Source organism: Rana temporaria, chromosome 10 (assembly GCF_905171775.1).
Source record: "Rana temporaria chromosome 10, aRanTem1.1, whole genome shotgun sequence".
In the NCBI taxonomy this organism is placed as follows: domain Eukaryota; kingdom Metazoa; phylum Chordata; class Amphibia; order Anura; family Ranidae; genus Rana; species Rana temporaria.
This window is the reverse complement of record NC_053498.1, coordinates 139,086,996-139,231,174: the sequence shown is the minus strand read 5'-3', so window position 1 is coordinate 139,231,174 and position 144,179 is coordinate 139,086,996. Positions and strand designations below refer to the sequence as shown.

Sequence of the window (144,179 nt, the reverse complement as noted above, 5' to 3'; positions counted from 1 at the left end):
GGGGGGTGGCTGTGTCAGTTTCCTTTCCGGGACACTGCATTGTTCTGAAATGAATGTGCCCGGGACAGACCTGCAAAATGTTGGACTGTCCCGGGCAATCCGGGACACATTATGACCCTATTCAGCACCCAGATCTCCTTCAGGTAGTTTTGCAAAATTAGCGACTGACAGGCGCCCAACATCCAGCCTGTCAGATCCCAAGTAGTCCCCCCGGTGAATGGACAGGCCCCTCCTGGAACACCAGCCTCGTGCTCGGTATCCTTCGGACAGACTCCTCATCAGTCAGCTTCCTCCAATTGGACAGACAGCTCGGGACCCCCTCCAGAATGGGGACCCAGTCGATCACTGGGCCCACACAGCAGATCAATTGCTCTGGGCCAACGTGGTCCCAGAACCAGGAACACTGCTACCCACGCACACCCTGGCCAGGAGGGCCATTTGTGGGGGTGTCGTGGAATGGCTACCCCAGTGGTGGGCGCCACACGAGGAAGAACCTCGAGGCAATGGAGTCTGCCCCCTTTATACCCCTCCCCAGTATGCACAGCGAGGCGGCCAATCCTTGACTGGCTGCTAAGGAGTGGTACTCAGACTCACTTGACCCCACTGCTGCCACCTGCCGTCCGGGGTGACGGGAGTCCCAGAAGAAAAGGTTAGCCCCACAGCACAGCCAAGCTAGAGCAGAGACCCAAATTTAAACAATCAAACTAATTCAGAGCTATTTCTCTGAACTCTCCCCTAAATTTAACATAGCACCGGCTCTGAAAGTAGCCAGGCTCTACATAAAAAAATTGCCCAGCTCTAGTTCATTATGAACAGACCAGGCCTCAGGTAAGTACTCAGTTGAGGCACAAGTAAGGTGCCCACGTGTCCCGGATTTTGCAGGTCTGTCCCGGGCACCTTTATTCCAGGACAATACAGTGTCCCCGAATGAAACGGACACAGCCACCCCCCGGGCCAATCTGATGCCCACAAAAAAAGGCTGCCACATCACAGCTTTACTCACTAACAGTACTTGTCCTGGCCGGTGTATTGTCACATTCTGCTGCCTATCGTAGAATGGTGCCGAAGTCAAGTGGCGGCCAACTGCGCATGCGCGATGCGTTCCAAACGCAAGTGCGATGCGTTCCAATGGATTCACGACAGTACACACCAGTGAAACCTCGGTCGGCATCCAGGCTCTTTCCTTAACATCCCCGTGGATTGGAGGATGTTAAAAAAAGAGCCAGGAGGCCGAGCGAAGCGAGCACGTGAGGCCGACTAGCCACTTTCCTCTAAATCCACGTCGCTCTGAATGCCGGGTTCGCTGGTGTGTACTGTCGTAAATCCATTGGAACGCATCGCAGTTGCGTTTGGAACGCATCGCGCATGCACAGTTGGCTGCCACGTGACTTCTACGATAGGCAGCAGACTGTGACACTACACCGGCAATGCCTGGAGGAGCACAATCCCCACCCCCCTGCTTGTGATTGGTGAAATGATAAATCTCGCCTCGTGTGTCCAATCACTGTTCTGTGATTCGTTACAACACAAGCTGATTTTTGTGAAGGGAGGGTGTCCCTGAATGGTAGTTTGGAAATGTGGTCACCCTAGGCACAAGGGGGTCTGGCCGCAGACTGGAGCTCCGCGTTTGACAGGGAACACGTGACCTCCACTCCACCTTTCTGGCAATGAAAGTTGATTAAAGAAAAAAACTGTGGAGGCCATATGTTTTCTGTGGACAGTGGAGCTTCACTCTGCACCTAGATAGGGAAATGCAGAGGTGACAGGAAACATGTGGACCTCCACTAACGCCAGTTGTGTCTAGTGTCTACTGAATGTTTGTGACAATAAAGTTCATTAAAAAAAAAAAAAGTGGAGTGGAGGGCACATGCTTCCTGTCAAACGTGGAGCGCCAGTCTGCAGACAGAACTCTCTCGGCTGAGGTGGTCTACTTCCTGTGTCTGGGATCCAGGCATTATGAATGGAGCTCAGAGCTCTGTATTGTGCAGCCAGGATCTCATGGAGGAACAATGCAGCTGGATCTGGTAGGTGACTGTGATCTCTGTATAACCCTTTCTCTCCCAGAGGTCTGTACACTCCATTGGCTGGCTCTATAACTTCTGTATCCTGTGCCTGGGTGCTGTACATGTGTTTCTGTTTATGGTGACATCACAGCTGGGACTTCCATGCAGTATCATGCACACAAATTGTTTACAATCTCTGTTGGCCTCCCTGTGACCTGAAGGCATTTGGGATGATCCTGCACACAGCCTGCTTAACAAAAGGAGGATACGCCCACCAAACTTGTTGCCTTGGCAACCAGGAACAGAGCGCGTGATACAAACACAGAGCAAACTGTCGCAGCTTCACATGTGTTCCTGTGTGGAGCCTCTGCAGGTAAGTGTTCAATCAGCAACACCACCCTGGGAGTGCTGAGAGAGAGAGGGCCCCAGCGTAACCCAGTACCCGTCCCTGCAGCCTTATACCACCAGCCAGGGCTGCACCTTACACCCGGGATTACCTGACACAACACAGAGCCGGTGTGCCCTGACTCCTGTGAGTGCATTTTATACAACTTTTCATTGACTTTTTACTAAGTTGTTATTATCGTGCAAGATGTTTGTGCTTAAATATATATTTTTTGGTTTATCAACATGGTGGCTGGTATGTATAAACTAGTATAACTACCAATAGCGTCCTCCACCACTTGTATATAAAATAGTATAACTAGCAATGCCGTTCACCACTTGTATATAAACTAGTATAACTAGCAATACTGTCCTCCACCTGTGTATAACTAGCAATACTGTCCTCCACCTGTGTATAACTAGCAATACTGTCCTCCACCTGTGTATAACTAGCAATACTGTCCTCCCACCTGTCTATAAACTAGTATAACTAGCAATACCATCCTCCACCTGTATATAAACTAGCAATGCCGTTCACCACCTGTCTATAAACTAGTATAACTAGCAATACCGTCCACCCCCTGTCTATAAACTAGTACAACTAGCAATACCATCCACCACCTGTCTATAAACTAGTATAACTAGCAATGCCGCCCTCGACCTGTCTATAACCTAGCAATACCGTCCACCACCTGTCTATAAACTACTATAACTAGCAATATCATTTTCCCCGCCTGTCTATAAACTACTAATACCATCCGCCACCAGTATATAAACTAGTATAACTAGCAATACCATCCATCGCCAGTCTATAACTTAATATAGTGTTAAATACCATCCACCATCTAATAACTAAGGATGAGCTCTGGCGTGTTCGCATGCTACACGTGCAGAGCCCGCCAGGAAGTGTGCACGGCGCTGCGCTAATCACAGCCAGGGAGACATTTCCCGATCTCTGCAGCCGAGCATCGGGACAATGTCTCCCTGGCTGTGATTAGCGCAGCGCCGTGCACACTTCCTGGCGGGCTCTGCACGTGTAGCATGCGAACACGCCAGAGCTTATCCTTACTATTAACTTGTATTCTTCTCTTCCATCTGCACTGGTGGTTTGCATTGGAGGGCTCCCCCTACAGGTAGCTGAAAAGATCACTGGTGGCAGTGATAACTTATCTAAGCTCCAGCAACCTCTGTAGAAATCCTGGTTTGGAAAGGCTGATACAGTCCATGTCAGCGGATGACAACTGCATTTTTTATATATATATATATATATATATATATATATATATATATATATATATATATATATATATATTGTAATAGTCAGGGTCCCGGTCACCATAAAAACGCAGCAAAAATGGACACAGAGTCTGCATGTCAGCGGACTGCAGGACTACACAGCATAGTTTTTAAACGGAGAAAACTGTTTTGGCAGCTTTCTCCGGGTTTTTCTAAGCTCGGATGGGGCTGTGTGGTTTGGAGATCCTGCAGAGACTTGGGCGGCATGGGATCTTCAATCCTGTGTCAAGATCTTGTGATTAGCCAGCAGGTTGTGTGTCCAGGTGAATATAACGAGGGACTGGTGAGAACAGAGTGGAGAGGAAGGTAGAGTGTGTGCAGCTGGCTGTTGCTGCAAGGCAGACCTGTGTGTGGGGAGCTGTCTGTCTACCCTGCAAGACTACATCCCTTGTGTGGGGGGGACTTCGTGCCCATGGACTGAGAGGCTAGTAGACCTGGGGTGGCTAGTGAGTCCAAGAGGGGCTGAAGGAAGTCCTGAAGTCGGGGAGACAATAGACTGGAGAATCCTGTTGAGGCCAGGAGTGGGCCAAGGTTTAACAGGTACAGCCAGGCTGAAGTAAGCCTAGGAGCCAGGAAGCTTGGCATTTTGTGTTTGTGAACTGTATTGGAGAAGAACCCCTGCGTGGGAATCCTATGAATGGACTTTTTATTTTGTTTATCCCCATTTAATAAACGTGGGCTACCAGGCCCTTAACACTAATTGCCTGTTTGCTGTGGACTCACTACACCAAAACGCATCTGCCAGAAGAGCTAAACAACCCCCAATGTTTACAATATATATATATATATATATATTTTTTTTTTCTCAAGGTTTTTCCATATACTATGGGTTTCTCTGTTATGCCCCTTTCACACTGCTGTGACTTTGCTGCAATTTTGTGGCACGCCTGTGTAAACGTGAGGTCTATGGACTTCAACTCACATCAAAGTCGGACCAAAGTAATGCATGGACTACTTTTGAAGTCGGTGCGACTTGAGGTCTTACAGATATGAACGGTACTCATTGGGAATCATGGGGTAAGACTTGTCATGCGACTTTGCAGTCTCAAGTCGCAGGACAAGTCGCGAAAGTGTGAAAGGGGCCTTACACAGGATGCTGCAGCTGTGCCGGTACATTGGTGAATTCATGTTTCATTATTGTGTCGTAAATGTCAAATCTCATTTATTTCCAAAGACCATCTGATGTGAGAAAATGTCTACTTCTGGGGAGCTGGAGGAACTGCGCAGATTGAACAAGTCTCTCCTGGAACGTCTGGCGAGAAAACAAGACCAGTTTAGGAAACAGAATCCTGCAAACAGAGCTGAACCGAGCCGAGACCAAGATGGAGGCACTGCAAGGGTGAGAACGTCGAGAGGAGATCCATGTCATGACTGTGTGCCGAGAGGTGTAAGGCATTGCTTTATCCCCTCATAGCCAAGTATGGAAGTAATGACACCTAAATATTTCTCTCACAGCCAGCCTTGTGACTGTCACCTATTGTGATTTTTTTTACAAGCTCAATATTATCCATAGCGAGGAGCTGTCTCTGATTTTGGGAGGAGCCGCCTCTGATTTTGGGAGGAGCCGCCTCTGATTTTGGAGGAGCCGCCTCTGATTTTGGAGGAGCCGCCTCTGATTTTGGAGGAGCCGCCTCTGATTTTGGAGGAGCCGCCTCTGATTTTGGAGGAGCCGCCTCTGATTTTGGAGGAGCCGCCTCTGATTTTGGAGGAGCCGCCTCTGATATTGGAGGGGCCGCCTCTGATATTGGAGGGGCCGCCTCTGATATTGGAGGGGCCGCCTCTGATATTGGAGGGGTCGCCTCTGATATTGGAGGAGCCGCCTCTGATTTGAAACAAAGTCCCTCTTTTTCCACCTCATTTGTCCCTCATTTGTGTCTATATAGTTGTATATATAATGCACTACTTATCTGTCAAAAAGCGTTTCCTAGTGTTAACCTTTCATCCAATTTTTTATAATTATTTTATATACACACACACACACACACACACACACACACACACACACACACACACACACACACACACACACACACACACACACACCACACACCACACACACACACATATATATATATATATATATATATATATATATATATATATATATATATATATATATATATATATATTTTGCGATTTACTACCACTTTAAATAATAACCTCCCCATTTTCCAACCCAGTGACATCATCGCCGGGTCTCTGTACTTCTCTACCCAATGCAGACAGAGCATGGCTGGTGGGAGGAGCTGGCAGGGTGCTGTACACAGCTTCCTGAGAACCTCACAGCACCCGGCCTCAGTTCTCCTCTCTAGAGCCCTCAGCCCTGATGCAAGCAATAGACTGGCTCTTGGTAGGTAGGTAACACTTGCATGTGATACTGAGCCTCTATGGTTGAAATAACTAAACACCAAATAAAAAAAAGGGGCAGGCCAGGGATAGTCCAGAAAGAGTTAGATGATGCTGGGTGTCCTCCAGCCAGGAAATGAGGCGGGCTCTATCTGACATGCTGCTGCTTTTGAAGCACATGGTGAGAAGCTCACCGTGTGCAGCGAAATCAGAGTAAACTATTTCAGCACAGTAGAGGAGCCGCTACAACTGTGCAAGACTGAAGGGAGGGCTGGAGGTCAGATTTAAATTACATTTTTGAATCAAGAGGTTTGGTGCTTAAAAAAAAAAAAGGGACTCGCAGCAACCAATCAGAAGCCACCTCGGATGGGTCTAGCATCAGCACTTAGCACATTGCCCCTTTCATTGTTTATCTTTTGGTAAATCACAAACCCAGCGAGTCTCCCGGAGAGGATTCTGGTCCATCAGATAGGAATGTATTTGGCTCCATTATATGACACGTCTTGCTTTACCCAAGATATCTAATAGCACATTGTTGGTTCTTAGGTCTGGAAGGACCGTCCTCGAATAAATAGAAAGAAGGATCCCCCTTTATCGGCCAACCGCGGTTTCTCATCACTCGCTAGAAAAGGGCACTCTACTCCCAAGAGGACCTGTCGTGTGGAGTCATTGGATCCTCTCGGCTCCACGTTCGATCAGACCGATGTCTCCTCTCATGGCCTCCATCACAGTTCATCGGAGAAGGTCGGCACTGGTGATGACGTAATAAGAATCCGATCTCCTGTGAAACGCCTGACCAATGCAAGTTCTATGGCAGATGTTTCTCCAGACCTGGAGGGGGACCCACCTCCGTTCACCAGGCAGTACGTGGACCACTTAATGGATGAAGGGAACATGAGGGCCAAGGAACCAAGGACTCCGAAATCTATTCTGGTCACACCAAATCGAACCCCCAAGGTACAATGAATTGTGAGTGTGTGTAAAAGCTGAGCTCCAGGCAGATATAAAGGACTCAAATGAATAGCCACTGCTCTGTGTGTCCATTCCCACACAGAGCTGCGGCTCGGCCCTGCCCCCTGTCTCTCCTCATTGGCTGTGATTGACAGCAGTGGGAGCCAATGGACCCCTCTTTTGTCTCTGCCAATACGGTGGGAGTCCCTCGAGAGCCGTGGCTGTCGTGCACATCGCTGGATCGCGATGGGGCTTAGGTGAGTATTGCTGCACATAGGTTTTCTACCTTCATGCATAGAATGCATGAAGGTAAAAAAACTTGAGCCTTTAATCCTTTTTAATAAGGCGCTATAGTGAAGACACATATGCTCACAATACAGACATTTGTTTATTTTTCCTCCTTTCTATCCCCATCATCTTCTCCTGGCTGTCTCCACATCCAGTCCACTCAGTGAGGCCCATATACATCAGGCACTGCGGGTCTCTGAGATCAGTGGTCGGGGACCATCTTTAATATTGATTGGACCCTAGGCAAAAAACAAAATTGGCCTTCTCCGAATCCACTTATCAACTATTTGTGGGCAGTGCGGGCTCAAGGGGAAGCTGCCTTGGGCCCCACAATGACGGCTGGACCCAGGGCAGCTGCCCCTTTTGCTCTGCATTAAAGATGGCCCTATCAATGGTCCGAAGTGCCATCTGCAGATCCACCCTGAAGCCTTCTCTGAACTGATCTAACAAGTCATCAGTTCTGCCGACACCAGATTTTGCAGCGTTCCAGAAGCTGAACATCACACTTATCCTGAATGAGTATGTGTGACCAGCCGAGACATCCGTTCTTCTCTGAATTTAGTTTTTTTTTTGTTTTTGTTTTTTAACAGGCCCACCCATAAGCGCAAACGTGCACACAGGAGAGCGCATACGCCTAAACCATACAGCCAAATGGATACTCGCAAAAATAAATGTATACAGGCGTTGTATGACCTTAAGGGGTTGATTTACTAAAACAGGAGAGTGCAATACATGGTGCAGCTCTACATAGAAACCAATCGGCTTCCAGGTTTTTCATTTTTTGGGGTTAAAGCCTAATTGAACAAGCAAAAGTTAGAAGCTGATTGACTACCATGTTGATCAGCACTACATTTTGCACTCTAGTTTTATTAATTCAACCCCCACAATCTCAATCCAGTATGGGAATAGCGTTGCCAACATACTGTGATGCGGTACTGGCAAGCTGACGCGTTTTGACGGATGTACATCATTCTGAATCTGCCAATTTCTTTTATTTTTTTCAGAGAGATCACGGACGTGTGACTTTCCTGTCCAGCTCAACACCTCCTCATAGTAACCAGTGGACTGGGCACCCCTTACTGGGCTATGATTTGATAGCAGGTGAATACAAATATGCTAAAGTCTAACTCCAGGTATCTTGTGGCTTTAGTTTGTTTGGACCAAATATTATAACATTTGTTACCAGTTATCATATACGTACAGACTCTGCTAAATGTTGGTCTGACGTATGTCCTCACCTGGGAACCACAGGTGTACAGCCGCCCATAGAAATTAGTGGCTGTAATGCGGAATGAGCAAGTACTGTACTTGAAGAAACATGCACATGTGTACAGACATGCACCCCTAGAATGTCCAGGGGTGTCTGTAAACATGTGCATGTATACCTGCATACATATATGTACAACCATTGATTTCTATGGGTGACTTTACACAATGCCTGTGGCTCCCAGACTGGGAAATTCGCCTAAACTTTACATCATACAGCCCCAGTTATACTTTTACATTTCTTGTCCATCCAGTTTTCAATAATGGTCTGTCCTGCAGGTCTGCTGGAAGTGAACTCGGGGGTCACCAATAAACCGGATGAGTTCTTCTCGGACATCAGTGAATTCCGACGGGTCAACAAAGAGGAATGTATTCATGATTTATTATCCAGGTGAGTGTTCTGGAGCGGGCATCGGTTGGAGCTGCAATTATGGGCACTGCTTCATATCTACTCAATAAGTTTACGATCTACTTAAAGCGGAGTTCCACCCAAAAGTGGAACAACTTTAAAGACTCCTGACCCCCTAACATGCCACATTTGAATGACCAGGCAATCTTCTAGGACCTGTGAGATGTCCCAGAAATTTTCAGAGAGGGAGGGGGAGAGGCTAACTTCCGCTTCGGGGGCCGTGGTGCACCAAGCGGAAATGGGAGCTGGGTATCTAGTTTTGACAGATGCCCAGCTCACACTTCCGCTCGGTGCACCCGGGCCCCTGAGCGGAAGTTTTCCTCCCCCACTCCCTCCCTGCACTCTTCTGGGGCATTTCACAGGTCCCAGAAGATTGCCCATGCCATTCAAGGCCGTGCAGTGCGTGCGCGCCCAGTTGTGAAGCTGCAAGCTGCCATAGCCGGGTGCCCACACTAGTGATGCCAAGGAGAGGGAGAGATCCGAGGCTTCGGACGGCCGAATCGCAGGACCGTGGGACAGGTGAGTGTGTGATTATTAAAAGTCCACAGCTACACTTTTTGTAGCTGCTGACTTTTAATAAACACAATAGGCTGAAACTCCTCTTTTAAATTGTGGCTTATCCCGCTGCTTTTGCAGCCCATCTGAACGAGCCCTAAATTTGGACTCTTTATATTATTTACCTATCTTAGATTTCAGCGCTCCCCAATCCTTTCTAAAATGATAAAGTTTGTGCTGACTAGCTGGGTAATCCTGTGTATTGTTTTGAATAATAATGTGCTGCCCCCTACTGAGGGTAGACTGTCATCCCAGCATGGTAAGTTTTCTTTGTGTTTTATTTTTTAAAGTGGAGCTCCACCCAAAAGTGGCGCTCTGCTTGCTTGTAACCCCCCCTCTCCCCTTTTATTTTCCTCAGTGCAGCGCACTTTACACATGCACAGTAGGGAACCGGCTAGTTTTGCTTACAAGGAATGGTGGTGGCAGCACCCAAGAGCCGATTGAGAAATCGGCTGGGGTGCCGACATCGCGGGGGCCCTGGTCAGTGTCCTGATATTAAAAGGCACCAGCTACAGTATTTGTAGCTGCTGACACTTACATTTTTAAAGCAATGTCCTGGAAGTACAGGTACGCTCGGTATATGCCGGCACAGTATTCAAACTCGGTGCGGGAAACGAGCGGGGAGGACGCCGCACCCGACAAAGAGGACACCCGAAGCCGCAGACGGACACCGGACCCGACGAGGCCGCCGATGGACGCCGCGCAAGACACCAAAACTGTAAGTACAAAAATCCTATTTTCCACAGGAATGCGGGTCCACTTTAGGGGTGCGCGCTATACGCCGGAGCGCGCAATACCCCGATAAATACGAGATTTTATATATATATATATATATATTAGCTGCTTGAATTTCCTAACATGTCTCTTCATTTATGTCTAGAACTGGACAGGAAGAATCCTCTGAATCTGAGGAAGAGCCGGACCTCACTCTGGACACTCACCAATGTATGTGAATTCAGTCCTGATAATTACGATCCACACTCTGGAGATTCTCCGCTAACATCTTCCTTTTTTTTTTTTTTTTTTTTTTTTATCTTTCAGGTGTTTACTGCTACAGGGTGAACAGCCGTCTTTTTATATCCCCCTTAGGAGCGGAGTCTGCCTGTCCTGTCTGTAAGAAGCGCAGGGGCAGGCGCCGCACAACATTGGATGAACCGGCTTATGTCAGGTTTGTCTGCTACTTGTAGTATAGTAAGGTTGAACCCTATGCAAAAAGTTATGAACTTAAGGTGGATGTAAACCCTCACATATCCCCAGTGAAGTGAACAGCCTCAGATGATACAGAGATGAAACAAATCTCCCTACATAAGTTTTACATGCATTTCTTCTGTCTTCACCTTTAAATACTGTTTAGAAAGTGCACATCATGATAGAATTTTCTCTTCCTGATTCACCTGTGAGCATGGATTCTTGCCATACGCAGATGCAGCTGATTGGAGGGAAGGCGCACCCCCCGCCCCCCCCCCCCCCCCCCTATTTACAGCTGCTGTTAGGGTTGTCTGACTTTTTTTCTTTTTTTTTTTAACTGCCTCTAAAGCCTATGGGGCAGGTCCACAAAAGGATTACGCCGGCGTATCTACTGATACGCCGGCGTAATTTAAAATTTCCTGCGTTGTATCTTTGTTTTGAATCCTCAAAACAAGATGCGACGGCATCTGGGATCGATCAGACAAGCGTACGTCTTAGTACGCCGTCGGATCTAAGCTGCAATTTTTCGCTAGGTGGCGTTCCCGTCGAAATCCGCGTTGAGTATGCAAATTAGCTAGTTACGGCGATCCACGAACGTACGTCGGCCTGGCGCATTTTTTAACGTCGTTTGCGTTCGGCTTTTTCCGGCGTATAGTTAAAGCTGCTGTTCTGAGGCGTACTTAATGTTAAGTATGGCCGTCGTTCCCGCGTACAATTTTGAATTTTTTACGTTGTTTGCGTAAGTCGTTCGCGAATAGGAATTTGCGTAGAATGGCGTCGCCGTCGTAAACATTGGCTTGTTCCGGGTTAATTTCGAGCATGCGCACTGGGATACCCCCCACGGACAGCGCATGCGCAGTTTAAAAAAAACGTTGTTTACGTCGGGTCGCGACGTATTTACATAAAACACGCCCCCATCACTTCCATTTGAATTCCGCGCCCTTACGCCGCAACAGATACACTACGCCGCCGTAACTTACAGGGGAAAATTTGTTGAGGATTTAAACCAAAAAAAGGAAGTTACAGCGGCGTAGTGTATCTTAGATGCGCTACGCCCGGCGCAATAATGCGCCGTTGTATGTGGATCTACCCCTATTTGTCCAATTCACACAAACATTTGGAGACATAAGCGTTTCAGGGGTAGTAGAAAAAAACAGCATGTGGGTTCAGGAGCAGAGGCTGTTGAGCTGTAAAAACAAAACATGTGGCTAAACACTGTAACAAGCGTTTAGCCGCGTTTGGCATTTTTAGGCGTTTTTACATTATAGGGAACAAATGCCAAAAAACACGGAAAAATGCCCATAAACTCTATTCAAGAACGTGGCTGACGTTTTTTTAAACGTCCTGTGTGCATGAGGCCTTAGGTTGTGTTGTCAAAGCTTTATTAAACAAGCTGAAGTTAAAAGTGAATTGGCTACCACGCACATGATTCTGAGTGCACTAGTTTTAGTAAATCCCCTTCCACCGTCTGGATCACCGGGTTAGAATGAAAGGGTGAGGCTGGGGAAGCCCAAAAGAAGAAACAAATCCAGCTATCCCATCTAAGAATTTGTAAGCGGCAGTATATATTTTTTTCTTTGTTTTGGGGTTGAATGCCACTCTGAAGACACCTTGATATATGAGGTCCGGTGTTCAATAGTATTGGGATTGCTTGGTAATTCACAAAACATGTGATCTGGTTCTTTATTTGGTGTGTTTTTTTTTTTTGTTTTTTTTTTTTTTTTTGGGTCAGTATTCCCAGGTCTACCTTGCTCCCTGCTTACAAGTACAGAGCTCATCGGAGGAATAGTTTTGACCCCACAGACACCTTGGCTTTGCCGTCGGTAAGTAGCAATGTGTCTCTGCAAAATTGATTTATAAATCATAGCAGGCAAGTGGTCTGCCAGATCCAACATTGTACATTGGAAAAGGAGACCAGGCAGCTGCCGACTGTACTATTCATAACCACTTTCCTGTCACAATCTCAATACCAAGAGAACGGTTTATGTAAATATTGGAGATATTTGGTGTTTTCTCAGCTGGTGCTGTGGTCAGCCTTATAATCCATACAGGTCGTCCAGAATGTTGTAACCAGCTGGGAAGTGCATGTTGAAATAATGTAGCAATCAATTTCCTGTCTTTTCAGCATTGTTTGGCGGGATGGGAAAACGCCGTTCCATCATGCGACCTCCGCGTCAGCAGCCTCGACCTGAAAACGTCTGTAGAACCCAGCGCAAGGACTGTGGCTTCATCCGCTAATGTAACCATGGTAAGGAGACAGAGAGACATCTATCTAGCTGGCTGTCATAATGTTGCAATGGCTTCAGCACTTTCTTGGTCACTGAAAAGACGGGAATTTCCTGGTCTGCTTACTTTTTCCATGTCAGCAGTTGAAATTACAGATGCTAGTGGATCAGCATGATAGCCAGGCAACCAGCATTTTCAGGCAGTCTCTGTGTCTCTAAAGTCGGCAATGGTCACAAGAGATGGGTTAGAGCCAGGGTGGATAAAAATCAATGATTTTTATTTATTTTATTTAAAGTGGAGGTTCACCCAAAAAATACATTTTTAACATTAGATTGGGCCTAATTACGTGAAGCAGAATCGGGTGTTTTGTTTAAAATCAAAGCAGTACTTACCGTTTTAGAGAACGATCTTCTCCGCCGCTTCTGGGTATGATCTTCGGGACTGGGCGTTCCTATTTGATTGACAGGCTTCCAACCGTCGCATACAGCGCGTCACCAGTTTCCGAAAGTAGACGAACGTCGGTGCGCAGGCGCCGTATAGAGCCGCACCGACGTTCGGCAACTCGTGACGCGCTGTATGCGCCCGTCGGAAGGCTGTCAATCAAATAGGAACGCCCAGTCCCAAAGACCATACCCGGAAGCCACAGAGAACATCTCTCTCTAAAACGGTATGTACTGCATTGATTAAAAAAAAACACCCGATTCTGCTTCCCGTAATTAGGCCCAATCTAATGTTAAAAAAAAAAATCTGATTAATCTTCTTTTTTTTTTTTTTTTTTTTTTTAAAATGCCTTTTTGGAGTAAAAAAATCTGTCAAAAGATTGTTTTCTATTTAAGATGCATTCATAATTCAGTTTATTCAGAATGAAATGGAGCTTAGTTAAGTAGCATGAGGCTGTATATATTCTGCAATAATTTACATTTTTGGTAAACTTATCCAATGAATCCAAGCTCCGCAAGCTGAGATGACATGCACTGCATTGACGCATTCACACAATTTCACAGTAACCATGAGATAAAACAAAGTTTAGTAATATTCCTTTATCCCATTGTTTTGCAAATCTATGTACACTACAAACTGTAGAATTGAATCAGTTCTGATATCGCTGTTTTACTAACCTGACAGCTGCTTATTCTAAATGGGAAACCTTGAATTTGTTTGCATATATTTAAAGATTCTAACTACCAGCAAGGATGAGTCCTTGCATTTAAAGAGCACCTGTCATTTCAGATCCATCATGGCAGTGCCTGTTAGCGGGCATCCACTCACCTGCTGCCGTCCCATTAAAGTGAATGGGACTGCCGGTGAGTCCACAGCGGGTCAGAGGAGCAGCCGCTGCGGGACAGAGATGACAGTTGCTTTTTAAAAATTATAATTTAAATCAAGCCTTTTTCCTAGTGATTTAAATCCACTTGGTTAGAGCCTGCTGCTGTTACCAAGACTGCTGCCAGATTACAGCTACTGCTGGAGACTAAAAACTTGTTTCTGCCCCCTTCTGGAAATGTTGGTTGCCTAGCTATCCTGTTGACAGTGAGTATGGAAATTATGGCTTCTCACTATCTGTATACAGTATAACTTTGGTTTGAGAGCGTTTTGCAAGACAAGCAGCATTTTTAAATAAGTTTTGCCTTGATATACAAGCGATGTCTTGATATAAGAGTAGCGTCATGTCACAACTCAGTATAAAAGAGAAGAGAGGCGCCTCTAAGTGTAGCAATATGGTTACATTAACCTCCCTGGCGGTATGATTCTGTCAGAAAAAACATGCTAAAAGCGGTACCATTATTTGCAAGGAAATTTGGCGTTTTATATTGTAGGTCTGTAATTTTTAGAAATAACTCACTTAAATCTGACCAAACAAGCTTCTAATAGGCATCCCGGGTATGACATTTTTTTAAAAACAAAATTATAAATTATAATATAATAAATAATTATAAATAATTATAACAAATAATAATATAATTATAATAAAAATTATTCAATAATGTAATCAAATCAAAATCACTGAAATTTGCTCAGTTGCAGAATTGTTGCTATCATTATTTTTTTTTTTTTATGACGAATTTCCCCACAAATCGCTATCGCACAATTCTGCAAGTGATTATAATTTATTATCGCTGTTTTTTAGCTGATCTAAAACTATTTTTGACATAAAGGGACACTTTTGGTTGCTATGGACAATCTACAGTTTGCAGGGAGAAAGAAACGTTTTTATTATATAAAATGACATGCATGACACAGGACAGACCACTAGGGACAGGGGGGGTGTGTTTTTTTTACATACAGTACTGTAATCTATAAGATTACAGTATACTGTATGTAAGGTGTTTGTTTACTTTTTTGAATTTGGCGCCGTTCTCCGTCCCCGTGCGTCGTAACGTCGCAGGGAACGGAGATCGGCGTCACACGGAGGCACTGTGTGAATCGAGCGAGGTCCTGCTCGCTCACACAGCGCGGTGGCATCGCTGGATCCAGGGACAAGGTAAGTAACTTTGCCTGTGGATCTAGCGAGGCAAGCCCGAGTCTGACACGGGGTTTCCGCTCGCAGCAGGAAAATCTAACCCCGTGTCAGACTCGGGAAGACCGCCAGGCAGGTTAAGGGCCCTTTCACATGTACGGACAAACGGTCCGTTTATTACAAGTCCGTTTACGGACTTGTAATGGTTCCCTATGGGATTGCAGACGTTTGCGGATGATGCATCCGCTAACGTCCGCAACCATCCGCGTCGGCAAAGATCCGCTTTGCGGACGGAAGAAAACCCTATTTTTCTTCCGTCCGGCGGAACGGATCAGATGAATACGGACACACGGTCCGTATTCATCCGATTCCCCATAGGGGAGAGTGGAGGAGAGACAGGTCGGTCTCTGCACTGTGTGCGGGGACCGCCCTGTCCGCCGACAGCTCAGCGGGGATTAACGGAGGAATCCCCGCTGAGCCAAACGGGCTAACGGAGCGGATCAATACGGATCCGCTCCGTGTGAAAGAGCCCTAAATGAAGGTACAACATTTAGCAACACATTGCTACACTTAGAGGCGCCTCTCTTCTCTTCTATACTCTGGAGCTCCTGCTGGATTTTTCTTCTAATCCTCTTGTGGAGGCTTCCATTTGTAGATGGACATTTTATGATTACACAACCTAACCCGTTGTTATAATCTTTTTATATGGACTAGAAACTGAAGGACCTATGAAAAAATGGTTGTGGAACAAATCATTTGAGTTTACATTATTTCCTATGGGAAAAATTGCTTTGATATACAAGTGCTTTGGATTACAGGCATGTTTCTGGAACGAATTATGCTCGCAATCCAAGGATTTACTGTACTTAAAAGTCCATGCGCTTGCGTGTATGTATGTGTATTATACGAGTGACCTTTTAAAACAGAGTGAAATTGATTTTCTAAGGCCAGGGGTAGGCAACCTCGTCCCTCCAGCTGTGGTGAAACTACAAATCCCATCATGCCTCTGCTTCTAGGAGTCATGCCTGTGATTGTCAGGGTCTTGCAATATCTCATGGAACTTGCAGTTTCAAAACAGCTGGAGGGATGAGGTTGCCTACCCCTGTACTGAGGGTCACTTATTTAACCCCTTGGTGCCAGCCCTTTAGACCTCGTACACACGGACGGATTATCCGATGAAAACGGTCCGCCGGACCGTTTCCATCGGACATGTCCGCTGCCGGATTTTGGTCTGATGGCTGTACACACCATCAGACCAAAAGCCCCGCGGAAAACAAACGCAGTGACGTGTCGCGACGATGACGTGGCGACGTGCGCGTCCCTGGAAGTTCAATGCTTCCACGTATGCGTAGAATCAGTACGATGCATGCGAGGGATGGCGGTCGGTCGGACGTGTCCGGTGAGTCTGTACAGACGACCGAACACATCCGACGGAGAGGTTTCCAGCGGACAGATCTCTTAGCAGGCTACGAAATTTTTGTCCGCTGGAAACTGTCCGATCCGCCGGACAATTGTCCGGTCGGGCCTACACACGACCGGATCTGTTCCGCTGTAACTGGTCTGCCTTAAGGGGTTTCAGATGCCTGGGGGTGGGGTTTATGATCATGTGGCCGCTGTGATTGGATGGCACAGCGGTCACATGATTGGAAAGCTCCTGATGGCAAGTAGCTATCTGAAGCTTTCCATTGGCCACTGGGAGAGCACACACTATAAGCACAGCTGTATTTACATTCTGGTACGCGAATATGCGCCTGCTTGGCATTAAAGCCCACCTGCCGAGAGACCATGTATTTGCCTACTGTTGGCGCCAAGAGGTTAAATAGAACTATGGCTTCTCATAAGGAATGTACTTTCCTGCAGCACTTCCTTATAAGTGTACCTGTGCTTGATTTCCTCTTACCTCCCTGCAAAGTCCCACAAGAACCTGCCGGTGAAGTCCATCTAATGCGATGTGATGTGGTGGCAACAATGCTGCACAGCACCTGAATTCAGAACAGAGTTGTCACGCTCATGTAGGTTTTGTCTGATTGCACTACAGTGGGGTGACCACATGTTGCAGGGGGTGTGGCCATCGACTTGGTCACTGCTGATTCACAAGACTGTAGCTTTTAAAAAAAATTCTCCGGGAGGTTATAAGGTCAATGATGTCGCAAGCTTCCCCACTCCTTTGTCTACATTAGTGTTTCTCAACTCCAGTCCTCAAGCCGCCCTAACAGGTCATGTTTTCAGGATTTCCCTCAGATGAAGCAGCTGTGGTAATTACTAAGGCAGTTAAACAATGGAAAGCCTGAAAACATGACCTTTTGGGGGCACCTTGAGGACTGGAGTTGAGAAACACTGGTCTACGTTAGCTGCAGTTAATTGGCGCATGACAGCTGACTTCCGGGTTCAAACAAACTCAAGCTCAACCCTCCAATGCTAACCAATGTATATTCTCCTTTCCAGGACAGTGCGTCTTACTACGCTTCCAGGGCGAGGTCTGAGAATCTCCTGAATCTGTCCCGTTCCATCACTTTCCATCACAATGACGGCAAATAGTCTGTATGCAGAAGAAGCAGAGCGCTCCCCTTAACTCTCCACGTTCCAATTCTCAGGGAAGAATGGTAACCGCAAGCAGCTGTGAAAAAAACTTTTATCAAAAAACTGATTTTTAAAAGGAATCTATATTTTTTTAGGATATATAGTATATGTGAATGTTGAATGCATTATATAAATAACCTGATCTATGTGTGTTTTATATCTTTAATCTATCTTTTATATATTTGTATGTCCACTTCCTGTTTAGTAATGCAGCAGCACAGTGATTGTACTTTACTACTTCTGTTCTGGTCTGTAGTTGGATTCACATGCACAATGTGATTTCTCTGTATACAGGTGCCACCTTTTTCTTAAAGCGGGCCTTCAGTCATTTTTTCATCTTTCCATCTTTTGCCCTTTTTTAACTTTTGGATAGTAAAACACATTTTATTTTTTTCCTGTCAGTAAATACCTTATAAAACCCAATTCCTGTTTCATGTTTCAAGCCTAGGCTTATGACATCATGCACAGCTCTCTCTCACTCTTGTGAGAGTTTGCCAGGAAGGGAGTGGGGATGAGTTATAAGAGGGCCAATGAGAACTGGAGGAGTGCCTTTGTGTAAATCCAGGAAGTGAACAGGCAGCAGCTCCAGCTGCCCACAGTTAAAATGGAGGTAGCCAGACTTGGTGGAGGGAGATTTCTGCAGCATATTTGGCAAGTACAGAACCGCAGTATATATATATATATATATATATATATATATATATATATATATATATATAAGTAGTTGAAAGGAAGATTCAGAATGGCAAAGATGTTTTTATTACAGATTATGCAGTTCCTTTTTAAGCAGTTGAGGAAACCAGACATGCCCAGAAAACATCAAGGTATACAGGATGTGTAGAGACCGCCTCCAGTCCCTCCTCCCCTCCTGCCACGCCCCTTCTCTTGATTGTTTGCAATTCTTGGCTCTCACAATGAAATCGGGATTTGTTGTTTACATACAGCTGCTGCTATAAACAAACAAAAAAAAATTAATCTGCTGATCAAAGGGTTGAACTTCGATGTGCAGATCTCCTTAAAGCGGAGTTCCACCCAAAAGTGGAACTTCCGCTTAATCCACTCCTCGCCCCCTTACATGCCACATTTGGCATGTAATTTTTTTTGGGGGAGGAGTAGGACTTCCTGTCCCACTTCCTCCTTCCGCCAAGGGGCTGCTAAGGCGAATAGTCATATCGTCTTTTGGCAGCCCCTCCCTGTAGGCGATCGCCTGGGACACGTGACAGGTCCCAGGCGATCGACTGTCCAATCGGATGGCGCAGTGCCGCTCGCGCATGCGCAGTGGGTGCCCGGCCGTGAGGCCGAAAGCTGTCAAGGCCAGGTGCCCACACTTTGAATGAAGACGCCGGCCGGAGAGGGGGGGGGAGAGGAGCAGAGCCCCCAGCCGGCGTGTCGCTTGAACGTGGAGCAGGTGAGTGTGTGTTTATTAAAAGCCAGCAGCTACACTTTTTGTAGCTGCTGACTTTGAATTAACATTAAAAATGACTAGAACACCCCTTTAAAGCAACCTGACAAAAAAAATAAAGATTTTCAATAAAATTCCTTATTAACCCTTATTTTAACCTAATCAGCCATAATTAACTCCTCCCCCCCTACCACTATTTCCTGCTTTTTAAATTTTTTATTCAGTTACCATTTAGGCTTTTTTTTTTTTTTTTTATCTTTTTACAACATTTTTACATTAAAACGCAACATAGAAAAAAAACGAACTTTGTAATGCTTTGTACCAGAATTTTTTTTGTGTGTGTGTGTGTGTGTGTGTGTGTGTGTGTGTGTGTCAGTTTAAACTGGACAAATTTATAGAATTGAATACAATTATAATTTAATTATTATACTTTTATTCCACAGTACCACTTTTTTTTTTCTTTTTTATTATTATTATTATTATTAATAAGAATATCAGTCAAAACATTTTTGTGTTACAACATTTTTGTCTATGCATTGCAAAAAAGAGAAAGTCAGTAATTTTTACAAGACCATAGCACAAAAATAAAGCCTATATGTATTACTTTAAGTTAAAGCAGAGGTCTGCCCACCTCACAAAAAAATAGAAGTCAGCAGCTACAAATACTGCAGCTGCTTACTTTTAATATATGGACACTTACCTGTCTAGGGGGCCCTCCGATGTCGGCACCACAGCCGATGTTCGGATTGGCTGTTGGGTGCAGCCGCCACCAGTGGCAGTAGGGGGAACCCGGCAGTGAAGCCTTTTGACTTCACACCCAGTTCTCTACTGTTCATGCGCGAAGCGCACTATGCTTTGGTCTGGCGGCAGAGAAATGAGGAGGGGACCGGACTTCTAACAGACCACACCGTGGCAAGGCCTGGTGGAAGTGGGGCCAGGGTACCTGTCAAAAACAGGTCCCCCCTCAGGTGCCATATTTGGGGGGGGGGGGAAATAAGTGGAAGTTCAATTTTTGGGTGGACCTCTGCTTTAAAGCCTGAAGTTTTTTTTTTTTTACCGTTTTATGCATTGAAGGTAATCATAAAATCCCCCGGGGTGGTCATACTGGAGTTTAGGTTAGTGTGCTTTATTGGCTTTCCCTATCTTCTTTGTTAAAAACAAAAAATTGGTCTTTATTGAGTTTGGGATGATTGTTTGCTGAAATGTCCTCCCTCGTTTCATCTTCATAACCCTGGTAGATGGCGGCAGCAGATTTTTATCAAGAATGTCTTTTATCAAGAATGTTTATCAGGAACGCAAATTTTGAGATATCGATTCTAAAAAAAAACATAAGCATTACAATTTACATGAGTTAGGACCGTGTTTCCCAACTCTCCTCCTCTAGTCGCACCACCAGGTCCTTTTTTTCTAGAATTTGAAACACTGCCCTAACTAATGTGAATTGTAATGTTTATGGGTTTTTTAGAATCTAAAACCCAAATTTGAAGGTGCCCCCAAATTGGGCCTTAACATTCTTATTGGCCCCATGACCCAATGCCTAAATTGTGTGTAGTTTCATACATCTATTTTGCCAAAACCCCAAAACACACTGTGTGTCAACCTGTGCTATATCCCGGGATATATGGGGGTTTCCTTATACAGGAAAAATATGGGGACTCTTGTTAAAGCATCGACAGTAAATTTCTGTAGAAATATGTGGGCCTGGTCAAACCTCAATCATGAGAGCCACAACATCGATATGAATATCAAAAATATTTATTTTGTAAAAAGGTTTTCTTTATAAAAAGACATAGAAAAAGAAAAAAAGAAAAAAGCAAAAATATTGTACATTGAATACTATAGAATGCATACTAGACAAATTCCAGACTATCAAGTAAAATGATACTTCAAGTGCATATAGATGCAGGTGATCTTCATTTCATCCCACATGTAACGGTTCTACTAGTTTCGCCCAAGGGGGCTTCGTCAGGAACCAATGGGGGGCAGTAGTCTGAGCAAACAAAGAGTATATCAATGAACAGGAACATATAAATCATAATATATACAAAAAGTCACATAAATTGATTATATCGGTACATACAAATGTGTCTGGTTGACCATAGAGTTTAATATAATCATCGTCTATTATAGAACATAAAGATAATGTATTTTATTTAAATAAACGAAAGTCGAGTTAATGGAGTATCTGTGGTAGCTGTGGACTTTAACGAAAGAAATATAAATAATAATTATAAAGAATATATTTACCTGTAAAAGTGGACTAAAAAAACCTGAATGATTGGCCGTGATTGGCTCAAAGTCCCAGATGGAGAATCCCAGATAGATGGAAGGAGGGATGGGAAAAAGAGGAAATGATCCTCTTAAGCATGCGGGTAGGAACGCCGTGCAATGCACAGAGCCTGGATGCAAGCCTATAGAGGAAGAGGAGCCAGAGGCAAGCAGGTACTGTAGGTACAGAATAAAAATATTAAGAATATTGGAAAATTAACAAGTAAAAAAGGAAAAAGAAAAAGAAAAAAAAGAAAAAAGGTAACCAGAAAGGGAGAAAGATTGCGATGAACAGACAACTGTAGAGAGATATGTGTAAAAGAATTAATGATTATTACCTGATTAAAATGATGATAGAAAAAATGGGAAGATTGATGATGAGGTAGTCTCAGAAGAGATGGATATAATTCATCCCAAGAGATTTCTGTCAATACTATACTGCACAAAATAGGAAGTCATTCACTACATCATCAGATTGTATAGTGACAGATTAGTTTGAAAATTAATTATTAAAACTGCAAACGACAGCAGTAATAAAGATAATGTTAATATAAATATAAACGCCTATATAGGCTGCAAAGTATCAAACGAATCTAAATTAATTAGAAGAATGTAGCATTTTTTGTGTAATAATTCAACTTTATAGTTATACCTATCATAGTAATAGGGGTATAGCATGAAAAGAGAATGAAAATACTAATCTAATTAAAAGGAATAATGGTAATGGTTTTACCTGATTCTAGTTGCAATAATAACTGCCGGGAATAGGGCAGATAAATTGCCCAGGAGAACTGAATAGTCCAGATACTAAATAGTGAGAAATAAAAGAAAGAAAGTCAATCCAGGAAAAAATATATTTCCTCATTGTTGACAGATAAGTGAGTAAAAAGTATATTTTCACAAAGTCTGCAAGTGGCAACAAAGTATCACATCCAGATTGTTGTGAAAAATGAATTAAACTTGGAAGGGAAGAAAATAATGAAATAATGATAAGACAATGGTAGATGAAAGCATACCTATGACCTGCTGTTGCCTCTGTATACCAAGGAATGATTCCTCTGGCAGAGCTCACGCTGACACATCAGCTGTGCGGCTCACTAATAAGCTGCCCTCAATCAGAGTGAGATGATACACAGCTGAGTAGGGGGCAGCTCCTCACTCTAAGATGGGCGTGGTATTCACGGCAGATGTCATGGGGATTACCCATAGGAACCACAGGGACCGCGTCTGCGCAGAAGAAGAGCATCCCTCTAGGAGATGCTGAATCTAACGCGCCGGCGCGGAGAAGGGGAACTCCTGGGAAAGTGCACCAGCGTCACAAATGACGCATCAGTGCCTACCATATGGGTGCCGTGAGAAAGCGGACGCGCACTGACACTCAAGCCTCCGCTTGAGTTCAGATCAGTGACGCTGAGCTGGTGCGTGCCCCCTAGCGCCCAAAATGGCTTGCAGCAATACTAATGGATGTCTGATGATAACGGCAGTGTGCTAAAGTGCAGGAGATCAGATGCTGGTGATGGGAGAGCATGCAAAACAAGTTTGAATCCGTGTCAGGCAAATAAGTGAAAATAGATGTGGGGAAAGGGGGAAAAAGAAAAAAGGGGAATAAAAGAAAAAGAAAAAGAGGGAAAGCAAGAGTAAATGTAAGTATAATAATAGGGAAATAAGAATTGGTGAAAGAAAAATAAAAAAAAAAAAAAAAAAAAATATTGATTATAAAGAATATTAAAGGAATATAATATTGTTTATAAAATCAAAATTAAGAATAATAAAAAGATGGAAAAAATAATAATGATAATAATAAGAAAAATAATAATAAGAAAAATAAAAAGAAAAAAAAAGAGAAAAAAAATAAAATAAATAAATAAATAAATAAAAAATGTGTAAAGATATATAATGATAATAAGGAATATAAAATAAATATGTAGAAGAAGGGCCCCCAGTGGACCCAGAAAAAACAAAAAGAAAGAAAAACCGTAGATAAAGTCCACAGGTCACAGCATAAACCCCTCGAAATCCATTACAGTAATATTTAACATTAATGTTGTCACATCAAAGTATGTTCTTCTGTATAACCGAAAAAAAATTGATATTCAAAAAACAAATCAAGTTAATTATAAAGTGTTGTTGCATACCTACAGTCATATAGGCTGCGCAATAAAGTTCTATACTCCCAAGTGTCGGGTGGTGGGGTATCGCAATAATGGGGCTCGTATAAGTGTAAAAACACAGTTCACAGCGCCAATTGCACCACCTCCTTCTATCAACAGGAAGTATTAGTGCTCGAGGGACTCGGACAAGATTGCTTGATGGGCCTTGATGGATTAAGGCTGATAGCCATTTGGTAAAGCCTGACCATAAAGGATGGAAGAACAGCTCAGATGGAAGAGCTTCAAATCAACAATGTAGTCACCCCGGTATGTCCAGCTTGTGGTCACTGGATTAAATTAAAGAAAGGGTTTATAACTAATATTTTCATTTAACCCTGGATGCTGAGTGGCATTAAGTGTATATATCCAGCGTGCTTCCGCTTGTAGCAGTCGTTTGTCAGCATCGCCTCCTCTCTCATTGAGAGGAATGTGTGCCAAGGCAAAGAAGCCTAACATTGCCTGGTTGTGGTTATGGAACAGGCCCATGTGGCGGCTAATGGGTGTTTCCATGAGTTTTTTCTTTACAGCTAAGACATGGTCTCTCATTCTACAAAAGAAATTGCGTTTAGTTTTACCTACATAGTAGGCACCGCAATTGCATTTCATTATATAGATAATGCCAATTGTTTGGCAGGTTGCACGAAACTTGGGTGAATATGTTTCGCCATTAGGTAGAGAAACACTTTCACCTGGCAGAATATATCGACAAAAGTTGCATTTACCACACGGGAAAGTTCCTGTCTTAGTTGGTTTGGGCACCATTTGTGTCGCATAGTGGCTGGTAACGGCTCTATCCCGAATTGAGGGAGAGCGTTTGAATGTTATCTCCGGTTTTAAATGGATGAATTTTTTAATTTTATCATCGGAGGTGAGGAGGTACCAGTATTTGCTGTAAATATTACGAATAGTTTGGTGCTGACGATTGAAGCGTGTAATCACCCTAGTAGTGTTGGCTTTAGAGACATTTTTAGATTTATAGATAAGATCGTTTCTGTCTAATCGGCTGGCTTTATTGTAGGCACGGCGTAAGCAAGTCTTACTGTAGCCTCTCTCTTTGAGGCGGGCGTAAAGCTGTGCTGCTTCTTTTTTGTAATCTTCATCGCGGGAGCAATTGCGCCTCAGTCTTAAATATTGACTGTATGGAATACTGTTGATTAGCGGACTGGGGTGCGAGCTGGAAGCATGCAGTAGGCTGTTGCCTGCTGTAGGTTTCCTGTAGAGTGTAGAACACAGGCTACCTTTGTCAATAAAGAGTTCAACATCCAAAAAGGTTATATTTTTTTGGCTATAATTGTATGTAAATTTTAAATTGTAGTTGTTAATTTGTAGCCCCTCTAAAAACATCAGAAGCTCATCACGAGAGCCCCCCCAAACCATGAAAACATCGTCTATATAGCGATGCCATGTTAGCACGCTATCAGACGACGTGTTCCTGGATTCCTCATTGAAGAGGTCACGTTCCCACCCCCCCAGGTACAGGTTGGCGTAGGAGGGGGCACAGCCTGCCCCCATAGCTACGCCCTGTACCTGGAGGTAGTGGGAACGTTTGAACAGAAAAATGTTGTTCGTCAAAATAAATTCAAGCATTTCTATAATGAAATTGTTATATTTAGAGGTATTTTTGTCACGTTCATTGAGGAAACTCCTAATGACTTGTGTCCCCAGCCCATGTGGGATAGAATTATATAATGCCTCTATGTCAATGGCAACTAGCCAGGCATCAGGTGGAATAGTAAGGCCATCAACAATCTTTAATAGTTCGATGGTATCTTTTACGTGAGAAAACAGGCTCTGAACATGAGGGTATAGGTATTCGTCGATGATCCTACTGATGTTTTCAGTAAGGGAACCACAACCAGATACGATTGGACGTCCTGGAGGGGGTAAAACCCCCTTATGTATTTTAGGCAGGGCATAGAATGTCGGGGTGGTGGGGCTCTCGATGTTAAGAAATTGCAGAGTGGTCTCATCTATGGTGCCCAAGCGGCGTGCGCGGTTCAAAATCTGGCGATATCGCTCAATGCTTTGTGTGATCATCGAGGCTGGTACAGGTCTGTACCAGTCTCTATTTTTCAAAATTTTAAGGCACATCTCCTCATAACTGTGTCGATCCATTAGTACAATGTTTCCCCCTTTGTCGGAGGCTTTAACTACAAGATCGTCGTTATTACGGATAGTATTCAAGGCTGTTCTTAAATTTTTATTAAGGTTCGATGTGGTAGGTGACTTCCAGTTCGCTGCCTCTATGGCTTTGGTGACCTGCAGGACAAAAGCCCAAATGTTGGGATTGCCCTGCAGGACAGGAAATGATCTGGATTTGGGCCTATAAGTTTTAGGGGTGACATAGACTGGTTTATTATGTCTTGACTGTATTAAGCCGCCGGGCACCACGCCCGGAAGTTGATACGTCCAGCCTTCCTCCTCAGGATTACTCTCATCCCACAGTTCCATTAGGTCCTGTAGGGCCTGTAACTCCTGCAGGGAAACATTGTCTAAGGCAGTGTTGTCATTGATAGAGGGGTTAGAGGGATTAGCCGCGTTATCGTAAAGTACCTTGTACATTAATCGTCTAGCGAAAAGGTGCAAGTCTTTTACCAGTTCAAATTTGTCCGCCTCGCCATCTGGGCAGAATGAGAGACCAAGTTGAAGAACCTTTTCTTGATCTGTGGTTAAAGGATAGGGAGAAAGGTTAATAATATTCTTTACTTTTGTTATGTCCCGGTCTACATCATTGTGGGGACCGGGACCTGATCTTTTACTGTCTGCTGGGTACTCTGTGTGCCTGCACTGTGTTTCCTATCGACAGTAAATATGGGTGCAGTGCGTAATTCTGATGAAACATTAGATGTTACATGATTGGAACTATGTGGCATGGGGGTCATAGGTGGAGCAAGGATAGATGTTGCAACTAACCCTGTGGTAGAGATAGGCAACGTAAGAGAAGTATTACTGAAAATGCTCGTGTTATTACTGGAATTGCTAGTACGTGATCTTTGAGCACGGGATCGTTTATCCTTTAGAGGAAACTGAGATCGAGTGACCTCCTGCAGGCTCCTGTCTAGATCGTTTTTTCTCTTTTTGTTATCTGTGTCAGTGCGTCTCTCAACTGGAAAGTAAGACGCAGATGACAGAGAAGATGTATCAGACTGACGTCTAGGACTATTTTTAGGGGAGCTTTTCTTATCAAAGGATTTCTTTACATTAATATTTTTACGCTGAGGGTTACTCGGCCATCTATATGCCTGAGCATTGTCGTATGCCCTTTTATCTCTTTGGTATTTATTTTCCTTAGTTTTAATCAGGTTAGTGGCATACTTGGTCAAATGGACTTTAAGTTGATCATCATATGCTGAGTAGTCAACATATGAACGTACATTGTGATTAATGTCTTGCCAGTCTTTGATCTCACAATCAATATTGCTCATATCACGGCTAATCTGTGCTATATCCCATCACAGGGTACCTATGGACGTTTTTTGGGGGTGAAGCCACTTCCTCATAACTAAAGTAGCTCAGAGAAAGGGGTTGCACCCCCGAAATGCGTCCATTGATGCCTGGAGATGGGAGATAACACATGTTATCACACTGGATGTTATTTACTAAAGGCAAATCCTATTTGCACTACAAGTGCACTTGGAAGTGCAGCCGCTGTAAATCTGAGTAGAAGACTAACATAGTATTTCCAGAGTGCCCGGAGTAATGGCTATTTATCCATGTCATGTGAATGTTAGAAGGAGCAGAGCACACCACCCACCTCACGGCCGCCCTATTTCAGTCCTGCTTGCCCTCTTCCTGCCATAGCCCCAACATTCGCCCAGACCAGCCTGTGGTGTATGTTCCTATGTTATCTGGACCTGTGTGGATTACTGCAGCTCCTAGTCGGTGACGCTTCCTGCAGCACGTCCTTGGTCTTTGCAGTGAGGTGCAGGGAGAAGGAGTTCCAAGACTGGAGTCTGAACACTGTGTGCTCCTCTAGCCGGGTCTGCTTCCTCACACCACCTGCCACTTGAGCAGTACCAGCAGTTGGGCACATCTGAGCTGACAGCGGGCAGGCTGACACACAGCGGGAGGCCCCTCAGCCTCATCTCCAGTGGCAGCTCAGATCCCCACTGTATTGTCCCGGAATGAAGGTGCCAGGACCTGGGACAGACCTGCAAAATGGAAGACTGTCCTAGGCAATCCGGGACACAAGGTCACCCTAGTAGATGGTACTCACTGGAGTCTGAAAAAAGTTTCTTCTGGATGGTGGTCTACCAATGACCATGTGGGTGCAAAGCTAACTAGCTCCATCCAACTATCAGAGGTTGCAATGTTTGGGAAACTTAGTTCATCATTAAACGCAAAGGGCGGGTACCTGCTTGTGTGTTATCAGTGGATCTGTTACAAGCAGTACATCTGAAACTGACACAGGAATTACACCAGGACATCGTGGGCAGAGTACTGTAAGCTTGTGTGAAGCCACAAAACAGAACTATACATCATTTGGAGAGACATAAACACTCATGTGGGTTCTTGGCCCTGTATGACCTTGATACATCCCTCATCCCTAAATATGATGCTGGCAATGAGGTGTGGCAGTTACTGTCATTTTATTTGAAAATAGCACCATAAAAAGTCCTGTAACTTTAATCTGTACCAAAGCGAGTCATCCTTGTGCCCAGTAGAGATCAACATTTGATCCTCCATGAAGTCTACACACAGATCACTAAAGCATCATTTTATTCCATCAAGCTAAATTGAAATCATCATCAATAACAAAACTATAAAAGTAGATGTCAATTCAATTACTGAAATTTTATAAAAGTTTTAAACATAATGTCATTTCAAAATTAATTTCCAATATTTTTCAATTTGCAGCTTTATTATAAATACCTTTTGATCCTACCAAAAAAGTTTATGTTTAGGCATTCCCACGCCTCCATGATGACATCACAGAGCTGGTGGATGTTAGAGACCTTGCGTCCTCCACCTTTCATTTGAGGAGTCCCACAGATGCTCAGTAGGGTTTAGGTCTGGAGACATGCTTGGCCAGTCCATCACCTTTACCCTCAGCTTCTTTAGTAAGGCATTGGTCGCCTTGGAGGTGTGTTTTGGGTCGTTATCATGTTGAAGTACTGCCCTGCAGCCCAGTCTCTGAAAGGAGGGGATCATACTCTGCTTCAGTATGTCACAGTACATGTTGGCATTCATGGTCCCCTCAATGAACTGTAGCTCCCCAGTGCCGGCAGCACTCATGCAGCCCCAGACCATGACACTCCCACCACCATGCCTGACTGTAGGCAAGACACACTTGTCTTCCTGCGCTCCTCACCTGGTTGCTGCGACACACGCTTGACACCATCTGAACCGAATCATTTTATCTTGGTCTCATCAGACCACAGGACATGCTTCCAGTAATCCATGTCCTTAGTTTGCTTGTCTTCAGCAAACTGTTTGCAGGCTTTTTTGTGCATCATCTTTAGAAGAGGCTTCTGTAACGGTCACCACCGTTTAAGACCTTCCATCCCATCCAAGACAGCTTATCGACACTCCACAATCAGGCAAACGAACACGACCCATAAGAATTCCCCCCAGACACGAGACACACAGCTCTGTGCTTCTGGTTGCAAATGTAATGACTACTTTAATGGTACACTTAGCTTGCTTATATGCAGTACACAGGTTACAGAAATCACAGGAACAATCAAACTGTCCCCACCCACACATCACACCTTGGGGGGGGGGGGGGGGGGGCTTCAATCACATTCTTTGAACTAATTACTAAACATTCTAGACATGTCGGCGCCGGCCTATAATTATCATGATCTAATCACTGCACATTCCTTCATTAACAGAACTTAAACAAAACACCATCACACAATGATCTCTTCTCAATCCACATCTTACACAGACTTTCTGTCTCCGACAAACAGGTAGTCGCACCTGATCATCAATGGGCTATTAACAGTGTTATCGCACAATGGAAAGGTCTTAGGAGCAGACCTGAATTAACACCTCTACAGCCTTACACAATGGTTAATGAAATGTCTAGGAGTAGATGCAATTAACACCTTTCAACAGAATGTGTCCCCACATTGAATAAGCCAACAACTTGTGATATCTCAAGACATCCTGCAAACATGAATTATTATTAATGTCCCATCTCATGTAATACATGAATTATTATTAATGTCCCATCTCATGTAATACATGAATTATTATTAATGTCCCATCTCATGTAATACATGAATTATGATTAGCCACCCTATGCCCAAAAGGGGCACAGGGTGAACTTAGACCCAAGAGTTCTTAGGGCCGCTGGCACAGGAGTATCCCCCATCCCTCAAAAGTCTCTGGGTGTCACGGGTCATCCTGTTACAGCTTCCTTCTGGGACGACAACCACGAAGACCAATATAAAAAAGACTGATGGCATATAAGCAATTTATAGACGTCTTCGAGATTTTTATACATTCAGAAATGTACAAGCCTGGGTGGAATTTTGATCCAGATGGGGTCCAAAGTTTACTTTTAAGGAGGAAGCAGCGTAGAGCCATAGAGCTCCCTTAGAAAGTGATTAGGGGAGTATGAGACGAAAACTGCAGTAATGAATGGGAAAAAATAAACATGTAGGGATCTATAGAAAAGTAAGGACCAAGATTAGTGTCATGGGCTGGAGGGATGGGATGGGATGGGGATGGGGAGGAAACAGATGGGAAAGGACACCGAGGCCACCCAAGGATGAACCTTAGGGTTCTACATCTACAGGGCAGAGTAGCTTGCCATAGTGATTGAGTTGTGGGCATATTGTATCAAAGAAGACCATCCCCCGAGGAATTTCTTATGTGTGTCCAGAAGAAAGGTAGTGAGTTTTATATTAATAAAAAAACACATTGACCAATGGACTTCTGTAAAGCAAGTAAATCGTTTTTTACAAGCTTTTTCTTAGGGTTTTTTTTTGCTGCTAAGAAAACATATGAAAATTTAAAATGGGTTTTTGGTAAGAGCTTAGGGTTCAGGATAAAACAATGGGAGTCCATTGTCCCTTGGAAAGGAGCAGTTGAATAGGTTGTGCAAAAATTTAAGGACTTTGGTCCAAAACCTTGTAAACATGGGCAAGGTCCACAAGATGTGAAAAACATCTCCCGAGACAGCAAAATAAAGAAAAAACTGCGCTAACTTTAAACAAAAAATAAGCTGCTACATACAAACAAACAAAGCTTAACCACTTAAGCCCCGGACCAAAATGCTGCCTAAAGACCCAAGGGGTTTTTACAGTTCGGGACTGCGTCGCTTTAACAGACAATTGCGCGGTCGTGCGACATGGCTCCCAAACAAAATTGGCGTCTTTTTTTCCCCACAAATAGAACTTTCTTTTGGTGGTATTTGATCACCTCTGCGGTTTTTATTTTTTGCGCTATAAACAAAAATAGAGCGACAATTTTGAAAAAAATGCAATATTTTTTACCTTTTGCTATAATAAATATCCCCCAAAAACATATATAACATTTTTTTTTCCCTCAGTTTAGGCCGATACGTATTCTTCTACCTATTTTTGGTAAAAAAAATCGCAATAATCGTTTATCGGTTGGTTTGCGCAAAATTTATAGTGTTTACAAAATAGGGGATAGTTTTTTTTTTTTTTATTTTTTTTTTTTTTTTTACTACTAATGGCGGCGATCAGCGATTTTTTTCGTGACTGCGACATTATGGCGGACACTTCGGACAATTTTGACACATTTTTGGGACAATTGTCATTTTCACAGCAAAAAATGCATTTAAATTGCATTCTTTATTGTGAAAATGACAGTTGCAGTTTGGGAGTTAAACACAGGGGGCGCTGTAACATTTAGGGATCACTGTGTATGTGTTTACTAGTGTAGGGGGGTGTGGCTGTAGGAATGACGTCATTGATCGTGTCTTCCCTATAAATAGGATGACGCGATCGATGCGCCGACACAGTGAAGCACGGGGAAGCCGTGTTTACACACGGCTCTCCCCGTTCTTCAGCTCCGGGGAGCGATCGCGACGGAGCGGCTATAAACGAATAGCCGCGCCGTCGTCCCGGATCGCTCCTGAAGCCACGGGGACCGCCGCATGTACCGGGGGGGGGGTCCCGATCGGACCCCCGACCCACGTCAAGCAGGGCACGTATATATACGTTGATTTGCCTGCCTGTGCCATTCTGCTGACGTATATGTACATGAGGCGATCCTTAAGTGGTTAAAGATAATGGACAAAAAAATGTAGCGCTAAAAATACAATGTAAGATACCAGATGAGGCACCAACATTAATTAGTGCATGTGCACATATCAGATGACATTTAAATAGTCAAAAATAAAGTTCCATATAAGAAAAAGAACATAACCAAGTCTCTATTATGAACTTGGGGTGAACATCAATTGAGCAATTGGTGAAGGGTGTGGGGTGGACTGATGTCCGATGATTGTAAGAACAAACAGGTGATCAAGTTGTCTGCAGAAATCTGTGAGAATCGCAATCACATCAGATATATGGTAGGTGTAAATACGCTTACCAGATAAGTTGGACTCTGATACTATACAGCAAAAGAGTCTAAAGGGCGTTGTGGCCATTTGGAAACCGGGACCACTGCAACCGGGTAGAGGATGGAAGTTGTAGTTGAGACTCCAACTGGCATGGGCACCGGGAGCCAGCGATGTTCAAACGGCGTGCTGTAGAACCGCAACAGATTCCGTATGAAATCCTTAAGCCGTGTTTCCAGGAGTACAAACAATGGACTTGGCTAAAGCTCCAGTCAGACCATGGGATGAAGTTAAAAAATAAAAGAAAGAGGGCTCCAATCGCGCAGGTCAATAAAACCAATATGAGGTTTATTCAATAAAAGTCATACATGTAAAAATGACATAAAAAAGTGATCACGTGGTGAAGCAATATGGGGTGCTCAATGGCATTATCCGACGCGTTTCGGCCACAGAAGCCTTCAACAGGCTTCTGTGTTTACAAGTCACTGTGGTGAGCAGGCACCAAAGGGTCTGAGCCAGAGGTGGTGGAACGGAGTTCCCCCAAGTTCCCCCTGAAAAAAAGCCTTTTGGTGTAAGAAAACATGAAGTACCACCAACACGACCATGTCAAGTATACTGTCAGCTGCAATGGACATAATTGGTACAGAGCGCTCACAGACGTTCGTAAGGATTTAAAAATATGGGAGAAATGCTCGTTCTTGGTGCATGTGTAAACTTAGCTTAAGGCCCCTTTCAGACGGACGGCTGTTTTGCCGAAGTAAAAAGCACTACCAATGTTTTGTGAAATTCAAGGCTCCAGGCACTGCGATTAGCTGCATTTGCACATTGCGATTACATGCGTTTACGTGCGTTTAATTGCGGCCGCGTTTAGCTGCGGTATTCATTTCCATAGCAACCCTTTTTATTTTTTGGGATTATGATGTGCTTCCTGTTGTTCTTTTTTTTTTTTTTCCAACGCTGCTATCCGCAGTTGACAAAAAAGACTGCGATTACCTGCGGTTATGTGCATATAGCTGCGCTACATCGCACCTGGACGCATTCAATTCTATTTTTTCTATTCGCACCAAACCGCATGTAACGAAATCGCACGCAAACGCTGTGTGTGAATGGGGCCATAGGAAAGCATTGTGTGCTTTTAGCTGCGGTAGAAAAATAGAAAATCCGCAGCTAAAAGCACCATTCTATCCGTCCGTCTGAAAGGGGCCTTACAGTTGATAACAGATGGTATGACGTCATACGTAAAAACATATTTTCATGTACAAGGGCTTTCCCCAGACTGCGGATGTCATTTATTCTCAGCAAAAAACATGGAGGGCTTTGTGAATCGCAGCTGCAGCTGCCACATCAGTCCCCGGAGATTCAGGTTGGTTCATCTTAGAGTGTTTTGCTTTCTGAATGTCAAAATTGTACAAAAAAAAAAGAAATTGTGAGTTATCTAGTCAATGCAGAGTGCGGATTTCGACTCTTCCACCTCCCTCCCAGTCTGTAGACCCCATCCACCTACAACCTTCGTCTGATACGCTCTCGCCCTTTAAGCCACAGATAAGGAAACAGTTACTCGTGTGTTTGCCTTTCGCACCTTGCTGTGCTGAGAACGGTGGATTCCCCGTTAAATGACATAAAAACAACTTTTTTAGAACAAGAGATGTGTTTTGTAGATCCACACAGAGACATTTTACCAAATGAAATATCTTTGTAGTTTGTGCAGTGACATGTAGAAAACATGCAAGGACTATTAAAGTGGAAATTTAGTCAGAAAATTAAGTCCTGCTAGGTTACTTCAGGCTTGCTATACCTGCAGGTATAGTTATGGAAAACATTAAAAATAAGTGCCTATACTGATTAAAACCCAGTAATACACTGTTTCACCCTGTTCTGCACATGCTCAGTAGCCTTCTCTTTTTCTGAATTGTGCCGAAAATGTAGAGGCCGATCTGCTGACAGCCTAAAGATTTACTGCTGTTCAGGGGCTCTGGGCTTCAGCAAAATGGCTGTTATGGAATGCTGGTGACCACCCGCTCATTAACAACACAGTATTTACTGCTGGTAATAAACATGCCAGCTACTGCCAGGTATTACATTACTGCATTTTTTCACTACTAAGTTGTTATGGGAAAAGTTCTGCTTTAAGTATGGACTACAGATGAACAAAAATGTAATCTATTGCAGTGTACAGGCTCTCTCAGACAGGTGGTAATGCTTACGCCCTCTGAAAAACAGTATAGCAATGACTGGCAGGCATGCAGGAGACCCTAATGTCCTCCATCAGCCACATCCGTGTCTCTCTCTCTGACCTCCATCAGCCACATCCGTGTCTCTCTCTCTGACCTCCATCAGCCACATCCGTGTCTCTCTCTCTGTCCTCCATCAGCCACATCCGTGTCTCTCTCTCTGACCTCCATCAGCCACATCCGTGTCTCTCTCTCTGACCTCCATCAGCCACATCCGTGTCTCTCTCTCTCTGTCCTCCATCAGCCACATCCGTGTCTCTCTCTCTGTCCTCCATCAGCCACATCCGTGTCTCTCTCTCTGTCCTCCATCAGCCACATTCGTGTCTCTCTCTCTGACCTCCATCAGCCATCCGTGTCTCTCTCTCTGACCTCCATCAGCCACATCCGTGTCTCTCTCTCTGTCCTCCATCAGCCACATCCGTGTCTCTCTCTCTGACCTCCATCAGCCACATCCGTGTCTCTCTCTCTGACCTCCATCAGCCACATCCGTGTCTCTCTCTCTGACCTCCATCAGCCACATCCGTGTCTCTCTCTCTGACCTCCATCAGCCACATCCGTGTCTCTCTCTCTGACCTCCATCAGCCTCATCCGTGTCTCTCTCTCTGACCTCCATCAGCCACATCCGTGTCTCTCTCTCTGACCTCCATCAGCCACATCCGTGTCTCTCTCTCTGACCTCCATCAGCCACATCCGTGTCTCTCTCTCTCTGTCCTCCATCAGCCACATCCGTGTCTCTCTCTCTGTCCTCCATCAGCCACATCCGTGTCTCTCTCTCTGTCCTCCATCAGCCACATTCGTGTCTCTCTCTCTGACCTCCATCAGCCATCCGTGTCTCTCTCTCTGACCTCCATCAGCCACATCCGTGTCTCTCTCTCTGTCCTCCATCAGCCACATCCATGTCTCTCTCTCTGACCTCCATCAGCCATCCGTGTCTCTCTCTCTGATCTCCATCAGCCACATCTGTATATCTCTCTGTCCTCCGTCAGCCATACAGTATCTGTATCTCTCTCTGTCCGATTAGACACATCCCTGTCTATCTGTCTTCCATCAGCCACATCCATGTCTTTCTCTCTCTCTGTCCTCCATCAACCACATTCCAGTCTCTCCCTATCCTTTGTCAGCCACATCCCTATCTCTCTCCCTCGCTGTCCTCCATCAGCCACATCCTTGTCTTTCTCTCTGACCGCAATTAGCCACATCATTGTGTGTCTCTCTCTCTCCCTGAGTTTCCAGAGCTCTCGTTCCTTCCTGGTGGGGAAGGGGGCTGTTTCGGTCTGGGCTGAGAGAAAAGCCTGTAGTGAATGTGCCCCTGGAGTGGCGGTGCCATAGCTCGCACAAGTGTTTTGAGGGGCACTTTAAGATTTCACACCTGCCTCTAGGGCCGAGTCTTTTGGCTAGGATCAGAGGAATTTTTGATTCCTGGCTGGAGGGCCGGCCATTGTGATACACAATAGTCACTTTTCACTCTTCCCACTTTCCTTCTCCCCCACTTTCTTTTTATTTATCCCCATGTTTGTCATTTTTTTGTATTGTTTTGTTGGTTGTCTACACATTTGTCACTGTTTGATTAGTAGGGTGTGGGTCCTCGGGCCTACCCTGAACGTCTTGGGAGTGGGTGGACATGGCCTTCTGGCTTGGTTCGCCTGCTCTCATGGGGTCTTCCTTCGATGGAGTCCCACGAGTACTTGCCAGATACCTGTCTCTCTCTCTGTCCTCCATCAGCCACATCCATGTCTCTCTCTCTGTCCTCCATCAGCTACATCCATGTCTCTCTCTCTGTCATCCATCAGCCACATCCGTGTATCTCTCTCTGCCCTCCATTAGTCACATCTAGTCTCCCTCTCTCTGTCCTCCATCAGCCATATCAGTGTCCCTCTGTCCTCCATCAACCACATTCTAGTGTCTTTCTTTGTCCTCCAACAACCACATCCCTGTCTCTTTCTCTGTCCTCCATCAATCACATTCCTGTCTCTTTCTCTGTCCTCCAACAACCACATTCCTGTCTCTTTCTCTGTCCTCCAACAACCACATCCCTGTCTCTTTCTCTGTCCTCCAACAACCACATCCCTGTCTCTTTCTCTGTCCTCCATCAACCACATCCCTGTCTCTTTCTCTGTCCTCTGTCAGCCACATCCATGTCTCTCTTTCTTACCTTTATCAGCCACATCCATGTCTCTCTCTGTGCTTTATCAGACAGATCCCTGTCTCACTCTGTCTTCCATCAGCCACATGCCTGTCTCTTTCTCTGTTCTCCATCAACCACATTCCTGTCTCTCTCTCTCTGACCTCCATCAGCCACATCCATGTCTCTCTCTGTCTTCCATCAGCCAGATCCCTGTCTCTCTCTATCTTCCATCAGCCACATCCCCGTCTCTCGCTGTCTTCCATCAACCAAATCCCTGTCTTATTCTCTGTCCTCCATAAACCACATTCCTGTCTCTCTCTCTCTCTCTCTCTGACCTCCATCAGCCACATCTATGTCTCTCTCTCTGACCTCCATCAGCCACATCTGTGTGTGTGTGTGTGTGTGTGTCTCTCTGTCATCCGTCATCCAAATCCATGTCTCTGTCCTCCATAAACCACATTCCTGTGTCTCTCTCTGTCCTCCATAAACCACATTCCTGTCTCTCTCTCTGACCTCCATCAGCCACATCCATGTCTCTCTCTGTCCTCCATAAACCACATCCATGTCTCTCTCTCTGTCCTTCATTAGCCACATCTGTGTGTGTGTGTCTCTCTGTCATCCGTCATCCAAATCCATGTCTCTGTCCTCCATTAGCCACATTCCTGTCTCTCTCTATCCTCCATCAACCACATCCCTATCTCTCTTTCTGTCCTTCATCAGCCATATCCATGTCTCTCTCTATGGTCCATCAGCCACATCTGGGTCTATCTATCTGTCCTTCATCAACCACGTGTGTGTGTGTGTGTGTCTCTCTCTCTTCCATCAGCCACATCCATGTCTCTCTGTCCTCTGTTAGCTATATTCCTGTCTCTCTGTGTTGTTCATCAACCACATCCCTATCTCCATCTGTCCTCCATCTGTGTCTCCCCCCCATCATCCACATCTGTGTATCCCCCCCCCCCCCCATCATCCACATCTGTGTATCCCTCTTTCCCACCCGACAACCACATCTGTCTCCCTCGGTTCTCCATCAGCCACATATTTTTTAGGAGCAAAAGCAAGCCTTAATAATTTTATATCGGCCACCACCATATCCAACAAGACCCTGAGCAGCTTCTCATTAAAGATAAAGCCCTCAGATGCTAATCCACGACCTCTCATTTCCATATTGTGAGTTCATTTTATAAACAGCCTTAAAAAAAACAAGCAGTTCCTTTTTCGAGCTTTCACGCCTGGCTTTGCTGGGAATTGGCTAACGAGGGGTTAACCCCAGCTGCTCTCCGGCCGCAGACTGTACATACTGTACGAGAATCTCCTCCCACTCAGTTTCCTTTTCCTAGATAGTAGTAGTTTGTGCCACGGGCCGATCACTCTGCTACTGTCGCTTCCCCCAGCGTGCAATCCCGCTCGCGTGCCCGCTACACAGATGGACGCACTTGCTGGGGTCGAAACATGGAAACCAATGTGGTAGAAAGTGTTTTTTTTGCTCTCTACAGCAACCAAATTTAAGGATTTCATTTTTTTTCCCAGTGCAGTACAGATACGCCGTTTACGTTAGGCTTTTCACGGCGTAAAGTTACCCCTGCTACATGAGGCGTACCAATGTTACGTATGGATGAATTTTGAAAATTTTACGTTGTTTGCGTAAGTCGTTCGCGAATAGGGCTGGGCGTCATTTACGTTCACGTCGAAAGCATTGGCTTCTTGCGGGTTAATTTGGAGCATGCGCACTGGGATACTTTCAAAAAGCGTCATTTACGTGGGGGGTCACATTAAATTTACATAACACACACCTACATCCACTACATTTGAATTAGGCGGGCTTATGCCGGCCTATTTACGCTACGCCGCCGCAACTTTGGTTTGAGAATACGGCACTTGCCTGTCAAAGTTGCGGAGGCGTAACGTAAATAGGATACGTTACGCCCGCACAAAGATACGCCATTCTACGTGAATCGGGGGCTTAGAGCTTAAACCCGTAACAGGAAGTTATATAGCCGGATTCAGAAAGAACTTACGCCGACGTATCTACTGATACGCCGCGTAAGTCCACGGATGCGCCATCGTATCGATGCGCCTTATTCAGCAAATAAGATACGCCTGAATTTGGGCTTCATACGACCAACGTAAGTCTCCTACGCCGTCCTATCTTGGGCGCATATTTACGCTGGCCGCAAAGGGCGCTTCCATTGATTTACACGTCGAATATGCAAATGACCGAGATACGCCGATTCAAAAACGTACTTGCGCCCGTCGCAGTAATATACCCTGTTTACGTAAGGCGTACGTCCGGCGTAAAATTATTCCACCTAAAGCAGGTGTAAGTCATGTTAGGGTATGAACGACGGGACAGCCGTCGGATTTTACGTCGTTTACGTAAGTCGTACGTGAATGGGGCTGGGCGTAGGTTACGTTCACGTCGTAGGCATTGAGCTGTCGTATCTTAGGGAGTAAATTCTACGCGATTCTGAGCATGCGCCGTTCGTTCGGCCCTTCATTTACATGGGGTCACGGTTAATTTAAATGTATCACGCCCACTACCTTCCTACTTTGAATTAGGCGGGCTTACGCCGGCCAATTTACGTTACGCTGGCGCAACGTAGGGAGCGAGTGCTTTGTGAATAATGCACTTGCCTCTCAGAGTTACGTCGGAATAGCGCATATGAGATGCGCTACGCCAGGAACAAATATGCGCCGAATCAACGTGAATCCGGCTAACAGTGCCTACTCCTGTTTTTATTTCATGACCTGGAGAGACCAGAACCATCATTAGACGTAGAGGGATCAAATTAGAAGTAATTTGATTTGTGGATGCCTGTATAGTGTCTAATATGTGTATTTCCTATAAATGTCAGCTCCATCTAGTGGCCATAATGCGGTATTTTACTGAAATACCACAATCGGGTAAATATCACATTATGGCCACTAGATGGAGCTGACAATCATGGGAGATACACATGTTAGACAAATTACAGGGATTGTATGTGGTTTCTTTGCGAAGGCAGAGGTTTTCACACTGCAAAGTTTTTATGTAAATGCATAATATATATGTAAAGTGCTGCGTAAATTGATGGCGCTATATGAGTACCAATAATAAAAAATAAATAAATAAAATAAATAGACCCCATAGTGTCTTTTTAGTGAACATATTTTTTGAATTATTATCATAGGCCCGGATTCAAAGAGCAATTGCGCCTGCGTAACCATAGTTACGCAGCGCAATTGCTTACTTGCCCCGGCGTAACGACTTCTCCTGATTCAGAGAGCTCGTTACGCCGACTGCAGCCTAAGATATGCGTGACATAAGGCTCTTATGCCCTCATATCTTAGGCTGCATTCTTACGCAGGCCGCTAGGTGGCGTTCCCGTTGTGGTCAGCGTATAGTATGCAAATTGCATACTAACGCCGATTCACAACGTTACGCGAGCCCTGCGTACGCAGTTTACGTCGTTTGCGTACGGCGGTTTTTGCGTAAGGCTGCCCATGCTAAAAGCAGGGGCAGCCAATGCTAAGGATACCCGTCGTTCCCGCGTCGCGTTTTACGTCGTTTGCGTAAGTGAATCGTGAATGGCGCTGGTTCACGTTGAAGCAAATGACGTCCTTGCGACGTCATTTACCGCAAAGCACGTCGGGAAAGTTTCCCGATGGAGCATGCGCTCTACGCTCGGCGCGGGAACGCGCCGAATTTAAATGATTCCCGCCCCCTACGGGATCATTTAAATTGCGCGCGCTTACGCCGGGCATTTTGCCGGAGCGCCCACGCAATTTACGGAGCTACTGCTCCGTGAATCGAGGGTAGCGCAGAAAATTTGCGGGGGCGCAGGGCAAAAACGGTGCCCTGCGCCTACGGAAAAACTGCGCAAATGTTACTGAATCTACCCCATAGTCTTTACCTTTAACCACGTCAGACCCGCAAGGATTTGCCTCCTTAATGACCTGGACATTTTTTGCGATACGGCACTGCATCACTTTAACCTACAATTGCGCGGTCGTGCGACGTTGTACCCAAACAAAATTGATGTCCTTTTTTTTCCACAAATAGACCTTTCTTTTGGTGGTATTTGATCACCTCTGCAGTTTTTATTTTTTGTGCTATAAACAAAAAGAGAGCGACAATTTAGAAAAAAAAAAAGTATTTTTAACTTTTTGCTATAATATATATCCAAAAAAATAATAATTAAAAATACAAATTTCTTCATAAATTTAGGCCAATATATATTCTTCTACATATTTTTGGTTAAAAAAAAATGGCAATAAGCGTTTATTGATTGGTTTGCACAAAAGTTATCTACAAACTACGGGATAGATTTATGGACTTGGCAGCGATCGTCGATTTTTAGCGTGATTGCAACATTTCGGCAGACAAATCTGAGTGCAAATTATACTTTTTGGGGACCAGTGATATTATTACATTGATCAGTGCTATAAAAATACACTAATCAACGTATGAATAAAACTGGCAAGGAAACTGGCTAGGGGGCAATCAAAGGGTTAACTGTGTTTCCTGGGTGTGTTTTAACTGTAGGGGGGGGGATGGGCTGCTAGGGACATGACAGAGATCGCTGTTCCTGCTCTAACTGTAGGGGGTGGGCTGTCAGAGACATGACAGAGATCGCTGTTCCTGATCTAACTGTAGGGGGATAGGCTGCTAGGGACATGACAGAGATCGCTGTTCCTGATCTAACTGTAGGGGGTGGGCTGTCAGAGACATGACAGAGATCGCTGTTCCTGATCTAACTGTAGGGGGATAGGCTGCTAGGGACATGACAGAGATCGCTGTTCCTGATCTAACTGTAGGGGGTGGGCTGTCAGAGACATGACAGAGATCGCTGTTCCTGATCTAACTGTAGGGGGTGGGCTGTCAGAGACATGACAGAGATCGCTGTTCCTGATCTAACTGTAGGGGGATAGGCTGCTGGGGACGTGATAGAGATCGCTGTTCCTGATCTAACTGTAGGGGGTGGGCTGTCAGAGACATGACAGAGATCGCTGTTCCTGATCTAACTGTAGGGGGTGGGCTGTCAGAGACATGACAGAGATCGCTGTTCCTGATCTAACTGTAGGGGGTGGGCTGTCAAAGACATGACAGAGATCGCTGTTCCTGATCTAACTGTAGGGGGATAGGCTGCTGGGGACATGATAGAGATCGCTGTTCCTGATCTAACTGTAGGGGGTGGGCTGTCAGAGACATGACAGAGATCGCTGTTCCTGATCTAACTGTAGGGGGTGGGCTGGCAGAGACATGACAGAGATCGCTGTTCCTGATCTAACTGTAGGGGGTGGGCTGTCAGAGACATGACAGAGATCGCTGTTCCTGATCTAACTGTAGGGGGTGGGCTGGCAGAGACATGACAGAGATCGCTGTTCCTGATCTAACTGTAGGGGGTGGGCTGTCAGAGACATGACAGAGATCGCTGTTCCTGATCTAACTGTAGGGGGTGGGCTGGCAGAGACATGACAGAGATCGCTGTTCCTGATCTAACTGTAGGGGGTGGGCTGTCAGAGACATGACAGAGATCGCTGTAGGGTTTAATATTGAGTTGGCCCACCCTTTGCAGCTATAACAGCTTCAACTCTTCTGGGAAGGCCGTCCACAAGGTTTAGGAGTGTCTATAGGAATATTTGACCATTCTTTCAGAAGCCCATTTGTGAGGTCAGGCACTGATGAGAAGGCTTGGCTCGCAGTCTCCGCTCAAATTCATCCCAAAGATGTTCTATCGGGTTGAGGTCAGGACTCTGTGGAGGCCCCTCAAGTTCCTCCACCCCAAACTCGCTTATCCATGTCCTTATAGACCTTGTTTGTACACTGATGTGCAGTCATGTTGGAACAGGAAGGGGCCATCCCCAAACTGTTCCCACAAATTTTGGAGCATGAAATTGTCCTGGTATGCTGACGCCTTAAGAGTTCCCGTCAAGGAGAACTAAGGAGCCAAGCCCAACCCCTAAAAAAATAGCCCAACACCATAATCCTCCCTTCGCCAAATGATTTAAACCTTGTGGACGGCCTTCCCAGAAAAGTTTAAGCTGTTATAGCTGCAAAGGGTCGGCCAACTCTATATTGAACCCTACGGACTAAGACTGGGATACCATTAAAGTCTATGTGCGTCTAAAGGCAGGTGTCCCAATTGTTTATAGTATATATAGGTTGACGTTCCCTTCAAAAATTGTCAGAGTTCAGGGAACCTCTGCCAATAATTACAGGCAGTCCCTGGGTTACGAACAAAATAGGGACTGTAGGTTTGTTCTTAAGTCTAATTTGTTTGTAAGTCTGCAGTGTGGAATGTGTCCCGCGCTGCAAGATGGTTGCTCGGCGATATCCGAGGCCAGTATGGAGCGCAAGCGGCAGGCAGTGAAGTCACTCCACCTCCGTTCCCAAGTAGGAGTCAGTGCAACTTAGGCTACAGAGAAAGAAATAGAAAAAAATCAGTGTCCTCCATTCCTTTCCTTGTTTTAAAGGAGAGATGTCAGCGGTCCCCCCCCCAACAGTAATGTCAAAAAGAATTAAAATAAATTGTAAAAAATTATAAAAAAAATGAAGGGATCATTCACACGGGTTCTCTGGCATATATAGTGTGAATGAGCTGTTTGTCTGTGTGGTGGAAGCCGCCTGTTATTCTATGAGGATGCAATGGGTGCATGAATTCGATAAGTGTGCAGGTGTGGGTGAGTTGTCCGCAATGCACACTGTCTGTTTTGGGGTCGTACACCTGCATCAACACTCCTGTCAAATTAGGACCTGAGGCTGTGGTAGTACAGTTGCTGTAATTCTATTAGTGTAACATACAGTAGGCTTCCCTGAACAGATTAATTTTAAGGGATCTCCTAAAGTAAGGTGACCAGATTTTAAAAATGAAATCCGGGGACATATTTTTTCTTTACTAGTAATGGCAACAATTAGCAACTCTCTGCCCGTCGCCGCCCGCCTCACAGTCTCTCAAGTCTAATGCCCCGTACACACCATCACTTTATGTGATGAAAAAAAACGAAGTTTTTAAAAACGTCACTTTAATTGACCGTGTGTGGGGGGGCAAACGTTGTTTTATGTCTTGTAAAAAAACGACCAAAAAAAATTGAAGCATGCTTCAATTTTATGTGTCGTTTTTCAAAACGTCGTTTTTTACTTCACAGAAATTGACCGCGTGTAGCAAAAAACGTCGTTTAAAAATACGTTTTTACACCCGCGCATGCCCAGAAGCGAGCTTCAATGGAAAAAGTGGTGAGAACGTAACCTCGCTTTGCTAGAACATTGTGAGAAAAACGATGGTGTGTAGGCAACTTCGTCTTTGAAAATTGAAGTTTCAAAAACGTTGTTTTTTACTTCACAGAAAATGTCGTTTTTTTTCATCACATAAAGTGATGGTGTGTATGCGGCATTACTCTTCGGGCCCCGGCTACTACTGGATGGGGAGCAGAGGAAGATCACTCCACCAGGGAAGGCAAGGAGATAGGCAGGTGGCTGGCCAGGATTTGAGCCAAGGCAGAAGAACAGCGAGCGGAGCTGAATGGTCATGCGCCCGAAACTGAAGAAATATTCCCTCCTCTCCCGACCAGCACATGATCATCAGAAAGGGGCACAGATAATGGGGAAAAATACAACCCCCGCTCCACCGCGCCTACTAGCATAGGGGGGGTTGTATTTTAATTTTTTTTATTTTAATTCTGCACTGATTGTCTTTGAAATTGCCCCTGTCCCCTATTAAATTCAAACTGGGGACAAAACCAGGGACAGACTTGGTCCGGGGACAGTGTCCTCAATCAGGGGACTGTCCCCTGAAACTGGGGATGTCTGGTCACCCTATCCTAAAGGCAGCTAGAGTAGGAGATAGCCGGACAGATTGAGTTAGAGAGTTTCAGGAAGGGAGAGGCTCTGGAGAAGTCCTGGAGACGATCATGGGCAGTGGCGGTGCGTCTATAGAGGGCGCTGGAGCGCCGCCCCCTCTGGCTCTCGCACCGCTACTGATTCAATAACATAGATTCATGCATTGCATTGAATCTATGTTATTGTTGCCGTCCGCTGGTCTATTCAGATGGCCGGACCTTCGGCGCCGGCCACCTGAATAACGGCAGCTGGTTGGCTGTGCGGCTTTCCGAGTACAGCCCTCAGCCTTCCGGATGCTTATCCAGGGGACGTACGGGGGGTGCCTTCCTTGGATAAGACTGACAGGCGTCTCAGCCAATCAGGTTCACCGGTTCTGGTTACCGGTAACCTGATTGGCTGAAGCGTCATCGAGGGCAGGAGAAAACATTGAGGGACGTGGAAGGAGGTTGGCTGACTCCCAGAAAGGTAAGTGCCGGGCGGGGGGGGGGGGGAAGGGGCATTTTACAGGGCACAGCAGCGACAATTGACACAGTGGCGACAATTAAAGTGCACAGTGACATCAATGGGCACAGTGGCAACAATGGGTACAGTGGTGACAATTAAAGGGCACAGTGGGGACAATTGGCACAGTGGCATCAATGGGCACAGTGGCGACAATTAAAGGGCACAGTGACATCAATGGGCACATTGGCAACAATGGGCACAGTGGCGACAATTAAAGGGCACAGTGGTGACAATTGGCACAGTGGCGACAATTGATGGGCACAGTGGCTGCGTTTGATGGCATGGCACAGTGGTGACAATTGATGGCACAGTGGCTGCGTTTGATGGCATGGCACAGTGACTGCGTTTGATGGCATGGCGCAGTGGTGGCAATTGATGGCACAGTGGCTGCGTTTGATGGCATGGCACAGTGACTGCGTTTGTTGGCATGGCACAGTGGTGCGAATTGATGGCACAGTGGCTGCGTTTGATGGCATGGCATATTGACTGCATTTGATGGCATGGAACAGTGGTGACAATTGATGGCACAGTGGCTGTGTTTGATGGCATGGCACAGTGGCTGCATTTGATGGCATTGCACAGTGGTGCGAATTGATGGCACAGTGGCTGCGTTTGATGGCATGGCACAGTGACTGCATTTGATGGCATGGCACAGTGGCTGCATTGGATGGGCACAGTGAGGCTGCAATTTTTTTCTTTTTCGTTTGCGCCCCCCCAAAAATTTTGAGCACCAACCGCCACTGATCATGGGAGGAGGGACAAGGGAGCTTGAAATCAGGAGGAGCGGAAAAGACGGTTTGGGTGATATTTGGAGACAAGATTGGTGATGTAGCTCAGGGAGAGTTGTGAAAAACTTTGTATGCTGTTATTAGTAGTTTGAATTTCATTTTCTGGGCAATTGGAAGCCAGTGGAGGGATTGCCAGAGAGGTGTCCTAGGCAGCACATTTGAAATGAGAGAGCTGCTCAACGAAGCGCACCTTAAATGCACATGCACAGCCCTTACTCTCCATGTTGCCATATGATTTTACAGCTCTCAAATGTTATCCCCACAGACCAGTAGACAAAGCCTTCAACTTCTTGCACAGCTGTCTACGTGGAATGCTTGCAACTGACCTTTTAGTACATGTCTTCTGATGTTAGCCTAAGTACAGGCCCCTTTTGTTCTGTTCAGGATGGGGAAAGGTGCTGTTCACATAAAACTATGAATCAGAATTGGAGTACGCAGCTAAGTAAACTGCAACCACGAGCTACGAGCAGAAGTTTAGTGATCGGTGTGGTTTCTGAATGACTGGGGGCTTAAATGAGCAAACTTGATGAATAAGCATGCAGTAGCACAGTGACACGGAGTAAGAGCACATGTGGAGGGGACTGCTGCCTGAGCAGAGAGGAGCACAGGAGACCCAGGACCTCCTGGACCAGTTCCAGGACCTTCTGGACCAGACCCAGGACCTTCTGGACCAGACCCAGGACCTTCTGGACCAGACCCAGCAGAGAAAGAACACGCCGGTGAGTACACAAGACCTAACAGCTAATACTAGAGTTAATTTAAGGTCTGGAGGGAAGTGTTTAAAAATAACTTCTAGAATGGGGGCACCTTGTCATGTTTCCTTTTTAAGAAAAGCTAGCCCATGCAGAAAGACAGAGTGGAAAACTAGACACTACATAGTCACCAACACTTTAAAATAAAATAAAATTCTAAGGACATTTTTGCATTGCTAGTATAGCTAAACCCCATCATTAATGGTCCTGTTGAGAAGATCCACAAATCACTCTATGGCCCCGTACACACGACAGAGGAACTCGACGTGCTTGGCACGCCGAGTTCCTCGTCGAGTTTTGGGATGAAGCCGCCGAGGAGCTCGGCGGGCCGCCTTCTCCTATAGAACAACGAGGACAACGAGAAAATAGAGAACATGTTCTCTATTTTCTCGTCGAGTTCCTCGGCGGCTCCATCGAGCCAAAACTGTACAGACGACAGAGTTTCTCGGCAGAATCCGGGTTTTGACCGAGTTTCTCTGTGAATTCTGCCGAGAAACTCTGTCGTGTGTACGAGGCCTGAGACTTGCTTACTAAATGTTGATATATATATATTTATTTATATTTATTTATTTTTTCTTCTTTCTTTCTTTTTTGTAAATGGATCTTTGAAATAAATTTTAACAATTTATGAAACAACTTCACTTACGATATTTTATGGCGGTTTCGGTCATATTTGGAAGCTGTGATATCTCTAAGAACAAAATTTTAGTTTAAACCCCTTCCATAGGCACCACATAATAGGCATGCTGCAGTTAGGATTCAAAACATATAAAGCTAGATTCAGAGAGAGTTACACCGGCGTATCAGTAGATACGCCGTCGTAACTCTGAATCTACGCCGTCGTAAATTTGGAAACCAGATACGCTTAAATTAGGCTAAGATACGAGCGGCGCAAGTCTCTTACGCCGTTGTATCTTAGTTGCATATTTACGCTGGCCGCTAGGTGGCGCTTTCGTCGTTTTCGGCGTAGAATATGCAAATGACCTAGATACGCCGATTCAAAAATGTACGTACGCCCGGCGCTATTTTTTTACGTCGTTTACGTTAGGCTTTTTCGGCGTAAGGTTGCTCCTGCTCTTATGAGGCTAACGCAATGTTAAGTATGGACGTCGTTCCCGCTTCGAATTTTGAATTTTTTACGTCGTTTGCGTAAGTAGTTCGCAAATAGGGCTGGACGTTGCTGAAAGCAATGACGTCCTTGCGGCATACTTTGGAGCAATGCACACTGGGAAATTCCACGGACGGCGCATGCGCCGTTCGGGAAAAACGTCAATCACGTCGGGTCACCAATAATTAACATAAAACACGCCCCCTCATCCTCATTTGAATTACGCGCGCTTACGCCGGCCCCATTTACGCTACGCCGCCGTAACTTAGGAGGCAAGTGTTTTGTGAATACAGCACTTGCCTCACTGACTTACGGCGGCTTAGCGTAAATACGATACGCTGCACCGCCGTAAAAATGCGCGGATGTACCTGAATCCAGCCCATAGAGTATAAAGCCTTTATTGTCCTACACACGTTGGGTATCAAGAACATTTATGGCTGGGGTGCCACTAATGAGCGTTTCACCAGATCAGATGGAATGACTGTCTCAGCCACGTGCAAAAAGCAAGACCCTGCAGCAGTTAAAGAGTTAAACATGTTTGGGATAGACACAAGCCGAGCTTTAGACAGAAGCAGCAACTAAAATAACCGGCCAACTAGGAGACCATCTACCTAGGGTCAAAATTCTATAATTCTGTGAACATTTTTTTAACAAGAGAAATTCTGTGAACTTTACCCTGAAATACAAGTTAAGCCTCATACACACGATCAGACTTCCATCTGACTTTTCCATGGAAACCCCGTAACTCGTGCGCGCCTACGCAATACGGGGGGCGGGGCCTTATCCGCCAGGGGGAACAGACGTCAATCATCTGGGCGACCTCCCAGATGACAATCCCCCTAGGCATAGAAACACCTACTCCCGTGGGGAGAAGTAGATTGAAAAGATGGATTACAAGGTACGTAAAGCATGAAAAAACAAAACAAATTGCGGACAGTACTTGTTACGAATATAAGGAAGTTGGTCAGATATACATGCTATTAGGGTGAACCTCCGCTTTAAGTATAAATCAAGCAAATTACTTTGTTATATGTATTGTCAGTGTTTCCATATCATGTTTATACTGTTCAAATATTCACTGTGTTAGTTTTCAACGCAAGTTCTGGAATTCTCTTGCCAGTAAAAAAAAGTGCTTCGCCAATCGCCAGTAAGTTTTCCATGTTTAATTAGTAAAAAATGGCGCGGGAGGTTGGCAACCCTGACGCACAGTGGACAAGTCTTTATAATTAAGCTATAACTTTCATCCCAAAGGACAGGCTCAGTTTGAAGGTTATTTTTTTTTTATTTGAGTATTTCAGGATTTGCATATAGATTCGCCTTCTGTGTTTCTTGACTAACAAGTTTTGTCTTTTTCTCCAGACGCCATGGCTCTGCATCATTTTCTCCTTCTTGCTTTCATTGTCAGTGCAGCACACTTCCAGGTAAGGTCTTTCATTACATAAGAATAGCTGTCTTTTTCTATGGTCTTATCTTGGCTGTTTTGCTTCTTTCTGGGTGGGCGACTTCTCAGGGGGAGATATAAGATTAGTCAACTCAACAGACTGAGCTATTAATTTTCCACCGTGTGCTCCAGCGTGGGTCTTCACAAACATCTAAAACCCTTATATGAAGTTTGTCATCTTGAAACAGATCCTAATTTCTATATAAATCCGAGAGATGAGAAAAAAGGGTTTCGGGCAGCTAAGAATTGTAACTACAGGACATACCTTCAAATATTAGAATCAGGAACTGTTTGGCCCAACCACGTCTCTCCCCCCAAACCCTTCTCTCCACCACTCCACGTTACGAAAAAAACTAACATGATTTTAATATCATAAGTTACATAGTAACATAGTAGACGAGGTTGAAAAAGACACAAGTCCATCAAGTCCAACCTATGTGTGTGATTATATGTCATTATTACATTGTATATCCCTGTATGTTGTGGTCGGTCAGATGCCTATCTAATAGTTTTTTTTTAAACTATTGACGCCACCGCCTGTGGAAGGGAATTCCACATCCTTACTGCTCTTACAGTAAAGAACCCTCTACGCAGTTTAAGGGTAAACCGCTTCTCTTCTAATCTTAGTGAATGGCAGCGTGTCTTTTTTAATTCTCCTTTGCGGAAAAGTTTTATCCCTATTGTGGGGTCACCAGTACGATATTTGTACATTGAAATCATATCCCCTCCCGGGCGTCTCTTCTCCAGAGAGAATAAGTTCAGTGCTCACAACCTTTCCTCATTACTAAGGTCCTACACAGGGGCGGACTGACCATTAGGACACTCGGGCACTGCCCGAGGGCCCCATGCCAGTAGGGGACCTCATCAGGGTTGCCAGCCTCAGTAAAACCAGGGACAGTATGTAAAAATCTGTGTTTTTTTTTTTTTTTAATTCCAAGATTATAGCTGCCCCGTCTCTCCAGTACCTTTTCAGCATGTGTATGTGTATACTGTGTGTGTATATTGTGTGTGTGTCTGTGTGTGTATACTGTGTATGTATACTGTATGTGTGTGTGTGTACTGTGTGGCCCCATAATCTATTGCCTGGGGGCCCCATAATCTCCTATTGCCCGGGGGCCCCATAATCTCCTATTGCCCGGGGGCCCCATAATCTCCTATCGCCTGGGGGCCCCATAATCTCCTATTGCCTGGGGGCCCGATGAGTTGTCAGTCCACCCCTGGTCCTACAGTCCCTTATTATCTTTTTGTTGCCCTTCTCTAGACTCTCTCCAGTTCCAGTACACATTTCCTCAGGACTGGTGCCCAGAACTGGATGGCATACTCCAGGTGCGGCTGGACCAGAGTCTTGTAGAGCGGGAGAATAATTATTTTATCTCTGGAGTTAATCCTCTTTTTAATGCATGCCAATATTCTGTTTGCTTTGCTTGCAGCAGCTTGGCGTTGCATGCCATTGCTGAGCCCATCATCTACTAGTACCCCCAGGTCCTTTTCCATCCTTGATTCCCCCAGAGGTTCTCCTCCTGGTGTATAGATTATATTCATATTCTTGCCACCCAAATGCATTATTTTTCATTTTTCTACATTGCTTTTACAAAAACTATCAAAGCTTTGCATAAAACATCTAGTTTAGGGGTGCTCAACCTTTTGAAGAGCAAGGCCCACTTAAGTGATTTTATAACCGGTCATGGGCCACAATCAAATGAAATGGTTCAGTTTTTTTTAAATTTTGAATTTTGAATAGCATAATGAACATTTTCCTTCTGCAGTCGCTGAATTTCGGCGGTAATCAGAGGAGGAGAAGCCGGCTTTCAGCGATTGCAGAAGGAAAATGGAGAGGATCGGTTTCTGTAAATGCCTCCTTCGTCGCCACTCCTGTCCAAATGTAAAACAGAATATGACAGGGAGGCTGCACAGGCCCCCCTGGATCATGGGGCGGGGTTGCAATTGTGACCCCTGACACTACACCAGTGGTTAGGGTGTGTGGTAAAAATGCATCTTAACTATGTGCCTTTACCGCCCCCCCCCCCCCCAAACTGAAAATGTAAATCAGTGGTTCTCATCCTCACTCGTCAAGTAACCCCAACGGGCCATGTTTTCAAGTTTCCTTTACTTTGCACAGCTGCTTTAAATCAATATCAATGACATGGTGTTGATAAGAGCCATTTTATCTATGGGAAGTTCCCAAAACATGGCCTGTTGGGGGTACTTGAGGACTGAGGTTGAGAACCACTGATGTAAATGAGCCCTTACTGTCCTGAGCCCCTTATAAAGCTGCTTTCACACTGATGCGCTGCAGTTACCTGCACCGTGGGTACAGCGCAGTGCACCTGAGGCTTTTCTGTGGGTTATCTGCGCTTTGCCATAGACTTCTACTATATCTTGCGGGTGTGGTGCACTTTCTGAAAGCACAACTAAACTCCTGCATTCAGGAGTTTTCATGTGCTTTCAGAATGTGTGCAGCATTATCATAATAAAACAAGCACATCGCAATAAGCAGGTGCTTTCTCTGGGCTCTATGTCACATGGCTTTTGGGTGCTGACTTTGTTATGGCTTAATAGTCAGCACCCAGCCATGTGACATAGATTAGGGTGACCACATTTCTAAACTACCATTCAGGGACACCCTCCCTTCCCAAAAATCAATTCTGCTAATAATGTATAGCCTGTCTGTGTCCGCTCTGCAGAAAGTGAATAGACATGGGCCTGTCATCCACCCGCTCTGCTCAGATCAGCAGACAGATCCCCTGTTAGCCCAGGGCCGATCCTAGGGTCAAAGGCGCCTGGGTGCAGAAATATTGCTGGCGCCCCCACATGGGCGTCGTAGTTTTACTAACTCCTCCCCTTTACAAATGTTTCTATGGCAATGACTCAACCACAGAGATGCTCCCCTACGAAGTCTTCATTAACCTGGGATCCTTACATGATCTCTTAACAATAAACAAAATACAGGAAGAGAAGTAGAGTACTATTGGGACCTGGAGGGGGGCCTCTGTGATGGACACAGAGAGGGCTTCTGTTAGAGAGTCATTTAGATGTTCGGCGCCCCCACCTCTGCAGGCGCCTGGGTGCAATGCACCCTGCCTAGGATCGGCCCTCAGTTAGCCCCATGTGAAAAGGGCCAAAGGGGACACAGAGAGCAGTAAACACCTGACAGGGGCTCGAATCCCTCTCCACTCCATCCAAAACTAAAAGAAAAAGTTTTGCCTTCAGTTCTAATTTAAAGGAAAGAGTAGAGGTGATGGTAGAGGAGAAGAGGAGGAACTTCTGCAACTGCTGGAAGGTTATCAGTCCACATAACAGAAATGTCTTTTGATAATGACTGAGATGACATTACCATCCGGTATTAATGTGAACCCTTTCCTCGAATCACATATATGGACATTTCATCAGGTCATCTTTGTAGATTAAACGTGCGCCCCGAAAAGGCGACCAAATCGCACAGACAGATCTTCAGCTGCAGCGCCGGCTGCACAAACCCTTCTGAACAGACTGACAGTGCCGATCAAAGAAATTTCACAGGCGGTCGTCTGGCTTCTGTGGTTTTTGGGGTTTTGCACGAAGACTCTGAAATTAGTCTTTCTAAGGGAAAAACGGCGAGTGAAACCAAAACTTACGCAGAACAAAAATGAATTGCGATAAGAGTGACATTTTGGTTCGATTTGTTCTAATACAGCTGCTGAGTTTGTCATTTCCCCCTCCCAGGACGTCAAAACAATTCTCAGCTTACCGAGCCGAGTTCTTCTAATAGTTCATTTTTTATTCCTTCTCGTAAAAAGAACACCTCAGATCTGAAAAGCTTTTTATTAGGGCGATAGATGTCCCCATTTTAGCTCATGTCGTCTTTGGGATTGCATTCGGAGCAAATTTGAAACTAAAAACAAAAATGAATTTTATTGCAGCTCATCGCCTTAGATGTGTTGGCTGTATTTCTTTTAATTTTCTAGGTGATTTTCCCCTTTTATTTTCACCTAATGATGCTGCCAGTAACATATTTTCTGTCCTAAGGTGGCAACGCTTATGCCGCGTACACACGATCATTTTTCGGCATGAAAAAAACGATGTTTTTCCAACTTCATCATTAAAACGGCCTTGCCCACACACCATCGTTTTTAAAAAAACGCTCTAGCAAAGCGCGGTGACGTACAACACGTACGACGGCACTATAAAGGGGAAGTTCCATTCAGATGGCGCCACCCTTGGGGCTGTTTTAGCTGATTCCGTGTTAGTAAAAGACGATTTGCGCTTTTCTGTCTGTTACAGCGTGATGAATGTGCTTACTCCATTACGAACGCTAGTTTTACCAGAACGAGCGCTCCCGTCTCATAACTTGCTTCTGAGCATGTGCGGGGTTTTAACGTCGTTTTAGCCCACACACGATCATTTTTTACAACCCGAAAAACGTCATTGTTTAAAACGTCGTTAAAAAATGCAGCATGTTCGAATTTTTTTTTGTTGTTTTTCAGAAGCCGAAAAATGATGTGAAGCCCACACACCATCATTCTAAATGACATTTTTTAAAAACAACGTTTTTTTCATGCCAAAAAATGCTCGTGTGTAAGCGGCATTACTCACTGTCCTGTATCTATTAAAATAGGGTGACCAGACATCCCCGGTTCCAGGGTACAGTTCCTGGATTGAGGACACTGTCCCCAGACCAAGTCTGTCCCCAGTTTTGTCCCCAGATTGTATTTGAACAGGGGCTGGGGCAATTTCAAAGACAGTCAGTGCAGAATTAAAAAAATAAATACATCTGAATTACACACCACCTCTCTGCCGCACCTACTAGCTTGGGGGGGTTGTATTTTTCCCATTATCTGTGCCCCTTTCTGATGATCATGTACTGGTCGGAGCGGAGGGAATATTTCTTCAGTTTCGGGCGCATGCCCATTCAGCACCGCTCACACCGCTCCTCCTCAGCGGCCAATCGGGGGTCTTCTCTTTACGATCAATCGGAAAACAGGTCTCCCCCCCCCCCCTTTTGATTGGCCGTATTGAGGATCAGTGTTTCAACAGCGAATATTCATTCCCAGCTGTAACACACCTGGGTGGGCTCCGGTCGCATACTCTGCGACCCGAGCCCATTCTATTTTGAAGCCTATTAGAGCCTCTGGCTTTGCTGCCATTTCTCATGCCCTTGGGGCATGAGCCCACTGACACTAACAATGTGGCAATATTGCTCTCACTGACACCAAACGATGGGGAACTATTCCCCCCAATGACACCAATGATGGGGCATTGTTACAGATGCCAGGACATTTTCTACTCCCACTGGCTACAGTTTGGCTCCTAAAAAATCGGAAGGACAGTAAACTGGCCCTTTCTTTAAAAAGTTTGGAGACGCCTGGTCTTTACCTACAGCAAGGGCATTATTTAACTTTTGTGAAAGCTGCAGTTTGTTTTTATCTACAGGTCTGCCTTACCTATTAGGCAGTTTTTTTGGTAAAGGTGAACTAACCTTTTAGTCCCCTTTCACACTTATACGACTTGTCTCACGATTTTGTACTGCAAAATCGTATGACAAGTCATTCTCCATTATTTTCAATGAACACCATTCATACTGGCACGACTTTGAAGTCGTGCTGACTTCAAAGTAGTCCCTGCACTACTTTGGTCCGATTTCCATGCGAGTTTATGTCCATAGACCTCAATGTTAAACCCCTGAAGTAGCATGCAAATCGTACCTGAATAATATAGACACAATTTCAGTACGATTTCAGTACGACTTTGTAAGCACAAGCAGCTTTTTAACCCTTGTCCCACCCAATCCTTTCAGCATAGTAGCCACTCTCAAGCACATTTTTCCACCACACATTCACTTCCTGGTTATTCCCTCAGGAACAAGGTAAAAAAAAAAAAAGACGTCCTCGATAATGAGCAAATCATTCGATTTATCCGTGAGTGCCCAGCTATTTATGATTTGTGTGACCCAAACTACAAAGACAAACTACAAAGACAATGACCCAGACCACCAATGAAGGGGACATTCTTCTCACTGACCACCAATGTAAGGAGCACTCTTCCCACTGATCACCAATGTAAGGGACATCCTTTCCACTGACCACCAATGTAAGGAACATTCTTCTCACTGACCACCAATGTAAGGGACATTCTTCTCACTGACCACCAATGTAAGGGACATTCTTCTCACTGACCACCAATGTAAGGGACATCCTTTCCACTGACCACCAATGTAAAGCACATCCTTTCCACTGACCGCCAATGTAAGGAGCATTCTTCCCACTGACCACCAATGTAAGGAACAGTCTTCCCACTGATCACCAATGTAAGGGACATTCTTCCCACTGTCCACCAATGTAAGGAACATTCTTCTCACTGATCACCAATGTAAGGAACATTCATCCCACTGATCACCAATGTAAGGAACATTCGTCCCACTGATCACCAATGTAAGGAACATTCTTCCCACTGATCACCAATGTAAGGGACATTCTTCTCACTGATCACCAATGTAAGGAACATTCTTCCCACTGATCACCAATGTAAGGGACATTCTTCCCACTGATCACCAATGTAAGGAACATTCTTCCCACTGATCACCAATGTAAGGATCATTCTTCCCACTGATCACCAATGTAAGGGACATTCTTCCCACTGATCACCAATGTAAGGGACATTTTTCCCACTGATCACCAATGTAAGGGACATTCTTCCCACTGATCACCAATGTAAGGAACATTCTTCTCACTGATCACCAATGTAAGGAACATTCTTCCCACTGATCACCAATGTAAGGAACATTCTTCTCACTGATCACCAATGTAAGGAACATTCTTCCCACTGATCACCAATGTAAGGAACATTCTTCTCACTGATCACCAATGTAAGGAACATTCTTCCCACTGATCACCAATGTAAGGGACATTCTTCTCACTGATCACCAATGTAAGGGACATTTTTCCCACTGATCACCAATGTAAGGGACATTTTTCCCACTGATCACCAATGTAAGGGACATTCTTCTCACTGATCACCAATGTAAGGAGCATTCTTCCCACTGATCACCAATGTAAGGAACATTCTTCCCACTGATCACCAATGTAAGGAACATTCTTCTCACTGATCACCAATGTAAGGGACATTCTTCTCACTGATCACCAATGTAAGGGACATTTTTCCCACTGATCACCAATGTAAGGGACATTTTTCCCACTGATCACCAATGTAAGGGACATTCTTTCCACTGATCACCAATGTAAGGAACATTCTTCCCACTGATCACCAATGTAAGGGACATTTTTCCCACTGATCACCAATGTAAGGAGCATTCTTCCCACTGATCACCAATGTAAGGACATTCTTCCCACTGATCACCAATGTAAGGAACATTCTTCCCACTGATCACCAATGTAAGGAACATTCTTCCCAATTTTGTTTATTAAAAGTCTTGCAAACAAAAAGCATAAAATCACTATATATAAAAAATACATAAATATATACATATTTACATAAATGAAAATAAATATAGCAAATCTGCTCTCAAACAAAAGACTTTACAGCAAAGCAAAAATTATGTAACCACTGGTGAAATAAATCCTACTACAACTCACACCACTACACCAGACAAACCTACAAGGTCAAGAAACAAACCCGCACCCATTATGCATGCAGCCCTTCTTCAAAAAGATACTAACCAACAAAAGCTAAGGGAGTGAAAGAGACAGAAAAGGAAAAGAACTCCTCACTCAGAGACGGGCAGCTCACCAAAGGCAGGTCTGATATTCCTCCACGCCCTCTTCCAGACCGCCCGAGGTTCCCTGCCCTTCTCAAGACCCCGAATTTTCCCAACCTCACCCAGAATATCGTGCACCACCACCTCGACAGAGAGGACTTTCTTCCGCAGGGTAATCTGGCACCGTGCATTCCATGTGAAGTAACGGACAACTATACTACTAGAAAAAGTGTATTGAAATCAAAATCCCAGCAAGTCGGGAATGCCCCGTACACCCACTCCGCATAACTCATGCGATAGAAAAAGGGAATGCCTAGAGCCCTCCCCACCCTTTTATACACCTCTATGTTAAAGGGACACTGCAGCAAAAAGTGGTCCATAGACTCCACTTTACCAACACACTCCGCTCTAGGACAATCCCGATCATCTACAGAGCGATTCTTCAGGTTCCCTCTCACATAGAGCCTTCCATGGAAAGCGAGCCAAGCTTGATCCCTAAACTTCAGAGGGATTCTTTCTAAATTGATTAAACGCAATCCCTCCCTCATTACAGAGCCTGGGCAATCCCTTAAGGCCAGTGACACACTGAAAGCCGAGCTCAAAATTCTCTTCTCCAGAAGCTTCCTGGGGAGGGACTTGATATCCTCCGCTGTCACCTGCCACTGCCGAAGTATTTTCAGACACGGGGCAACATAAGCCGGGAGCTTGCCATGTTGGACTCTCAGACTTTTCACTGGCCCGCCATCTTCCCAGCATCGCAGAAAAGGCCTAAAACAAGACTGAAAAATACCCACCCATCCTGGCGGGTTCTCTGCTAGCATGTTACCAAGATTGTACTTTAAAAAGAGCAGAGAAAAGAAAACTATTGGGTTGACCATTCCTAGGCCACCCTCCCGCCTAGACAGGTAAGTTACATTGCGTTTGATCAGGTTCAGCCTATTTCCCCATAACAGTTGGAAAAAACAGCTGTACACCCTTGCATAGAGAGATGATGGCAAGATACAGACGAAGCTGACATATAAAAAGATTGGGACCAGGTACGTTTTGATCAAGTCAACCCTCTCCCTCAAGGAAAGCCTCCATTTCTTCCAGCTTGCTACTTTGGCATTGGCACACACCAACCTGCTTTCCCAATTTCGATGACCATAGTCACCAGGACCAAATTTGATGCCCAACACTTTAATTTCCTGCTGGGGCTCTGGGAAGGCATCCGGAAGTTCGAAGCTTTCACCCTCCTCACCCATCCAGAAAACTTCACTCTTTTCATGGTTGACTTTAGAACCAGAGGCCTCCGTGTACTGCTCTATCATAGAGACCACCTCCTGCGCCTCCTCCGTCCCAGAGACAATAACAGACACATCATCGGCGTAGGCCACGACCTTCAAGGGTGGCACACCAGCAATGCCCAAAGGCACCCCGCACAACGATCCACACTCTAGCCTTTTTATGAAGCGGTCAATTGCGAATACATATAGCAGGGGGCTCAGAGGACATCCCTGGCGCACACCAGAGCCAACCCCAAAAGGCCGTCCAACCCAACCATTAACCAGTGGGAAGCTCTCAGCCCCTCTATATAATGTCTTCAGCCAATCTCTAAACCTCCCCTGCAGGCCGTATCTACCAAGTAGCAAATACAGGTACTCGTGATTGACTCTATCAAAAGCCTTCGCCTGATCAAGTGCCAGCAAGTACTTTCTCCATCCAGCAGCCCTGCATCGTTCCAAAGCCTCCCGGACAGCTAAAATCGCTGAAAAGGTGCTTCTACCTTGGACTGAGCAGTGCTGATGACTGGACAACAAATCGCCTGCCACTGACGACAAGCGCCAAAAAATTTCACCTCAGAGATCTCCCCTGGATCTCCTCCATACGAGACAAGACGATCAAGCTTCCTCCGCAAATGCTGGTAGGCAATGAACATACCAAGCTGCTTCTTCTTACCTATGGCCTTGAAAAGTCCAATTGCCCTTTGTTTCACAAGCTCCCACCACTCTGACTTACTGCTGCAAAAGTCCAGAATAGAAACCTGTGCCTGAAAAAAATCCTCAAAGGATTGTCTTACCTCTACATCTTCCAGGAGAGCCGAATTCAGTTTCCAGGTACCCCTTCCCCTGGGTGGAGTGTCCGAGGCATTCAGAGTCACAGACAGCATACAGTGGTCAGAGAACTCCACCGCCCTCAACTCAGGAGCCGAGAAAGCAGAGTTCTCCTTTAAAAAAAAACCTATCTATCCTACTCTGACTATTCCCTCTCTGAAATGTGAATCCCGTGCTGCTAGGGCAGTGCTTAATATGCACATCTACCAGGCCTGCTTGTCTCACCATATCTCTAAGAAAAACGCTATCGTATCCCAGCCTGTCTATGGAGCCTCTCCTGTCTTCAGGCCTAATGATGGTGTTAAAGTCACCTCCAAAGACAACCTGCTGGGACGTAAAAAGGAAGGGCTTGATCTCTGTGAGGAGGCATTTCCTGCCCCACCTTGACTGCGGCCCATAGATATTGATCAGGCGCAGGTCATGCCCCCTAACAGAAACGTCCAACACCATGCATCTACCTATTTCTACCTCAATTACCCGCCGGCACGTTACCATATCGGTTTTAAAAAGTACCGCAACTCCGCTGCAGGGCTCAGCCGCAAGAGACCAAAAGGAGGGACCGCATCTCCACTCCCTTTTTGCCAGATGGACATCGGCCAAAGTATGGAGCCAGGTCTCTTGCAAAAATAAAATCTCGGCATCAAACTCGCTGAGCAAAAATAAGGCCATATCACGAGCTCTTGCAGATTTAATGCTGGCGACATTAATGGTCGCCACCTTTATCGGAGGGGGAACTGCCATCAGGATGATTGGGGTAGTCGTTTCTTGACCTTCACCACACTCTCATCACCAGAAACCGCTCTCTTCAAACTACGTGACTCCCCCTCATCCATAGATGATAAGGGAGAAGACAAAGACATCTCATCACCCGACAACACAGAAAAGGTGTTACCAAGGGGAACCCCTCTTGGATCCGACTCTGAGGAAGAGACGACCGGTTTTCTAGCCTTTCTCTTCTTTTTTTTCTTCCTCCTGATCGTCTCCCACCCCTCCTAATCTGAATCCCCATCAACTGAATGTGAGACATAGGGTATGGACACCCCTCCATCAGCCCCACCCCCATCCAGCACCCCCACATTCCCCTGACCACGCTTGCGCTGCCGAGGGGCAGGGACTGGAGGCTGAGTGGGAAGATCCGCTAAACCTGCCCCCCCAGCAGCCTCCGCCAGTCTGGAGGATCTACGAATAGATGGATTAGGCACAGGAGGGACAGATTTAGGGACCACATCTCTAGGGGGAACAGAAACAGATGTCACAGACACAGAAGGAACAGACTCAGGGACCACATCACTAGGGGGAACAGAAACAGATGTCACAGACACAGAAGGGACAGACTCAGGGACCACATCACTAGGGGGAACAGAAACAGGTGTCACAGACACAGGAGGGACAACAAGAGTTTCAGTGGCCTCATCCTCCTTATCCAGCCTCTGCAGCTCAGCCTCCAACCCTGGCAGGTTATGTAATGCCTCCGGGCATTGACTGTAGGGGTGACCAAGTTTTTGGCACAAATTGCACCGAATGTCAGTACAGTCTTTAGCCAAATGGCCGAGCTCCTGGCACAAAGAGCATTTCTTGCGGGTGCAGGTGGAGGCAAAATGGCCCTTGTCACCACATTTATTGCACACCTTAGGCTGACCCTGGTAAAAAATGGTCAGCCTGTCCCTCCCCAGAAAGGCTGAACAGGGCAGATGTTGAACAACATTTCCCTGTACCCCCAATTTTAGTGACACTGTCCAGGCCCCTGTCCATATCCCATGCTGATCAAGGACCTTCCGCAGTGGAGCGAGGACCTCACCATATCGGCGTAACCATACTACCAAATCAGCCTCTGGGATGGATTCATTACGCACGAGGATCGTCACTGATTTTATTAGAGGCTGCCTGGAAACCACCTTTGGCATCCAACCATTCCACTGCGGAAGGTCCCTGCGCCCCCTAAAACGTTCCCAAAATAAATCCAGACCCTCAGGCTTTACAAAGGATAAATCAAATTCCCAACTCCCAACAGGACAAATCAAAGCAAAAATGTCAGCGACTTTGAACCCCATTTCCAGGATCAACTCTGCCACCCTCCCCCTTACTGGTGGGGTCCCCTCCCCCTCCCACTTCAACTGGACCACGTTTCTTCTCTTATACCCACCAACCACCCCACCACTAAACCCCCCCAAATTGTGACCACCAACATTTGCACCATTCCCCCCACCCTCCTTGGTGCGATTCCCCAAAACTGCTGCATAGCTGCAGTTGTTCACAGACCTCCCCGCAGAGGGTCCAGTTGTGCGTTTGGCAGATGATTGCACAGCTAAGTCTTTCCTCTGCTGAGCAGGAGGAAAAATGTCATTGTTAACCCCTTCACCACCACCCACCACATCCATTGCTTCATCAATAATATTACGGTCATTATTTCCTGGCACATTAATAATTCCTGCCGTGTCCACATTCACAGCGGTATCCACACATACTTCACCTCCAGGCAGACTCTTCTCCATCAGGGCAGGATTGTCAACTGAGCAGGGTGAAGGTTGTTGTAATCCAGCAACAGGTGAACCAGTGCAGGAGGCTTCCATCGCTGTTTCCACTCCACATGCTGCACTGTGCTGCTCCCCTCCCCCACCTGCATCAGTCAGCCCAGGTGAGGCTGAAACTGGCTCTTTGGAGCTGGCAGCCATCTTGGTTGTAGAACCACAGATCCCAGCAGTCACAACAGAATCCATTTGCAGGGCACATGATGTAGATCCATCCATACTGCTCTGGTGGGCTGGTGACACCTCTGCCAGGGGTTTTCCCTTCATGTCTGCAGAGGATTTCTCCACAGCAGAAACACCACTCACTTTAGCCGGGACACCGTCCACTTTAGCCGGGACACCACTCACTGCAGCTGGAGGGGCAGACATGTTGGAAAGCGGCTGCACAGTACACTGTGATTTCTCCACCAGTGCCGGTCTGCGACCCCTCTGCGACTCCACAGCGACTTCTGATGCCTCACCAGCAGACCTGTCTGCCCTTAGGGGTGACTCCATCTGCTGGATGAAACGTAAGGTGCCATGTTGACCCTCAACCCCCTGGCTGGTTGCCGCTGGCGATTCCCCAGCCTGACATGGGGGGAGAGGCGCAGAGGCAGATGGACCCGGGTTGTCTGTAACCTGCGACTGCCGCTGATCCACAGAGGTCTGGCTGGCAAATCTCCTCTCATTTTTAAATTTTTCAGAAAAAGCTCCACTTTTATCTTTTAACTTCTCCAATAGTAAAGATTGTACCTTCACTTTCTCCTCCATCTCTTGTAGCTCAGGCTTCATGGCTGAACGGTTCTTACTCCAGGCCTGGAAGTACTTGGTTTTGAAGTTTTTATGTTCAGCTTTCAAACTTTTAAGTTTCTCCTCCGCTCTTCCGATCGCCCGAAAACGATCGATTACCTTTTGTCTGAATACATCCGTATTCTCACCAGGGCCTGGACCCACAGTCAGATCCTGCACCACCTCCTCCTCCTCACTAGGCCCCGTATCATCAGGGGCATCCGTCCCAGGGCCTCCCCCAGGATCAGGCATTATTCCTGGGCCAAGCTAGCAGGCAAGGCCCAGGCTTGAAAAAAGGTTGGATCTCTCAGAGAGCTCCTTGGGTGTGTCCTCCTCCTTCTTCCCACTGACCACCAATGTAAGGAACAGTCTTCCCACTGATCACCAATGTAAGGGACATTCTTCCCACTGTCCACCAATGTAAGGAACATTCTTCCCACTGATCACCAATGTAAGGGACATTTTTCCCACTGATCACCAATGTAAGGGACATTCTTCTCACTGATCACCAATGTAAGGAGCATTCTTCTCACTGATCACCAATGTAAGGGACATTCTTCCCACTGATCACCAATGTAAGGACATTCTTCCCACTGATCACCAATGTAAGGAACATTCTTCCCACTGATCACCAATGTAAGGAACATTCTTCCCACTGATCACCAATGTAAGGAACATTCTTCTCACTGATCACCAATGTAAGGAACATTCTTCCCACTGATCACCAATGTAAGGGACATTCTTCTCACTGATCACCAATGTAAGGGACATTCTTCTCACTGATCACCAATGTAAGGAACATTCTTCCCACTGATCACCAATGTAAGGGACATTCTTCCCACTGATCACCAATGTAAGGAACATTCTTCCCACTGACAACCAATTTAAGGAGCATTCTTCCCACTCACCACCAATGTAAGGAGCATTCTTCTCACTGACCACCAATGTAAGGAGCATTCTTCCCACTGATCACCAATGTAAGGAACATTCTTCTCACTGATCACCAATGTAAGGGACATTCTTCTCACTGATCACCAGTGTAAGGAACATTCTTCCCACTGATCACCAATGTAAGGAACATTCTTCTTACTGATCACCAATGTAAGGAACATTCTTCCCACTGATCACCAATGTAAGGGACGTTCTTCCCACTGATCACCAATGTAAGGGACATTCTTCTCACTGATCACCAGTGTAAGGAACATTCTTCCCACTGATCACCAATGTAAGGGACATTCTTCCCACTGACCACCAATGTAAGGAGCATTGTTCTCACTGACCACCAATGTAAGGAGCATTCTTCCCACTGACCACCAATGTAAGGGACATTCTTCCCACTGATCACCAATGTAAGGGACATCCTTTCCACTGACCGCCAATATAAGGAGCATTCTTCCCACTGACCACCAATGTAAGGAGCATTCTTCCCACTGACCACCAATGTAAGGGACATCCTTTCCACTGACCGCCAATGTAAGGAGCATTCTTTCCATTGACCGCCAATGTAAGGAGCATTCTTCCCACTGATCACCAATGTAAGGAGCATTCTTCCCACTGACCACCAATGTAAGGGACATTCTTCTCACTGACCACCAATGTAAGGGACATTCTTCCCACTGACCACCAATGTAAGGAGCATTCTTCCCACTGACCACCAATGTTAGGAGCATTCTTCTCACTGACCACCAATGTAAGGGACATTCTTCTCACTGACCACCAATGTAAGGAGCATTCTTCCCACTGACCACCAATGTAAGGGACATTCTTCTCACTGACCACCAATGTAAGGAGCATTCTTCCCACTGACCACCAATGTAAGGAACATTCTTCCTACTGACCACCAATGTTAGGAGCATTCTTCTCATGCTTCATTATAGAGGACCCAAAATTGACCCCTATCTTCACAATTGGCAATGATGGGATGTACCTAATATCAACGTCTTCTCCTCTTCTTCCTCATGCACTGCTACTGCCGCAGCAGCAATGACAACTGTGGTGGCAGGAAAAGGAATTGCCTCACACCATGTATGTTTTTATTGGTTAATGCCAAAGTTGTGGCAAAGTCGGAGTTGTACTGATCCCAAATCGCGGCAAAATCGCGGTAAAATCGCGGCAAAATCGCGGCCGCAAAATCACACGACTTTGAAGTCGTATAAATGTGAAAGGGGCCTTAATGTACACAGGGCCACGCATGCACAGCTCAGAGCATATGTACAGTGCTGCTCTATGCTGTGATAATGTGAATTCCCCGGTTCATGTGTGAGAGTGACATCATTGTGGCCCAACTAACCAATCCTATCAAAGGTTTAGACCCCGAAAAGAAGACTGGGAGAAGATTCTTAGTAATGTTTGAATGACTTTACTAGGTTTCCTTTTGCTCAGTTTAGCACGGTGGAGGCCAAACTTCTAGATAATGATCAGTGCGATTCTCAGAAAATAGATCTCTTTGCCTGTAGAGAAGTTCAGTTCACTTGAACATGAACGTTTTGTATTCAGAAGAAAAAATGTTCTCAGAGAAATAAGCGTGCTGGCGTCACTGACCCCGTCTAGGGATGAGAAAAAAAATGAGAAAACAAGATTTTATCTCCACAAAGTTTCAGCAGAAATTGGAAGATTTGGGCGAAATGCATTGGATTCAGGATTTTTTTTTTTTTTTTTATAGGGCTAACTGGGTGGCGGTAATTTGAAGAGATAAGTCTAGACAACGTCTTCTAGGAATTGTCTAGACAACGTAATAAACAGTACGATAGTTGTGCTCCGAAATGAAAATTCTGAATCGAAACCGAAAATTCATGATGGACTTGGCCGAAAACCGACACCAAAATGGACAGTTTTTAAAGATAGATATATATATATATATATATATATATATATATATATATATATATATATATATAATTGTATTATATTCAACTTTTTAAAGGGATTGTATTCTATGCATTAAGGTGAAAACCCTCCTGTCATGCAGCAGCCCCCCCCCAGCCCCTCTTTTACTAACCTGAGCCCCGTAATTCCTGTGATGGGGATGAGCACACCAGCTCTGGACGGTCCTGATTAGATAGACAGATAGCAGCCATTGGTTTCCACTGCTGTCAATCAAATCCAATGTTCTAAGAAGATTCGACAAGCAGCTAAACTGTATCACGCCGCGATCGTACATTTCCGGTTCAGATTTCACAAACAGTAGAAAAGTCTTAAAGAGGCATTAAATACCAGAATTGCATTACATACAGAGTGCAGAGTTCAGGGGGGTTACACACAGAGTGCAGAGCTGTCACTTGTAAACACAGAAACCAGAATTCTGTGTTTACAAGTGATTGTGGTGAGCCGGCACCAAAGGGTCTGAGCCAAAGGTGGTGGAACTGAGTTCCCCCAAGTTCCCGCTGAAAAAAAGCCCTGCTAGTCATACATTAGAATTCTACTATAGCTTGTAGGCGGAACATTCGACCGGAAATGTACGATTGCGGCGTCGTACAGTTTAGCTGCTCCGTCGAATCTTCTTAGAACATTCGACAGACACCATAAGACTTCATTTGACAGATTTGACCTTCATTAATTCGGATTTTCGGACTAAAGCATTTTTTAACGAAACTAAATAAATAAAAATGAATTTCGGGAGTAACTAAATAAAAACATTTTTTTGACGAAAACGGAATTCCGAAACAAAATATTTCATGGTGCACATGTCTACTTGTAACTGTATAGATATCCAGGTGACTTTCGTACTCCCCCTTAAAGTGGATGTACACCCTGTACAACCACATTTTTCTACAGGTAAGCCTATAATAAGGCTTACCCGTAGGTACAAGAAATATCTCCTAAACCTCTACGGCAGGGATCTTCAAACTACGGCCCTCCAGCTGTTGCGGAACTACAAGTCCCATGAGGCATTGCAAAGCTCCAACATTCACAGACATGACTGGGGCATGATGGGAATTGTAGTTCCTGAACAACTGGAGGGTCGTAGTTTGAGGACCCCTGCTCTACGGTTTAGGAGATATTCGCCATAAAAGCTGGCGCTGACATAATCGGCGCATGTGCACTAAAGAAAGGGCACCATCTGTGCCGTTTCTATAGTGCCCATGACGTGACCGTCAGCTCCCGCGCGCATGCCAATGGACCAATGTAACTATGAAAAAATACTATACCTGGAATTCTTCCTTAACCACTTAAGGACCCCTTCACGCCGATATACGCCGGCAGAATGGCACGGCTGGGCACAGGCACGTACCTGTACGTTGCCTTTAAGAGCCCAGCCATGGGGTCGCGAGCACGCTGCTCATGGTGCCGGTGTCCCGCGATCGGTCACAGGAGCTGAAGAACAGGGAGAGGTGTGTGTAAACACACCTTCCCCGTTCTTTTGTGAGGCAGTGACACTGATTGTCTGATATAGGGAACGACGATCAGTGATGTCACGCCTACAGTAAGAATCACTCCCTTAGGGCACACTTAACCCCTTAGCGCCCCCTAGTGGTAAACCCCTTCATTGCCAGTGTCATTTTCACAGTTATCAGTGCATTTTTCGCTGTGAAAATGACAAATGGTCCCAAAAATGTGTAAAAAGTGTCCGATGTGTCCGCCATAATGTCGCAGTCACAAAAAAAAATGGCTGATCGCCGCCATTACTAGTAAAAAAAAAATTATTAATAAAAATGCCATAAAACTATCCCCTATTTTGTTAACGCTATAAATTTTGGGCAAACCAATAGTTTTTTTACCAAAAATAGGTAGAAGAATACGTATCGCCCTAAACTGAGGAAAACATTTTTTTTATATATATCTTTTTTGGGGGATACTTATTATAGCAAAAAGTAAAAAATATTGAATTTTTTTCAAAATCTCCGCTTTATTTTTGTTTATAGAGCAAAAAATTAAATTCGCAGAGGTGATCAAATACCACCAAAAGAAAGCTCTATTTGTGGGGAAAAAAAGGACGTCAATTTTGTTTGGGAGCCACGTCGCACGACCGCGCAATTGTCAGTTAAAGCGACGCAGTGCCGAATCGCAGAAAGGGGCAAGGTCCTTAACCTGCATATTGGTCCGGTTCTTAAGTGGTTAAGGGATCCAACACACCACTCCTTCCTTCTAGCTAGTGATAAAAAAAAACTGAGAAAGACCCCAACCCCTCAGCTTTCTATCCAAAAATGATAAAAAAGATGACTATACATACACTTTAACTCATCCCTGGCATGTCAGTGTTTAGAAAATACATTTTTCACGTAGCCGCTTTTGCTTGCGCCATATTGCCGTTTGTCACGACTGTCTGTCTTTAGGTTATCTAAACCCACAAAACCCTTTTAGTGCTAAATTACTTCATTAATAATGATTTTTCTGTTTACTCATCAGTAATCTTATTTCCAGGCAGAGCCAACTCATCTCAGGAAAGGCAAGTGGGGTCATCGCCGGTGATCTCATATTTGTAGTAAAAGACCACTTTCAGGATGAGAGCGTGTAGCTGTAGCAGCACTGCAGCCCTCCAGGGGCAAACTGTTTATTCTGTTTAAAGGGGAACTCCTGACAGAATTAGAAAAAAAACAACAGTTGTACAGGTCAAAGCTCGGTATGTGTTTTCAGCTATAGCAGAACCTCTAGTGAAAGTCAAATTATTCCCCTCTCAGATGATTCAAGTACATAACTTTTCACCAACCAAATTCTGGATTTTGTACTTGAATACTGAATACACTGTTTTGCTTATTGCTCACCTATAAATGAATACTACTAAAGGCAGTGGTGGCTGGTGGGTTTTTTGTTTGGGGGGGCGGCAAACAACCAGCCCCCCGGCGGCACGGCACTAACAACCCCCCATGTGCGTCTGCCGGTTGGTCCGGCACTTACCTGGATAGATAGATCCAGATAAATGGGGGGTGTCATCCAGTGTGGCGGGGTGTGGGCAGCGGCTCCAGGCTGGCAGGTACGGGGTCCAGGCAGTGGCTCCAGGCTAGTGGGTGTGGGGTCTGGGCAGCAGCTCCAGGCTAGTGGGTGCGGCATTTGGGCAGTGGCTCCAAGCTATCGGTTGCGGGGTCCGGGCAGCAGCTCCAGGCTAGCAGGTTCGGGGTCCGGGCAGCGGCTCCAGGCTAGTGGGTGTGGGGTCCAGGCAGCAGCTCCAGGCTAGCAGGTGTGGGGTCCGGGCAGCAGCTCCAAGCTAGCGGCGTCTGGGCAGCGGCTCCAGGCTAGCAGGTGCGGGGTCCGGGCAGCAGCTCCTGGCTAGCCACTAACCGCACCCCGCTAGCCTGGAGCTGCTGCCCAGTGGGCAGCGGCTCCAGGCTAGTGGATGTGGGTCCGGGCAGCAGCTCCGGGCTAGCGGGTGCGGGGTCCAGGCAGTGGCTCCAGTCTAGCAGGAGCGGGGTCCAGGCTAGCAGGGTGCGGGCAGCGGCTCCAGGCTAGCAGGTGCATGTTCCAGGCAGCGGCTCCAGGCTAGCAGGTGCGGCGTCTGGGCAGCAGGTCCAGGCTAGCGGGGCGGGGTCCGGGCAGCAGCTCCAGGCTAACGGGTGCGGGGTCGGGGCAGCAGCTCCAAGCTAGCGGGATGCGGGCAGCGGCTCCAGGCTAGCGGGTGCGGCGTCTGGGCAGCGGCTCCAGGCTAGCAGGTGCATGTTCCAGGCAGCGGCTCCAGGCTAGCGGGTGCGGCGTCTGGGCAGCGGCTCCAGGCTAGTGGGTGCAGGGTCCGGGCAGCAGCTCCAGGCTAGCGGGGTCTGGGCAGCGGCTTCAGGCTAGTCGGTGTTGGTCCGGACAGCAGCTTCAGGCTAGCGGGTGCGGGGTCCAGGCACCGGCTCCAGGCAAGCGGATGCAGGGTCCAGGCAGCGGCTCCAGTCTAGTAGGTGCGGGGTCCAGGCAGCAGCTCCAGGCTAGCGGGGTGCGGGCAGCAGCTCCAGGCTAGCGGGGTGCGGGCAGCAGCTCCAGGCTAGCAGATGCATGGTCCAGGCAGAGGCTCCGGGCTAGCGGTGCGGGGTCCGGGCACCGGCTCCAGGCTAGTGGGTGCAGGGGCCAGGCAGCGGCTCCAGGCTATTGGGTTTCCTCTCTGGCTCCAGCGACTTCCTCCTTGGCTCGACGTCAGGCATCCAATAGGGTCCCCTGATGTTTTGGCCAGTTGGGAAACAGGTCTCACACCTTCATTACTTTGATCTAAAGAACAAAACGTTATAATGTGTATAGTTAGCTCAGCAGCTAATGTCATGATACTTGGCAGACTGCCTGTTTTTTTTTTTTTTTGCTCTACACTACAGGATCCTCTTGTGTTTATTTGACTAGGCCTTATCATTTTTTTTTATAATGAATATTTTTGTATTCTGGTAGCCCTGATGAAGGAGGGAGTGTCCCCGAAACGTGTTGATGTTTATAGTATTTTTGTGAACAATGAAAGCACTTTTGGACATTTCTACCATTGATCTGGCACCTGTGGTGCTTGTATATTCTTCATGTCATAATCATTATTTCATGCTGCTTCATCACATATATTGTTCAGGACATCTGGGAGCCGCCCTGCCTCCACACAAAGATGAATTGCGGTGATTAGAATTTGCATATTTTCCAGAAGCTCACACACAATACAAATTTGCATACCAATCTACAACCGAATCGGAGTGACGTTTTCCACTATACGTTGTCAGCAGTATGGAAAGTGAATTGGGTTAGTGTGTCAGCGCTCAGTGTAGCAGTTTATTGTTTCGTGCCTTGCCTGGGCTACACAGAATATATGAAAGTTGTTCTCATTTATCAAAGTGTCTGAAATAGCTATTTATCACTTACATGTATGGCTGTTCAGTGGTTAGGTCCTCGGTTCGAATTCCAGCCGGTTCACTCTTTGTGTGGAGTTTTCTCTGTGCTTTTGTGGGTTTCCTCCGGGTACTCCGGTTTCCTCCCACAATCTAAAAAAAAAAATTGGTAGGTTAAATGACTCCAAAGTGGTCCTAGTATGTACTGTATAGGGACTGATGCAAATGTACAATATCTAAAGAGTTGCTTAAAGCGGAGTTCCACCCAAAAGTGGAATCTCCGCTTATCTGCTCCCGGCCCCCCTTCTGGTGCCACATTTGGCACCTTTCAGGGGGAGGGGGAAAGGCCACCTTTTAGGGGGAGGGGGAAAGGGCACCTTTTAGGGGGAGGGGGAAAGGGTACCTTTCAGGGGGAGGGGGAGGGGGAAAGGACACCTTTCGGGGGGGGGAGGGCACCTTTCAGGGGGAGGGGGAAAGGGCACCTTTTAGGGGAGGGGGAAACGGTACCTTTCAGGGGGAGGGGAAAGGGACACCTTTCAGGGGGGGGCACCTTTCAGGGGGAGGGGGAAAGGGCACCTTTTAGGGGGAGGGGGGAAGGGTACCTTTCAGGGGGAGGGGGAAAGGACACCTTTTAGGGGGAGGGGGAAAGGGTACCTTTCAGGGGGAGGGGGAAAGGGTACCTTTCAGGGGGAGGGGGAAAGGACACCTTTCAGGGGGGGGGAGGGCACCTTTCAGGGGGAGGGGGAAAAGGGCACCTTTTAGGGGGAGGGGGAAAGGGCACCTTTCAGGGGGAGGGGGAAAGGGTACCTTTTAGGGGGAGGGGGAAAGGGCACCTTTCAGGGGAGGGGGAAAGGGCACCTTTTAGGAGGAGGGGGAAAGGGTACCTTTCAGGGGGAGGGGGAAAGGGCACCTTTTAGGGGGAGGGGGAAAGGGTACCTTTCAGGGGGAGGGGGAAAGGACACCTTTCGGGGGGGGGGGGGGGTATTGGAACAAGGATGGTTCAAGTGTTTGATTTGTATCCCAGAACATTCCCATTTTATTTTTTAGGTGATGACCAGTTCCACATGTCATGAACATGAATATTACGACCGAACTCTCAAACAATGCTGTGGGAAGTGTCCTGAAGGTCAGTCACAAAATATGTTGATTCATTACTTATTGCCAATAGTACTTATAGATTCAGCAACACATACAGCTTAAGGGTTCATTGCTCACAGATGTAAAAACACCTGGTCCTGATCCATATGGCAGTTTTATTTCTTTTATGGATCTAAACAGAGCTCTATTATAGTCCGTGTCCATGCATATGATGGCATTTAGCTCCATTATTAATATTATTATTATTATTATTATACTCCATGTTCTAGAGCAGGGGTTTCCAAACTATGGCCCATTGCGAGATTTTAACCGGCCCTCTAATGTAAGAGGGGACTCTGATGGGGACTCTGATGTAACAGGGGACTCTGATGGGGAATCTGATGTTACATAGGACTCTGATTGAGAACCTGATGTTACAGGGGACTCTGATGGGGAACCTGATGTAAGAGGGGACTCTGATGGGGACACTGATGTAACAGGGGACTCTGATGGGGACTCTGATGTAACAGGGGACGCTGATGGGGAACCTGATGTTACAGGGGACTCTGAGAACCTGATGTTACAGGGGACTCTGATTGAGAACTTGATTATACAGGGGACTCTGATGGGAACCCTGATATAACAGGGGACTCTGATGGGGAGCCTGATGTTACAGGGGACTCTGATGGGGAACCTGATGTTACAGGGGACTCTGATGGGAACCCTTATATAACAGGGGACTCTGATGGGAACCCTGATATAACAGGGGACTCTGATGGGAACCCTGATATAACAGGGGACTCTGATGGGGAACCTGATGTTACAGGGACTTTGATGGGGAACCTGATGTTACAGGGGACTTTGATGGGGAACCTGATATAAGGGGGGGGGCTCTGATGGGTACCCTGATGTAACAGGGGGCTTTGATGGGGACCCTGATATAACAAGGGACTCTGATGGGGACCCTGATGTAACAGGGGGCTTTGATGGGGAACCTGATATAAGGGGGGGGCTCTGATGGGTACCCTGATGTAACAGGGGCTTTGATGGGGACCCTGATATAACAGGGGCTTTGATGGGGATCCTGATATAACAGGGGACTCTGATGGGGACCATGATGTAACAGGGGGCTTTGATGGGGAACCTGATATAACAGGGGACTCTGATGGGGAACCTGATGTTACAGGGGACTCTGATGGGAACCCTTATATAACAGGGGACTCTGATGGGAACCCTGATATAACAGGGGACTCTGATGGGGAACCTGATGTTACAGGGGACTTTGATGGGGAACCTGATGTAACAGGGGGCTTTGATGGGGACCCTGATATAACAAGGGACTCTGATGGGGACCCTGATGTAACAGGGGGCTTTGATGGGGAACCTGATATAAGTGGGGGGCTCTGATGGGTACCCTGATGTAACAGGGGCTTTGATGGGGACCCTGATATAACAGGGGCTTTGATGGGGATCCTGATATAACAGGGGACTCTGATGGGGACCATGATGTAACAGGGGGCTTTGATGGGGAACCTGATGTAACAGGGGACTTTGATGGGGAACCTGATATAAGGGGGGGCTCTGATGGGTACCCTGATGTAACAGGGGCTTTGATGGGGACCCTGATATAACAGGGGACTCTGATGGGGACCCTGATGTAACAGGGGGCTTTGATGGGGACCCTGATGTAACAGGGGGCTTTGATGGGGACCCTGATGTAACAGGGGGCTCTGATGGGGACCCTGATGTAACAGGGGGCTTTGATGGGGACCCTGATGTAACAGGGGGCTCTGATGGGGACCCTGATGTAACAGGGGGCTTTGATGGGGACCCTGATGTAACAGGGGGCTTTGATGGGGACCCTGATGTAACAGGGGGCTCTGATGGGGACCCTGATGTAACAGGGGACTCTGATGGGTATCCTGATGTAACAGGGGACTCTGATGGGAACCCTGATATAACAGGAGACTCTGATGGGAACCCTGATGTAACAGGGGACTCTGATGGGGAACCTGATTTTACAGGGGACTCTGATGGGAACCCTGATATAACAGGGGACTCTGATGGGTACCCTGATACAACAGGGGGCTTTGATGGGGACACTGATGTAACAGGAGACTCTGATGGGAACCCTGATGTAACAGGGGACTCTGATGGGAACCCTGATATAACAGGGGACTCTGATGGGAACCCTGATATAACAGGAGACTCTGATGGGAACCCTGATATAACAGGGGACTCTGATGGGGAACCTGATGTAACAGGGGACTCTGATGGGAACCCTGATATAACAGGGGACTCTGATGGGAACCCTGATGTAACAGGGGACTTTGATGGGAACCCTGATATAACAGGGGACTCTGATGGGAACCCTGATATAACAGGGGACTCTGATGGGGAACCTGATGTAACAGGGGACTTTGATGGGGAGCCTGATATAAGGGGGGGGCTCTGATGGGTACCCTGATGTAACAGGGGCTTTGATGGGGACCCTGATATAACAGGGGACTCTGATGGGTACCCTGATACAACAGGGGCTTTGATGGGGACCCTGATATAACAGGGGACTCTGATGGGTACCCTGATGTAACAGGGGGCTTTGATGGGGACCCTGATGTAACAGGGGACTCTGATGGGGACCCTGATGTAACAGGGGGCTTTGATGGGGACCCTGATGTAACAGGGGACTCTGATGGGGACCCTGATGTAACAGGGGGCTTTGATGGGGACCCTGATGTAACAGGGGGCTTTGATGGGGACCCTGATGTAACAGGGGGCTTTGATGGGGACCCTGGTGTAACAGGGGGCTTTGATGGGGACCCTGATGTAACAGGGGGCTTTGATGGGGACCCTGGTGTAACAGGGGGCTTTGATGGGGACCCTGGTGTAACAGGGGGCTTTGATGGGGACCCTGGTATAACAGGGGACTCTTATGGGGACCCTGGTGTAACAGGAGGCTTTGATGGGGACCCTGATGTAAGCTGGGGATTCTAATTGGACTTTCATGCTAATTATAAAAATAAAATATATAATAAAAACAATTTCAATTTTAATAATTACAAATGATGTGATGTAGTCCTCATAGTGAAAAGTTTGGAGACCCCCGCACTAAGGCTAATCAGCTTTGCTGCAGGTATGTTGTGATGTATGTGATGCACCATGTTGGTTGTGGTACGCTTCATCAGGATGTTGCTAAATGTATAATTGTTTTGTCTACCTTCATGTGTTGCCACTTAAACTGTCAATTACTATGGTACAGCACCCCCTGACTGTTGTTATACATCACTGCATCCTGACCTCAGGCACCATTATAAATGTACATTAAAACTGAACTCCAGCTTTCCCTTTAGGCTTGCAGAATTTGTACAGGCTCCTCTCCTGTACTGAAAAAGATTTCACTGCACACTGTGAGCTTTTTGCAAAGTGCATTAGAATCTGCAGCAAGTGAGATAGAACCCATCCCCTTTTCCTGGCTGGAGGACTTTCAGCATCATCAAACCCAGGGGTCTCCAAACGTTCTAAACAAAGGGCCAGTTTACAGTCCTTCAGGCTTTAGGAGGGCCGGACCGTGGCTATTGGGAGTAGAAAAGGTTCCTGACGTCAGTGGGAAAAAACAATGCCCCATCTTTGATGTCAGTGGAAGGAATTGTGTCCCTGTAAAGGGTTGCACCACCACTGATTATGAGGGGGCTTACTGGAATGTGTGGACCCAGTAAAGCTTATGCCTAGTGGGTCTAAAGATGAAGGGCTAGATTCAGATATACTTGCGGCGGCGTAATGTATCGTCTATACGTTACACCGCCGCAAGTTTTCAGCGCAAGTGCCTGATTCACCAAGCACTTGCGTGTAAACTTACGGCGGTGTAACGTAAAGGCGTCCAGCGCAAGCCCGCCTAATTCAAATGGGGCGTGTACCATTTAAATTAGGCGCGCTCTCGCGCCGGACGTACTGCGCATGCTCCGTTTTGAAATTCCCGCCGTGCTTTGCGCGAAGTGACGTTATTTTTTTGAACGGCGACGTGCGTAACGTACTTTCGTATTCCCGGATGTCTTACGCAAAAAAAAAAAAATTGAAATTCGACCCGGGAACGACGGCCATACTTTAACATGGCTCGTCTAAAGTTAAGCCATGTTAAAGCAGGCCTAACTTTGCGACGGGAAAAAATGACTAGCGACGACGTAACGAACACGAAAACCTTTGTGGATCGCCGTAAAACCTAATTTGCATACCCGACGCTGGAAAACTACGCGAACTCCACCCAGCGGCGGCCGCGGTATTGCATCCTAAGATCCGACGGTGTAAGTCAATTACACCTGTCGGATCTTAGGGCTATCTATGCGTAACTGATTCTATGAATCCGTCGCATAGATACTCTGAGAGATACAACGGCGTATCAGGAGATACGCCGTCGTATCTTTTCTGTGAATCTGGCCTGAAATCTCCACGCCACTTCCTCCCATCTAATAGATGGCACACACAGCTTCCACTGTCCCTTCCCTTCCCCAGATCAGTGCAGGGGACTGGGCAAGACTTGCGACATCAAAGTGAGGGGTGGGTAGTATCTTCTCTCTACCGCTCAATCAGTGCATCCAAGAAAAAGACAAAATAGCTCCATAGAGCATAAAACCATATGATGGGAAAATGTATTTTAAAAGTCAGAATACTCACATTTCCATGGATAAAAAAAAAAAAAGCGCTTAATGGATATTTGTATGTGACAACCTGTACAACGCAATGGCACCAACAGGGTCAAGCCATAATGTCAGCATACCAAGACATTTTGGACAATTTCATTCTCCCAACTTTGTGGGAACAGTTTGGGGGATGACCCCTTCCTGTTCCAAAATGACTGCACACCAGTGTACAAAGCAAGGTCCATAAAGACATGGATGAGTGAGTTTGGGGTGGAGGAACTGGACTGGCCTCCAACATCAGCGCCTGACCTCACAAATTCTCTTCCGGAAGAGTGGTCACACTCCATAGACACACTCCTAAACCTTGTGGACAGCCTTCCCAGAAGAGTTGAACCTGTTATAGCTGCAAAGGGTGGGCCAACTCAATATTGAACCCTACGGACTGAGACTGGGACGCCATTAAAGTTCATGTGTGGCTAAAGGCGGGTGTCCCAATACTTTTGGTATTATAGTGTATATACTGAATATAAATATAACGAGCTAGATTCAGGTAGCATTACGGCGGCGTATCTGGAGATACGCGACCATAATTTCAAATTATCTTTACGCCGATTCTCCATGGCAGATACTTGGAAAAAATAGGCTTCCTCCGCCGACGTAACTTGAATGCGGCGGCGTATAATTGTGTGCATTCTTACGCTGGCCGCTCGGGGCGCTTCCATTGTTTTCGGCGTAGAGTATGCAAATTACCTAGTTACGCCGATTCACAAACGTACGTGCGCCCGGCGGTAGTTTTTTACGTCGTTTGCGTAAGGCTTTTTCGGCATAACGTTGCTCCTGCTATTAGGTGGCGCAGCCAATGTTAAGTATGGACGTCGTTCCCGCTTCGAAATTTGAATTTTTTACATTGTTTGCGTAAGTCGTTCGCGAATAGGGCTGGACGCAATTTACGTTCACGTCGAAACCAATACGTCGTTGCGGCGTACTTGGGAGCAATGCACACTGGGATATGTACACGGACGGCGCATGCGCCGTTCGTAAAAAACGTCAATCACGTCAGGTCATCATAGATTTACATAAAACATTTGAATTACGCACGCTTACGCCGGCCCCATTTACGCTACGCCGCCGCAACTTACGGAGCAAGTGCTTTGTGAATACTGCACTTGCTCCTGTAAGTTACGGCGGCGTAGCGTAAATATGATACGCTGCGCCGCCGTAACTATGCGCGCCCCTACCTGAATCTAGCCCAACATATTTATACATGAGAACATTTACTATTTGTGCCCTGACTAACAGTGAAATCTTCCGATACTCCGGAGTTAACGGGCGGCTTTGCGGTTACTCTACACGCTTCCTTTGGTCGACGAGCACAGTCATGTTACAGTAACTTTGAACAGAGAGGGATGATGCTCAAAACGAGAAACGGCGCGCCCCAATAAAAAAAACGTGCAGCAGTTCGAAACTGCTATTTATAAAGATATGCTACTGCGGGCCGAAGTTGTCTTTTGGTTTCAGAATCTGTCTCAACTTTCAGAACATGGTCAGGGCTGACATGTTGGTAACAGTTCTGAAATGAGATCAGCAATAAACTAAAATCCTCATTTTTAAGATGGGCTAAGGCCCGGTGCAAGGGAGGGGGTGCAGGAGGATGCAGTTGATGAAGATTAGACGTGCAACCTTCAAAATATGCATCAAATGGAGATGATATCATTAAATAGGTTGTAAAGGTTAAAAAAAAATCCCTAAATTGCTTCCTTTACCTTAGTGCAGTCCTCCTTCACTTACCTCATCCTTCCATTTTGCTTTTAAATGTCCTTATTTTTTCTGAGAAATCCTCACTTCCTGTTCTTCTGTCTGTAACTCCACACAGTAATGCAAGGCTTTCTCCCTGGTGTGGAGAAAGCCTCTTGAGGGGGCGAGCAGGAGTGTCGGGACGCCCACTAACACACAGCTCCTTTCTCTATCTGCAAAGTAGAGAGTGTCCTGACTTGCCTGCTCGCCCCCTCCCCCCTCAAGAGGCTTTCTCCACACCAGGGAGAAAGCCTTGCATTACTGTGTGGAGTTACAGACAGAAGAACAGGAAGTGAGGATTTCTCAGAAGAAATAAGGACATTTAAAAGCAAAATGGAAGGATGAGGTAAGTGAAGGAGGACTGCACTAAGGTAAAGGAAGCTATTTAGGGGGGAAAAAAATCCTTTACAACCCCCTTTAAGCGAATTGGTAACTGGTCGCGGGCCACAATGAGCGGAGCAGGAGGATGACAGGCACTGCACCTGCGGATCAGTTTGAAAGCAGCCCAGTAACCACTGCAAAACAGATATACCGTATTTATCGCGGTATAACGCGCTCCCGCGTATACCGCGCACCCCTAAAGTTGCCGTGAATCCTGTGGAAAAAAAGTTTTTTTTGTACTTATAGTTTTGGTGTCTTGCGCGGCGTCCATCGGCGGCCTCGTCGGGTCCGGCGTCCGTCTGCGGCTTCGGGTGTCCTCTTCGTCGGGTTCCGGTGTCCTTCTGCGGCTTCGGGTGTCCTCTTCGTCGGGTCCGGCGTCCTTCTGCGGCTTCGGGTGTCCTCTTCGTCGGGTCCGGCGTCCTTCTGCGGCTTCGGGTGTCCTCTTCGTCGGGTCCGGCGGCCTTCTGCGGCTTCGGGTGTCCTCTTCGTCGGGTCCGGCGTCCTTCTGCGGCTTCGGGTGTCCTCTTCGTCGGGTCCGGCGTCCTTCTGCGGCTTCGGGTGTCCTCTTCGTCGGGTCCGGCGTCCTTCTGCGGCGTCCATGCGTCCTCCCCGCTCGTTTCCCACGCCGAGTTCGAATACTGCGCCGACATATACCGAGCGCAGTACACTCGTGTATCGTCGGGCAGGCTCGGCAACTCTCGCGCTGACGTCCTGTACGCTCAGGACGTCAGCATGAGAGGCGTCGAGACTGCCCGAAGATACACGAGTGTACTGCGCTCGGTATATGCCAGTATTCAAACTCGTGGCGGGAAAGCGGGTATCAGCGTATATCGCGCACCCACGATTTTGCCCTGATTTTCAGGGCAAAATAGTGCGCGGTATACGCCGATAAATACGGTACTCATATATACTGTGAATTTAGTAGTAAACTTATCTTTAATAACCGTCTTCCATTCAGGTATCACTGGCTGTTGCTGTCCCAGGTTTTGGCTTATGTGGCTCTGCTCCGTAGCCACTTGCGTCCTCTACCAGCGGCTTCATTCACAAAACTGCTGCTCTGGGATGGCGGGTCAGCAACACGTGATCTGGGCTTGCCAACCTGCGATCCCAGAGCAGGAGGTCGAGGGCCACATCAGAGGGCTCCACGGGCCACATGTGGCCCCCGGGCCACTGGTTGGGCACCCCTGCTTTAGGGGATACAAGACTGAATTTTACCATTATCACTGTTGCCACCTTTTTATTCTTTTCCAGGTGCGGTGAAACGCTCCGCTTGTATTCAGGACATTGATAAGGATTGTGCAGAGCCTTGTAGTGCTGGCGAGTTCATTAACTGGAACAGATCACCTCCTCAATGTGCAACATGTAACAAGTGTAATATAGGTAATGGCTTCTATATTTTGTCAAGATGGTCTTACATACGATAATTGATTGCTCTTCCATTTCTGTGTATATGCTGTGCCAGTTCAGATTTCAACCAATGAGAATTCATTTAACATTCCGAAGAGTGACCAAACACAGGGACACAATTCGAACTTCTTCATGATGGCCCACTAAAAAAGACCCCAAAAAACACACACACACATATATATATATATATATACATATATAGATATCTGTATATAGATATATATATATAGATATATATATAGACAGGGCCGATCCGCCCTATAGGCTCACTATGCAAGCCACTTAGGGCCCCGCAAAGCTGCGGATGGCCCCCCAAATTACTAGAGGCCCCGCCTGGTGATAAGTCATTTTCGGCCCCTCACCCCGCTTCTCAACTCGCTGGCTGCATGGGAGAAGAGGTAAGAAGTCAGCACCCCCCACCTCTCACTTTAATGTAAGATGTCATTTCCGACAGCAGAACACCCCCTTCCCCCTGCTTCTCAACTTTAATCTTTAATGGGACTTGTCCCCTACGCTTCTCAACAATAATGTGACATGTCATTTTTGGCAGCTCCCCCCCCCCCCCCCCCCCGCTTTTCAACTTTAATGTGACATGTCATTTTGCTTAGGGCCCCAGGGAGGTCAGGATTGGCACTGTATATTGATATATATATATATATATATATATATATATATATGCATTGGAACCTAGGAGTACGAGCATAATCCATTCCAGGAGAATGCTCGTAATCCAAAGCACTCGCATATCAAAGCGAGTTTCCCCATAGAAGTCAATGGAAACTAAAATAATTAGTTCCGCATTGACTTCTATGGCATGCAATACCACATGTGGCCAGATGTGGAGGGGGGGCACCAGAGAGCCTCGGAAATACTCAAGACAGCTTGGCTGAACTCGGAAACCCTCAGAAAGGTTCAGGAATGGAGTCTTAACGAGTATTTATGAACGGCTCCGAACGGCTCTGGATAAATGCAGTACTGCACACCGCTGTGGCTTGAATCCTGCTCGTTTCGCAAGACAACACTCGCAAACCGAGTCAGGATTTTTTTTAAATGTTAGTATTGCGAAACGCTCGTTTGCGTTACTCGCAATCCGAGGTTTCACTGTATGCAGTATCTCACAAAAGTGAGTACACCCCTCACATTTTTGTAAATATTTTATTCTATCTTTTCATGTGACAACACTGAAGAAATGACACTTTGCTACAATGTTGTGTAGTGAGTGTACAGCTTGTATAACAGTGAATATTTGCTGTCCCCTCAAAATAACTCAACACACAGCCATTAATGTCTAAACCGCTGCCAACAAAAGTGAGTACCGTATTTATCGCGGTATATCGCGCTCCCGCGTATACCGCACACCCCTAAAGTGGCCCCCAATCCTGTGGAAACCACAGGAGAGTCAGGACGCCCACTAACACACAGCTCCTTTCTCTATCTGCAACGTAGAGAGCATCCTGACTCTCCAGTAGTCCAAGGGAGGGGGCGAGCACGACACTCCACACCAGGGAGAAAGCCTTGCATTACTGTGTGGAGTTCCAGACAGAAGAACAGGAAGTGAGGATTTCTCAGAAGAAATAAGGACATTTAAAAGCAAAATGGAAGGATGAGGTAAGTGAAGGAGGACGGCACTAAGGTAAAGGAAGCTATTTAGGAAAAAAAAATTGTACCTTTACAACCCCTTTAAGCTTGTATCTTAGAACCCACAAGACCTTACAGTCTTATACTTGCCTATTGCTGTTACAACACATTAGGGGTTATTTACTAAAACCTGGAGCATACAGAATCTGGTGCACCTGTGCATGGTAACCAATCAGTGTCTAACTTCTGCTTGTTCAGTTACGCTTTGACAATTAAACCTGGAAGCTGATTGGTCACAATACAGAGCTGCACCAGATTCGGTGTTCACCAGTTTTAGTAAATCTCCCCCATTGCATGTATTTGTAGGGAGCTCCAGGTGCCAGAACTTTATGCTTTTTTGGGGGTGTTTGTCCTAAAAAACAGAGATCCCCAAAGAAAGGTTCTCATAGGAAAACATGTTTAGTTAAGAAATTTACAATTAAACATATTTCATTCACAGGAGATCAGCTTGTGGAGGTTCAAAGCTGCTCATTGCATACAGAAGCAGTGTGCCAGTGCCAAGATGGGCTCTACTGCCAGAGCCCTCTAGGGAAAACGTGTGTACGGTGTAAGCGCCACAAAGAGTGCCCACCTGGGCAGGGAGTAAAGACAAAAGGTACAAAAGGTTTATTTATTACTCTTTTTCTATGCCCGGAAAAGAAACCATTAAACAAAGCCTACACTGGGCCTGCCAACTGTCCATAAATTTGCAGTCTATCTGAAAATGGTTAAGCTGGTTAAAGGCAGTGAAAAAAATGAATGTCCAACAAAATGAGTTTTGGCCATACCTATAGTTTAGTGTCACAATACATCTTCCTGATGAGGTTGCCAGCGCAAGTCATGAAACGGTGTTATATGTGTATGCTTTGACTAATTGGCAAGTCTGCGAATCTCCTCCACCCGTTTATTGGGGCTCAGCTCCAGAATCACAACATACACAGGTATCCTCATCTCCAGACATGAGGTAAATCACTGCACACTGTGACCAAATACAGTCCTAACCTGCCAATATACCACCCCAAACTGCCCTATATTACCCTAACCTGCCCTATATTACCCTAACCTGCCCTATACCACCCCAATATGCCCTATACCAACCCAAACTGCCCTATATTACCCTAACCTGCCATATACCACCCTCATTTTCCCCATACCACCCCAATCTGCCCTATACCACCCCAAACTGCCCTATATTACCCTAACCTGCCCTATACCACCCCAACCTGCCCAATATCACCCTAGCCTCCCCTATATTACCCTAAACGGCCCTATATTATCCCAACCTGCCCTATACCACCCCAATATGCCCTATACCAACCCAAACTGCCCTATATTACCCTAACCTGCCATATACCACCCTCATTTTCCCTATACCACCCCAATCTGCCCTATACCACCCCAAACTGCCCTATATTACCCTAACCTGCCCTATATTATCCCAACCTGCCCTATACCACCCCAATATGCCCTATACCACCCCAAACTGCCCTATATTACCCTAACCTGCCATATACCACCCTAATTTGCCCTATACCACCCCAATCTGCCCTATACCACCCCAAACTGCCCTATATTACCCTAACCTGCCCTATACCACCCTAGCCTCCCCTATATTACCCCAAACTGCCCTATATTACCCTAACCTGCCCTATACCACCCTAGCCTCCCCTATATTACCCCAAACTGCCCTATATTACCCTAACCTGCCATATACCACCCTAATTTTCCCTATACCACCCCAAACTGCCCTATATTACCCTAACCTGCCATATACCACCCTAATTTTCCCTATACCACCCCAATCTGCCCTATACCACCCCAAACTGCCCTATATTACCCTAACCTGCCCTATACCACCCTAGCCTCCCCTATATTACCCCAAACTGCCCTATATTACCCTAACCTGCCATATACCACCCTAATTTTCCCTATACCACCCCAAACTGCCCTATATTACCCTAACCTGCCCTATACCACCCAACCTGCCCAATATCACCCTAGCCTCCCCTATATTACCCCAAACTGCCCTATATTACCATAACCCTAACCTGTCCTTTACCACCACAATCTGCCCTATACCACCGTAACCTGCCCTATACAACCCCAACCTGCCCTATCATACCCAACCTGCTCTATACCACCCTTACCTGCCCTATACCATCCGAACCTGCTCTATATGACCACAACCTGCCCTATATTACCCCAACCTGCCTTTTACGACCCCAACCTGCCTATAACACCCTAACCTGCCCTATAACACCCTAACCTGCCCTATACCACCCTAATTTGCCCTATACCACCCTAACCTGCCCTATACCACCCTATACTACCCTAACCTGCCACTATACCACCCTATACTATCATTTACAGGGGCCAGTTTGGGGTTCACCCTGTGACCGTGCACTGCCTGCAGGGCACTGGGCAAGATAGACGGGGGTGACACTGTGTTTTATCGCACCAGGTGACACCAACCCTAGTGACGCCACTGAACGCAGCCACTCTCTGCGCATTGACAGCTATAATGTTCTATGTACAGGTTGCTTGATCACTGCCCAGGCATCTTGCAGCCTTACAGATGAAAGTATCAACCACTTGCCGACCGCAATACGTATATGTAGCTCCCTCTGGTGTGCTACTAGTGGTAGTGCATGTAAATTATAGCTGGCCCAGGGATAAACCTGAGTCATGGAATCTGGGTCAGGGTTATTAGAGGTTAGGGCTGGAAGACTCCTCCTGGCAGCTCTTTGGTGCCTCCCCCTGGTTGAAGAATGTTGGAGAATATTCTAGAAATTAGTGGGCGGAGGCTAGGAGGGTTGCCTTGCATATTTAGGGGCTCTTAGCCAATCTTCAGGAAGTGGGCCTGGCAGGGAACTAAGGAGTCCTAAAAAGCCATGAGCCATGCCAGTCGGGGAGTCGGGTGGAAGATGCAGAAGCAGTGCTGAGGGAGTCTGTCGGTGGCCCTTGGGGAACCCTTGCCAGGGAGGGGTTTTACTTGGGTTATGTTTAACACCTTCCCTACCGAGTCATATGAGCTTCCCAGGTTTCCCGGGCGGCTAGGGGGCACGCGCCCGCCGCATTGCTCGGGACCCGGCGGCCGTGATGAATCTGCCAAAAAGAGGCTCATGTACTTTTCTGAGCTTCAGGCGTTTTGCTTCAGACAACAGAACACTCAAATGTGAACAGAGGCCATTGAAATGAATGGGATTAGGTTTGTTGAGCGTTTTAGAGCTACAAGCAGAAAATTGCTCAGGTGTGAACAGGGCCTAATAAAATGAATAAAATACAGAGTGAAATTTTTTGTGCCTTTTTCAGGGACTTCAGAAAAGGACACAGTATGTGAAGCATGCCCCCGTGGCACGTACTCCTCCATCAACTCCGCCACAGAAAACTGTAAACCGCACACCGAGTGAGTAGAATTATGTGTTAATAATGGCAAGCTTCCAATCCAGACCAATCTGTCTCCATATTAATGGGCCAGAGAAATTGTCCTAATGATTCCAAAATAATTTACAGATTTTTTTTTTTTTTTATTATTTTTATTTATTACTACACAATCTACACAGTGCTTTCCTTATGTGTTTTCCCTTTTTATTCCCCTCTCTTCCTCTGACTCTCCCCTTTATATACCCTTTCAATCAGTCTGGAATCTTTTCCATTCAGTTTTTTGCTGCTATTGTCTATCTGATTATGTTGTTACATGATGTCACGTTCTTATTGGGATATACTGGCCACCGGGAGTTCTCTTTTAACCCCGGTATTTTCTCATTGTATTTTCCATAAGATTGCTTCACCAAGTTGGGGCTATACTATATTATATATATTGGGAACCCTGGAGATGTTTGTTTTTTTCACTGCGTTTTCTCTGATATATTCCCCACCCGCCCAACTTACATGCCCCGTTTTGTATAGCTCTGATGTTGTGTATGTTACCAGCAGGGGTGGCCCGTTCATTGTGGGCACATGGGCGCCGTCCCCTCTATCCACCCCACCCCCCATATGATTAATAGATAGATTCATGCATAGCATGAATCTATCCATGGCCGCTGTGGCCACCCCCTATTCATGCGTCCAGCCCCTTTCAGGATGCCGGGCGTATAAATTACAGCAGCAGGGGTGTATTTTTTAAGCACCTGATTAGAGCCATAAGCTCTAATAGGCTTCAAAATAGGGTGGACTCGTGGCGCTGAGCATTGTGCTCGGAGCCCACCCAGGTGTGTTAGAAAACAAAATGAATATTTGCTTTTCTAACACTGAATCGCCTCTTTGCCAATTAGAAGCATGGGTCTGATACCTGTTTTTCGATTGGCTGAAAAGCCACACACCACAGGAAGAGTAAAAAAGCTGACGGACACGCTGCCCGCTTCCTAGATGGGGTAAGTGTGGGGCTTTGATGTCCCGACCATCCTCCAGGCCAGCTTACCGCCCAGGGGTTGGCGGCGGCTGTGTTTGCCGCACCTCTAAAAGAAAAAACCACCAGCCGCCACTGGTTACCAGCATAACTACCGTGTTTCCCCGAAAATAAGACCGGTCTTATATTAATTCTGGCTATAAAAAAAAAACACTAGGGCTTATTTTCAGGGGATGTCTTATTTATTTATGGTATGTACAAAAAAGTTTCTCCCCCTGTCAGCTCTGGAGTCAGCATTTTGAAATTCTGCAATCCCAAAAATAAACCTTTGTTTAAAGACCTTATAAAATGATGTAATCCGTTCTGTAAAAAGATGATATTATGTGCAGTGTGTCTCCTTGTGCAACATTATTGTGGAAAATACGTTATTTACAGTGCCGCTTGCCGCTCACGTGACCCGCTAGAGCTCTTCTTCCCTACTCCAAATACTGCAGAGGGAGGGGCCAAGATCCCCAATGACGTCAGCCCCACTCTGAGTACTGCAGTGGGAAGGGGCTTAATAAAGTTTTATTGAAAAAAAACTGCTGACATCAGCCGGGAGGAGAGGAGAAGAGCTCCGGCAGGGTCACGTGAGCGCCCGGCAGTGCTGTAAATAAAGGTATTTTCCTCAATAAAGTTACACAAGGAGACACACATTATATAATCTTTTTACAGAACGGTTTACATGTTTTTACAAGGACTTTAACTAGGGCTTATTTTTGGAGTAGGGCTTATATTGCAGCCATTCCAGAAACTCATACTAGGTCTTATTTTCAGGGTAGGGCTTATTTTCGGAGAAACAGGGAATGTAATTATATTTTTGTAATACTCTTTGTTTGGTTTGTATAATGCAACTTATGGTTCAATAAGGGAATTACAAAAAAGAAACAGAATAACATGACCACAGGTTTTTTCACAAAGTGAAGCTGACCACAGATTCCCTGCCCACTTCAGCTTTCACACTAGAACTAAAAATAATATGCTAATTATCACAAGTCATCTCCTGTGAAAAGACAGCATAGCAGTTGCGACTATGTGTGATAGAATGTCCACATCAAAGACACCTAAAGCTGTCACATACAAGGAAGGAAACTTAAAACTGACCTTTGCTTTGTATTTTAAGCAACATTTAATTTTACACCAATTATGCATTATAGCCAATCAAAGTTGCTACATGCGTGGTCACCTTATACAGACACATTTGTCATTTTTATTGTAAGCGCATTTCCAACATACGGAAGTGAAGAAAAACACCAGTTATGGCATTTTTAACATAGTTTAAGTTGGTCCAGCTCAGTTTTAAAATATCGCAAATAAATTTTTAAGCCAGGGGATTGAGATCTTGGCTTCAGTTTACCAAAGATTGCATCTCCTGTTGATTTAAAAGAAAAAACAGTTATTTAGAAAGCTCAATAGATAAGTTGTAATTTACATATATACAGTACCTGAGTGAGTCATTACAGCTTTATCTTATATTCTGCAAGAGCTTTTAGTTAGACAAAGCAAGCCCCAATGCATTAGATAATCTACAGTGCTCTGTGTATCCTTTGTCATATTATCTGAAAAAATAAGACTGCGTGCGTGTATATAGAAAAACATATATAAACAGTTTAAAGTGGTTGTAAACCCACTTTGCAAAACAAAAATCTAACACCTGCAAGACAAAGGTATAATGATATGCATAGCATACTAGCTCATTATGTAATACTCATCTGGGATCGAAGTCCCTGCTGCACTGCCCGATACAGCACCCGCCGCGGACATGCCATCTCAGAGTTAATTCCGGGTATCGCGGCTCCGGTGCGACCGTTCAGGTTTAGGAGATATCCAGGGTAGCTACAGGTAAGCTTTATAGGCTTACCTGTAGCATAAAGTGTGTTGTAAGGGTTTACAACCACTTTAACCTCTTGTCTACCGCCCGCCGTCAAATGACGGCAGGAGGAAGACCCTATTGTTCTGGGCGGACGTCATATGAAGCTGCACCTTCCGAAGCCACTAGGAGGGCCGTGCGCATGTGCCGCGTCACTGGGGACCCGATGCGCATGCCCGAGGGCCGCACACAGATCCACGTCCTGTCAGGGAGAGGAGACCTATGGTGTGTCCCTTGTACATAGGGACACACCATCGGTCACCTCCCCCAGTCAGTCCCCTCCCCCCACAGTAAGAATCACTCCCAGGGAACACATTAACCCCTTGATCGCCCCCTAGTGTTAACCCCTTCCCTGCCAGTCATATTTTTACAGTAATCAATGCATTTTTATAGCAGGGATCGCTGTATAAATGTGAATGGTCACAAAAATGTGTCAAAAGTGTCCGATGTGTCCGCCGCAATATCGCAGTCACGATAAAAATCGCTGATCATCACCATTACTAGTAAAATAAAATAATAATAAAAATGCTATAAATCAATCCCCTATTTTGTAGGCGCTATAACTTGTGTGCGCAAACCAATCAATATACGCTTATTGCGTTTTTTTTTTTACCAAAAATATGTAGAAGAATACGTATCGGCCTAAACTGAGGAAACAATTTGTTTAAAAAAAAAATGGATATTTATTATAGCAAAAAGTAGAAAATATTGTGTTTTTTTTTTTCAAAATTGTCCCTTTTCTTTTGTTTATAGCGCAAGAAATAAAAATTGTAGAGGTGATCAAATCCCACCAAAATAAAGCTCTATCTGTGGGTAAAAAATGATAAACATTTCATTTGGGCACAGTATGGCATGACTGCGCAATTGTCATTCAAAGTGTGACAGCGCTGAAAGCTGAAAAATGGCTTTGGGCAGGAAGGGGGAGAAAGTGCCCTGTAGGCAAGTGGTTAAACGAGAGTTGGCTGTACTACTCCTGTAAATCACAGGACTTCAGTTCATTCTGCACTCCTGTGACCCATTTTCAGCCGACAGCTGGCTGAAGCTCGCTGTCGGCTGACATCACAGAGACGGTCCAGGCTGGGGATCGCGACAATATGGTTGGGTTCCGCCCACAACCCTGGACCGGGCATCTGGCTCAGCCACTCAGCATTGAGAATTTTTAAACGGACATCAAAAACCATAATAGTTTCTATTTGGGGGATATAAAAACAGAAAAAAAAAGAAAACTACAACTTCCTCCTTTTTTTTTTTTCCAGCTGTGCTAACTTGCATCAAAAGACATTAAGGCAAGGGGACTCCATGACAGACACAGTTTGCAAAACATCTGGTTTTACAACTCCGGATTCAGAGAAGAAAAATGATGTCTTGGATAACAGGAGGTCTGGAGAGAATGCAGGCACAATCCCTTCAGCAGAGCAGAGATATACAACACCCAGGGTCCATATAGTCCACCATATCTCTGAAACATCTACTGCATCTTTTGCTACGACTTCAGCCAAAGATGAAGAAGGCATCAAAGGTAAGTGGACCTGTTTTGTGGTGTGTGACACTATAGGTAGACCGCACTGTCATGCTTGGCATCTGTGTGGTACTTCCACTGTGAACATAGAGCAGGGGTCTCCATACTTTTCTTTACTTTCAATAGATTTTTATTGAAATTTCATGTCAGGTTACAACATATCATTAAGCAAAATGGGCATCATATGCCCCAAGGGATCATATACAACATCTTGAGGAGATAAAGAAAATTTGCCTAGAAAAGGAATATTAATCAGACATTACATCAATTATCCAACAGATTTAATGCAACATTACCCTGAATAAGGGGAAACAAATCCAGAGGAGACCTGGAGCCCACTCCCCCAGCACCCCAATTGGGATCCTACTGTGCCCGAGTGTGGGCCCCCAGTCCCCCCCCCAGACTCGCATCACTCTCACCAATGCGGAATGGACATATAAGAACCTGAGGGTAACGCTAGGAATACCCCCCCCCCAATAAGGTAAATTAAGATAGAAAAAATAATAAATATATTTAAGGGACATCTATCGATAACGGAGAGTCATAACCCCACATTGAATGCGTAATCTAGCTGATAATAGAATGATAACCCATAGGGATAGATACAGATATAGAGGAAGAAGGAAAGGAGAAGAAGAGGTAAAGGGAATGGGGATAAGGATAGGGTGATAAGAATAATGCCTAGCTTACATTCAAGAGTTTCTCAAATTTATTCAGGATCAGAGGTTAGGCGAATGCCAACAAAGTCAGCCCAGGGAGTCCATATTTCATAGAAAGCCTCGGAGGAGTTATCTAGTATGCTGGACAGTTTCTCCTGAATCATGATCCAAGAGATTTTTTGTCTAGCTACTGAGATGAGCGGCCTGGGTTGTTTCCAAGATTTGGCAATAGCAACCTTGGAGCCAAGTAATATGAAGTGGATCAGCTTTTGTGAGGATCTAGAAAGAAGAGGGACGGTAGCATTCAATAAAGCAACATTGGGAGTCCTGGGAATCCGATATCCTGTTATCTTGTAGATCATAGTAAATATGATCCTCCAAAAGGAGCGAATCCTAGGGCATTCCCACCAAACATGAGCCATGGTACCCCGGAGCTGGCACCCCCTAAAGCAAAGAGGATCAGCTGTGGGGTAAATGGTGGCCAGTCTGGAAGGAGTCAAGTACCATCTGGTAATTACCTTAACACTTCCATTAAAGAGACTCCTCGTATACCCCGAAAAGATCTAAAGGCAGCTTTGTGCCAATTCTCCAGGTTGATGTCACATTGGAAGTCGGACTCCCAGGCAATCATATATGATGTTTTAGTTGTTGGGTGAGTGAGGGCCGAGTAGATCAGTGATATGCCTCCCCTCCCCTCCATGGCTTGTCCACACCAGATCTCATATGAAGTAAAGTTAGGGGGTAGAGGTTTAGAGACCCAAATATTATGCAGAAATTGTGATATTTGTTCGAAGTGGACCCTTTCAGAGTCTGGTAATTTAAGTGTATGAATACAGTATTTGAGGGAGATGGGACCACTAGAAGTAAAATACTGTCCTATCCGATATAGCCCCTTGTCCGTCCACCACTTAAACTCTGTGAAATGGAGTCCTGGCGGGAAGTCAGGATTATTAAAAATATGAGCTAAAGGGCGTGCGGAAGATGTTATGCAGGTGTTATGTCTAAGGCGGTCCCACAGGGCAAACGACTGAGACAGTACTGGGGATAGGATAGCCGGGCGGGCTTTGACAGGAGACCACAGGAGATAATCTAGGGGAATATTGGGGACAGCTTGCTTCTCAATATTCACCCAGTCTGGAGTATTGTGCCTGGCATATATTGTGGAGAATTGTGCTAATCTTGCGGAGATATAATAATTGTGAAGATCGGGGAGTCCCAGCCCCCCCTTGCTCCTGTGGCGAAAAAGCGTGTCCTGCGGTACTCGATATCCTGAAGAACCCCAGACAAACTTAAGTATTTTACTTTGCATAGATTTCAGGTGATTTCTCTTTATTGGAATTGGTAGTGAGCGAAATAGATATAGTAGCCTTGGAAACAGCGTCATTTTGATTGAGTTAATCTTACCCAGCCAAGAGAGAAAAAGCTTAGACCATGCATTGAGATCAGCCTCCAGTTTTTTATACATCGGGGGGTAGTTAAGGTCATAAAGAGACTCTGTCTTGGCTGCCAAATTGATACCCAGATACTGAATAGAGGAGTCGCTCCAACTAAAATTAAACGATTGTTTAAGGTCCAGAACTAATTGAGGGGATAGAGAAATATTAAGTGCCTTTGATTTGGAGAAGTTGACCGTCAAGCCCGAGATTTTAGAGAAGTCTTCGAGAGTGCGGCATAAATTGGGAAGTGAGGTCATCGGGGCAGTCAAGAAAAGCAGAATGTCATCCGCAAAAAGGGCACATTTGTGGGTTTGATCCCCACAATGAACTCCCGAAATATTAGGATTCAGTCTTATAGCTATTGCTAGGGTCTCAATGGCCATAGCGAAAATTAGAGGGGACAAAGGGCATCCTTGTCGAGTTCCTCTGTTGATTACAATAGGTTTGGAGTAATGACCCTTAATCCGGATGAGTGCTTTAGGAGAGGCATACAGTGCCCGGAGCAAACCCATGAATCCAGGCCCAAATCCCCACTTGTTCAGTATGGTTACAATATAAGTCCAGGACACCGAGTCAAAGGCCTTCTGGAGGTCCAGTGACAACAGGAATCCCTTTTGGGGAGGTCCTCCCGTCCAGTTGGTTTGTAGGATCGACACTAGGTCTACTGCTCGTCTAATTTGGTCCGGGCCCTGCCTGCTAGGTATGAAGCCTACTTGGTCCCTATGAACATATTGCCCTATAAACCCTGCCAATCTATTGGCTAAAATTTTTGTAAGTACTTTAAGATCATTGTTTATTAGGGAAATGGGACGATAGTTATTGACATCCTCCGGGTTCTTATCTGGTTTGGGAATGACTGTGATGAAGGCCGTGTTAATCTGGGAATCAAAAGGATCGCCATTGGCTTTAGAATTAAAAAATTTGGTTAAACGTGGTGATAAAATATCTGAAAAAGTCTTGTAGTATGGAATGGAAAGGCCATCCGGCCCCGGAGCCGACCCAGGTCGGAGACCCCCAATTACCTCCATCACCTCTTCTACCGTGATTTTGGCATCCATAATCTCTCTGTGGGTCGTTGAAAGGGAAGGGATAGGGAGTTCCTCAAAAAATTTAGATGTTAGTTCTTCAGAAGGAAGAGTGGGAGAGTCATAGAGGCGTGAATAGAAATTATGAAAAGCCTCCAGAATTTTGGAAGGGTTGGTCGTGGGAGGTTGCCCCCCTATTCTAATCTTGGGCATGGAGAGGAGCTTGGGTTTTGGAGTTAGTTTGGCTGCTAGAAGGGGGCCTATTCTGTTGGCCTGGGTGTGAAATTTGTGTTTGCTCCATCTTATAGCTTTCTCTGCCCGGGTCGTAAGGGCGAGGTTAAGAGCCAGTCTTGCATTATCTAGCTGGGTCATGGAGGTACCAGAAGGATTTCTTTTGTGTAGTGCCTTTAGTGAAATATATTCATTTTCCAATTTTTCTATTTCGGCTTTCCTTTCTTGTTTTACCCGTGTGGAAATCTGAATGAACTTTCCCCTGATAAAAGCCTTGTGAGCAGCCCTCTCCATACTTTTCAAGCAAAGGGCCAGTTTACTGTCTTTGAGACTTCAGGGGGGCCGGATTGTGACCAATGGGGGTAGAAAATGCCCCAGGGCCGAGCATCAGTGGCCCGGATTCAGAGAGCAATTGCGCCTGCGTAACCATCGTTACGCAGCGCAATTGCTTACTTGCGCTGGCGTAACGAATGCTCCTGATTCAGGAACCTTGTTACGCCGACTGCAGCCTAAGATATGCGTGGCATAAGGCTCTTATGCCCGCATATCTTAGGCTGCATTCTTGCGATGGCCGCTAGGTGGCGTTCCCGTTGTGCTCAGCGTATAGTATGCAAATTGCATACTAACACCGATTCACAACGTTACGCGGGCCCTGCGTACGCAGTTTACGTCATTTGCGTACGGCGGTTTTCGCGTAAGGCTGCCCCTGCTATTAGCAGGGGCAGCCAATGTTACGTATACCCGTTGTTCCCGCGTTGCGAAATTTGAATTTTACGTAGTTTGCGTAAGTGATTCGTGAATGGCGCTGGACGCCATTCACATTCACTTTGAAGCAAATGACGTCCTTGCGACGTCATTTGCCGCAATGCACGTCGGGAAAGACGGAGCATGCGCTCTACGATCGCCGCGGTAACTCGCCTAATTTAAATGATTCCCACCCCCTACGGGATCATTTAAATTGCGCGCGCTTACGCCGGGCATTTTGCCAGAGCGCACACGCAATTTACGGAGCTACTGCTCCGTGAATCGCGGGTAGCGCAGAAAATTTGCGTGGGCGCAGGGCAAAAACGGTGCCCTGCGCCTACGTAAAAAAAGCGCAGATGTTACTGAATCTACCCCACTGAGAATAAACATGGCCCCAGTGTTGGTGGGCAGTAGGATGAGGAATAGTGCGCCATCATTTCTGTTAGTAGAAGAAATAGTGCCCCATTGTCGGTGTCATTGGGAGGAATAGTGCCTCTAATCGTTGGGAGCAATACTGCCCCAAGGGCTGGATAAAGGCTAGCAAAGGGCCACATCCGGCCCTCGGGCCGCAGTTTGGAGACCCCTGACATAGAGAAATATAAAAAAGGAACTGATCACGTGTTCACTCATCCCATCCCATCTCATCTCAACTCAGGAGAACGATTAAACTTGTATTTCAAATGACCACAGTGTTTTTTTTTATTCATTATTATTAACCACTTCCCATCCGGCCATTGACTATTTAAGGCCACAAGGTGGCTCTAAAATGCCAGGAGGCCGTCAATATACGGGCGCGCCCGCCGCATCACTCAGGTGCCGATGCGCGTGCCTGGCAGCCGCGATGTCCGCCAGGCACCCGCGATCGGCAGTCACAGAGCCAGGGACGTGGATCTCTGTGTGTAAACACAGAGATCCACGTCCTGTTAGGGAGAGGAGACCAATGGTGTGTCCCTTGTACATAGGGACAACCATCGGTCCCCTCCCCTAGTCAGTACCCTCCCCCCACAGTAAGTTCACATTCACACGAGGCGGACTCCGTCGCTACGGAGTCCGCCTGCTCCCGCCAGCTCAGCGGCAGATCTCTGCTGAGCTGGCAGATGACAAGCTCTTCTCTGCTCACTGAGCGGGGAGGGGCTTGTGCAGCGCCGCTGATTCCTATGGAGCGAGCTGATGAAAACGGACAGCATGTCCGTTTTCATCAGATCTCACCCGGTCCGCCATGGATGGATATGGATGTATCGCCATACGTCTGATTTTATCAGATCGTGTCGGATGTCAGCGGACATGTCTCCGCTGACATCCGACGCTCCATAGGACTGCATGGAGCGGCCGTTCAGGTCCGCCGTCAAAACTGACAGGCGGACCTGAACGGTCCGTCCGTGTGAATGGGGTCTAAGAATCACCTAGTGTTAACCCCTTCCCTGCCAGTCACATTTATACAGAATTTAAGTGCATATTTATAGCACTGTTCGCTGTATAAATGTGAATGGTCCCAAAAATGTGTCAAAAGTGTCCGATCGTAATATCGCAGTCCTGACAAAAATCGCAGATCGCCACCATTACTTTATGACAAATGTCATAATTCTTTCCCCTATTTTGTAGGCGCTATAATGTTTGCGCAAACCAATCACTATACGCATATTGCGATTTTTGTAGAAGAATACATATCAGCCTAAACTGAGAAAAAAAATCTTTTTTTTTGTTTTTTCTTAAATGGGATATTTATTATAGCAAAAAGTAAAAAAATTGTGTTTTTTTTTTCAAAATTGTCGCTCTATTTTTGTTTATAGCGCAAAAAATAAAAACCGCAGAGATCAAATACCACCAAAAGAAAGCTCTATTTGTGGGAAAAAAAGGACGTACATTTTGTTTGGGAGCCACGTTGCACAACCGCGCAATTGTCATTCAAAGCGTGAAAGCTGAAATTTCGCCTGGGCATAAAAGGGGTTTTTGTGCCCAGTAAGCAAGTGGTTAATTACATGTTAATTCTTATCAACTGACACTTCCTTAAAAAACTTAAGAGAAAAAAGGCAATTTCCAAGTTATACAAGTGACCATATACAATATAGTGGAAATACAAAACAGAAATAAAAGTGTGACAGGGTTCACATGATACTAGTAATACAGTAAAACCTTGGCTTGTGAGTAGAATTCGTTCCAGAAACATACTTAATCCAAAGCACTTGTATATCAAAGCAAATATCCCCATATGAAATAATGGAAAATCGAATGATTCGTTCCACAACCATTTATTCATAGGTCCTTCAGTTTATAGTCCATATAAAAAGATTATAGCAATGTGACCAGGTTGTGTAACCATAAAATGTCCATCCACAAATAAAGAAGGGGATTAGAAGCAAAATTAAGCAGGAGCTACAGAGTATAAAAGAGAAGAGAGGCGCCTCTAAGGCCGCGTACACACGGTCAGACAAATTCGATGAGAATTGACCGAGGTTCATTTTCATCGGTCCAAACCGACCGTGTGTGTATAAGCCCATCGGTCTGTTGTCCTTCGGTCGAAAATTTTAAAACATGCTTTAAAATCGACCCGATGGCCCACTGCCCGATCGGTCCAAACCGATGGTTAGTACAAAAAGCATCGGTTCAAAACCCGCGCATGCTCAGAATCAAGTCGACGCATGCTTGGAAGCATCGAACTTTGTTTTATTCAGCACGTCGTTGTGTTTGACGTCACCGCGTTCTGACCCGATCGGTTTTTGGAATGATGGTGTGTTTTTGGAATGATGGTGCGCACATCAGACCATCAGGCCACTTCAGCGGTGAACCGATGGAAATGGCCCGTCGGACCATTCTCATCGGATTTGTCCGACCGTGTGTACGCGGCCTAAGTGTAGCAATATGTTGCTAAATGTTGTACCTTCATTAAATGTAACCATATTGCTACACTCTCCTTTTTATACTCAGTTGTGACATGACGCTACTCTTATATCAAGACATTGTTTGTATATCAAGGCAAAGTTTATTAAAAAATGTTGCTTGTCTTGCAAATCGCTCTCAAACCAAGTTACTCTCAAACCAAGGTTTTACTGTACTAGAGTAAGCTGGCAGCTGTCTTTAAAAGCTCAGTCAGTGCGCACTCTCAGTACAGAAACCTCTGCTTCCCACCAACCCATGTATGCGATGCATGGGTGTTAAAGCCCACTCTATATGCCACCACGCATATGCGTTACATGGAGCGGCAAAGTGTTAAAGGAGCTCTTTTGGCTGTACTTCTCCCGTGGATCACAGGAGTGCACAACCCAGGGCTCCAGTGGGTGAGGAGGGGGCAGAGCAGAGAGCTGGTGACTGATACCAGTTCTCTGCTCACTGAGATTTGAGAACTGAGCGATCTGCGGTGTTTGATTGCTCAGTTCTCAGTGTTATAGCAGCATCCAGCTAGGTAAATATGATTAAAAAATATAAATACAAAACAAACCAATACTTCTATTTTAAACCAGCCAACAAAGAAGGGTCTATGTAAAAAAAAAAATGCTGAGCTCCGCCGTCACTAATAAATACTGTAATTTGCCTAATAATACATTTATTTCTTCTGATTACCAATTCAATCTAGTCAATAATACAGTATTTTCCTGATTGCGAAAATACTGTGACACTCATCCAAAGATTTTTTAGTAAATGGACCCCATACCATCTCATACAATCGCCTCTATTTTTGATAAATACATTTGATTCTATGTGAGCCCATACATCTAAATTTAACAGATTGTACAATCCAGTTGTGTGCCATTATCTGTAGTCTGTTCATCCAGATCAGTGGTCTCCAAACTGTGGCCTGGGGGCCAAATGTGACCCGTTGCATGCTTTTATCCGGCCCTTGGGGCCAGTGCCGATCCTGGCCTCCCTGGGGCCCTAAGCAAAATGACATGTCACATTAAAGTTGAGAAGCGGGGGCTGCTGAAAATGACATCTTAGTGAGAAGTGGGGGGTGCTGACTTCTTACCTCTTCTCCCATGCAGCTAGCGAGTTGAGAAGCAGGGTGAGGGGCCGAAAATGACTTCTCACCAGGCGGGGCCTCTAGTAATTTGGGGGGCCCTCCGCAGCTTTGCGGGGCCCTAAGCAGCTTGCATAGTGAGCCTATAGGGCGGATCGGCCCTACTTGGGGCAGTATTTTATTCAGTGACACCAAGAAACTGGCACAGTTCCTCCCAATGACACCAAGAATGGGGCCCTATAATACCAATGATGGGGGACCATTCCTTCCAATGACACCAACAACGAGGCCCAATGATGGGGCACTATTCCTCCCAATGACACCAATGATGGGGGGAATATTCCTCGCAATGACATCAATGATCGGGCACTATTCCTCCCAATAAAACCAATGATGGGGCACAGTTCCCCCAAATGACCTCAACAATGGGGCACTATTGCTTTCACTGACAACAAAAATGGAGCATTGTTTACTCCAACTGATGGCAGGATAATTTCTACTCATGATGGCAACAGTCCGGCCCCCCTAAAGTCTGAAAGACAGAAAACTGGCCCCTTGTTTAGAAAGTTTGGAGACCCCTGATTCAGATCAAATAAAGTGAAAGTAAAAAGTCCTGCTGTGCAAAACTACAACTACATAGACTATCCGCCATTGTCATGCTAGAACTTGTGTTACTCAACATTTTTCATGTTTTTGTATTTTTTTTGTCAACCTTTTTACACTGTAATGGTAACTCTGGTAAACAAAATTGTTGCATCCATAGGTAAATGGAATGGCGGTTACATTGTGGCCGTGATAATCTGCATCCTAATCCTTCTCGTAGCCATTGCCATGATCCTCAAGCAGAAGCTATGTCGTCTGAAGCTGTGGATAAAAAATACACGTAAGTATTGTCTTAGTTTGGGGCCGGCGTTCACCACTAGATGTTCTCAGTCTTCCAGGTTGAGGGCATGGGCCCACCCCCTGAAGGGTCCTTAAAAAAATGCCATGCAATCATGGGCGTCCGCTCCATAGGGCAAGGGGGGAGCAGTTGACCCCCCCTGGAAAATCGAGAAGGTGTTGAAGAGTTTTGCGACCACGGGCTGTCTAAACGGTCCCGGGTTGGATGTCACACAGGCACAGCGAGCAGAGTGAAGCTGCCTCCCCTCCAGTGTTTATGTGTACACAGGGGGAGGGAACCTGCTGTGCCTGTGCTGCGCTGATGGCTGATCTGAGGTACTGAATGGGATGGGGGAGGGGGGGTATGTGCTGAAGGAGCGTCTGTGCTTAAAGGGGCTCCATCTGTGCTGAATGGAGGGGTCTGTGCGTAATGGAAGGGTCTGTGCTGAAGGGGGGTCCATTTGTGCTGAATGGGGGGTCCAACCGTGCTTAATGGAGGGGTCTGTGCTGAAGGGGGAGTCTGTGCTGAAGGTGGGGTCTATCTGTGCTGAAGGGGGTTCTGTACATTCTCTAGGCTATATTCATATGGGCATGGAGTGAAGCTGAATTATCTCAAGAGCTATTTCACACTGCCAGCTGGCCGCGTTATCGGTAAAGTGGCGCTTTACCATCATTTTAGCTGAGCTATTCGGCCGCTAGCGGGGCACTTTTAACCCCCGATAGCGTTTGAAGAAAGGGTTAAATGTGACTGTGTATCGCCGCTGCCAAAGCACCCCTCCCTAAAAAAAATTCAGCGGACGCCCCCATGCATGCAATCACTATGTAATGGTGCAGAGTACAAAAACATGCCAGTGCCCCTCTGTGGATCATTGAGGACCACCTACTGCAGTGTAAAGGCTATAAAAAAAAACTGACTTTGCATGTCAATGTGACTGGCGAGATAATTTCAGAAAAAGAGTATAAAAAAATACTGCTTGACAACATTTCCATGAAGCCCCCAGAGGAAGCTTTTCTAGCTAATGCCCCGTACACACGATCCGAAATTTGAATAGGGTCCTAAAGTCACGAAAATTCTCGTACGACAGAAAAAAAAAAGATCAGAAGTGATGTCATGTGTTGTGATGTATTTGTATTGTATTTTCGGACGACAACTGTACTGACTAAATGAAAATCGTACGATCTGTTATTGTATGAGGAACATTTTCATGCTCTCGAAAGTAGTGTACACACCATCCGAAAATCGTACGATTCTTCCTCAGAAGACTGTTTTCGTCCAATATTCGGATCGTGTGTATGGGTCATAAGACAAATAATAGACTCGTGTCTGCTCTAAGATAGAAATTGTATTGGTAAATATTGAAAATGGGGGATAGGTTCATATTAAATCACATGAACTTTTTTTTTTTTTTTTATATATATTTCTTGTGCTTTTTTTCTAGATTTCATCCAGCCAAAGACCAAACCTGTAAGTATTATGTCTGATGAGCATTCACTGTATATGTTTGATCCAGGCCCAGATGTATCATTTAGGAGCCTGTAGGTGCAGATCCTCTGACCTCTTCACACCTATGCGAATTGGTTGCGGCAATGTATAAAATACATTGGCCCGGATTCACGTAGCTCTGCGCATTTTTACGGTGGCGTAGCGTAGCGTATTTACGCTACGCAGCCGTAAGTCAGAGAGGCAAGTACTGTATTCACAAAGCACTTGCCTCCTAACTTACGGCGGTGTAGCGTAAATGGGGCCGGCGTAAGCGCGCCTAATTCAAATGAGGATGAGGGGCGTGTTTTATGTAAATGTTTGGTGACCCGACGTGATTGACGTTTTTTACGAACGGCGCATGCGCCGTCCGTGTACATATCCCAGTGTGCATTGCTCCAAATTACGCCGCAAGGACGTCATTGGTTTCGACGTGAACGTAAATTACGTCCAAGCCCTATTCACGGACGACTTACGCAAATTCAAATTTCGACGCGGGAACGACGGCCATACCTAACATTGGCTATGCCACCTAGGGGGCAGGTTTATCTTTACGCGGAATTTCTCTTATGGAAACGGCGTATCTTTACTGCGACGGGCAAGCGTACTTTCGTGAATCGGCATATCTAGTCATTTAAATATTCTACGCCGAAATCAAGCGCCACCTAGCAGCCAGCTAAAAAATTACACCCTAAGATACGATGGCGCAGACCGTCGTATCTTAGCTAGGTTTAAGTGTATCTCAGTTTGAGAATACACTTAAACTTACGACGGGCTTAGATTCCGAGTTACGTCGGCGTATCTAGTGATACGCCGGCGTAACTCTTTGTGAATCCGGCCCATTGATTTCAATGAGGCTGGTTCACATATGTGCGATGCATTCGCACTGCGCATTGCTGAAAAACCTTGTGCCTTTTCTAGGCATTGCGGTGCGGCTCAGGTGCGAATTCAGGCCCATTATCTTCTATGGGGCACGCATCTGATTCGCAGATGTGTTCATTTCTCTTCAGGATTTCTCTCATTCACCTCAATACACTTCTCCCCCACTCTCCTCTCACCCGGAACTTCTCCCAGGTCTCCAAATTCGCAGCTAAAACGGAGATGATCTGCTGAACAGTTCTCTTATCTATCTGCAGAGATAAGAGAGCTGAAATTCGCACCGCACAAGTGTGAATCCAGCCTTAAAGTGGAGTTCCGAAAAAAAAAAAAGAAGAAAACATTAAAAGCCAACAGCTACACATACTGCAGCTGCTGGCATTTAATAAATGGATACTTACCTGTCCTAGAGTCCAGCAATGTCAGGTGCTCCGCCGCCATTGCGGGTATGGGAACCCAGCAGTGTAGCCTTTCGGCTTCACGCCAGGAACCCTACTGTGCATGCAAGAGGCCCCGGTTCTCTCTCTAATTGACCCGGTGGCCGGGGGAGGAGGAGGGAGCCCCCCGATGATGTCACAGCTCCGCAGCATGGACTCCCGGAAGTGGGAAAGGATACCTGTCCCCCCCTCCCCCCAAAAGGTGCCAATTGTGGCACCAGAGGGGGAGGGGGGGGGAATAAGATGAGCAGAAGTTCCACTTTTGGGTGGAACTCTGTTTTAAAGTGGGATTTACAAAAAAAAAAAGCTAGCACGTAGGCTTTTTATGACAGATGAGACCCTACTGGCCTCTTGTCATAAACACCACTCCCTGCCTGACAGCATTTACGTATACTGAGCTTTCCATCCGCAGTTTGGAGTACATTTATGGCACCACTCAGTGCAGTGATGGCAGGGCCGCTGCTAGAAATCACGGGGCCCCATACAGCCTACCTGGCGGGCCCCTACCAATATATCAAAGCAAAATTTTCACAAATAATACACAAAAATCGTTGTTAGCGGACAAAAACATAATGAAGAAACCGTGTGAATTAACCCCTTTATTTTATTTGAAAAATGTCAAATTAAGAAAGAAAAAAAATTACAATTCATTTTTTAACAGGACAGGGAAGCCAACAGTGCCACGGGAGGGGGGGGAAGGGTGCAGCACAGTGATGGGGGTGCACATGGGGGGGGATCAGACGTAGGCAGAACCAGGAGGGGGATCGGTGCGGGGGAAGCGATTACCCTGTGTCTGTGTCTCTCCCTGCAGCAGCTAAAAGCCAGTGGGAGGGAGAGAAACCAACTTTCAGCAGCTGCAGAGAGCCGCACAGGGCCTCTTTCTGTAATTGTACCTCCGTCCGACCACACCCATTCCTCCTGCTGTTTGGGCCCCCCTGTGTGCCCGGCCCCCTTAAATGTAAATATGGGAGTTCTGGAGCAGGGAGAATGTATGCACAGCTGTTCTAAGACCTAAAAGACCTAGTAAATCTAACTTCCACAGAGGATCCCTTCCTCGTCTAGCGAAGTCAACCTTGCAGCTGCCGGTGAGTTTTTGGAGGCCCGGTACTGCCTAACCTGATGATCTATTATTGGGTGGCTATCCTAGTTACCATTAGATGGTGTTTTTTTGCAGTCTAGAGCCAACGCTGCGGTCTGCTTGGAAGTGATTATCCTGGGCTCCCGTATGGAACTCAGTAACCTAGTTTATAGGGGTCTCAGAGCATATGTGGAATCCCCTTTCACAGGCGGTATTCTCAGCGGGGGGGCATCAATGGTTTCAAAAAACTGAACGACCACAACATACAGGGATATACAATGTAATACTGACATATAATCACACACATAGGTTGGACTTGTGTCTTTTTTCAACCTCATCTACTATGTAACTATATGCCTCCCTACCCTGTCTCACTAGGGTGACGCTGCGAGTCTGGGCGGTTGCTAGGAAGAGATTCATACAACCCAATCAGTGGTCCCCGTTCCATCAATTATGGGATAATCCGTGCCTGTCCCAATTCAGAATGCAACCTGACCCTCAAATATGGACATGTTTTTTGGGTCAGAACACTTAGAGATATTATGGCCACAGGGGTATTACTATCTTTATGAGACCTTTCCTCTAAATTTAGATTACCTAGATCAGAGTTCTCAAACTTTCGATCCTCCAGCTGTTGCGAAACTTCAAGTCCCATCATGCCTCTGCCTGTGGGAGTCATGCTTGTAACTGTCAGCCTTGCAATGACTCATGGGACTTGTAGTTTCGCAACAGCTTGAGGACCGCCAGCTTAAGACCCCTGACCTAGTTGAATGCACTTTTGCTGCCTTCAATTGCATCACTCAACAAGAGCCCAATTTCCTGATGCTCCTAGTCTAAAGATGGACCCAGTAGAAGACCTTCTTGCACATGGCTCCCTTACTAAGCCCCTGTCTTCACTTTATCTAGCTCTCCTAAAATAAAAAACTGTGGGAGCAATGGATGGTAGATCTTCCAACCTTGGACAGAGAGTCCTGGGAGGAATGCTTTGAGGACATTTCCAATTTAGTGGTTTAGTCCCGTGATAAATTGATTCAAAGTTTTTGCATAGAATTTACTATACGCCCCAGAGACTGCACAGAACTTTACAGCGTTCCCCTAATTGCCCCCGAATCCATTCTCCTGTTGGTACCTATTTTCAAATGTTCTGGTCCTGCCCTAGGGTGACACAGTTCTGGGTAGAGGTGTTTAAGTGTATTAATGCCCGTTTACAGTTGACCCTGCCGCTGTCACCTGAGTTGGCTTTGTTAGGCATCCAGGATGATGAGCAGAGGCCTTGTTATACCAAAATTCTGCTTTCTCTCTTACTGTATCATCTACTTGGAAGATGGACTTCCCCCCCTACCTTGGCCTCATGGCAATCTTCCATCAATGCTTTGTTACCCATATACAAATTGACATACATTAGTAAGGGGTGCCCTAAGAAATGTAATAAAGTTTGGCAGCCATTGACGGCACAATGATGTAGATCAGGGGTCTCCAAACTGCGGCCCGAGGGCCGGATGTGGCCTTTTGCTAGCCTTTATCCGGCCTTTGGGGCAGTATTGCTCCCAACGATATGAGGCACTATTCCTCCCAATGACACCAACAATGGGGCTCTATTTCTTCCACTAACAGAAATGATGGAGCACTATTCCTCATCCTACTGCCCACCAACACTGGGGCCATGTTTATTCTCACTGATGCTCTGCCCTGGGGCATTTTCTACCCCCATTGGTTAGAATCCGACCCCCCTGAAGTCTCAAAGACAGTGAACTGGCCCTTTGCTTGAAAAGTATGGAGACCCCTGATGTAGATCCTTGGCTGCTTTAGCCTAGTGTTTGAATTAAGCATTCTTATAATAAGGGCCCCCCTTGTAGAATGCTTGTACAGGCATACCCCGCTTTAAGTACACTCACTTTACATACACTAGCGAGTAAGGACATACCCCCGAGTGTATGTAAAGTGCCTTACAAGTACTGTACAGACATTTTGCAGCCGCAGTAGAAGGAGCTGAAGCTTCGAGAGCATAGCCCGTCCTGTTCCAGTGTGCCCCTGACACCCCCACTACAGCTCCTGAGACCTCAACTGCAGCTCCTGACACCCCAAATACAGCCCCTGACCCCCTACTACACCCTAGAAGGGAAAAAAAGGTATTGTTTCACTTTAAGTACATTTTCGTTTTACATACATGCTCTGGTCCCGTTGTGTACTTAAAATTGGGGTATGCCTGTATTGTGTTTTTTGTTTCTCCTACTAATATGCTTGTAACCTATTTGCAATATGTGGATATTGTTCACTGGTTACAACCTCACCACATTGTATTACATTGTAATGTAATCTGTACTCATTGTATCATGCCATTATTTTAATAAAGACCAAAACTAATCTAACTTCCACCCTTTGTGCTGTACAGCCCAGAACTGAGTTCACTTACCAGGAAGATGATAAAGAGAAAAACTTACTGGAAAGGCAAAACTCTGCTCAATCCCAGCTAGTTACCCTGGAGTTGTACCAGAAAACGGAGGGAGGACAGACTGAGCGGGCAGCAGACGATAAGATGGAAATGCAGCAAGGACGAGACCATCTCAATAACAGAATCGGTAAGAAATGTGTATATGCCTTCAGCAGAGCTACACCCAAAAGGGAAAACTCCCCTTGTCTGCCTCCTTCCCCCCCCCCCCCCAGTACCACATATGGCAACTTTTGGCGGGGGAGGGGCATATACCTGATTTTGACAGGTACTCGCTCCCACTTCCAGCTCACTTCACCACAGCAAAGTGAGCCGGAAATTCACCCCCTTCCCCCTGCAGCTGGACCATTCGCGCATGTGCAGTAGGAAATCGGCTGTGAAGCCGCAATGCTTCACTGCCGGTTTCCCTTAGCCAAGATGGTGGCGCCAGGACTCGAGAGCTGATTCAAGAATCGGCTTGAGTGAGAACACAACGCTGAATGCCTGGACAGACAGGTAAGTGTCCTAATAGCAAAAGTCAGCAGCTACAGTATTTAACCACTTAACCCCCGGACCATATTGCTGCCCAAAGACCAGAGCACTTTTTGCGATTCGGCACTGCGTCGCTTTAACTGACAATTGCGCGGTCGTGCGACGTGGCTCCCAAACAAAATTGGCGTCCTTTTTTTCCCACAAATAGAGCTTTCTTTTGGTGATATTTGATCACCTCTGCGGTTTTTAGTTTTTGCGCTATAAACTAAATTAGAGAGACAATTTTTAAAAAAATGAATATTTTTTACTTTTTGCTATAATAAATATCCCCCAAAAATATATAAAAAAACGTTTTTTTTTCCTCAGTTTAGGCCGATACGTATTCTTCTACATATTTTTTGTTAAAAAAAAAATCGCAATAAGCGATTAACATGGGAGTCTATGGAAGGGGTGCCCGGCTTTGAAAAATCGGTGCTTCCCGGCCGCAGGCCCCCCGGACAGCAAACTTTGCACACTTGTAGACGAAGAGGCTAGATGTGTGCCTAGTTTGGGGTCCAGGGGACCTACGGACAGCCGGTACCGGGTCCCCAAAGTCCGGGAGATCACACGCAAAAAGGTGACTCGAGTATAAGCCGAGTGGGCCTTTTTCAGCACAAGAAAATGTGCTGAAAAACTCGGCTCATACTCGAGTATATATGGTAACTTAATTTTTAATAAAATTGTATCCAAGGATAAAGCACAAGGTTGGTGCGCCCTTTTTCTTCTTTCAGTTCTTTTAGCATGTCTTCCAACAGTGATAATTTGTATTTCTTTTTCTGCAGAAAAAATCTACATAATGAATGCAGACACGGTTCTTGTGGGATCCATATCGGAAGTCCCTGGCAGATCCCAAAGATCGGTAACAGTGGAGAGCGAAGAGAAGCAAAGCCTGGTGTTTGAGTCTCGGTACCCAGAGCAGGAATCCAGCAAGGTGCCAGGAAATGATCTCATGTTATCTATTGAAGAGGAAGAAACGGGGGGCACCACAGCCAAGGTGATCCTGCAAGGCTAATGGTATCAGAGGGGATACCGAGGAAGCACAGGAGGTCTGCTCTGTTCACGTTGCACTGTTGGTGTGGCCTACGTCGCTGAACTGATACTACAAGACAAGGTTTATATAGACGACTGATGCTGCTCACACCCAGGATAAGTCACATCTGTTGGTCCAGAACGGTTAAGTTGGATGTGCAAACTTTGTTTTATATACTGAGATTAACTAATTGTTCCTTCTAGTACTACTGTGTGCAGCTTCTGGAGGAACCTTTGTTTTCCTAAGAAAATCATGGCAATATCCTAGTTCTGTACAGTCACAAATCACAGTTCTGCCATCCTTCTGCTGAAATACTGGCCAAGGCCGGAGGACCCTTTTAGCTTCCAGCTTGTAACACTCTCAACACATCGCAAATCGGTTCCTAATCAGTGCAGCTTATGTCCCCACAACATCCCAGATAGCAAGATATTGTGCTGCAAGTTTGAAAATGACCTGCCATGCTATTGCCAGACTTCACAAGTTTGTTGCACAATTGCAGCAAGTCCAAATTGCATCAACTTTCTTTGCAAACATCCTGCAAGTCCGCTGCATGTTCTGGTTCAGTTACGTTGTGCAACAGTCATTTCACCACATGGGGGTCACTGGGACTTGCAGAGCTCTTGATGTAGACTCACCACTGCAACTTTGCTCTTGCTAGAGACTTGCCACGCAAATTTGCTACAAATTGAAAAGGTGTCAACTAGAACTTGTGCTTCAAGTGCTCTGCAAGTGTTACAATTTACCAGTGAAAATGTGCAGCAAGTTAACAAGACTTACAATTCGAGGCCTCCTATAATAAAATGTGTGATTATTCCTGCGTTACCACGTAGAATAAATAATGGAACTGCTGCAAGCACCGAACAGAGGTCATACCATACCCGTAATAGAATCAAATAGAAAAAAGGGGGGGTGGTGCTGCGCTGTTCCTAGTAGATAATATACTACTATAGGCAAAAGACCTCCCATAAGGTGCCCTACAATACTCTGCGCTGCACTCTTTGCATTTTTTATTATATTCTGTTTTTGCTATAATACATTTCCCCCCAAAAAATTCTTCATCAGTTTAGGCCAATATGTATGATTTTCTTACATATTTTTAATTAAAGCAGGGGTTCACCCCAAAAAAATTTTTTAACATTACATTCAGCCGAGTTGTCCTAATGACAATCGGCTGTTTTTTTTTCCCTGTACATACCGTATTTTCACCGTATATACCGTATTTTCTGATCTCATTTAGGAATGTGTCTGTGTCCAAGACAACTGCGGAATTTTTACACTTTCATTTTTTTTTTTTCTGTTCTGGTGGTAGCAGTCCACAGGACATAAAGTAAGTCCGCAGAGGAGACATAGACATTGAAAACACACTTCCTTGCTTCATTCAAAGCGGAAAAAAATTTACTGGAGTTATAGTTTTACTTATGTGAATTATCAGTTCAGCATCCTTGCCGTTGCAAAGATACATTCAGTAATTATATGTATTTTTTTTACATTTTAGAAACTGGATCCTGCTTCACATCTAGGGGCCATGGCACAATAGCAATCCTGAAATTCCCCAGCATCAGGATCACTATACAGAGCAGAGAAGTACACACAAATAGGTGGATTCAGAAAGACTTAGGCTGGCGTATCAGTCTAAGTCTGAATCTGCGCCAACGCAAATTTAAGCGTATTCTGGTAACCAGATACGCTTAAATTAGGCTCAGATACGAGCGGCGTAAGTGTCTTACACCGTCGTATCCTAAAGTGTACTTTTTAGGCTGACCACTAGGTGGCGCTTCCATTGCGGTCGGCCTAGAATATGTAAATGAGTAGATACGCCGATTCACGAACGTACGCTTGCCCGACGCAGTAAAGATACGCCGTTTACGTAACGCACTTTCAGGCCTAAAGTTATTCCATCAAATAGCTGGAATAGTAATGTTAGGTATGGCCGTTGTTCCCGCGTCGAAATTTGAAAATTTTACGTCGTTTGCGTAAGTCGTCCGTGAATAGGGCTGGACGTAATTTACGTCCACGTTGAAACCAATACGACCGTGCAGCGTACTTTGCCGCAATGCACACTGGGATATGTACACAGACGGCGCATGCGCCGTTCGTAAAATACGTCAATCACGTCAGGTCACCCCCCATTAACATAAAACACGCCCCTCAGCCGAATTTGAATTATGCGCGCTTACCCCCCGCCTGATTTACGCTACGCCGCCGTAACTTAGCAGGCAAGTACTTTGTGAATCATGTACTTGCCTCGCTAACTTATGGCGGCGTAGTGTAAACACAATGCACTACGCCGCCGCAAAGTTAAGGCGGTCTTTCTGAATCCACCTAAAGGTTTACACACGTGGCCAGAATGGTGGGGCGTTGCTTTGTCATTGGCGTGCAACATTCTGCAGCATTTGCATAAATGAAGGAGCAACACCTTTGTGGACAAGAAGCGTGGAAATAGGCGTTTTCTCTACACTTTTTGCAATCCTGTTGCTAGGGATTTGCGTCTTTCAACAGGATCGTAAGTGTGCCATGGGCCTAGGTGTAATGAATGTTATATTTTTTGTACCATGTTGAAATATGTGAATAAACAAATGTTACCTCAGCTGTGGCAATTTTGTATCTGGTAAGGCTTTTCTTTGGGAAAGAAACATTGTGACTGACCTCTCATAGGACACTGCCCAATTATTCCAATGAAAGTCCCGGAATGGCCCTTAAAGAATATGTAAACCCAACATATTCCTGATATGTGGCTGCTGTACCATGTACTTGTATGAGAAAGTACCCGGTTCTCATTGTATTGCTTCCTTTGTATGGAATCCCTGGTGTTCCTGCCAGTCCCTCTGCTTTCCCATTAAAAACTGACCAAGCAGAAGAGGACAGCGTGGTCAGTTCTCTAGCTGTGCTGGGAACTTAGCCTGCGCTCAGCCTTTCACTGGGAAGATCAGTGTACTGCTGTTTCTCTCCGCAACCCCCCTAGCACTTATGCAGCAGAGAACACGCTACCAACTGGGAAAGTGGTTCTCAACTCCTGTCCTCAAGACCCACTTAGGGTCCTTTCAGACGTCCTTTCAGTTTTTCAGTCCGCTCCGTCGGCTCAGCGGGGATTCCCGCTGAGCTCTCGGCGGATAGGGCGGTCCCCGCACACAGTGCAGGGACCGCCCTGTCTCTGTTCCGCTGTCCCCTATGGGGAACCGGATGCAGACGGACCGTCTGTCCGTCTGCATCAGTTCCGTTCCGCCGGACGGAAGAAAAATAGGGTTTTCTTCCGTCCGAAAACCGGATCCCGACGGACGCGGACGCTAGCGGATGCTCCATCCGCTAACGGACGCATTCCCATAGGGATTCATTACAAGTCCGTTAACGGACTTGTAATGAACGGACAGGCGGAACGGACATGTGAAAGGGGCCTAACAGGCCAGATTTTAAGTATTACCTTGGAGAGATGCAGATTGGAATACTGCAATCACTGACCAGCAAATTATATCACCTGTGATGTATTTCAGCTATCTTTAGACATGTGCAATTCATTTAGTTCTGAATTTGTTTGTTTTTTAAAGAATATCGACAAATTCGTTAATTTGGAAATATCCGAATTAACGAAAACTCGTTTGACAATTTTTTCCAAATATTCGTAAATTTGAATATTAAAAAATTAGCAAATTTGAAAATTTGTAAATTCGAAAAAATACAAAAACCGAAAATTCGATAATCTGAAATAACTAACTACCGTATTTATCAGCGTATACCGCGCACTTTTTTGCCCTGAAAATCAGGGCAAAATCGTGGGTGCGCGATATACGCCGATCCCCGCGCAGAGTTTGAACACTGCGCCGGCATATACCGAGCGCAGTACACTCGTGTATAGTCGGGCAGGCTCGGCTCCTCTCGCGCTCACGTCCTGGACGTGAGCGCGAGAGTAGCCGAGCCTGCCCGACTATACTGTGCTCGGTATATGCCGGCGCAGTATTCAAACTCGGCGCGGGAAAGCGGGGATCGAGCGGGGAGGACACCCGAAGCCGCAGACGGACGCCAGACCCAATGAGGCCGCCGATGGACGCCGCGCAAGACACCAAAACTGTAAGTACTAAAATGTTTTTTTTTACAGGAATGTCGGGTCCACTTTAGGGGTGCGCGCTATACGCCGGAGCGCACAATACCCCGATAAATACGGTAATAATAACTTAACTATTACGAACTATTAAAGGGGTTGTAAAGGTTTGTTTTTTATTTTCTAAATAGGTTCCTTTTAAGCTAGTGCATTGTTGGTTCACTTACCTTTTTCTTCGAATTCCCGTCTAATAGCCAGATTCAGAAAGACTGGCTTAACTTTGAGGAGGCGTATCGCATATGCGCTACGCCGCCATAAGTCAGAGAGGCGAGTGCTGTATTCAAAAAGCACTTGCCTCCTAAGTTACGGCGGCGTATCGTAAATGGGCCGGCGTAAGCGCGCCTAATTCAAATGAGTTTTATGTTAATGACTCGTGACCCGACGTGATTGACGTTTTTAACAAACGGCGCATGCGCCGTCCGTGGACATATCCCAGTGTGCATTGCTCCAAAGTACGCCGCAAGGACGTATTGGTTTCGACGCGAACGTAAATTACGTCCAGCCCCATTCACGGACGACTTACGCAAACGACGTAAAAATTTCAAAATTCGACGCGGGAACGACGTCCATACTTAAAATTGGCTAGGCCAGCTTTTTGTTCGACTAACTTTACGCCGGAAAACGCCTTACGTAAACGGCTTATCTTTACTGCGACGGGCAAGCGTACGTTCGTGAATAGGCGTATCTCGCTGATTTACGCATTCTAGGTGTAAATTAGCGTTCACGCCCCTAGCGGCCGGCGGAACTAGACAGCTAAGATACGACGGCGCATGCTGTCGTATCTTAGCTCCATTTAATTGTATTTCAATTTAAGAATACACTTAAATGTACGACGGCTTAGATTCAGAGTTACGACGGCGTATCTACTGATACGCCGGCGTAAACGTCTCTGAATCTGGCTATAAATGTTTTTTTTCTTTGTCTGAATTTCTTACGTCCTGTTCCTCCTCAGTAAGCTGTTCTGACTGACTTTCCACCGCTCGGATGATGGTGGAAAGCTTACTGAGGAGAAACAGGAAGTGAGAAATTCAGACAAAGAAAAAAAACATTTAGAAGGGAAATGGAAGGAAAAGGTAATTGAACCAACAATGCACTAGCTTAAAGGAACCTATTTAGAAAATAAAAAACAAACCTTTACAACCCCTTTAAATTATAGGTATTGGAATTTCCTTTCAAATTAGTCTGTTTGTGAATGTAACGAAAACACATTTATCCAAAGTTACAAATTATCTGAACTAACGAATGCCACATAACAAATTAATAATAATAAATAACAATAATAAAAACGTTTTATTATTATTTATTATTAATTTGTTCAGTTCCATCTGTTTAGATGTGGCATTCGTTATTTCGGATAATTCGTAACTTCGGATAAATTAGTTACCACAAAACCTATATTAGGATGACTCTGAGCCTGTAGGAGCCCCAAGACCAGAGAGCTAGTACTTTGGTGAAAACTCTGGGGCCAATGGACAGACCGAACAACAGGGCCACAACCTAAAAGCTGGAAGATCGGGACATGCAAATGAGCATCCCTGGGATGCCAGGAAATCTCCCAGCTGGAGGGAGGCAACCACTGACTCTGCGGTCACTCCCTTTGGAACTTCTGTAACCAGAGAAACTTGTTGAGTCTCTTGCAGTATAGCATGGGGCGAATTTTGCGGTTTGGTTTCGGAACCATAAAACGTTTTCAGTAGAAAGCACGTAGTCTTTCACCCTCTGGGATTATCAGATTATCACTCCTTGTGAAAAGGTAGGAGCTTGAAAAAAAAGAACAGTAATTTTAGCAGATTCAAAGAAACATTGGTCCCAAAAATGTGTCAAAAGTGTCCGCCTAAAAATCACAGATCGCTGCCATAACTAGTAAAAACAAAAAAAAATAAAGCTATTCCCCTATTTTGTAGACGCTATAACTTTTGCACAAACCAATCAATATATGCTTATTGCGTTTTTTTTTACCAGAAATATGTAGAAGAATACTTATCAGCCTCAACTGAGGACAAATTTGCTTATTTTTTTAAAAAAAATGGGATATTTAGTATAGAAAAAAGTACTAAATATTGCTTTTTTTTTTGTTCAAAATTGTCGATCTATTTTTGTTTATCGCGCAAAAACTAAAATCCCGCAGAGGTGATCAAATACGACCAAAAGAAAGCTCTATTTGTGAAGAAAAAAAAAAGGACGTCATTTTTGTTTGGGAGCCACATCGCACGACCGCGCAATTGTCAGTTAAAACGACGCAGTGCCGTATCGCAAAAAGTGGCGTGGTCTTTGGCCAGCCAAAAGGTCCGGGGCTTAAGTGGTTAATATAGACATGGAGGAGCTTTACTATTGCAGCTGTGCATAGTAACCAGCTTCTAACTTCAGCTTTGCCAATAAAACCGATTACTATGCACAGCTGCACCAGTTTTAGTAAAGCTCTTCCAGTGTGTCCTGTGATGTAAAGAAACTTCTATAGCAGGGATATGCAATTAGCGGACCTCCAGCTGTTGCAAAACTACAAGTCCCATCATGCCTCTGCCTCTAGGTCTCATGCTTTTGGCTATCAGAGTCTTGCTATGCCTCATGGGACTTGTAGTTCTGCAACAGCTGGAGGTCTGCTAATTGCATATCCCTGTTCTATAGTATATACCAGGGATATGCAATTAGCGGACCTCCAGCTGTTGCAAAACTACAAGTCCAATCATGCCTCTGGGTGTCATGCTTGTGGTTGTCAGAGTCTTTTTATGCCTCATGGGAATTGTAGTTCTGCAACAGCTGGAGGTCCGCTAATTGCATATCCCTGGTATATACCATGCTGGGTGGTGGTCCGCGTAAGCATTCCTGCCCAACACTTTAACCTCTTGGCTGCTAAGCATTGAAAACTTGCTGCTGCCAACATTTGGCTAGTTGTCCAGGAGGTGAGAATGGCAGCGTTGGCCATCACTCCCACTACCTGGCACACCTCTAAAAAAAAAAAAACCTTTAACATTTTCTGATATGTAACTGATTGTTTAAAAGTATAGCCAACGTTCCTTTGGCCAAATCATAGGAGTGCACCTTGTTCTGCACTCTAGTGACGCAGATGACAGGCTAAAGCCGTCAGATGATATAAAGCTGGTCCAGGACCCGAGGGATCCCAACAATACTGTCAGGATCCACCAGCAGCTTATGGTACGAGTCATTTGATGGCTTGACCAAATTGAGCGCACAACCAACTGTGGCCATTATTCAGTCTGTATGTGACCATTTTTCCCTGATCAGTCGTAAATGCATATATGCAGCCCTCAAATGGCTGGGGTCCTAGCAACCCACACACATGTTCCACCATTGCAACTGCAGGTCTAAACAGACATCGTCAGCCAGAAAGCATAAGGCCCCTTTCACACTGGGGCGTTTTTCGAGTGAAGCCTCATCTGCAATCCCAATGTGCTGGTAAAGCACCGCTAAGACCCTAAAGTTTTAGGGCGTTTTTGCAGTGCCTCAGTGTGAAAGGGTAAGGCGTTTTTACAGCACTTTTAATTCATTTCAATGGAGGGGGGCATTTTCGGAGCGTTTTTCTTCAGCGTCCAAAAGCTGCTCCAAAGATGCTGCTTGCAGGACTTTTCTCAACGCCCCGCCAGTGCAACACCTCAGTGTGAAAGGGCAAGGCGGTTTTTACAGCGCTTTCAATTCATTTCAATGGAGAGGGGCGTTTTTTTCAGCGCCCAAAAGCTGCTCCAAAAATGCTGCTTGCAGTGTGAAAGGGTCCATTGAGATGCATGGAGAGCGTTTTATTAGCGATATTTTTAACGCTAAAACGCTTCAGTGTGAAAGGAGTCTTAGTGTTAGTTCCACTTTAACCGCTTCCCGACCGGTTCCTGTATATATGCACACAGCAACAGAATGGCTATATATAGCGGGTCCTTTAAGAGCCAGGAGCAGAGCACACTGCACAGCGGGGGGACTCGATATGCCTGGTCGGTGGGTGTGATTGTGGGCACGAGGATTTGTGTGTAAAAACAAATCCCTGTTCTGTCAGGGAAGGACAAACAGATCGTTGTTCCTACTTCGTAGGAACAGACTGTCTCCTCCAGTCAGTCCTATCCCCTCAGTTAGAACACACCCATTTAACACCTTGACCACCGCCAGTGTTATTTATACAGCAATCAGTGGCTATTTTTAGCTCTGATCGCTGTATGCATGTCAATGGTGCAAAAAAATCTGTCCGCTACAATCCTATTTTATATATATATATATATATATATATATATATATAAACACACACACACCCCGATCGCCACATCACTAGTAAAATAAAAATGCCATAAATATATTCTCCATTTTGTAGACACTATAACTTTTGTGCAAACCAAAAATATGCTTGCCATTTTTACCAAAAATATGTAAAATAAAACTAACCTGATGAAGAAAAAAATTTTTGGGGATATTATAGCAAAAGTAAAGTGTTCGCAAAATTGTCGCTCTATTTTTGTTTATAACGCAAAATATAAAAACCGCAGAGGTGATCAAATACCACCAAAAGAAAGCTCCATTTGTGGGGGGAATAATTTTTTTTTGGGGGGGGCAACATCACACGACCGCAATTGTCAGTTAACCGGTTAGGACCCGGACCATTACGCAGGTGGCTCCTTTTTGCGATTCGGCACTGCGTCGATTTAACTGACAATTGCGCGGTCGTGAGACGTGTCTCCCAAACAAAATTGACGTCCTTCTTTTCCCACAAATAGAGCTTTCTTTTGGTGGTATTTGATCACCTCTGCGGTTTTCATTTTTGGCGCTATAAACAAAAATAGAGCGACAATTAAAAAAAAATTAAAAAATTTACTTTTTGCTATCATAAATATCCCCCAAAAATATAAAAAAAAAAAACATTTTTTTTCCCTCAGTTTAGACCGATAGATTTTCTACATATTTTTGGTAAAAATAAAATAAAAAATTGCAAGCGTTTATTGATTGGCTTGCGCAAAAGTTATAGCGTTAACAAAATAGGGGATAGTTTTATGGCATTTTTATAATTTTTTTTTTTACTACTAATGGCAGTGATCAGCGTTTTTTTTTCATGACAGCGACATTATGGCGGACACATGGGACACTTGACACGTTTTTGGGACCATGACATGGCAGTGAAGGGGTTAACCACTAGGGGGCGCTGTAGGGGGTTAAGTGTGACCTCATGTGTGTTTCTTACTGTAAGGGGGCGGGGCTGGACGTGTGACGTCACTGATCGTCGTTCCCTACATCAGGGAACAGACGATCACTGACACGGAGAAGAACGGGGAAGGTGTGTTTATACACCTCTCCCCATTCTTCAGCTCTTGTGACCCGATCGCGGGACACCGGTCACGGAGCTTAGGACCGGGTTGCGAGCGCACGACCCACGGCTGGGTTCTTAAAGGGGACATACATGTACGCCCTTGTGCCATTCTGTCTATGTATATCGTCGTGCGGCGGTCCTTTAGTGACGCAGTGCCGTGTCTCACAAATTCTCCTGGTCAGGTAGGGGGGTACATTTTTCTGGAGCTGAAGTGGTTAAGTCACCTGTGTCCTATAGGAGAGATCTACTTCCTGACCTGGGAGAAAATCTCTGCCGTATAACAGAAGACACCCCTAAAGTCAGTCAATCGTTACAATAGCAGGTTACCCACCACTTCCTGTCCCAAGGAAAAATTACCAGCTGGAATATATACAAAAAAAAAAAAAAAAATAGGATTTTTGTACTCACCGTAAAATCCATTTCTCTGAGTTCATGGACAGACACAGCAGCAATTGACCTTAGGGTATTATCCTCCCTTTAGGAGATTGACTAGGCAGAAAAACAGCATGTTAGGTGTTAAAACACTCCACACAGTACAGTACCTCCCAGGGGCAGATCCCCCGGGTACATCCCTCTCTCTGCATCATGCAGCCTCAGTTCTTAAACAAGCAGTACAAACAAAGGAGGGGTAGGTGCTGTGTCCATCCATGAACTCGGAGAAATGGATTTTACGGCGAGTACAAAAATCCTATTTTCTCTTCCGTTCATGGACGGACACACCAGCAATTGACCCTTAGGGACGTCCCCAAGCAGTGTCAAAAAAATCGAGGGGTGGGAAAACACAGCAAACCAACTTCACCCCCAAAACAAATCAGAGTTCCTCAACGGAGGAACTTCAACCTTAAACAGCCGCCTGCAAAACCTTGCGGCCAAAGGAGGCATCTGAAGATGCACTCACATCCACCTTGTAAAACTTTGAGAAGGTGTGGACTGACAACCAGGTCACTGCCTTACACACCTGTAAAACAGACGCTTGATGGCGGAAAGCCCAAGAAGCCCCAATCGCCCTAGTCGAATGCGCCGTAACCAGGAAGGGAGGCGCCCTTTAGGGCATAGGCCTGAAGCACGACCTGTCTGATCCACCTAGAAATGGTGGCAGACGAGACCACCAGACCCTTCTTAGGACCAGTCACCGACAAGAACATTGAATCCGACCTCCGAAACGGAGCCGTAGCAGACAAGTACACCCGTATGGCTCGAACCACGTCCAAGCAATGTAACGTTGCCTCCTCTGGGTTCGTCGGCCGAGGACATAAGGATGGAAGAACAATGTCCTCATTAATGTGAAAGGCCGAAACAACCTTAGGAAGGAATGTCGGCTGCGGCCACAGCACCAGCTTATCCCTGTGGATGACCAAGTAAGGAGCCTTGCAAGACAAGGCCGCTAGTTCAGAAACCCGTCTGATCGAGGCAATTGCCACCAGAAAAAACACCTTCTGGGAAAGAGTCAATAAAGGGATTTTCTGAATGTCCTCAAACGGAGACTTCTGAAGCACTGAGAGAACCAAATTCAAGTCCCATGGAGGCAGTGGAGGACGCACAGGAGGGGCCACATGTCGAACCCCCTGCACAAACGTACGCACCAGAGAGTGCGACGCCAAGGGTCACTGAAAGTAAACAGCCAAGGCCGAAATCTGCCCCTTAACCGTACTTAAGGCGAGAGCCTGATCCACTCCACGCTGTAAGAACAGCAGAATCCGGGACATCACGTATGTATGAGGGTGCCAATTTATCTCCTCGCACAGAGATGTAAGCCTTCCACGTACGATGGTAAAACTTCCGCGCCCGCAGCATGGTAGAGATCACCGAGTCCAACAGGCCTCGATCCTTCAGCACCTGGCTTTCAACAGCCACGCCGTTAAAGCCAACGACTGTAAAGCAGGATGAAAGATAGGACCCTGCGACAGAAGATCCTCTCGCAGAGGCAGGCGCCAAGGAACGTCTGCCACCAGATGCACCAGATCTGCGTACCAGGGACGGCGAGGCCAATCCGGAGCGATTAGGATTATTGGTATCGGCTTCCACTCTGCGCAGCAGACAAAGAAGAAGCTTCAGAGGGTGGAAGGCGTAGATTAGGTCGATAGTGACCCCAAGGCGCCACCAACAGGTCTGATGCGTCCGCCCACGGGTCTCTTGACCTGGCCACGAACAGCGACACCTGCCGATTGAGACGGGACGCCAGAAGATCCACGTCTGGAGTGCCCCATTTAAGACACAGATTCTGAAACACATCCGGGTGTATCGACCATTCTCCTTGGTCTAGTGTCTTGCGACTTAAGTAGTCCGCCTGCCAGTTCTGTACCCCGGAATGTACACAGCCGACAGAGCCGGAACGTACTTTTTGGCCCACCCGAGGATGTACGCGACTTCCACCGCTGCAGCTGAGCTCCGTGTGCCCCCTTGATGATTGACATACGCCACATCCGTGGCGTTGTCGGACTGCATCCTGGTCGGTCGACCCTGCAGACCCAGAGACCCCTTGGAGAGGCACAGCCTGATCGCCCGGAGTTCCAGGATATTGATTGGCAGACGGGACTCCTCCCGAGTCCAGCGCCCCTGGGCTGACTGGACACACCAGACACCCCCCCCCAGCCAGAGAGACTGGCATCCGTCGTGACCACCGTCCAATGGCACGGCAGAAACGATTTTCCGGCCCGAAGTACCGGAGATGTCAGCCACCACACCAGGGATGACCTGACCAGGCGACTCACCTGGACCTGGTAATCCAGAGACGAAGGGGGCTTGTCCCAACGCGACAGAATTTCTCTGTAACACTCGTGTGGAATTGAGCATACGAAACCGCCTCGAAGGAGGCCACCATCAGACCCAGAACCCGCATGCAAAAGCGAAGTGACGACCACTTCTGGGTCGCCAACCGCTGCACCGCCGATTGCAGTGTCTGAAGTTTCTCCGTTGGAAGGAAAACTCTCGCCTTCGAGGAATCCAGGACCAACCCCAGGTATTCCAGACGCTACAAACACCAACTTTTGGACATTCAGCAGCCAACCGAATTCCCAGAGGGTCTGGCAGGTGATAGACACATCCACCTCTAACTCTGAGCTTGAAGTAGCTCTCAGGAGAAGGTCGTCCAGGTATCCTACAATAGCGATCCCGCGCTGCCTCAGCAGGGCCAGAATCGGAGCGAGCACCTTGGTGAAAACCCGTGGTGCCGAGGCCAGGCCCGAAAGGGAGGGCCACAAATTGAAAGTGGTCCTCTCACCGCAAAGCGCAGAAATCTCTGGTGCTTTGCACATGTGGGGATATGCAGGAACGCGTCCCTGATATCCAAGGACGCCAGCCAATTCCCCTGATGGGAGTGCCGCCATTACAGAGCGAACCAACTCCATCCTGAACTTTTGCACCCTGACAAAACAGTTGAAGGCCTTGAGATCCAGGATTGGACGGACCCCTTCCTTCTTGGGGACTACAAACAGATTGGAGTAAAACCCCTGAAACCGTTCCAGCAAAGGAACCGGCACAATCACTCCCCTGCCACTAGAGGCAAAAACCCCTTCCAAAATTGAAAAACATCATGCGGGCTACAAGAAAATGGCTGCCGATCGTCAATAAAGGCGCCCTGCAAAATGGTGGCCGTGACCGTGCAGAACACAGTAAACACCCAGGAGGGCCCACCTGCACACACACACACAGCAACAATAAAGACCACACAGCACCAACAGCCACAGGACAGAGCCCCCCACCTCATGGCCGACCACCCAGAAAGCGGGGAGGGAGAGAGGAAAGTAGGGCGGACTACAAGGATCGAGCCTGTCACCCAGTCGGCAGTTGATTGTAGATCCCAGGATCTAAAAAAAAAAAAAAAAAAAATGCAGGAAAATAAAAAAAAATAATCTCCAGAGCACATGGGCCCAGAGGAGCCATGTCTTTGAAAATAAAAGCTGCATGATGGAGAGGGATGTAACCGGGGGATTTTTAAGCGTCACTTTACTGTAGTTTTGTGGTGCTTTTAACCCCCCTGCTAGCGGCTGAAAAAGTGTTCAAATCGGCCACGACTTTGCCCATTGATTTCAATGGGAAGAAGGGGTGCAGTGTATTCATCGCTCCTAAAGCACTGCAAAGAAGCTGCTGGCAGGACTTTGATGCCCTGCCAGTGCAGCGCCCCAGTGTGAAAGCACTTCAGGCTTTCACACAGGGATTGCAGATGAGACCTCTCAGGCGCAATTTTTTAGTGCTAAAGTGCATGAAAAACCCCTCCAGTGTGAACGTGATCCAAAGCAAGTGGTGTGACCTTTTGAAGAGCAAGGGCCACTTAAGCGACTTTATAACCGGTCACAATAAGCAGAGCAGGCATACGACAGGTCTGTGTTCGCTCTGCACATGCAGAGCAGGCAGGGACACAGCCCACTCTATTGGCCCTCATCTGCCCAGATTTATTGTAGACGGTCACAAGTCTGTTTACATCTTTGGCTCAATAGAGATGAATGGAGGGTCCGATTGGATTGGACTAACCATGTCAAAGGGGCCTAAAGCTGCTTTCACACTGATGCATTTTACTGCACCCTCTGTGGGTAAACGGCACCTGTGGCTTTGCTATAGACTTCAATTATATCCTGCAGGTGTGGTGCACTTTCTGAAGTGCACCAACCCACAGGTTGTAACAGAAGTCTATGGCTCAGTGCAGGTAACTTGCTGGTGTTCTGCCCTACAGATCAATTTAAATTACAGCCCAGTAACCACTGCAGAACAGATATGCCCATACATGTATTGATTTCATTCAGGTATTGCTGGCTGTTGCTGTCCCAGGCAGAGAGCATTTGGTATCACTCTGCCTGTGACAGGAGTTGGCACTTAAAGTGGTTGTAAACCCACTTTTACCTACAGGTAAGCCTATAAGGCTTACCTGTAGGTATAAAGAATCTCCTAAACCTGTACGTTTAGGAGATATTCCCCTCGCAATGCGTCGCTGATTGCAGCGGCGCAGGGGGATCCTCGGCTGAAGGGCCGGCCCATGAGGAAAGGAAATCTCCTCCGCGCATGTGACCTCATCGCCGCTCCAGCCAATCACAGCGCTGGAGCGGCGATACCCGGAAGACACGCTCGGCCGAAGTATTTTAAATTGAGCCAATATGCGGTGCATACTAGCTCATTATGGCTTTTTCCTTGCGGGTTTAAAAAAAAAAAAAAAAAGAAAAAAAGTTTACAACCTCTTTAACATGAAGCATTGGCTTATGCCAACCTGTCATCCCAGAGCAGGAGAGGAGGTTGCAAGCCACTGGTTGGGCACCCCTGGTCTAAAGCACGTTATGACATCGCTTATTTTTTGTCATTTGGCCCCCTGCAACACCTAAAAAAACCTGGCTGATCCTGCCAGTTTCCCAATCCCTCTAAACTGACCACGGTGCATCATGGCTGCTGAGCCCTGACACTGGTCAGTTTATATGCCTGTCATTAGCAGCCTGCTCTGTTTCCACCCCCTTCCGCTGCCCTCATTTAACTTAATTTGTTTACACCATCAGCACCGCCTCCAATTGCAGTGTCCCTCTCTGAATGCTTTTTAAATGCTGCAAATACCCAATTTAAGATTGCAATCACATGACCAAGCCAGCTTTCTCCTCTCCAGAATGAGATCAGCAGGGGAATCATAGCCCCACCCACTGCAACTGAGTAAAGGAAAAAGCTGAGATTAGAAGCCAATTGGCTACCATGCACCAGCTTTAGCAAACCTCCAAAGTGTTTGACTGACCAGCCAAATTTTTTGAAATCTTTAGGTCTTGTGTAGAAGCTGACCCATCTAGATTTACAACCCTGTGTATGTAAACATCCCTCTCCCCACCCATAAATAAGTGAATATTAGAGACAGAGAGCCAATTAAATAAGTTTATTTTCTTGGACCATCATTTGTTACAGTACAGGTAAAGTGCAATGGTGTTCCTTTTATTTCAGGCAGATGGAGTGGATTCAAGTATTAATGCCCCCATAATAAAACTTTACAGCAGCTTGCTTGGGAAATTTAAACTTGGAACAGCCATCAATACAAATTTGTGTCCTAGGAGTTTTAACAGATCAAGACGGAATACAGTTCGTTGAAATTTGTTTTAATCGACCTCTTCAATGGTAGGGCCGGAGGAGCCACCGCCGCCACTTGGAGCTCCGCCTGCACCTGGAAAGCCTCCGGGCATTCCTCCTGGCATGCCACCTGCACCCTGGTACAGCTTGGTAATGATGGGGTTGCATATTTTCTCCAGCTCCTTCTGTTGGTGTTCAAACTCATCTTTTTCAGCAGTCTGAAAGGGAAATTGGTCAGATTTAGCAAATCATCAATATTGGATACTGTACTCTACTCTTTTTTAGAGAAGTTATAAACCCCGCTTTGATTTTTACCTATAAGCAAGGCTAACTTTTGGGATACATTTTTACCTACACGTGCAACATTTAGGAGCCACCCTGCATGCAACCGCTGTCAGCGCCGCATGTGCTCTGAAGGTCGGCATACTGAGCAGAGGGGCTCCTGAGTGACATCACTTTCTAGAGACAGAAATCACAAAAAGGACAGGAGAAGATGTCAGCCCTCAGCAGCGAGTGCCACCAAGAGGACTTTTCACTGGAAAAGCCAAGTTATAAAGGCAAACATGTAACACGCGTGAGTGTGAGGCACACTTGAATATTATGCCAATGTAGTTTGCAAATTGCTTTTGACAAGTTGGAAGGCTGGCCGCAGTCCGGGGCTATATAGCCCTCCTCCACAGCCGAGTTAAGCATCGGTTTGCGTTTCTGGGTTCCCACATCTATTTCAGTCACACAGGGTATGCCTGATTTTTTTTTTTTGGTATACTGCCCAGTCAGGCCAGGGCACACTGCAGGTCTTGGTAAGTTAGCGCTTTTCAGTCCAGGAGGACTGACCAAATATAAAATATGTGTAGGGTAGAAGTTGTGTAGGTTAGTGACATGTTTTACACTAATCAGTAGGTTTAACATTTTAGACATCTCCCTTAAAACTAGCTTGAAGTGGAAACAAACTGAAACCCCCCCACACATACCTAGGAGTTCTCTAAGCTAAAACTTTTAACCCCCGCTGTGCCCGGGCTGTAAAACTATACAAAATAAACTTTCACTTACCTGCCTACGATCCCCCGTTGTTCCGATATCGCCGTCCCGTTCTCCGGTCCCTTCCACTTCCTGCGGGTCGGTGACTCACAGTGCGCTCAGCCTATCAGCGGCCGCGACATTGCTGCGGCCGCTGATAGGCTGAGCGCACTGTGAGTCACCGACCCGCAGGAAGTGGAAGGGACCGGAGGACGGGACGGCGATATTGGAACGGGGGATCGTAGGCAGGTAAGTGAAAGTTTATTTTGTATAGTTTTACAGCCCGGGCACAGCGGGGGTTAAAAGTTTTAGCTTGGAGAACTCCTTTAAGAATAAAACACCAATTTTTTTAGGGTGCAACATGTTGCCACTGCCTGATTCCCTCTACCCTTGCTCTATGTGCCAACTACAAGCCCCAACATACTTTACAGCCGACAGCGTGTAGTTCCTCAGCCATGCTTTTACAGGCTAAAAATTCATTCCCCCCCCATTGCAAAAAGTTAACTATTCTTGAAGTAAGCTCCCCATCTAAAGCAAGAAAATTGAGTCGCACCTATCCAGATTTTACCTGATATGCGCAACAAGGTTTGAAACCAGCATCAATGCAAAAATTGGAAGAAAGCAAGACTAGTTATTTGTGGCCCCAGATAGACACACTATAAGAACAGTGACTTCCCCTTGAACCCATTGGGTTCCAATGACCATCATGATTTGTCGCTCAGACATCCAAGGAAGGTATTTAGCCATCATGAGCCTTGCAACTCGGGTCTGGAGGAAACTACGAATGGCATGGATACATTCATCATTGCGACAATAAGAACCAAAAATCCTGTCTTCCCAAACATACCTGGTTTTTGTCCAGCCAACTGATGATCTCGTTGCATTTGTCCAGGATCTTCTGTTTGTCCTCATCACTGATCTTGCCTTGGAGTTTCTCATCCTCAACAGTTGCCTTCATGTTAAAAGCATAGGACTCCAATGAGTTTTTGGAGGAGACCTTGTCCCTCTGCTTCTCATCTTCACACTTGTACTTCTCAGCTTCTTGCACCATGCGCTCAATGTCCTCTTTGCTCAGACGACCTACAAAAAGCACACCATTTTTTAAGTTTCAGAAACCAATTCACAATTCCACTGGAAACATAATGAAAAGGTTTATTGTATTAGCCGCTCAGACATCCAAGGAAGGTATTGAGCCATCATGAGCCTTGCGACTCAGGTCTGGAGGAAACTACGAATGGCGTGGAAACATTCATCATAGCGGGATAACTTTCCATTGCAGCCCTGGCATGCCTTACCTTTGTCGTTGGTAATTGTGATCTTGTTTTCCTTGCCAGTGCTCTTGTCCACTGCAGACACATTCAAGATACCGTTGGCATCAATGTCAAAAGTAACCTCAATTTGAGGAACACCACGTGGGGCTGGTGGAATACCAGTCAATTCGAACTTGCCCAGCAAGTTGTTGTCCTTGGTCATGGCCCTCTCACCTTCATATACCTGAAGAGAATAAAAGCTTTTGAGTAAAGCAAATAAAAAAAAATGCAATAAAGGAACACAAAAGCTAAAAACTTGATCTCAACTTGATGCATACCTGAATTAAGACACCAGGCTGGTTGTCAGAGTAGGTTGTGAAGGTCTGTGTCTGCTTTGTGGGAATGGTTGTGTTACGCTTGATCAGGGTTGTCATGACTCCACCAGCGGTCTCGATACCCAGAGACAGAGGGGTGACATCAAGCAGCAGGAGGTCCTGAACGTTTTCAGATTTGTCTCCAGACAGGATAGCAGCCTGAACAGCTGGAATAAAAATAAAACCGCATGTTAGACAAACAAAGCCCATTTCAGGGGAAAGGGGGAGCAGTGTGCATGTGGTCGCTCAGACATCCAAGGAAGGTATTGAGCCATCATGAGCCTTGCGACTCAGGTCTGGAGGAAACTACGAATGGCGTGGAAACATTCATCATTGCGAAATGCACCTCAGATAAACACTAGTACAAGTCTCTAAATTAAGAATTCTATTTTGCATGAAGTTTCATCAGTAGCTACAGCCGCTTACATACCTGCACCATAGGCCACAGCCTCATCTGGATTGATGCTCTTGTTCAGTTCCTTGCCATTGAAAAAGTCCTGAAGCAGTTTCTGAATTTTGGGGATACGGGTGGAACCTCCGACCAAGACGATGTCGTGGATTGCGGACTTGTCAAGCTTGGCATCACGAAGGGACTTCTCCACTGGATCCAGGGTGCCTCTGAAGAGATCGGCGTTGAGTTCTTCAAATCGGGCTCTTGTGATTGAGGTGTAGAAGTCAATTCCTTCATACAGAGAGTCAATCTCAATGCTAGCCTGGGTGCTGGAGGACAGGGTACGCTTTGCACGCTCGCAGGCGGTGCGGAGACGGCGAACAGCTCTCTTGTTGTCAATAATGTCTTTCTTGTGCTTCCTCTTAAATTCTGCTACAAAGTGATTCACCATTCTGTTGTCAAAGTCTTCCCCACCCAAATGAGTGTCACCAGCTGTGGATTTCACCTCAAAGATACCGTCCTCAATGGTCAAGATGGAGACATCAAAGGTTCCACCACCGAGATCAAAGATCAACACGTTTCTCTCTGCTCCAACCTAAAAAAGAAGCAACAAGACATTGTTAGTCAGACGTTAGGACTTCACTAGCAGATTAGAATCTAGGCATTGGCAGCAATGTCATTCAAGGGCTGGTTCACACTGCTGAGATGCGGGACCCCTGCGAATCCACTGCAGGTTGCAGGCATCGCGTCTCCCAGCAGCAGTTCACACTGCCCTATGAGAACTGCTGGGAGTGCAGTTAAAAGTCAATGACACCCCCAGATCAGTTTGCATAGTGCAGTGCGATCTGCAAATTTGGACAGGAATTGGATCGCATGGGTGTGAACACCCATGCAATCCGATTCTGCTGCGGACCAAAAAAAGGTAATCTGCAAATTTGGTTCGAATGCAATGCAAATTCAGCCATACCATCTGTATGCCTGAATTTGCATTGCAGTGCAAATCACCATGCAGCAGTGTGAACCGGCCCTAAAACTACACACCAAACTTTCCCTAATCATTTAATTGAAGGTTTTGCTACACGTACTACTTAATGCAAACATTTTTTTGCAGAGACCGCCAAATTATGGCCCTCCAGCTGTTGCGGAACTACATGTCCCATGATATATTGTGAAACAGGCAATACGGGAATTGTAGTTCCTGGAGGGCCATAGTTTGGAGACCCCTGCAAGTAGACCCTCAATCCATCTAAACACTTTGTTAGGAAAACCTAGCTGTATCGGATCGCTCAGACATCCAAGGAAGGTATTGAGCCATCATGAGCCTTTCGACTCAGGTCTGGAGGAAACTACGAATGGCGTGGAAACGTTCATCATTGCGATCCGACTCAACAGTAAAAAGCAGGGAAAAAATAAGCATACCTTTTTGTCCAAACCATAAGCAATGGCTGCAGCAGTTGGCTCATTGATGATACGTAGTACATTGAGCCCAGAGATGGTGCCGGCATCCTTTGTGGCCTGACGCTGGGAGTCGTTAAAATAGGCGGGGACGGTGATCACTGCATTTGTTACAGTCTAGAAGAAAAAAAAACAAGTGTTAGACCAACAAAACACCCCATTTCAAGAGAGGACAGGAGAGAAGCAGTGTGCATGTGGTCGCTCAGACATCCAAGGAAGGTATTGAGCCATCATGAGCCTTTCGACTCAGGTCTGGAGGAAACTACGAATGGCGTGGAAACATTCATCATCGCGAAATGCACTTCTCTCTCATTACACAAAATAAACTGCAAAATTCACACCTACAATCTACACAAGTTCAATTTTTATATAAGCACTAAAACCCCCAGCGCAATCTCAGGACACCTGGAGACGGCATAATACCCAATGCCAACATATGCCATGAGTTTTCCTGACAATTACCTTTCCAAGATAAGCTTCTGCAATTTCCTTCATCTTGGTCAAAACCATGGAAGAGACTTCTTCTGGGTAGAAAGACTTGGTCTCTCCTTTGTACTCTACTTGGAGTTTGGGTCTTCCTCCATCACTAATGACTTCGAAGGGCCAGTGCTTCATGTCAGACTGTACAACTGTGTCTTCAAACCTGCGGCCAATTAGACGCTTGGCATCTAGAAATAAAATAAATTTAGTTAAGCAAATAAAGTTACTTGCAATACTTAATTCAGACCATGTATACAACTAACCACTTTTACCCCCACCTTCTCAGCACTGAAAGATGGCCTGTCACTTTTATTTTTACTAAACTTTTCAAAATTCATGTCATAAAATTGTTTTCTTCTTCACCGATATGTAGAATTGATTGTCACTACTGATGAGGTGCTGACAAGTGTTACTGCTGGGCTCTGATTGGCACACTATTAATGGGGCACCAACTAGCAGCTGATGGGGCTGTGCCGATTAGGAATGCTATTTACGGCACTTCCTGGTTCACATGATCAGCTGTGATTGGTCACAGCCGATCATGTGGCAAGAAGTCTGCCAGAGGTTCCTTACTACAATTGGAGATGCGGCACGCCAGACTGAAACCGCACCTCCAATTGCTGCACTGCAAGCCCCTTTGGGGGGGCACACCGGCATGTTATTCTAAAAGACGCCCAGGCAGGATAACAGAACCACTGCCCAGCAATTTGCTATAGGCCAGCAGGGATATGGGTAAATTACTATGTTGCATGAATATTGTCAGTTTCTGTCTCTTCTGGGCAGACAATGCAACTTAAGCGAGTTTTCTGCATTCTTGTTAGGCCATTAGAGCCATCTTGCTAGAATGAATGGCCTAATCGAGCAAGGTCCGACCCCCCCCCCCCTTCTACATTTAGCACACTTGCTATGGACAACTTACCAAAAACTGTGTTTGTTGGGTTCATAGCAACCTGGTTCTTAGCGGCATCCCCAATCAACCTCTCGGTATCTGTGAAAGCCACATAACTGGGCGTGGTTCGGTTGCCCTGATCGTTGGCAATGATTTCCACCTTCCCATGTTGAAAGACACCTACACAAGAGTAGGTGGTGCCAAGGTCAATACCGACTGCTGGTCCTTTAGACATGATTGCTGCAAGAAGAGAAAAAAAAAAAATATAAAAATTTAGCATTCACAGGAACACTACAGAGAACCAAGAAAAAAAAATAAAAAAAAATAATAATAATAATTCTAGCTCAGTAAAGACATCAGATTGAGAAAAGGCCATTCTTATTGTAGAATTTAGCCATTGGTCAGAACATAAGCCCACCATCCACAGCTGTAAAAACTGAATGTAATAATATATATATAAAAAAAAAAAAAAAAAAGAGAATAAATAAAAAAGGACACTTTTGGCGCTATACAAACCCTGAATTTAAAACTGACAGGGCTAAAAAATAATTCACAAAAGCACTACAGGCAATGACAGTGCCCATCTGATTATAAACTATTCTAATGCTGTGTATGTGTATTAAAAAAAATACTTTTGGCAAGAATTCCTATAGTAAAAAAGGTGGAAACCTGTGTGCAATATCCAAACCAAAAAGCTTTATTAAAAAGGCATCCATTATCCAAGTGAAATGACAGAGGCCATTTTATACTGTACGGCCATCTTGCTGTAGCACACCACCATGTGACTACACAAAGGGCAAAGACACTGGAATCCTATTACCCAATCTTTCCAAAGAGGAAGTCACCAGGAAAAGAATTCAGCACAAGCCCACCGATGACCTAATCCCCACAAATACAACCTCGTAACACAATCCAGCTTTCCTAAAATAAGCAACATGCGCAGGACTGGGGAAATCTACAGCATGCTGGGCCTTCCAGTTCCAAACACTATGCCCCAATATAACACAAGCCGCCTCCTTCACAGTGACACCCTACTAGAGCCTCAAGTCTCTGATGACAGTTTCAGTGCCACAATGGTGTTACTGTAGAGCTTGTACAAAAGGTTTTCACTACAGCCTGCCCACCCTTAGCGGCAGTGGTTCTCAACCTTCTAGTGCCGTGACCCCTTGATAAAATTTCCCAAGTTGTGGGGACCCCTAACAGTAAAATTATTTATGTAGCATGGGTTGGCAGCACCCAAGGCAAGATAAGTCTGCTTTAGGGCCAGTTCACTGCGCTTCCCCCCCTGCACTGTTTTCCAATAGCTCTAGTTCACACCATGCATTGTTTCCAGTGCAGAAACTGACTGCATGGTGTGAACTATAGCCATTGGAATACATTTTGTGCAGAAAAAAAACAAAGCACACAGAACTGCATCTGGTGTGAACTAGAACTATTGGAATACATGGATAATACTGCGTGCAATTTGTGCAGAAAAAAAAAAGCGCAGTTTGGTGAGAACTAGCACCAACTGTTTGGAACACCCAGCTGGCAAAAGGATCAGCCATCATGTTCCCACAACCTGATCACATTAACAGAAGCCAGTCTAGCTGAGCTCAGTCCATCTTTGTGCTAGGCACACTCAGCATATAAGCACTGGCCACCCCATCCCCCCGAGCAATGCATATTAGCATTATGCTGCTGCATGTGCTGGTTTTAAAGGGGTTAAATTACCCTTACTCCATAAAAAAAAATGCATTTAGATGTACCCAAAGTGATGCAATAAGGACAAATCTCATTTGTTTTAGACAAACCCTTTCATTAAATAAATAGTTGTACAATCAGATTGTGCAAGGCCAATGGGTGTGAAGGAAGTAACACCAACAGGCCAATGAAGTCGCCTCCCCCATATAGAACTACATGTCTCAGCAAAGCCTAATGAATTAGTCAATAAGTGGCCAGCCATTTGAAGCAAGGGTCTTGCAAAGGGACCTTTTTTAGTCCTTTAGGAATAAAGGGGGGCAGACTGTAGCCAGTGAGAGTAGAAAATGGCCTGGCGACACCACCCCCGTCATGGGGGGGGGAAGAATAGTGACCATCATTGGTGTAAATCAGGGATCGTCAAACTACGGCCCTCCAGCTGTTGTAGAACTACACATCCCATGAGGCATTGGGACACACCAACATGACTAGGCATGATGGGAATTGTAGTTCCTGAACAACTGGAGGGCCATAGTTTGAAGACCAATGGTGTAAATAGTGCCCCAGGAGCAGGCAGAGGGCCAGGGAAGAATAAATGCCACCCTATCATTGGTGCAAATAGTGTCCCAGGAGCCAATTAAAAGCAGGAAGAGGGCCAGGGAAGAACAATGCCCCCCTATCATTGGTGTAAATATAGTGTCCCATAGGCCAGGTAAAGGCAAGCAGATGGCCACAGTCTGGAGACCCCTGAATTAAAAGCAATCTCTACTGATAAGAGGAATGACCCCCCAATAAGGTCACAGCAGCAGCAGCCATTGAACTGCCATGCTTGGACTCCCCTCCCCCAAGCCCAGACACTACACAAAGGCTCAATTTAGAAAGCTAAATACATAAAAGTGCAAATTTTAAACGCAACAGCCAATAATATTTGAAGGGTACAGTCACATGACCAACAAATGATAGACCCTTTCGCTGTGTTAGTGGTCATTTAGGCTATAAGCCAATCAGATCTGAAGGTTAGGATCACATGACTAGAAATAAAAGATCAATTCTTAGGTTATGAAGGTGGTTATAGGGCGGGAAGGGTCACCATAGCAACAGAAGGCCAACTGCATGTCCCCAGCCCGAAAATTCAGCTCAGGTCACATGACCAGCTGCCCCCACACACCGTATGAGGCATACAAATAAATATTATATCCCGACCACCGACTATAGACCTAAAAGTCCCAGCGCACCAATGGCGATCAACGAACGGTAATCTCACCTGCACTGCGGTGTGTTGTGTGACCCGGTGTAGAAGCTGCTCGCCGTCTCCGAGCTGCTTGGTCCTTAGGAAATGAGAAGGAATGACGGGACCGGCGCCTTCTTATACAGCCCCAGAAGCTTCCAGAAGAACGTGACGTCAGTCCCCGCCCCACCGGGCTTAGTGGCCAATGGCGGAGCCGGCCGGCTTACACGTGACCGCAAACGTCACCCGCTTCTGGAAGCTTCCAGAGTCCGCATAGAAGCGCCCCGCCCTCCCTGTGAGGGAGCCGCGGCCGCCATCTTGTAATGGCCATTCATTCCCGCGTGGTGTCCTTGTACTCAAAGACCGTGTACACCGGCGGGCCGCCATTACCCACACGGTCAGCGGATGGCGTCATGCGGCTTAATGGTACGGTCAGCGGCCTGATAGTGCGGTGACATATTGTTCATTATAACGTGTTATAGACGGTACTGGAGGTGGTGGGAGTGAAGCGGTCACCGCCTGAATGTAAAAACCCAAAACAAAATGTCCATACACTGCGACCTGTGAAAATCAACGTCGTGTGAAAGTGAATTTTGCCCTCAAGTAACATGGCGGATGGACATGTAAGGAGCGGTTTGTCGCTTGAACGTGATAGGTTGCCGACTTCCCGTGTTTTAGAACGCGGGAACCGGCGGCCAATCACAGGCTTAGCATTTCGTTTAGCCATGTGGTTGCCAGGCGTAATCGCACCCACCACTTCCGGCGTTCCTGTCTGAGGTGAATTAGGCGGTCACATGGGATTCAGAGCGAGTGTGCTTGTTCTGTCCTGACAATAGGAAGCATTCCACCCACACAGAGAGTCCATTATGTGATCAGTGTCCTGTCTGTATACAGAGGGAGATATAGAGTATTCAGAAAAAAAAATGGGGGCTTTCTATAGCCAGTTCAATGGGCAGAAACAATATTATATAGATATATACAGCACAGGCAAATCTCACTATTGGGGCAATTCACTAAGAATTAATCACATGCAATAATGAAAAAAAGTCAGTTCATCAAAGCAAAATATCAAACTTGATGTCAATACTGCAAATTCATTAAAAATGTGAGGTAAAATACTGCTAATTAAATAAATATGAGGTAAATGTCACTAATTCAATAAAATATTAGGTAAATACCACAAATTCCCTAAAATATGCAGTAAATATCACAAATTCCATAAAATATGAGGTAAATACCACTAATTCCATAAAATATGAGGTAAATATCACAAATTCAATAACATATGAGGTAAATACCACACATTCCATAACATATGAGGTAAATACCACACATTCCATAACATATGAGGTAAATACCGCAAATTCTATAAAATATGAGGTAAATATCCAGAATTCAATAAAATATGAGGTAAATACCGCCAATTCCATAAAATATGACGTAAATACCACAAATTCCATAAAATATGAGGTAAATACCCCTAATTCTATAAAATATGAGGTAAATATCACAAATACAATAAAATTAGGTAAATACCACTAATTCCATAAAATATGAGGTAAATACCGCTAATTCCATGAAATATGAGGTAACCACTGCTAATTCAATAAAATATGAGGTGGATATCGCTGATTAATGAAAAAATATGAGGTAAATATCACCAATTCATTAAAAATATGAGGTAAATATCACCAATTCATTAAAAATATGAGGTAAATACCGCTAACTCATTAAAAATACAAGGCAAATACAGCTAATTCATTACAAATATGAGGTAAATACTGCTAATTCATTAAACATATGAGGAAATACGTCTAATTAATTAAAAATATGAGGGAAATACCACCAATTAATTAATAATATGAGGTAAATACCGCTAGTTCATTAAAAATATGAGAAGATACATCATTAAAAATATCAGGTAAATACCGCCAATTCATTAAACACATTAGGTAGATACTGCTAATTCATTAAATACGAGGTAAATACTGTTAATTCATGAAAACTATGAGGTAAATTCCACAAATTCATAAAAAATATGAGGTAAATACCGCTAATTTATTAAAATATGTGGTAAATACCACAAATTCATTAAAACAATTAGGTAAATACCGTTAATTCATTATAAATGTGAGGTAAATGCCACAAGTTTATGAAAAATATGAGGTAAATATGGCAAATTAATAAAAAATGTGAGGTAAATACCGCTAATTCCCTAAACTATGAGGTAAATACTGCAAATTAATTAAAAAATATGAGGTCAATACAGCTAATTCATTAAAAATGTGAGGTAAATATTGCGAATTCATTAAAAATATGAGGTAAATACCACAAATTCATAAAAATGGGAGGTAAATACCGCAAATTCATAAAAATGGGAGGTGAATACCGCAAACTAAGGCCCCTTTCACATTGGGGCAGGAGTGTCATCGGCGGTAAAGCGCCACTAATTTTTGCGGTGCTTTACCGTCAATTTCACGGCCCTATTTGGCCGCTAGCAGGGCTCTTTTACCCCCCGCTAGTGGCCGAGAAAGGGTTAAAACCACTGCAAAGCGCCTCTGCAGAGGCGCTTTGCTGGTGGTATAGCTGCAGTGCCCATTGATTTCAATGGCCAGGAGCCGTATATAAACACTGCTCCTTCACCGCTCCAAAGATGCTGCTGGCAGGACTTTTTTTACCATCCTGCTAGCGCAACGCTCCAGTGTGAAAGCCCTTGGGGCCTTCACACTGGAGAGACAGCAGCGGCTGTTTAGGGTCGCTTTGCAGGCGATATTTTTAGCGTTATAGCTCCTGCAAAGCACCTCAGTGTGAAAGGGGTCTTAGGAAATAACAGTGAGGGAAACACTGCCTTGCCCGGTGAGGCTAGGTACACATATGTGTTAGTGTGGGCACGCCATGGGTACAGCAATCCCATTCATTTGAATGGGCTGCTCTACATGTGAGAAACACAGGGAAAGAAGTCATTGACCCTGTTTTAAAAAAGTGCCACACGGAACTGCATGGGGCCACGGCACTGCATGGTTTTGTGCATGCGAAAAAGCGATGCATTTCCCAAAATGTGGGCACATTTGCTAAAGAGTACCATGGGAGGGAAATGCACCTGTTGGAGATGATTGGCCCATTACAGGTAACTGCATCCTGGCATGCTCGGGTCACGTGGGTTTGGAAGATCATCCAGTGTACATATTTGCCACCACACCACAGATCTTCAGATAATGTCCAAATGTTTTTTTATGGGAGAACGATCACATCACCAGCAAAGAAGTACAACGTTTCGGAGCCGTGCTGGACTCCTTCATCAGGCACGTGCCTCACGAAACGCTAGGCTCCAAAACGTTGCACTTATTGGCTGCAATGTGATCATTCTTCAATAAAAAGCATTTGGACATTATCTGAAGATCTGTGGTGTGCTGGAAACCTTGTACACTGATCTGTTGATGTTTCCAATCTCCAGATGATTGTTGCTACAGAACCCACTATCCTCCAGCCCTTTCCAGAAACCTAAACTATGGGAATACTGACATTTGTTTGGAAGAACGTCCAAACACACCCAGAGCTCATCTCTACCGAGTATGCAAGAGCTCAGGCGTCTTCAGATATTACAGCGATCCCACCAAGAAGCAATAACTGTACTTGGCCAATCATGAGCCACAAGGAATGCCCTACAGTCATATGTATACGTGAGGGGCAGGAAATGCCCCCGCTGCAGATGATTGGCCAACTACAGGGGACAGCTTCCTGGTGGGCTCAGCCACGTCGGGTTCAGAAGAGTGTCTGTACAATCCCAAGCTCATCCCTATCGATTGGGATGAGCTCAAGCATCTTTGGACCTTAGTCTGAGCTTACCAGAGCGATCCCGCAGGGAAGTTGTCATCTATAATAGGTCAATCATAAGCAACCAAGGCATGCCCCTTGTATATGTGTGGGTGCGGGGTAGAAATGTCTGAGCCGCTCACTATTGGCCCATTACAGATGACAGCTTCCTGGCGGGATCGCTCAGGTGGGTTTGGACTAGAGTCTGAACACACCTGAGCTAATCCCTACTGCTGTCAAGAGACCAAGAAGAAAGAGCAAAAGGGCAGCGCACAGCCTGAGCCCCCATTCACACCTGAGTGTTTTTGCACCTAGGCCTACTTGTGGCAACCCTCAGAACCGGACATACCAATCTTTTCAGTGCAGACTGTTCACATCTCTACTCTCAGTCCTACGAAACTCGACAAAGCACATTATCTTTTTTTTTTGGAGCTGTGCCGGATGTTTTTGGCCTCCTCGGCTGCCCTCCCCCTTTCCTCTCTTCCAGGAAACTTGCATACACGTGCACAAACATTTGCAAAATGCTTAAAAAATTATGAAAAACAAACAACAGATGTATAAGTGCTTTCTCTGTGTGTGAATGCAGGCTGAAATGCAAGGCCCGTTGCACTTTGGCATTCTGGTGCATTGCATTAATTATTATTATTATAATACAGGATTTATATAGCACCAACAGTTTGCACAGCGCTTTACAACATCAGGGAAGACAGTACAGTTACAATACAATTCAATACAGGAAGGATCAGAGGGCCCCGCTCGTTAGAGCTTATAATCTGGAAGGGAGGGTCAAGTGGAACAAAGGGTAGTAGATGTGGGGATGATCAGATGGACAAAATTAAAATACAGTTGTTAGATGTGGGTAGGATAGGCTTCTCTGAAGAGAAGGGTTTTCAGGGATCCTCTAAAAGCTAATAGAGAAGGAGATAGACGGATAGTTTGGGGTAAGTAGTTCCATAGGCTTGGAGAGGCTCTGGAAAAGTCCTGTAGACGAGCATGGGAGGAGGTGATTAGAGAGCAGGAGGTCTTGAGAAGAACGAAGAGAACAATTAGGTTGGTATTTAGAGACAAGGTCAGTGATGTAGCTGGGGGCAGAGTTGTGGATGACTTTGTAGGTCGTAGTTAGTATTTTGAATTTAATTTGTTTAATTCGATTAATGCAGACTATTCATAGGAATAGACAGGCAAGGCAGCGCCTTATTATGCGTTGCGGTGCCATGAAACGCGTACAGTGGAGTCCCATTACCATAGAGCATCGGGGCACCATTCAAAATGAAAGGCACTGCAGCACACATGTGTGTGTAAATGAGCCCTACAAGTATATTTAAATCCAAATCTTTTCTTTTTAGTTTACAATAGAGTAGAGAAAAGTTATAGGTTTTATTTTATTTTGTGTTGTCTGTGTTCCAGTAAGGAGATTTCCCCTCACTCCCTGTGCTGTAGACACAACAGGAAGTGAGAGACAATATCTAAAAAGTGAAGGAAGTCCTCTCTTGGGCCTTTTTCACACAGGCAGTAAGGGACATAAAAACAGGTGGTTGAGTCTGCATATTTATCACCCCCCTACCTCCTACCTACAAATTACCATTATGGACTCTTGGCTCTGTGCACATTGTCATAGCTATGATGCTTCTCGATGTGGCAAATTTACTGTGGTGGTGCCGCTTGTAAAACACCCCTATCCAGTTCCAGACCACCCACCATACTTACACTGCGGCCCAGTTGATCCAAATCATGTATAGGTACATGACTCTGTATTTCCAGGTAGTGGTGCGTGCTCCCCCACCTGCCTGCCACCCCGGCTGTGCTGTCATTCGCTACAGCACAAGCTGATCAATGTATCCCTCCCAGTGATTTATGGCTAAGGCCAGCTGATCGGCTGAGCGAATGACAAAAGTGAGCCCTGTGTTGTTAAACAACACAGAGCTCTCTATAGAGTGCAGCGATGTGCCATTTTTTTCCCTCAATGTAAAGCAGGGGGATAAAACAGTCTCATGGCTTAGTAAAAGCAGCACACATACACATTGTTGTCAGACACACAGTTAACCCTTTGGTCGCCCTAGATGCTAATCCCTTCCCAGCCAGTGTCATTAGTACAGTGACAATGTATAGCAGGGGTCTACAAACTTTTCAAACAAAGGGCCAGTTTATTGTCCTTAAGACTTTAGAAGGGCCAGATTGTGTCCAGCAGGGGGCAGTAAATGTCCCGGGCCCAGAATCAGTGAGAATAAATATGGCCTCAAGGTTGGTGGTCAGTAGGAGGAGGAATAGTGCTCCTATTTGTAGGAGGAATAGGATCCTGTCATTGGTATCAGTGAAAGAAATAGTGCCCCCTTGTTGGTGTCAGTGAGAGGAATAGTGCCCCTAGAGCCGGATGAAGGCTAGTAAAGGGCCACATCTGGCCCTCGGGCCGCAGTTCGGAGACCCCTAAAGTATAATATTATCACTGATCACTGTATTAGTGTCACTGGTGATGTCAGTGGCAGTTAGCCAGTTCCCACAAAGTGTCAGTTAGTGCCAGATTTCCGGCCGCACTATCAAAGTCCCACCATAAATCGCTGATCACCGCTATCACTAGTATAAAAAAAAAATTCCAGTATATGTCCCATAGATTGTAGACGCTATAACTTTCATGCAAACCAATTAATATACACGTATTGTTTTTTTTTTTTTAACCAAAGACATGTAGCAGAATACCCTACATTCATGAAGAAATTTGTTTTTGTTTTTTTAAATAATTGGATATATTTTATTGCAGAATTGAAAAAAATATATATCTTGTTACACCCACCAGAGTTTTGCATTTTACATTTATTTTTAACAGTAAACTGAGCTTATAAGGTGAAATACAGGATTTAGATATCCGACGGACTGTTTGGACCAAATTGTCAGTCTTGACAATTGGCAGAGGTGATCAAATACCACTAAAAGAAAGCTCTATTTGTGGGGAAAAAAGGAAATAAATGTAATTTATGTACAACGTTGAACGGCCGTCAGTTATGCCGCGTACACACGGTCGTTTTATGTGATGAAAAAAAATGACGTTTTTAAAAACGTCACTTTAATTGACCGTGTGTGGGGGAAAACGTTGTTTTATGTCTTCTAAAAAACGACCAAAACGTCAACTTTTACTTCACAGAAATTGACCGTGTGTAGCAAAAACGTCGTTTAAAACGACGTTTTTTCATCCGCGCATGCCCAGAAGCTACTTATGAAGCGAGCTTCAATGGAAAAACGTGGTGGAACGTAACCTCGCTTTGCTAGAACATTGTGAGAAAAACGATGGTGTGTAGGCAACTTCGTCTTTGAAAATTGAAGTTTCAAAAACGTAGTTTTTTACTTCACAGAAAATGTCGTTCTTTTTCATCACATAAAGTGATGGTGTGTACGGGGCATTAAAGTAATGCAGTGCCGTTTCGCAAAAAAATGGCCTGGGGGGGTTTTCCTGTGAGTATGTGTTGAGGACCCACTGAAAATGAATGGACAACTCAGGGTGACGTGCCACAAAGACGCAAATAAACGCACACGTAAGTATGAACGGAGAAGTCTTTGGTAAAGCTCTAGCGGAAGCCTACATTGCTGCACCCACAGCCAGATTATTACCTACATTCACATCACAGGCTGCATTCTATATAATTACTGGAATCAGGGAGCTCTTCTACAGTATATTCATGCTTTTACAAGGAGAGGAGAACTATGGTGGGCCCTAGCATTGATTGATGAATATAAAGGGTACAGTGATGGGTATAATGGTCTGGTTTAATGTGCATTTCAGTCTAAAATATCTAGAACAGTGTAGAACAGCGTCCCCCCACCCCCCCACCGGACTGCCTTGCTTCCTTTGTGCATTCCCTGCCCCCTCGCCATGCGGCTTCTTTTCCTTTATCTTACAGCTGCAGACAGGCATACAATCATTATCTAATAACCTATACAGATCAAAGCATTTTCAAATTGCTGCATTGATTATATCTATAAAGAAAATTAAGTAATTAAAGAGAATGCAGACCAGAATTCACTAGAAGGACGTATTATGTCTCTTTTATTCTTTAGGCTGTATTTTGTTTCTATGCACTGTTAAGATACATGTGATATATCCTGTTATTAATTCACATTAGGTCTCACAGTTTCTTCCTCCAAATTGACTTGTTAGTTAGTTAGTTTTAATTTATTTCAACACGTACAAAATATAAAAAAAAAAAAAAAACATAAAATATTGAAAAGTAATCATTCAGTAGTACACAATCACAAAACAACTTGTTGCAAGGAAATACACAAAAATAAAATAAAAATTAGTTTACATATTCCAAAAAGGAGTGGGAAGAAGTACAAACTTATTTAATCCTACCCCTACTCCATAATCAATAATCAATTATTCATTGTCCCATCGCTATAAAGTTATACAATAATTAATAATTCAAATGTAATATACAAATTACCAATAATCTAACTACACAATCATACACATATATGCATACATACATGCACATACACACCCAGCCCAAACTAAAGCCTGGCACACACCACTATTTTATTTTTTTTCAATCAAGCCAACGGGTTAAAAAAAAAAAAACCTGACAGCTCAGATCGGAACAATCCAATGTTAGTAGGGTGATCACCCCTGCTGAGCTATTGTGTTCTGACAGGAGGGATGACCCCCCCCCCCCGTTCTAGAACACTGCGGTCAGTGGCTGAGAGCGCCAATTGGGAGTCGATCGGCAGACCTTTTTTGGTCATGACCCTTCAAGCGCCTGGCTTACTGTCCTCACACTCGCATATTACTGTCCTCAGCCCCTACATTACTGCATAGCTCCCAACTGTCCCTTATTTCGAGGGACTGTCCCTGATTTGGAGAAATGTCCCTCTTTCCTCCTCATTTGTCCCTCATTTTGGTCTGATCTTTATAGTTGTATATAAATGCACTTTTTATCTTTCAAAAAGCATTTCCCAGTGCTAAATCTTTCATCCAATTTCTATTGCTGCATTTGTACATTTAATAAGCCAATATAAAAGGAATAGTAGTGGTAAAAAGTTCTTTGTGGATTTCATTAACTAAATTTTTGGGGTTAATTCTCCTTTAAGTGGGTGGGGCAGGGGGGTGTGTCTTATGCCTACATACATTTGCTAGTAGGTGTCCCTCATTCCCGTCTCAAAATGTTGGGAGGTATGTTACTGTCCTCACTCTCGCATGTTACACAACATACAGGGATATGGGAAATCCTCATAAACACTGATGCATATACACCTACACAGGTTGAACTGGATGGACTATTTTTTTTCCGGCCTTACCGACTATGTAACTTTGTAATTATATTACTGTCCTCCGCCCGCCATATTACTGTCCTCACTCCCGCATATTACTGTCCTCAGCCCCAACATTACTGTCCTCATAAAAGCTCACAAAAGAAGCAGACCAAAGAGGATGATAGTACAGTAGAAATGTATTGTATTAAAACCGCCATCCAATTTAAAGTAGTTCTAAATGCATTCTCAAACCTTCTGTTTGTAACTCCCCCCCTTCCCCCCTTTCTTGCCGTTGACTTAACATCCTTGTTCCACCATATGGGAAGTTCCACACCCAACTGCGCAGACTCCGGGCATGCGCAGTAATAGGCTATGGGCAGGCTACGGAAATAGCCGAACGCAACAGCTGATCCTCAGCTGTTAATGCGCTCGGCCACGTTTGCTATCGAGTGCGCGCTCGGCGGACACGCTGGGCGACACTCGCGGACACGGGTTGGCGGACACGGGTTGGCGGGAATAAGACACAACGGGTGCTCGGGAATATTGCACCATATTGAAACTTGGCGGGAATATTGAAACTATATTGGCGGCAATATTATTAAAACTATGTCCACCACAATATCGCAAATATCGTGTCCCATATGTCCACCACAATATCAAGCGGCCCATCCAGGGCACCACTCAGCGAGCACCCGGGCGGGGGAGGCCCCATAGCTGCCTCAGGGAGGGAGGAGGAGGGGAGAAGATGACCATCTGAGAAGTTCCACAACCGACTGCGCAGACTCCAGGCATGCGCAGTAGCAGGCTACGGAAATAGCCGAACGTAACAGCTGATCATCAGCTGTTAAGAGGAACAAATACCATAGCTGGAACTAGCTTGGCAGATCACCGTAACCACAATACTTCCCTGCAACAAGAAAATCGCATAATCTATTGCCTGCTTTAGACTTTTACTGCCTCCAGCCTGGCCACTAGGCTTTGAATAAGAATCAGCATGTTTGTGAGGGCCCCACTGTGCTCTCCCCTCCTGTAAGCATATAAACTTGGCATCACTTTGACAGCATTGGGAAATACTACACAGCCTGAATGACTCACAGCTTCCCACTATCTAGTGTGCAAAGCATTTGGAGAAGTTCACCTGAACATTTTGTTCTCAGGATGTTCATTCAGTTTTCTAATGTCTAGTAGGGTCATATTGATGTTCAATTTAGACTGTAGGTAGACAAGGAAATTAGAAGCATCAGGCTGGAAATGTTTTCTCTAATAAATACATTTTTAACCGTGTATGTCATTTTTGTTTGGGAAATTTGTTCTTATCAAAATCCAATGTTGAAGCGCTATTAAACCCAATCACAAAAATGTTTTCTGTCCAAAGGTGTCTCGGCTGCTCCTTTATCCATAGTGGGGGCGCTCTAATACAAGAGGAGTGTCGCTGGTAAGATCACTAGGTGAAAACAGAGGGGAAAAAAGCCTAAAAAAAAAATATATATATACAGCCACCATATCTAATGATTCATAAGCTGCAATATATTACAATTTTGGTTTGGGTTTAACCACTTGACATCCAGAAGATTTACTCCCCCCCCCCCTTTGTGACCAGGCCATTTTTTTGTGATCTGGCACTTCATTTCTTTAACTGACAATTGCGTGGTCATGCAACGCTGTACCCAAATTGAATTTATGTATTTTTTCTCCCACAAATATAGCTTTGTTTTGGTGTTCAATTTTAAAGTAGCGGCAAACCTGCTGATGTCACAGGTTTGCTAATCTGACAGAACACCGCTTATTTTATAATTCAACATGTAAACAGTCAGATGGATTTCTAAATACTGTATTTCACCTTAGCTTTGTTTACTGCTAAAGGGGTTGTAAAGGTAATGTTTTTCCCCCTAAATAGCTTCCTTTACCTTAGTGCAGTTCTTCTTCACTTACCTCATCCTTCCATTTTGCTTTTAAATGTCCTTATTTCTTCTGAGAAATCCTCACTTTCTGTTCTTCTGTCTGTAACTCCACACCGTAATGCGAGGCTTTCTCCCTGGTGTGGAGTGCCATGCTTGCCCCCTTCCTTGGACTACAGGAGAGTCAGGACGCCCACTAACACACAGCTCATTTCTCTATCTGCAACGTAGAGAGCGTCCTGACTCTCCTGTAATCCAAGGGAGGGGGCAAGCACGACACTCCACACCAGGGAGAAAGCCTTGCATTACTGTGTGGAGTTACAGACAGAAGAACAGGAAGTGATGATTTCTCAGAAGAAATAAGGACATTTAAAAGCAAAATGGAAGGATGAGGTAAGTGAAGGAGGACTGCACTAAGGTAAACAAAGCTCTTTTTACCTTTACAACCCCTTTAAGCCTCACAAAGGTAAATTTAACAACAATGTCACCTGGAAATGAAGAACATCTGGGGGCACAGATAAAAAAAAAAAAACTTTCAGGGGTTCTAGCCTTACCCTAATATACTAAAAAAGGCTTGTTTTTTTTATTGCAATCCGGGTAACTTTCTAAGGTCCTACAACATTCAAGTTTGCATTTTACACAATAGAAGCTAAATGGAAATAATGGCTCATAGATTGCAGAACGACCGCAGAATGACGGTCAGTGTATCATTTTTTTTCCTTTTCTACAGAATTGTAGCAATTCACCAGATTTCCCGAGGGCCTGAAATATACAGTTTTCTGGATTAAGAAAGATATGGCAACAGGAAAGAATACTCTATATCCCATATTAAACATTAGTAAAAGTTCCCACCCATCAACGTTTGCATATATTAATGGCCATGAGCAGAAATGGTTTAAAGTGTTTAAGTGGTTGTAAAGGCAAAAGGTTTGTTACCTTAATGCATTATTTGCATTAAAGGGGTTGTAAAGGTTTGTTTTTTATTTTCTAAATATGTTCCTTTAAGCTAGTGCATTGTTGGTTCACTTACCTTTTCCTTAGATTTACCTTCTAAATGTTTTTTTTTTTGTCTGAATTTCTCACTTCCTGTTTCTCCTCAGTAAGATTTCCACCATCATACGAGCCGTTCTGGGTGGGGGTTAGTCAGCCAGAACAGCTTACTGAGGAGGAACAGGAAGTGAGACATTCAGACAAAGAAAACAAAGACAAACCTTTAGAAGGGAAATCGAAAGAAAAGGTAAGTGAACCAACAATGCACTAGCTTAAAGGAGAAGTATGGGTTTCCAGTTTTTTTTTAGATTCTTAGATTCATACTTACCTCTGTGGATGGAGCATCTGTCTGTGCACTGAGAACCGAGCCTCCGAACATTGCTGATGGCTCGGTTCTCACAGATCCCAGAGAGAAAAGAGGCTGACGGTCAGTCAGCCTTTTTCCTCTCTGCTCCTCCACGCTCATTGGAAAGCTGAGCAGTGGAAGGGCGGTGAGAGGCTATCTCAGCGGCTCGCTGATACGCTGAGACTGCCATCAATCAGGGCAGCTGGCGGATCCCGACTTGGGAAGCGCTGCCCCGGCTGATGGCAGCGACGTCAGCAGAGAGCAGACTTCAGACCGCTCTCCCCTGAAAATTGCACTCCTGTGACCCAGAGGAGAAGCCCAGCCTAAAAAGCTGCTGGACTTCTCCGTTAAAGGAACCTATTTAGAAAATAAAAAACAAACCTTTACAACCCCTTTAAGGTAAAAAACCTTTTATGTGCAGCCCCCCCCCCCCAAGCCCCCATAAGTACTTACTACCTGAGTCTGATCTTGAGCGTGTGTTTATTAAAATTCAGCAGCCACACTTTTTGTAGCTGCTGACTTTTATTAAACACAAAAATGATTGGAACTCCACTTTATGCAGCCCATAGATGACTTGAAAGAAGGACAGAAAATCGCTCAACTTCTTAGTTAGTGTTGATGGGGAAATGCCTCCCACAGAGTTATTGTTACAAGTGTTTTTCTGTGATGTTTTTCTGTGATGCAATAGATGTGACGATTACAGCATGTTTAAAAAAAGGGTGCAGTATAAAAATATGACATACATTTGGATGCTGACTGAGTCATTTTAGCAAGATAATAGCTAGATGGATATCGGATCAGATTACCGTATGCATGTATTAAAAAGTATGTCACAAGTAACTCTCTAGTCTGCGTGTCGCCTAGAAAGGGGTGAGAGATGAAGACAAGTGTTGCCAACCTCCCGCAGCATTTTTTACTGACAAAACATGTAAAATTTACTGACGGGGCACATTTATTACTTGCAACCTAAAACATTACAGAACTCCTATTGAAAACCAACACAGTGAATATTTGAACAGTATAAACATGATATGGAAACACTGATAATACCCATAACAAAATAATTTGCATGATTACACTTAAAAAGTCAACACAAAATGAAATTATCAGCCCCTGATATTTACTGACAATGGGGGGAGGGGAGGCGGAGATGAAGTTTACAGTACTGTACAGTAATTCACTTATGTTTAGGCAGTAACTCTGGGCTGGCTGGTGGGTAACTCTGGGCTGGCTGGTGGGTAACTCTGGGCTGGCTGGCGGGCAACTCTGGGCTGGCTGGCGGGCAACTCTGGACTGGCTGACGGGTAACTCTGGGCTGGCTGGCGGGTAACTCTGGGCTGGCTGGCAGGAATTTTGCCTCTTTACTTGCACTTACTCTATGTGGTAAATGTTTTACAAATATACAGTACATGTGAAAAGTGTGGTGTGCATTTCCATTTACCAGACAACGTATGTGATTGGCACAGCAGTGCGAGCGCGAATAACATGCAATGTCTGTGTTCGCAATATTGTGAACCGAGGTTTAGGCTCTCTAACAAACCTCTGAGGGCTTCACAGAACAGCTGTATTTATACTGAGATTAAATTACACACAGGTAAACTCTATTTACTAAATAGATGACTTCTAAAGGCAATTGGTTCCAATAGATTTTAGTTAGGGGTATCAGAGTAATGGGGGCTGAATACAAATGCGCGCCACATTTTTCAAATATTTATTTGTAAAAAACTTTGAAAGCCATTTATCATTTTCCTTCCACTTCACAATTATGTGCCACTTTGTGTTGGTCTATCACATCGAATCACAATTAAATACAATTACGTTGGTTGCTTGTAACATGACAAAATGTGGAAAATTTCAAGGGATATGGATACTTTTTAAAGGCACTGTATATATATATATATATATATATATATATATATATATATATATATATATATATATATAGTTGATCTATTTACAGACTTGCTGAATTAATAATTACTTTTCCAAACTTTCTATTTTTGTAGAATCTGCTTTGTTCTTGCCTCTCTCACATCATAATGAAAATCATTCCAGTGCTATCATAGCAGTTTCTTGCTGGCTAAGGTAAGTGCCTAATCAATTCAGAGATACTTTATTCCTTATAATCTAGAATCTCATTGGGTAACATTGCTCATGATGCAATGAGTATCCCTCTATGTTTATGAATAGTGACTTTATTTTGTTTTTGTTATTCTGCAAAATGTTTGGGTTTACCAGGTAGGAGATCAGTCATGCTTACCCTGTAGGGTGCATTTGTTTATTTTGCTTTGCCATAAGGTTATCTTTTTTTTAAGACCTGCGAAAGAAAATCACTCATGCAAAAAAAAAGAAAAGCCTACCTGCTAATGTGCAGGTCAATTCATGCGATGAGGTAAGTGAAGGACTGCACTAAGGTAAAGGAAGCTATTTAGGG

The 144,179-nt window shown here is 45.5% G+C and overlaps 3 protein-coding genes, 1 long non-coding RNA gene and 5 other non-coding genes across 12 annotated transcripts; 2 read left to right on the top strand and 7 right to left on the bottom strand.

The window, feature by feature from the left end:
- The first annotated feature begins 1,880 nt into the window (after positions 1 to 1,880).
- Positions 1,881 to 18,116, top strand: LOC120915684 (migration and invasion inhibitory protein). 3 transcript variants are annotated; one of them, XM_040326391.1, is made up of 10 exons: positions 1,881 to 2,024; positions 4,858 to 5,022; positions 6,576 to 6,986; positions 8,273 to 8,369; positions 8,814 to 8,925; positions 10,379 to 10,443; positions 10,540 to 10,666; positions 12,413 to 12,509; positions 12,812 to 12,934; positions 17,816 to 18,116. In XM_040326391.1, the coding sequence occupies exons 2-10, from the start codon at positions 4,876 to 4,878 to the stop codon at positions 17,906 to 17,908; spliced, it is 1,272 nt and encodes a 423-aa protein (XP_040182325.1). In that variant the 5' UTR covers positions 1,881 to 2,024; positions 4,858 to 4,875; the 3' UTR covers positions 17,909 to 18,116. The 3 variants fall into 3 exon arrangements, with proteins under 3 accessions (XP_040182325.1, XP_040182327.1, XP_040182326.1); XM_040326393.1 differs by lacking the exon at positions 1,881 to 2,024 and adding an exon at positions 2,271 to 2,376; XM_040326392.1 differs by lacking the exon at positions 1,881 to 2,024 and adding an exon at positions 2,395 to 2,535.
- Positions 18,117 to 21,885: 3,769 nt separating this feature from the next.
- Positions 21,886 to 23,076, bottom strand: LOC120915683. 2 transcript variants are annotated; one of them, XR_005743902.1, is made up of 3 exons: positions 22,637 to 23,076; positions 22,354 to 22,427; positions 21,886 to 22,058 (listed from the first exon to the last, which is right to left on the bottom strand). It is a non-coding gene; the product is annotated as an uncharacterized LOC120915683 (long non-coding RNA). The 2 variants fall into 2 exon arrangements; XR_005743903.1 differs by having other exon boundaries at positions 21,886 to 22,053.
- Positions 23,077 to 46,030: 22,954 nt separating this feature from the next.
- LOC120915682 (tumor necrosis factor receptor superfamily member 8-like) lies at positions 46,031 to 105,956 on the top strand. Its single transcript, XM_040326390.1, has 11 exons — positions 46,031 to 46,438; positions 48,939 to 49,000; positions 70,856 to 70,934; positions 78,946 to 79,074; positions 81,179 to 81,334; positions 84,031 to 84,124; positions 88,232 to 88,494; positions 97,305 to 97,424; positions 98,860 to 98,885; positions 103,684 to 103,870; positions 105,033 to 105,956. The coding sequence occupies exons 2-11, from the start codon at positions 48,944 to 48,946 to the stop codon at positions 105,260 to 105,262; spliced, it is 1,341 nt and encodes a 446-aa protein (XP_040182324.1). The 5' UTR covers positions 46,031 to 46,438; positions 48,939 to 48,943; the 3' UTR covers positions 105,263 to 105,956.
- Positions 105,957 to 120,493: 14,537 nt separating this feature from the next.
- HSPA8 (heat shock protein family A (Hsp70) member 8) lies at positions 120,494 to 129,607 on the bottom strand. The gene is made up of 9 exons (XM_040326389.1): positions 129,497 to 129,607; positions 126,583 to 126,792; positions 125,646 to 125,851; positions 125,148 to 125,300; positions 123,768 to 124,323; positions 123,302 to 123,504; positions 123,009 to 123,207; positions 122,561 to 122,793; positions 120,494 to 120,914 (listed from the first exon to the last, which is right to left on the bottom strand). Exons 2-9 carry the CDS (start codon positions 126,785 to 126,787, stop codon positions 120,726 to 120,728), a joined length of 1,944 nt encoding a protein of 647 aa, XP_040182323.1. The 5' UTR covers positions 126,788 to 126,792; positions 129,497 to 129,607; the 3' UTR covers positions 120,494 to 120,725.
- LOC120916634 lies at positions 122,428 to 122,524 on the bottom strand. Its single transcript, XR_005744045.1, has one exon. It is a non-coding gene; the product is annotated as a small nucleolar RNA SNORD14 (small nucleolar RNA).
- LOC120916631 lies at positions 122,878 to 122,974 on the bottom strand. The gene has a single exon (XR_005744042.1). It is a non-coding gene; the product is annotated as a small nucleolar RNA SNORD14 (small nucleolar RNA).
- Positions 123,580 to 123,676, bottom strand: LOC120916630. Its single transcript, XR_005744041.1, has one exon. It is a non-coding gene; the product is annotated as a small nucleolar RNA SNORD14 (small nucleolar RNA).
- On the bottom strand, positions 125,011 to 125,107 carry LOC120916632. The gene has a single exon (XR_005744043.1). It is a non-coding gene; the product is annotated as a small nucleolar RNA SNORD14 (small nucleolar RNA).
- Positions 125,382 to 125,478, bottom strand: LOC120916633. Its single transcript, XR_005744044.1, has one exon. It is a non-coding gene; the product is annotated as a small nucleolar RNA SNORD14 (small nucleolar RNA).
- Positions 129,608 to 144,179: the final 14,572 nt, after the last annotated feature.

What these genes read in the sequence shown, in the direction of transcription:
- LOC120915684 (XM_040326391.1), top strand. Translation starts at nt 4,876, where the DNA reads ATGTCTACTTCTGGGGAGCTGGAGGAACTGCGCAGATTGAACAAGTCT. An exon ending in CACCAAATCGAACCCCCAAG is followed by an intron (nt 6,987 to 8,272) that starts GTACAATGAATT and finishes TATTTTTTTCAG; the next exon opens with AGAGATCACGGACGTGTGAC. An exon ending in CATCCGCTAATGTAACCATG is followed by an intron (nt 12,935 to 17,815) that starts GTAAGGAGACAG and finishes TCTCCTTTCCAG; the next exon opens with GACAGTGCGTCTTACTACGC.
- LOC120915682 (XM_040326390.1), top strand. Translation starts at nt 48,944, where the DNA reads ATGGCTCTGCATCATTTTCTCCTTCTTGCTTTCATTGTCAGTGCAGCA. An exon ending in GCTGTGGATAAAAAATACAC is followed by an intron (nt 97,425 to 98,859) that starts GTAAGTATTGTC and finishes CTTTTTTTCTAG; the next exon opens with ATTTCATCCAGCCAAAGACC. An exon ending in CCATCTCAATAACAGAATCG is followed by an intron (nt 103,871 to 105,032) that starts GTAAGAAATGTG and finishes CTTTTTCTGCAG; the next exon opens with AAAAAATCTACATAATGAAT.
- HSPA8 (XM_040326389.1), bottom strand. Translation starts at nt 126,787, where the DNA reads ATGTCTAAAGGACCAGCAGTCGGTATTGACCTTGGCACCACCTACTCT. An exon ending in CCCAACAAACACAGTTTTTG is followed by an intron (nt 125,852 to 126,582) that starts GTAAGTTGTCCA and finishes TTTTATTTCTAG; the next exon opens with ATGCCAAGCGTCTAATTGGC. An exon ending in GTTGGCTGGACAAAAACCAG is followed by an intron (nt 120,915 to 122,560) that starts GTATGTTTGGGA and finishes TTTCCCTTTCAG; the next exon opens with ACTGCTGAAAAAGATGAGTT.